General features: G+C 42.4%; 1 protein-coding gene across 1 annotated transcript; it reads right to left on the bottom strand.

The window, feature by feature from the left end:
- Positions 1–19,050: 19,050 nt before the first annotated feature.
- LOC126235956 (uncharacterized) lies at positions 19,051–89,884 on the bottom strand. The gene is made up of 5 exons (XM_049944962.1): positions 89,812–89,884; positions 60,669–60,811; positions 51,064–51,333; positions 33,467–33,986; positions 19,051–19,508 (listed from the first exon to the last, which is right to left on the bottom strand). The coding sequence occupies exons 1-5, from the start codon at positions 89,882–89,884 to the stop codon at positions 19,360–19,362; spliced, it is 1,155 nt and encodes a 384-aa protein (XP_049800919.1). The 3' UTR covers positions 19,051–19,359.
- Between the last annotated feature and the right edge of the window lie 35,455 nt (positions 89,885–125,339).

The raw sequence follows: 125,339 nt of genomic DNA, 5'->3' as shown, positions 1-125,339 counted from the left end.
TCATGCTCCTGACACTAAAAACGATGATCAGGCAAAAATACTGACTGAAAAATATGATGAATTGGCCAGTCGTATTGATGTTATCGAAAGTAATAATGACAACAAATCAGACGATACTGCACCGATTTTATTTAACCAAACACCTGAATTCCAAAATTTACAGCAGACAATCAATGAGATCGATTCGTCTAATAACACATTACGTAGAAAATTGTCAAGTTTACAGCAAGAGGTTACAGAGATAAAAAATATTTCAGTTAATAACACATCACAGCATACGGCGAATTCTGAACATTTCTCACACTCACACAGCCAGTATAATTTAGGTAATCTACAGAGAGTACGTGAATTAGATTCCGAACTGTCACAGTCAAACAGATTCCCATACAATCCTGAACCTGTTCCGTCATACAGAGACGATAATTTTGATTACAAACATTTTCTATCAGTGAGAAAATTTAAAGTATTTAAAAATGACAGAGCACAGGTATACGCTTTGAACTGGATACGACAATTTGCATTTGTATTTTTAACAGCATTGCCTGTAATGCAGAAACTAGAATTAGCAAGGATACAACAATTTGTTTTTTAATTTTCACCGGCATTGCCTGTAACACAAAAGCTAAAATTTATTTGTAGCGCGTAATTGACCTCAGGGGATTCATTGCGCTTTAATGAGTATGTGCCGTAGCGTGCACAGGGCCCCGAGCTGTAGTAGTGCTGTTTCATCTTTAGTTTTCTGCACTGCTGCCTTCTCTTCTACTATCCTTTATATCTATCAAAACAGCTCTTTAACTATTGCTCTATCTAGGATTAAGAAATGAGTAAAGAAAACCTGATACGACAAATTTTACCGAAAGTGACAGTTCTCTTTAGACACTCCCGAAATGACAACTATCGCCGTAACATTAATAACAGATAAAATTATAATCATCAGTATGTACAAATTTTCAGCAACAGGAACCACATTTTTAGTAATAATAGAGGTTTTTCTTCGCAACAGCAACAAAACCAACCGGGTAGCATACCTAACCAACAATTCAGTCTACAAGGTCAACCAAGCTTTTAATGTTTCGCCGCGTGCACGTATAGCATCAGCTCCAACAAATAGTAACGCACAGCAACAAGGAAATAACTAGGTACAGAAAACACACTATTTCAATTCCTATCGCAATGCACCGTATGGAAATGACTATTATGACAGACGTAAAAATAATGAGCACAATTTTCAGCGTACATTTAATAACAGTCGGTCTTACCAACAGCAAAATCATTCGCAAGAACATATTCTCATGAATGAACCAGGTAGTAGATATCATCCAGAACGTAATACGTCAGGAAGAATTAACAGAACAGTACAAATAGTGGAAATGCCACAGCATCCTCCTGAAAATAATAGCACGTCAGATGGAATTTGATTAAATACAGTACAGGTTTTATATTCCAGTAACGCAAGCAATAATTTTGATACGCAGAATCTTGTTCACGAAAACGTTATCTGAAACATGCTTTGTTGAATGCACTACTTTTATCGCACCCAGATCTTACTAGAAATTTTTCCATTGCCACCGACAGTTCTAACACCGCTTTAGGCGTACATATTTTCCAGGAAATTGAAGAAGATGGTTCTACAGTAATTAAAAACATCGCATTTGCAAGTCGCATTCTGTCACCTGCTGAACGAAATTATTCTGTTACAGAACTGGAAACATTATGTGTTGTTTGGGCTTTTATGAGATTTAGGCATTTTCTTTATGGAAGACATACCACCGTTTACACGGACCATAGAGCAATACAATTTTTACTTTCGGCTAAATTTACTCATGATAGATTAAGCAGATGGAAACTTTACTTACAGGAACTTAATTTTACAATTGTTCACATTCCCGGCACACAAAATGTTGTAGCAGACGCACTATCTCGTTCTCTCAGCAACAATCATCAAGACATCGCAACCAACTTCTGCAAAGCAAATTTCAGCGTCATGTACATTCAACAAGTTGCATTTGAAAATTTCATTTCGTCGTCATTACAGGACATAGCACAAGAGCAAAGTAAAGACAACGTGTGGAAAGAGATTAAACACCTCTGGCAAGATAGGAATAATGTTACGATTAGAAACCATTACACTGTACGCAATAGTATTCTGTTTCGCCGCTCTCATCCTAACAGCAACAATTGGTTATTATGCATTCCTGACGACCTTGTTAACAAGTTAATCTGGTATACTCATTTAAGTTACGCACATGACGGAGCTAGAAAATGTTTTCTTATTCTGAGACAGAACTGTTATTTTGCTAACATGGAGAAACGTATACGACGAGTTTTAGAGTCATGTAAAATCTGCCAGAAAGCTAAATCAGATACGTCTTCACATATTCCTCCATTATATCCCATTGTACCTGTTAAATTGAGACATATGGCCGCTGTAGACATTTTTGGTCCGATCCCCAGAACTAATAGAGGTTTTTGCTACATCTTTGTCGCTGTTGAACTCACTTCAAAATTTGTTACCTTCACTCCGTTACGCAAGGCTGCTGCTAAAACTGTTTCGAAGACATTTGAAAACATTTTCTATTTCATGTAGGGCATGTGTTGAAAGTAATTTCCGACAATGGATCACAGTTTCGATCTGCTATATGGACACGTATGTTACGAGCTAGAAACATTTCTCCGATATACACTCCTGGAAATTGAAATAAGAACACCGTGAATTCATTGTCCCAGGAAGGGGAAACTTTATTGACACATTCCTGGGGTCAGATACATCACATGATCACACTGACAGAACCACAGGCACATAGACACAGGCAACAGAGCATGCACAATGTCGGCACTAGTACAGTGTATATCCACCTTTCGTAGCAATGCAGGCTGCTATTCTCCCATGGAGACGATCGTAGAGATGCTGGATGTAGTCCTGTGGAACGGCTTGCCATGCCATTTCCACCTGGCGCCTCAGTTGGACCAGCGTTCGTGCTGGACGTGCAGACCGCGTGAGACGACGCTTCATCCAGTCCCAAACATGCTCAATGGGGGACAGATCCCGAGATCTTGCTGGCCAGGGTAGTTGACTTACACCTTCTAGAGCACGTTGGGTGGCACGGGATACATGCGGACGTGCATTGTCCTGTTGGAACAGTAAGTTCCCTTGCCGGTCTAGGAATGGTAGAACGATGGGTTCGATGACGGTTTGGATGTACCGTGCACTATTCAGTGTCCCCTCGACGATCACCAGTGGTGTACGGCCAGTGTAGGAGATCGCTCCCCACACCATGATGCCGGGTGTTGGCCCTGTGTGCCTCGGTCGTATGCAGTCCTGATTGTGGCGCTCACCTGCACGGCACCAAACACGCATACGACCATCATTGGCACCAAGGCAGAAGCGACTCTCATCGCTGAAGACGACACGTCTCCATTCGTCCCTCCATTCACGCCTGTCGCGACACCACTGGAGGCGGGCTGCACGATGTTGGGGCGTGAGCGGAAGACGGCCTAACGGTGTGCGGGACTGTAGCCCAGCTTCATGGAGACGGTTGCGAATGGTCCTCGCCGATACCCCAGGAGCAACAGTGTCCCTAATTTGCTGGGAAGAGGCGGTGCGGTCCCCTACGGCACTGCGTAGGATCCTACGGTCTTGGCGTGCATCCGTGCGTCGCTGCGGTCCGGTCCCAGGTCGACGGGCACGTGCACCTTCCGCCGACCACTGGCGACAACATCGATGTACTGTGGAGACCTCACGCCCCACGTGTTGAGCAATGTCGCGGCATGCTACCAGTGTTAAAGACTGCGATGGAGCTCCGTATGCCACGGCAAACTGGCTGACACTGACGGCGGCGGTGCACAAATGCTGCGCAGCTAGCGCCATTCGACGGCCAACACCGCGGTTCCTGGTGTGTCCGCTGTGCCGTGCGTGTGATCATTGCTTGTACAGCCCTCTCGCAGTGTCCGGAGCAAGTATGGTGGGTCTGACACACCGGTGTCAATGTGTTCTTTTTTCCATTTCCAGGAGTGTATATATCCAGGTACCATACTTCTTCGAACCCTTGTGAACGAATAATGAAAGAAATTGGTAAACTGTGTAGAATTTACTGCCATAAAAGACATATTGATTGGGACACACACATACTCTCATTCCAAGATGTAATTAATTCCATACCAAATGAATACACTATGCTATCTCCGTCGGTTATACTGAAAAATGTTGAACCACCTAACAAAATTAAAGAATTAGTAACATTTCCTACATCTCGTCGACTACGACACCATGAAATAATTGACATTGCGCTGAACAACATCAAACGTGCCGCTGAGCGCCGGAGAAGACAACAAAAACAGGATTGTATACGCCGTGACTTTCACGTTGGACAGAAGATATTAGTACGTACACACTATTTATCCAACAAAATAAAAGGTAGGTGCAGTAAATTTGAACTTCTATACGCAGGTCCATATCGGATTCGCAGCATTCCTCACCCCAATGTTGTACACGTCGAAACTTTGAGAACCAGAAAATCGAAAGGAAACCACCACATATCCAACATCAGACCAGTTATTGAATGAACATACTTTATGATTTATCGCACTGTAATGCCATTTCCTAATTTTTTTTATGACCACTTACGCAATTATATTCACATGACTACTTACTTATGATTATCGTATTTTTTCTTGGCAAGTGCCCGGCAAGGTAAGGTTAGCAGGTCGCTTTTCTTGTCGTTACACATCAGACCGTGCATATTTTCCAGATGAACTTACACATTTTTATGACCACTTATGTAATTATATTTATGTGACTACTTACTGACCATTGTCGTATTTTTTTTGGCAAGTGTCCGGCAAGGTAAGGTTAGCAGGTCGCTTTTCTTGTCGTTACACCGTGCACATTTTCCATTTTTTATGTATGTATGATTGTTTTCCTGTTTTGTTTGTATGCACTATGAAATATTTACGATATAACAAACACCAGTTGACTTTGACATTTTTGCCTTATGATATCTCAACATCGTGACTATTTTACACTTTTTTTTGTTGCTACATTGTGATACTCTCTGTACATTTTTTGCACCTGCACACTGTCTATGTTTTTGACATATTACGTTTTCTGTCATGCTATGCTGTATGCTTAATTATATCACCATAAACCACTTTTTATCTAATGGGTATATGAATTAAATGCAAGACATTAATCTTTGTTCATCATTTTCAGAAAGAAATAACGTGTAAAGGAAATAAATTAAACAGAAATGGGAATTTCACCTACGGAATAAACGAAAGAAGATGCAAAAACCTTATGAGGAAGAGTAAATGGATCAGAATTAACAAGCATTAACAAGAATATACTATACACATCGTAGAATAGCAGTCTTAACTAATTTTTTTTTTCGGAATACGAAGCGATTGATGCAGGCTGTCAGACAGAACTTCACATCTTAGTTTTAGTGAGGAAATATGCTAGAAATAAGGAATAGTTGTGTAATGAATAATGAAGTGATTTTTTTTTGCAGATGATAATGAATGGTGATGAATAATGATGAAGAATATGCAGCTGTGAATAATGAAGTTTTTCTTTACAGGTGATGATAATAATGGAGTTATGATAATGAAGTGATGGATAATGAAGTTTTTTCTTTACAGATGAGGATGATGTTGAAATTTATGTATTTATGCTATGTAGTTATTTAAGTATTTGTTGCAGTTCGTTTTGACAGTATGTGTTGTATTGCATAGTATGATGACTGAAGGTTTTGGAAAGGACAGCTAGGGAACACACATATTTTTTATACACATTTCACTACCTGTTAATTCGAAGTTCATTACTTTTCAGCATAAAATGCGTTTCTTCTTTCAGTCTAATAATCCATTTTTGTATATTTTTCAGGAGAAATTATTCATGAAATTAATGTACTATAAGCAGTTGTTCATTAAACCCATGTCATTTATGAATGTGATTACATATACTCTACTTGTTTCATAATCTTGATACAGCTGACTCATGACGAATGACGTTACACATCTTCATTTGCAGTAATAACTCAAAAGCAACTATTGTTATTAATTATCGAACCCAACGCAATGCATTGCTAGCACAAAAAAATGCTTCGTAACTGGCAAATGAATGCCACTGATTAATGTAATAAGATGAACTATGAAGACCATGTTTACTATAATTAGATTAATTATGCCATTTATTAACTCATTTTCAATGATGACTTCTGATGGTTTGTAATTAGGCAATGAATGCCAATGTTCTCTGTAAATGATTTCTGATGGTTTGTAATTAGGCAATAAATGCCAATGTTCTCTATAAATGATTTCTGATGGTTTGTAATTAGGCAATGAGTGCCAATGTTCTCTGTAAATGACCTGTGATGGTTTGTAATTAGGCAATGAATGCCAATGTTCTCTATAAATGATTTCTGATGGTTTGTAATTAGGCAATGAGTGCCAATGTTCTCTGTAAATGACTTGTGATGGTTTGTAATTAGTCAATGAGTGCCAATGTTCTCTGTAAATGAGTTCTGATGGTTTGTAATTAGGCAATGAATGCCAATGTTCTCTGTAAATGATTTCTGATGGCTTGTAATTAGGCAATGAATTCCAATGTTCTCTGTAAATGACTTTTGATGATTTATAATTAGTCAATGAGTGACAATGTTCTCTGTAAATGATTTCTGATGGTTTGTAATTAGGCAATGAGTGCCAATGTCCTCTGCAAATGACTTCTGATGGTTTTTAATTAGGCAATGAGTGCCAATGTTCTGTGTAGAGTTACTCATGAACATTATTCTGTAATACTACGTACATGGTACAGAAATGTTCAATGACTGGGCAATGAGTGCCACCAATTACTAGTGTAATTCTCAATGAAGACTAGTATGTGACTTAATGTCCTTCACCTTCTAATCTAATTACCTGGAATTACTGCAATATCCGTTTGTCCTGTATATCCTCATGATCATGGAGCACTATATTTGGTTTGTGCACTAATTCTACGTTGTTGTAACAGACAAGGACGTGGTGTTGACACGACATGCTGTCCACCACCATGAGCGGTGAAGATGTTATTATGGTCCCACTCTTTGGTGTACCTAGTGTACTACCAAAAGGATAACATGGAATATTACTACGGCATTTCAGTGTCTTGGCTACGCTGATTAATACTTCTGGGAAAAGAACTTTAGATTGCCTCACTTGGTGTTGTGCTTCTGTAGAAAGATATGGACTTTCAGTGCAGCTGCGTGCAACCTAAAGTGCTACAACCATGACGCAATCCTTCCCTTTCCTATCCTAATTCTTGTGACATAGTGAAAAAAATCATTTTGTTATCATGATTTGTATTTATGGCCTATACATTTTTGTGATTTTCAAATATGTTCTGAACTACAGTGCATGTGCACTTGCGTCATTTTGTTAACATGATTTCTACTCATTGCATATACATTTTTTGTGATTTGCTGATATGTTTTGTACTCATTGTATATATATTTTGTCATTGTCTGATATGTTCTGTACTCAGTGCATGTGCACTATATTTACTTCATGTTCTACACCTATATATATCTGTATATATTCTGTAATTGTAAAGTTAATTAATTAAGAAAAATTTGTTGCTCATGGCAAGTCCAAATGACTCACCATCGCTGGCGTACGTTTCATATGTATTCATTACCAGCGATGGCGAGGCATGACAGAATCTCTGACCAGAGAGTTATTTATCGTGGCTAGTCTGCGCTTGACCGCGCGAGAGTTTAGTTGCGTGTACCGAGTCGGCAGGAACAGTTGCGAGTTGCACTCTGTCTGCAGTAGAAGTCGGATACAGTTGTGTGTGGCGAGTCGGCATGCGTCCACGGTGTGCTCTGCCCACGAGTCTGGTCAGGAATGTGGTGGACGATATGTATATTATTGTAGAAGGTAATGAAGCAGCATTGCGCTCAGCTAATAACGTATGTTAATTGTAATTAATTTGTTCAAAAAAATGCCCCAATAATAATTTTTTATAAAGTAAATCTTTTAAAGAAAAGTAATTTCAATTTAAAGAATTTTTCCACTCTTTTGAAGAAAAAGCATTCATTTCAATTTAAAGAATATTTCCTATGCATTTCCTCCAAGAATCAAAATTAAATACAGGCCAGCATTGCACGGAGCTGTGCCGAAAAATAAGAGCAGATATAGATGCAGTTTTACTGAGGTAAGAAATTATCAGATTTAATTATTTCACAGGGCCGAAGGTCAGCGCTGCTGCCCTTATAAAATTTATCAGGTTTAATTATTTGTGTTGAGATGTTACATACAGTTCCTGGTTCATTATTTAATTAATATTATTGTGGATTTAATGAGTAATCTTCATTAGTTAATGTTTGTGGGGAGTTTACATATGATCATTATTATTCTTTAATTTTGCAACGAGGTTACGCTTGGCTTCATTTCAATTTAACGATATATGGCTACATTTGCATTTACATTTTTATTGTCATATTCATGCGGGGAGGTTACATCAGAAAGCTACGAGAGCCATTCTGTGAAACGTAGTTTCTACTTCTATGTCAGTCAAAAGAATTTCACAAAGTGGAAAGCAAGTTCAGATAGTGGCTCGTTAATTTTAACCCCAATCCTGTTTCCTTTCAATGACATGAGGTGCAGCCAGAAACGTCTGTGAGCGGTGAAAGCGCGGCTGTGTACCATGTAGAAGCGAAGCGTACTGACTGCAGGTGAACAGAGGCAGCAGTTCATATGAGCTGGTAACGTCAGAGGGCTGCTTGTTTCTGGGAATTCAGACGAATATTACTGCCGGCCATCGTTCCCACATAATTCATAAGAAACCATTAGCTGATGTGCTGCTCCGCTATATCACCAGAAGGGTATTCCCCCGGGTGTTGTTGTTGAAACTAATGGCCCTGATAAACTGAGAACGTCCTCTTTAATTTAATAGCTACGGTACTTAGCTGCTCTGTTAAGCTTTGTTCAGAAATAGCTATATTTCCAGAATAGTAGCTAGAACATTTACTGATAATATGGATCTCAGAATCACTGTAAGTTCCTTTCTCTATTAATATACTCGATACCCTGGACAAACCCTATTCAGAGTTATAATCTCTGTGTTGCATGTGGTATATACTTTGCTCTGGTGTGTAACTGGTGTTTTCGACTGTGTCTTTTATCCTCAGTTCCCAATTCAGGTTCTTTCTTCCTAATGACACACCGTTAAAAAAGGCCGCACAAATCTGTAAATTAAATACCAGGATGAACTCCTTGCGTGGCTAGAACTCCTCGAAGAAAGGCTATTGGGGAGAGATGACTCAAGCGTAGCGTAATGGATTGTTTCCGGATTATTTCCATTTATTCATGAATCCTTTCTTCCAGCAGTACTAGTCCCACAAAGTATGCACCAGAATTTCTGTGAAGTTTGGGAAGTAGGGCTCAGGTACCGGATGATGCAAAGCTGTGCGGAAGGCTCGTGATTCCTACATGAGTAGCTCCTTGGATAAGAGCAGTGCCCGTGTAAGGTAATGTTCCGGGTTCGAATCCAATTCCAATCTTGCACACAGTTCACAGCTGTCAAAAAAAAAAAAAATTACACTGAGCTGAAAGAAATCATGGAATCATCTCTACTTGGTATAGACTCAACAAACCATGGGAATTCCTCTGAAGAAATACTAAGCCATGTTGCCTCTATAGACGTCCATAATTGCGAAAGTGTTGCCGGTTCATGATCTTGCGCATTGATTATGCGCATTGACGTATTAATTATGTGCCATAAATGTTGATGCGAGCCCGCATCTCGTGGTCGTGCGGTAGCGTTCTCGCTTCCCACGCCCGGGTTCCCGGGTTCGATTCCCGGCGGGGTCAGGGATTTTCTCTGCCTCGTGATGGCTGGGTGTTGTGTGCTGTCCTTAGGTTAGTTAGGTTTAAGAAGTTCTAAGTTCTAGGGGACTGATGACCATAGATGTTAAGTCCCATAGTGCTCAGAGCCATTTGAACCATTTTTTTGTTGATGCGATTACGTCGGGCAACATGGGAGGACAAATCGTTCGCTCAAATTATCCAGAATATTGTTATAACCAATCGCGAACTATTGTCATTCATAAAAATTCCGTCATTGTTTGGGAACATTAAGTACATGAATGGCTGCAAATGGTCTCCAAGTAGCCGAACATAAACATTTCCAGTCAATGGTCGGTTCAGTGGGACCAGAGGATCCAGTCAATTGCATGTAAATACAGCCAACAACATTACGTAGCCACCACCAGCTTGCACAGCATCTTGTTGACAACCTGGGTCCATGGCCTCAGTCGAACCCTACGTTCACCTCTTACCGGCTGAAGTCGGGGCTCATCTGATCAGGCCACGGGTCTTCTAGCGTCCGACCGACATGGTCAGGAGTCCAGGAGAGGCCCTACAGCCATTGTCGTGCTGCTAGCAAAGGCACTCGAATTGTTCGCTTGCTGCTTGCTGCCATAGCCCATTAACGGCAAATTCAGCCGCATTTTCCTAACGGATACGTTCGTCGTACGTCTCACATTTATTTCCGTTATTATTTCACGCATTGTTACGTGCCAGTTAGCACTGACAACTCTAGGCAAGGCCGGCCATGGTGGCCGAGCGGTTCTAGGCTCTACAGTCTGGAACCGCGCGACCGCTACGGTCGCAGGTTCGAATCCTGCCTCGGGCATGGATGTGTGTGATGTCCTTATGTTAGTTAGGTTTAAGTGGTTCAAAGTTTAGGGGACTGATGACCTCAGCAGTTAAGTCCCTTAGTGTTCAGAGCCATTTGAACCATTTGAACTCTAGGCAAACGACGCTGCTCTCGGTCATTAAGTGAAGGCCGTCGGCCAGTAGGTTGTCCATGGTAAGAAGTAATGCCTCAGTATTTGGTATTCTCGACACAGTCTCGATGCTGTGCGTTTCGGATATCGAATTGCCTAACGATTTGCCGGCCCGGTGGCCGAGCGGTTCTAGACGCGCTAGTCCGGAAAAGCGCGACTGCTACGGTCGCAGGTTCGAATCTTGCCTCGGGCATGGGCATGCGTTTAAGTAGTTCTAAGTTCTAGGGGACTGATGACCTCAGATGTTAAGTCCCATAGTGCTCAGAGCCATTTTTGAACGATTTCCGAAATGCAATGTCCCATGCCTCTAGCTCCAACTACCATTCCGCAAGTCTGTTAAATCCTGTCGCGCTGCCATAATCACGTCGCAGACCTTTTCATATGAATCACCTTAGTCCGCCAATGCGTTGTCCTTTTATACCTTGTGTACGCGTTACAACCTCCATCTCTATATTTGTACATCGCTATCCCATGACTTTCGTCACCTCTGTATAGTTGGACTAAGGTTAATCATGAGTAACTTAAATACAAATGGAGATATTCGAAACCCGGTGGTTGATAAATGTCTTGTTGGTTTGGAACTTAGGCCCGTATGAAAATATGCCTATTTATTTTTCGGAGGACGAGCTGTTTTGTAAGGTTAATGGCAAGTTGATTCTCAGTCTTCACTTGAGTTATGTATTTCGCAAACAAACTCAATAAAAGGTCGACAACATATATTGCAACATAATCACCCATTAGCTTGATAATAGCACAAAAGATATTATAGGACTGACAGATGAATGTCATAGGCGTCGCCTCCTCATCCACTTTATTCTTCATTCTCTTACCACCCGCCTTTGTCCCACCTTATCACAATAACACAATATGCGACCAGTATGGATACGTAACCACAAAAATGGAATCGGCAAATTCATATTGTGCAAATATTAATTATTTGTATCCTTAAAACATATAACAAATATAATCGCAAGGATGATAACCAAGCAGCTGCCACATTATTGTAAATGTCTTTAGCTTCTTTCATTAGTTCATTACAAACTAGCAACCCACCCTGGTTTCACTGGACGTCTAGTCTGATATAGTGCTAAGTTTGTTTATAGGCAGCTGCGTAGAGATATGATCGTAATTGAGAGCATAGCGTTAGGTAACTGAATATCATCACTTTCATACAACTTAAACAATGTAATCAGCACACTCCACGAAAGTTCTTAGGAGGCACGAATGTTATTCCATATTCAACTAGTGTTTGGAGTGACATCTTTTGGCAATGACGGAAGATGTGAGCCACCCCACTGTCCAGTCTGTCCGACTGCAGTGCCAGTTCGGTACGAACTACAGGCACTTGCTGCCTGACTGCTGTGCCAGTACACTGCAGTACGCCCAACCACAGTACTGTTCAGCTCGAGCTAAGCCCACGTGCCGGCCACCTCGACTCCAGTGCCCCTTTGGCACGAGCTACATTTTATGTATGACCTTTCCCCCCATTTTCCTTCACAGGCGTTCAGTATTAACTCTACAGCATGAGTCACTAACTATTGCCACCTAGAATAACTCCGGGAGTATGATAAGAAACGAAAAGTTTGTGGGACAAATGTTGCATGGAACAAGGGGGTGCCATAATATGACGTTGGTTTTTGTTGCTAAATGGGATCGCGTCAGAGATATGAAGGTCATTTTTTTTAATGGGATGCTATACTTAGGTATTTATTTTCTGGTAGCGGCTATCGAGACGAATCCAATTATGTGTAACAGTGAGGTCTTTGAAGGTCAACGAAGGTCACAAAGGTGGCATGAACGTTCATTTACAGAAGGTATTCGAAGTGATGACATTGGTATCATTGCAGTGCTGCAGTCTTCTTATCATGGATTGAATGGCCGGCTGAAATGGCCGAGCGGTTCTAGGCGTTACAGTCTGGAACCACGCGATCGCTATGGAGGCAGGTTCGAATCCTGCCTCGGGCATGGGTGTGTGTGATGTCCTTAGGTTACTTAGGTTTACGTAGTTCTATGTTCTAGGGGACTGATGACCTCAGAAGTTAAGTCCCATAGTGCTCAGAGCCATTTGAACCATTTGGACTGAATGCTATTCCTTATCACTTCGGCACTTATCGAAGCACATGCCATGACAACTCTCTCTCGTATATCGTGCAAATAGTAAATATTTTCCGAACACGGCGTATCCATCTAACGTGACATTGACATGTAAACACCATTCTACGGTTTCGCAATACAACACTAATAGGAACGGTAAGACTATTAACGTCGAATCAAGCGAATGTGAATGATATATTCCTTCGAAGAACAAGCTACTATGCTTCTCATTTACGCAGAATGCCAACGAAATTCAATGAGCGCTAGAACTTATACGCTGAAAGATATCCTCAACCTACTCATCCTACATGTTGAACATTTAAATATGTGTATGATAAATTGAGAACAACTGGATCGTTAACGCATCGGAAACATATCCGGCAAAGGACAACTACTAACGAGAAACTGAAATTGGTATCTTGCAACTGTGGTTCCAGACCCTTGTGTTAGTTCGCGTCAAATCACAAGGGAATCTGGCATGAGCCAGAGTACTATTGTCCGTGTTATGCATCGCCATAAATATCATCCTTACCATATCAGTCTCCACCAAGAATTAACTGGTATGGATTGTATGTGTCGCATTGAATTCTGCCGATGGGCTTAACTACATATTCAGAGCGATGACACATTTATTAATTTGAATTTATTTACTGACGAGAGTACGAACCATGGAAATGTTAATTTGCATAACATGCATTATTGGGCAACTGAAAATCCATGTTGGCTGCGGCATCTTTCACACCAAAAACCGTGGTCGGTGAATGTATGGTGTGGGATTCTGGAGGACAGAATTATAGGCCCCTATTTCATCGAAGGGAATCTTAATGGTAGGAAGTACACCACATTCCTGCAAGAAACATTAGGTCTGTTATTGGAAGACATACCTTTAGCAACAAGGAACAGAATGTGGTATCAACACGATGGGTGACCGGCACATTTTTCGCTGATGGCTAGAAATGGGTTGCAGGACGATTCCCAAATCGTTGGATTGGACGCGGAGGAGACGTTTCGTGGTCGGCTCGTTCACCAGACTTGAGGCCTCTGGTTTCTTTTCTTGTGGGGGTTCAAAAAAGGCATTGTTTATAAAGATGTTCCAACTACACCTGAAGTTATGCGAGAGAGAATTGTCAGAGCATGTGCTTCGATAAGCGTCAATGTGATAACGAATATCATTCAATCCATGATAAGAAGATTGCAGCACTGCATTGATACCAATGCTCATCACCTCGAACACCTTCTGTAAATGGACGTTCATGCCACCTTTGTGACTTCGTTGACCTTCAAAGACCTCACTGTTGCACATCATTGGATTCATCTCGATAGCCGCTATTAGAGAATAAGCACAATATTTAAAAAAATAAAGTAGACCTTCATGTGTGAAGCGACCCCACCTAGCAAAAAAACCAACGTCGTATTATGGACCCCGTTGTCCCATGCAACTCTTGTCCTACAAACTTTTCAGCTCCTATTATACTTTCTGAGTTATGCTTGGCGGCAATAGTTGCTGACTCACCCTGTATATCTCTTGGCTGCAGTAGCTTGTGCCAGTCAGGCAATGTAATCAAACAGCCATACACCTGAGTGGTTGATTCCAAACAGTTTTCCTCTTAATGGAAAACAACAGCCTTTAGCAACAAATCGTGATTTTATTAAAATACACGATGCACTTCGAGCCCTGGGGGCTCATCTTGAGGTGCTTTGTCAGTCTACATCAACTTTACATTTTGAATAGTTCCAGGCTGCTTCTGCTAGTAGGTGTATAGTTCTGGAGAATGTTTATGTACAGATCATCTGCAGAAGCATTTTGACACAGCACATTTTCGAACACAAGTCCTTTGAGTTGTTTTGAATTGCGTTCGAATATGTGCTAAGTCAAAATGTTTCTGCAGATGTGCTGTTTAATAGAAAGTGAGTATTTGTACATAAATATTCTCCAGAACACTACATCTGCTACTAGAAGCAGCACAGAATTAAACAAAATATAAAGTTGATGTTGACCGTCAAGGCACCTGAAGATAAGCCCCCATAGCTCGATGTGCATCGTGCGTTTTAATAAAATCACGATTTGTTTCTGAAGGCTGTTGTTCTTTATTATTATGAAAGTAATACAGTCGTGGAGGAAACGCTGCAAACATTGGATAAAATTAAGTTTTCCTTTAAAGTGGGAGATGCCAATGGCATTGTTTTCACATGGCAGGGGACTTTAATATATCACCAGTTCACAAGAAATATTTATATATTGTATACACAAACCTTTCTCGTGAATCAGTCTGTTAGCGAAAAGAGCATTAAAATCCCTGAAACGATTGTAAGGCTGCTGTAGGGTAGACTGTGCTGAAAAAGAACTGTTAATAAAAATATTCGTTACGTTTCGCCGTTTCCGAGTTAATTAGCATTGAAGTTAGCCAATCAGGCTACTGGGCGCGCAAATTTAAGGGGACCGCCAGAAACGGTGTCGCATTTGGTTTCCTAAAATCTAACAAAAGAGCGATACAGATATTGGACATGGAGCGGTGGTAAGGATCGATATCAGGCCAAGGACTGAGCAGTCTCGTGCGCTATTATCTACACTGTGAGAACGACAGACACTAATTTTATCTAGCGGGCCGCTTGAATTTGGGCGCCCAAGGGCATTATTGGTAAATTTCAATATTAATCAACTAGGAAACGTCGCAACGTAGCAGATTTTTCTCTTAACAGATATTTCTCAGCACAGCCTACTCTGCATCACCCTACAAGCTTTTCAGACTGTTTCTGACCACAAAAAAAAAAAAAAAAAAAAAATGGTTCAAATGGCTCTGAGCACTATGGGACTTAGCTTCGGAGGTCATCAGTTCCCTAGACCTTAGAACTACTTAAACCTAACTAACCTAAGGACATCACACACATCCATGCCCGAGGCAGGATTCGAACCTGCGACCGTAGCGGTCGCGCGGTTCAGGACTGCAGCGTCTAGAGCCGCACGGCCACTCCGGCTTCTAACCACCCTGTATATACAGGGTGTTACAAAAAGGTACGGCCAAACTTTCAGTGAACATTCCTCACACACAAATAAAGAAAAGATATTATGTGGACATGTGTCCGGAAACGCTTAATTTCCATGTTAGAGCTCATTTTAGTTTCGTCAGTATGTACTGTACTTCCTCGATTCACCGCCAGTTGGCCCAATTGAAGGAAGGTAATGTTGACTTCGGTGCTTGTGTTGACATGCGACTCATTGCTCTACAGTACTGGCATCAAGCACATCAGTACATAACATCAACAGGTTAGCTTTCATCACGAACGTGATTTTGCAGTCAGTGCAATGTTTACAATTGTATCGAGGCAGATTTCCAGAACGAAGGTGTCCCCACAGGAAGACGTTCGAAGCAATTGATCGGCGTCTTAGGGAGCACGGAACATTCCAGCCTATGACTCGCGACTGGGGAAGACCTAGAACGACGAGGACACCTGCAATGGACGAGGCAATTCTTCGTGCAGTTGACGATAACCCTGTCAGCGTCAGAGAAGTTGCTGCTGTACAAGGTAACGTTGACCACGTCACTGTATGGAGAGTGCTACGGGAGAACCAGTTGTTTCCGTACCATGTACAGCGTGTGCAGGCACTATAAGCAGCTGATTGGCCTCCACGGGTACACTTCTGCGAATGGTTCATCCAACAATGTGTCAATCCCCATTTCAGTGCAAATGTTCTCTTTACGGATGAAGCTTCATTCCAACGTGATCGAATTGGAAATTTTCACAATCAACATGTGTGGGCTGACGAGAATCCGCACGCAATTGTGCAATCACGTCATCAACACAGATTTTCTGTGAACGTTTGGGCAGGCATTGTTGGTGATGTCTTGATTGGGCCCCATGTTCTTCCACCTACGCTCAATGGAGCACGTTATCATGATTTCATACGGGATACTCTACCTGTGCTGCTAGAACATGTGCCTTTACAAGTACGACACAACATGTGGTTCGTGCACGATGGAGGTCCTGCACATTTCAGTCGAAGTGTTCGTACTCTTCTCAACAACAGATTCGGTGACCGATGGATTGGTAGAGGCGGACCAATTCCATGGCCTCCTGACCTCGACCCTCTTGACTTTCATTTATGGGGGCATTTGAAAGTTCTTGTCTACGCAACCCCGGTACCAAATGTAGAGACTCTTCGTGCTCGTATTGTGGGCGGCTGTGATACAATACGCCATTCTCCAGGGCTGCATCAGCGCATCAGGGATTCCATGCGACGGAGGGTGGATGCATGTATCCTCGCTAACGGAGGACATTTTGAACATTTCCTGTAACAAAGTGTTTGAAGTCACGGTGGTACGTTCTGTTGCTGTGTGTTTCCATTCCATGATTGATGTGATTTGAACAGAAGTAATAAAATGAGCTCTAACATGGAAAGTAAGCGTTTCCGGATACGTTTCCACATAATATATTTTCTTTCTTTGTGTGTGAGGAATGTTTCCTGAAAGTTTGGCCGTACCTTTTTGTAACACCCTGTATAAGAGATGTATTAGTCCACCTGAATTGATCGCTCTGTAGCTTCAATAATGCAGTCTCTTTGTTGTTTCTTGTTGGATATATACACAAACGTTTATGAATATTCTAACACGCAGAATAAACTTGGACAATGCGTAGAACAATTTGCCACCAACAAGCGTTTGAAGCTGCAGAAATGGTACCATGTCAGCTGGTGAAGTGAAAGCACTGGACTTGCGTGCTGGAAGAGCGCTCAGGTCCCTCCCTTATATGGCTTCCCTAAAAGCAAATACTGGCATAGTTTCTTAGGACAGGACAAGTTGATTTCCTTGCCCGCCGTTTTCCAATCCGAACTTGTACTGTGGCAATAGATCTTGTCGTTGAGAGGTTGTTATAGCCAAATCCTCTTACATTCTCTTTTGCAGAGATAGCTTACACTTAGGACTTGCAAGTCATGTAGTTAAAGACACAAGAGGTCATTGTTGTAACAAACTTAGCCAGTGACGAGCTCTAAGTCGTAGTGAAACATCAATGGAAAGTGACTAAATTATTCATGGATGTACGCCCCGATCTCTGGCAAAATAACTCGTTGCCATCGTCAAGCACACTGGTAAACGGACCCTCTGGAACGCGCACGCCGTTTTAATCCTCCTCCCAGTAACATGAAAACATAAATGCGATTGTGTCTGAAAATGACAATTATTTTAGCAAATATAGTAGTCACGATTGTCGCCACACAATCAAAATATAATTCTTCACAAAAAGCTCATTTCAGTTTCACGTAGCCCGCATCTCGTGGTCGTGCGGTAGCGTTCTCGCTTCCCACGCCCGGGTTCCCGGGTTCGATTCCCGGCGGGGTCAGGGATTTTCTCTGCCTCGTGATGGCTGGGTGTTGTGTGCTGTCCTTAGGTTAGTTGGGTTTAAGTAGTTCTAAGTTCTATGGGACTGATGACCATAGATGTTAAGTCCCATAGTGCTCAGAACCATTTGAACCATCAGTTTCACGTAATGTTTTGGTGTTGCGTGCTACACAAATCTTGTTCTATTCAGTAGTTTTAGCCTTGATGGCTTACTGACGAAAGTCTGGTGAATACAGATGAATGGTGCGGGCATTTTCAGTGAAAAAGATTCCGAAGTACTAAACTACACGCACCATCAATGAGACACGAAATTTTATAAAGTTTGCGTATGAGGCGTCATTACTGGCGTTTTGTATAGTAAATAACATTTCAGTGCAAATACAGAGTTTATTACCATTTTGCTACATTGTTTGATTGAGTGGTACTCACCGTCACATTTGAAATATTACACTAGGAATGTGTGTAGGCCGGCCGAAGTGGCCGTGCGGTTAAAGGCGCTGCAGTCTGGAACCGCAAGACCGCTACGGTCGCAGGTTCGAATCCTGCCTCGGGCATGGATGTTTGTGATGTCCTTAGGTTAGTTAGGTTTAACTAGTTCTAAGTTCTAGGGGACTAATAACCTCAGCAGTTGAGTCCCATAGTGCTCAGAGCCATTTGAATGTGTGTAAATAGGGCAAATTAATAACGAAATGTTGAAAAATACACTGCGCATTTGGTACGTCATACATAATGCACGTCTTTGACTTAACTACAAATTATGTCAAAAGCTTTTTATTGGGAAACAAGGAAGTAGTAATAACATAGTAATTTGGTACAGTATTATGTATTTTCATACCTCTCATCCTAACATAGTGACCACCGTTATTAGAGCGTTATGGTTCAGGCATAGTATATACCGCATTACGTAGCAAACATAAATTTACTTCTGGATAGTGTACTCTGAAGAAGTCCTATTCCTTCTCCACTGTTCAGCACCAAGTAGCCACATACCGTGCCCCTACATGACCCTCATAGCGCTGTCAACAGATAATGAGATTGTATATGGGACGACATCCCCTGTTGATATTTACAATATACGACACGAACCACGCTGGGCAGTGGTTTCACTGTTTGGTCTCCTTCTTCTTGTCGCTGCCGCTGGTGGTCACGACCAGATGACCAGCGCTGTCTCCGGTCGCCGTCACTGACGAGAAGGTTGGCTTCCCACTCGCGTCTACGCCGGTCTGCTCCGACGTGGACGTGAAGATGGTACCTGTCACAAGCACAAACAGCTGGCTCTGCAAGCATTCTACATAAACAAGAAAAAATATTCTGGTTTAACTCTTAGCTGTGCAATCCACCCACATTTAGCATTAGAATGCCAACGTCTACAAATTATTGCCGAAATCTGTCATCCGAAGAACAATGGTGTCAGAAAAGCAACGTCCTATACTGATAATGTTTCCACATTTAAACAAATTATATGGAAACAGAGAAAGTTCAACAGAGAAATACACGTCGCATTTATAGACTTAGTGAGTGCCTTCGACCATTTCGATGGCGAAATCTTATGCGAACATATTACATAAGAATAGATATCATCCGCAAATAATAAAGGTGATAGAAAGTCTATACAGAACTACAAAAATAAGAATATCAGAAGACAAAGCGATAAACCAAGGGTGCATCTGATCACACACACTTTTTTAATATAAACGTTGAAAATGTGATCGAAGAATGCAAATAGCACATTGATCCGTGCTTGAAATTATCACATGACATATTTTTAATACGATCCTTTTTGCACACGATCTTGTAAACCTACAGGATAGCGAAACTTCGCTTCAAAGTTCCGTCTATAGACTGATCCAAATTGCTAAGGAATATAATGCGAAAATATCTATTCCAAAGACAGAAATGATGGTTTTCAGAGGGACAAAACCGCTGAGGCTACGATCATAATAGGAACCAAAACCGTTGAACACGTTAGTCACTTCAGTTACCTGGGAAATATTTTAGGAAACCGGAATCAACTCTAAGTCGACAACAAACTACAGAAATATCAAAGGTGTACATGGTGGCAGCCAGTCAAGGAATATTTTAGGGAATTGGTTTAAAAATTTTATTTCAAAGGCCAAGTCAAATCTTTACAGGTTTACTCCTAAAGCAACTTACGCTGTGCCTAAGTGACGCAAGTTACCTGTCTTTCAAAACCGAGGCAGTTCTGTCCAGTTAAAGCTGCTGACAAGAAACGCCCTAAGACCTCTGCTGAAACTGCTAGCGGATTCACGCCATTGGTTGTAGCCAATAGCGTGAGTGGGATACAGGTCACGTGTTTGGGCGCTGGAGTTTTCTGCGGTGCAAAACACAGTTGCCTCTCTCCTTGTAATCCAGACCTCGAGCAGAACAGACGTCTTTTCGGAAGGCAGAGCCTGTGGCTCTGCTTTTCACCACCGGACACCAACGTAAGTTAACATGAACCGCTTCGCCTTCCGTTGCCCATTTCAATTAAGTGTTCGACCTCCTAGACTGGCCTAAACCTGGTAACTTCCGACCCTAGGCGTGCCCCTTGTATGCCATACACTGAAATATATTCTCTTTATTGTACCTAATTTCCTGTTCTGTCATTTAACGGCAACCCTCGATCCACACTCTCAAGTCCTGACCGCTCGACCTACTGCACACTGCCGCCACGAGGCATATGCAACAACGTTCTCCCCCCTTCCCTGACCATATACAGTACAAAGGATACGCGGAACAACCAACAGAGCATTGAGAAATAAAGTGATAAAAGACACAAACATCAAGTTTTATAAGATAATGGCCATCCCCACTTCGCTATTTGGAAGTGAATCTTGGACAATAACTAAAAAACAAGAAAGTAGAATGGAAGTGACAGAAATGAAATTTCTAACAGAAGTTACGGGACGTACAAGATTAGATTGACTAAAAAACAAAGACAAAACAGCAGAGCTTGAGGTATATCGGATAAATGAGACGTCAAGTCTAATCGACAAAGTTGGCCAGGACATCTACAAAGATTGCCATATTCAAGAGTAACGAAACAAGCCTTAAATTTCAAAGCGTTAGGTAGATGTGATCTGGGGGTAGCGTCTTTGATTTGCAATCAAAATGTCCTCGGTCCCGGATTCGAAGCCCACCATCGGTTACATTTTGAATAAAAACCATCAGCAATGGCGGCCGGACACTTCCGGCATAAGAAGGCACTCCTCGTTCAGCCAGCGGCCTTGTCAAAGATGGCGGAGGAACGGACAGAGGCTCAGGGCACTTTCTTGCCCTAGGGGTGGGAAGCTGCGCCGAAAGGCTGAAGAATCAGCAAAGGGCATAAGGATGCAGAAGTCAATGGCAACCACTGCATTAAAGACACAATGTGTAACGAAAGCAAATGTGGCCTGTAACTGAAGAAAAATATCTTGATCATCTCTCGACTGGCAACAGATTCTGGAAGTCACCCATTTGGATCTCGGGAGGGGACTGCCAGGGGCCCTATTCTGTATCGTTCATACCGATCGGTATAGTAGGTTAGTCTCGGTAGTGACGTCATTTTCGATTCTATATCGAAATATCCTATTCAGTAAGCTTCTGAGACTTGTTACCGAACGGTCCTCCCACCGACGACAATTGTACCGAGAGGTTTTGGATTTCGGTCTGGCCCTGTTTATCGGTGAGCTGTGGTTTATATACACCTATAATTTGTTATTTTAAACATATTTAGCGGTTTTAGCTTTGGACTTATGATTGTGTTACTAAAGAATCACCAGAGGACGCATCCAGTTGGAAAGTGAGTTCATAATAGACTATTTTCCGTTGTTAGAAATATGGTTGGGTTAGGTTGTTACTGTGAATGATAATATCCAAAAAAAAATTTCGGTGAATATTCTCTCAAAATATTTGTTATTTTTATGCAAATAAGAGTTTAAAGATCATTAAATAGCAAGACATCGTCTCTGCTTACATATATTACATGAGTGTGAACTGACATTACTAGTGCCTTTGTGCACTTGTTCCCTCAAATGGTTTAGTTAGTAATTATCGAAACGTGTTTACAACTTTCAAGTAACAATGGAAAGCAATTACGTGAAGCCTGATATTGGAAACCTTCCAAACTATCATGCATTTATGACTTACGCAGCACCGTTTGGCAACGAAGTCAGCCTACGTTCCTCTACACAATACTACAAGAATTGAGCAGTGTGGGTCTGCTGTTTGGCGTGGCCAAGTGGTTAGCGCGCGGGAATGCGGTTCGCGCATGGATGGATGCAATTTTTTTTTCCTCTTCTTATATGCAACACGTTCTGAGACACTGTTATTCGTGTAAATTAAGATTTTTCTGCAATATTCGTTATTGCTTACATGTAAGAACACACTTCCTCAGTAATGAGTTCGTGATTTCTGTGTGTTTAAAACCCGAAATATGAAATTGTTGGAGATGAAATTGCTGTGAGTGAAACAACCGAAAGAGACCTTTATATTTTTTCTTGTCATAAATAATTCACCATTTTTTCCGAATATCTAGCGATTTCCGAGTATGCGGTTAGACAGGAATCTAAGAGCACAACTTATAAATTACTGGGAATGTAGCTAGCAGCAGTCATCTTCATAATCTTGCTTGTCACGAGTATTTATCTGCAATCGAATCCTCAACCACAGTAGACAGAGATGAAAGATCTCTGCCGTAATATTTTTAGACTGTAGCACTATATACGAAACATTTTCATTCATGAGATGCATGTTATAAACTTCGACGAACTGCAGGAGCTCTCGAAAATGCGTTTTTTTTTCAGTTTTGTTTTTAAGATCCAAATCGTTGACGTATCATATAGAGAAGTGGGCTACTTAATCATTTGCATCTCTAGGAGCGAGCTATAACCACATTCTGTTTATCTTCTTATTATTTGAAACTCTCAGAATCAATTTTTCGGGTGTTTTTAGAGACGTATTAGTACAATGTGGTACTACACACTATTCCTAATTCATTTTGCGAAACGTAAAATCCAAAACACGATGTCAGTGTGAATGAGAATAATATGACATAATGCGGCATTTCAACAATCTGCAGAATACAGTCAAATACGCTATCGTTTCTATGCATGCATGGAAACATGCAGTCAGAGAAACTGTAAAAATTTTTATGCATTTCACCTGAGAATCTTGGAAATGGATATACTGCGCCTGATACTGTTAAGGAGGTGGCAAGGGCGATGATGGCGGGCACGTCAGCTCGTTGGAATGCGGCGTCATGCGTTATGGCAACGTAAACGCAATTTTCTGTACTTGGAAGAATAGCGCGTCTGTGTCGTCTGCTAGTCGCTTTGTGTTCGTGGCGCTGTGCGCTCTGCAGTGCGCATGCGCGGAACTGCGGCCACTTACTTTTGATTGGCTTGCGCGACACGAACCGACAACAGCGCTTCGGTTCTCTAGACCCGAAAGGTATCGCTACCGAAGTGGATACTGAATAATGCACGGACTCTAATCCGAGTACTAGACCGTTCGGTGCACTTGAGTACCGAAACGATCGGCACAATGGCGGAAAGATACAGAATAGGCACCCAGAGGGGAGGTGACCATGAGAAAAATATTGCATAACCAACAAAAGGACAACGTTCTACTTTGAACGTGGTAGGGAAGCTAGAAAATCTGTAAAGGGAAATGCTGTGACTCAATCTATTTTATAGTGGGGGTCAGTGAAGTGAAATGGAAAGAAGTCAAGGATTTCTGATCAGACGATTAGAGAATAATATCAACTGCTGCAGAAAATAGTATAACGGGAGTAGGATTCGTTATGTATAGGAAGGTAGAGCAGAGACTGAGGTACTGTGAACAGTTCAATGAAAGGGTTGTTCTCATCAGAATCAGCACCAAACCAACACCGACAACGATAGTTCGTATTTATGTGGCGAGGTCGCAAGCTGAAGATGAAGAGACAGAGAGGATATATGATGATATATAACTGGTAATACAGTATGTAAAGGGAGATGAAAATCTAATAGTCATGAGGGAATGCAGTTGCAGGGGAACAAGTAGAAGAAAGGGTTATGGAAGAATATCGGCTTGGTAGCAGAAATGGGAGAGGAGAAAGACTAACTGAGTTCAGCAATAAATATGAGTTAGTAACTGCGAATGCTATGTTCAAGAATCGCAATAGGACGAGGCACACCTGGAAACGGTCAGGAGATACGGAAGATTTCAATTAGATTACATCATCGTCAGGCAGAGAGTCCGAAATCCGATATTGGATTGTAAAACGTACACAGGAGCAGTTACAAATTCCGATCACAATTTAGTTATGATGAAGAGAAAGCTGAAGATTAAGAGACTTGTCACGAACAATCAGTGCGAAAAGGAGTGGGATACGGAGATAGTAAGAAATGAAGAGATACGTTTTAAGTTCTCTGAGGCTGTAGACACTGCGATAATGAATAGCTCAGTAGGCAGTACAGCTGAAGAGGAATAGACATCTCTAAGGGGCATAATCACGGAATCTGGAAGGGTACAAGGAAGACAACTGCGAAGAAACCATGGTTAACAGATTAAATACTACAGCTCATCGATGAAAGAAGGAAGTACAAAAATGTTCAGTGGAATTCAGGAATACAGAAATACAAGTCACTTAGGAACGAAACAAATAAGAAGTGCAGGGAAGCTAAGACGAAATGGCAGTATGAAAAATGTGAACAAATCGAAAAAGAAAGCATAATCGGAAGGACGGATTCAGAATATGCGAGGTCAAAACAGCTATCGGTGAAAGTAAAAGCAAGGGCGATAACATTAAGAGTTCAATGAGAATTCCACTACTAAATGCAGAGGAGAGAGCATATAGGTGGAAAGAGTACTTGAGGCCTCTAGAAGATGGTAGATTTGTCTAATGACGTGACAGAAAATTAAACAGGAGTCGATAGGGAAGAGTTTGGGGATCCAATGCTAGAATCAGAATTTAAAAGACCTTCAGAGGATTTAAGTTCAAACAAGGCAGAAAGGAATGATACTATCCCATCGGAATTTTTAAAATCATTGGGGGAAGCGGCAACGAAACGACTATTCACTTGGGGCGTGTAGAATGTATGAGACTGGCGATATACCATCAATTCCGAAGGTAGCAAGAGCCGACGACTGCGAGAATTATCACACAGCTTAACAGCTCATGAATCCAAGTTTCTGACAAGAATAATATACAGAATAATGGAAAAGAAAATTGAGGATCTGTTAGATGACCACTTTATCTCTAGGAAAGGTAAAGGCGCCAAAGAGGTAGTTATGACGTTGTGGTTGATAATGAAAGCAAGACTGAAGAAAACTCAAGACACGTTCATAGGATTTGTCTACATCGAAATAGCGTTCGATATGCAAAATGGTGCTAGATGTTCGAAATTCTGGAAAAAATAGGGGTAAGCTATGGGGAAAGGCGGGTAATATACACTATGTACAAAAACAAGAGAGAAAAATAAGATTGGAAGACCAAGAACGGAGTTCTCGGAATAAAAAGGTTTTAAGACAGCCATGTTGTCTTTTGCCCATACTGTTCAATCCATATATCGAAGAAACACTGTGGGAAATAAATGAAAGCTTCAAGCGTGGGATTAAAATTCAGGGTGAAAGGGTATCAATGATAAGATTTGCTGATGACACTGCTGTTCTCAGTAAAAGTGAAGAAGGACTGTAGGACTTGTTGAACGGAATGAATACTCTAATGAGTACAGAGTATGGGTTGAGGATAAATGGAAGCAAGACGAAAGTAACGAGACGTAGCAGATATGAGAACAACAAGAAATTTAACATTACAATTTTGGATCACGAAGTAGACGAAGTTAAGGAATTCTGCTACCTAGGCAGCATAATAACCTATGACGGTCGGAGGCAAGGAGGATCCCCGGTCTGGACCCAACTGAACTATTTTCAGATGAGCAAAGATAAGTTAACTCCGTCCGAACAGGCCTCGAAAGGCCACCCGATACCGACGGACTGCCGTGTCATCCTCAGCCGATAGGTGTCACTGGACTCGGATATGGAAGAGCATGTGGTCAGCACACCGTTCTCCTGGCCTTGTCAGTTTTCGTGATCGGAGTCGCTACTTCTAAGTAGATCCTCAATTGGACTCGCAAGGGCTGAGTGCACCCCAATTGCCAACAGAGCTCGGTGGATCCGTATGGTACCCACCCAAGTGCTAGACAAGCCCGTCAGCGCTTAACATCGGTGATCTGACGGGAACCCGTGTTAACACTGCGGCAAGGCCGATGGCAAAGGTTAGTTACGTTCCACATTAATTTTCTCACTAATCCAGCACCAGCTGCTTATCATGCTTCAAAAAGCCTTAAAAAATCCACTTTCAGGATTTCACAACCTCACATACAGCCTTATCCAAAGATTAAATACTGGAATACGCATAGTAGGTAACCGGCGCTTTTAGATACAAGGCTGATGGCGAACAGTGGCTGTCCATAGAAGTTTGGTCACAGGTATTACAGGCTGGTTCAAATGGCTCTGAGCCCTATGGGATTTAACATCTGAGGTCATCAGTCCCCTAGAACTTAGAACTACATAAACCTAACCAACCTAAGGACACCACACACATCCATGCCCGAGGCAGAATTCGAACCTGAGACCGTAGCAGTCCTGCGGTATTACAGGCTGATGTGGCTTGTAGACCCACAGATTCGCTTTAGAACACAGTAAGAGCCACTGCAATTTATTTGTGCTAGGATTTAAGTCATGACATTACTAAACCGCCATCCATCTCCTCCCTAGCTGAATGGTCACTGAGTGGAAGACCTGGATTCAATTCTCGGTATTGCCTGGGATCTTTTTTTTTTTTTTTTCGTGGTACGACTGGAACAGGGTACGACTGGAAAAGGGTGTACACAACCTCGTGAGGCCAATTGAGGAGCTACTTGAATGAAAGGTATCAGCTCCCTGGTCTGGAAAGCTAACGACGAATGGGAAAGCGGTTTCCTGACCCCATGTCGCACTGTACGGCATCCAAGCAACACCATTTGGCAGAGAATGACATAGCTACCGGTCCATATCGCATCTCCCAATAGGCGCAATCGTGTAGCTTAAATAGACAGCTCTGCAGCAGTCTGTAGACAGGTAGACTAAAATAGTGGTGCGTGAGTTTATTTACATGAAAGCATGAACAAAATAAACCAAAACCTACATCATTATCTTTAATGTCTGATCATCAGCGCTTACTAAGTTAGGCTAAAAGGCATCTTAATTTATTAGTTATCTGCAGCGAGAAATTTAATTTTTTTTTAATAATGGGAAATAGATATTCCTAAACACCAGAGGACTTCCATTTGTATTGGAATACATATCCAAACGTATACACGCCTTTGAAATAAGTGAGGAATCAAATGAGCGCTAGCAGACAGTCTGATTGCGTTTAAAGTGAAGTTAGGACAAACAAACCTCCAGCACGATTTTGAACGTGGCCATGGTCCACTAGTGACAGAGATCAATGTATAATCGACTGTGAACAATTTGGGTGTCGGACATACACGTCTACTAGTTCTTTGCGAGTTCATGTCTGTGTCATGATCCGTCAGACATTGCGTTTGGCGTAAATGAATAAGCAGTGCAGCGAAAATTCAAAAGCCTGTGATGTCACTATTCGAGAAAAAAATCTCGAAACGTCTGTTAGTCGGGGAGGACACACAGGATGTTCGAAAATTCCGCTTACAAACTTCTAGGACTTGCAGAGGGGAGTGGGTACATAATATTTTCAATAGGAACCAATGTCCGGAAAAGTACCGTTTCTGTCCAACAGCAGCTTGAAAATATGTTTGCTGGGTAGGTATGCAACAGAGTAGTCTTGGTGGGGGGGGGGGGGGGGGGTGACGTAGGATCGGCTGATGTCACTTGACGTCTGTCCTACCTCTCTTATTGGTTCGAGCCTCATTCACGTGTCTCTGAGTGTTGGACCAACGTGGCTGAGAATACGTTTGCAGTATACACCGACGTGATACTTCTGAGTGGCGAAGCTCACAGTAATGCAAGAGCTGCTCGTCGCCATTATCAGTCTCGTCCTCCACAACGTCCGACTCCATCGTATACCCTTTTCGCCACAATTACGCAACTGCTTCGAGAAAGGGTACCTTCCTTGTCAGTAGGTGTGACTGTGGTGTTCCAAGGAGAAGCCGCACTCTTGAACTGGAAGAGCTGTACTGTACCACGTTGAAGAGAATCCGTCAACGACTACACGATCAATTATTTTGGCTATTAATGAGTGAACCTGTAAAACAAGTGATATACTGGGTCGCGTTACCAACATGTTTTGAAACGGTTGTAGCACGGAAACGGTGCATTTCTAGGCATGGGGTTCAATTCAAAATATCACCTACTCGCTCCCCTCCACAGTTCCTAGAATTTTGTAAGGAGAATTTCAGAACACCCTGTATAAAAATCACCTTGACCTCACGTAACACATCGTTCGGCATTGTGGCTTTCTGTGTCTCCTAAGATCCGAAGTGTTTCTTTCTTTTTTTTAGCTAGATAGTGAAAAAGATGTAAACTCTACGGTATTTGCAGCCACGCTACATAATTGCCTTGTACAGAGTTCAATTCTCCTTTTTCTTGGAACGAATTATATGCTGTTTCAGGAGCAATGGTAAAACAGTAGTTCACAAAGCATACTGTATACAGGATTTATGACGATTTTTGGAGTGGTTTGTAATGGCAAGTTTCCAGCTGCTGCGTTGACGATTCCATTTGTGCTTCAGCGAAGCACAATCAATTTTCTCCGATGATCATCGAAACAGACGAAATTAATTAAAATTTGTGCTGCTGTCGGGTCTCGAGCCCGGGCCTTCTTGCTTGCTAGCCAAAAATGCTAACCATTACACCACCGCAGTAATACAGTCAGCCTTCCTGCACGAACTAGTTAAGCTGAGTGCCATCCCCAACACGAACTTCAATTCATTTTCCCTTACATATTGTCACTATTGCCAGGGCTCTCCGATATTGGCAAGCACCCTAGCATTGGACGTAATGGGACATGCTTGCACTATTGGTGATCTTAGACTTAAATGTCTCAGGGAAACATTTAATTATAAGATCTGTAAACCACCAATGGTACAAGGACGTCCCATTACGTCCAATGTTGGGGTGGTTGCCAATATCGGAGAGCCCTGGCAATAGTGACAATATGTGAGGGAAAATGAATTGAAGTTTGTGTTGGGGAGGGCACTTAGCTTAGGTAATTCGTTCAACGATATGAACCATCGTTATTCGGTGGTGTAATGGTTAGCATCTCTGCCTGTAAAACAACGAGACCCGGATTCGAGTCCCGACTGCAGCATGAATTTTGATTGATTTCGTCTGTTTCGATCATTATCGTAGATAATAAAAAGAGGCTTAAATGTCGCACGGAAACATTTAATTCTAAGATCTATACAATCAATTTTGCTTGAAAAATGAAAACATACCAGCACCCTACATAATTATGGGATGTATTGAATGTACTACATGCAACAAATAAAAGTTGTTAACAGCGACACGTGGAATGTCTACATTCAGTAATACATTAAAACTATGGACCCAGTTCTTATCAAAATCCCATATAATGTTGAAATATTAAATCTGGTGTTTGAATGTCTAACCCATAAATGTACAATGAGTTGACAAAAGTCATGGGGCAGAGATTTGCACCTACACAGATGGCGGTAATATCGCGAAAACGAGGTATAAAAGGGCAGTGCATTGACGGAGCTGTTTTCTCCCCCTTTATTAGTCCTCTCCCTCCATGGTCCCCCCCCCTGTTTTCGTTTTTTTCCTTCCTCCCTCCTTGTTCTTCCCCCTCCTCCAGGTCCCCCCCCCCCCCCATCTGCCTTTGGCTCGGGAGTGTCATCTTTGTGCCACCACTTTCGTGCAGTGTTCTACAGTGAGTGTTCTACAGTGCGTGTTTTACAGTGAGTGTTCCGTGGTGTGTTTTTTGGGAAGTGTTGCGAACGGCCATCATACTGTCGCTGGGTGTGCCTTTTATCTCTTGCGAATGGAAACCAGACTGTCGCCGTGTTTTTTTAATTGTGTGTGTACTATGTTACTTGTCTGATTCCTGTGTCTTTTATTAACGTTGCCACCCCCTTTTGCTTTCTATTTTGACTTTCCGCATTTTTCCGCCATTTTTCACTTGACGTCACCGTTTTATCGCCTGTTTTTCTTGTTTCTTTTCTTCTTCCGTTCTTTAAAATAAAAGTCTGTAGGCTGTAGAGCAGCGTACTAAGCTGCTGCCAGCCCGCCCCCTTCGGGGGGAATTGAAAATCAATAAAGGAAAAAAAAACGGAGCTGTCATTTATACTCAGGTGCTTTATATGGAAAGGTTTCCGACGTGATTATACCGTACGACGGAAATTAACAATTTAGAACGCGGAACAATAATTGGGGCTGAAAGCATGGGGCATTCAATTTCGTAAATCGTTAGGGAATTAAACATTCCGAGATGTACAGCCTCAAGAGTGTGCCGACAGTACCACATTTCATGCAATACCTCTCTTCGCGAAGAAAACAGTGGCCGACGGCCTTCACTTAACGATCGAGACCCGCGGCGCTTTCGTAGAGTTGTCAGTGCTTACAGACAAGCAACCGCAGAAATCAATGTGGAAAATACGCCGAACGTATCCGTTAGGACAGTGCGGAGAAATTTGGCGTTCATGGTCTATGACAGCAGACGACCGACTCGATTGCCTTTGCTAACAGCACGATATTGCCTGCAGCGCCTCTCCTGTGCTCGTGACTATATCGATTGGACCATAGACGTCTTAAAATAGTTGCTTGATCAGAAGAGTACAGATTTCAGCCGTTAAGAACTGATGGTAGGGTTCGAGTGTGGCGCAGAGCCCACACCCGAAGCCTTGGACCCAAGTCGTCAACACGGCACTGTGCAGGCTGGTGGTGGGTTCATAATGGTGTGGACTGTGTTTACATGGAATGGACTTGGTCCTCTGGTCAAACTGAACCGATCATTGACTGGAAACGGTTATGTCCGTATACTGGGAGACCATTTGCAGCCAAACGATGGAATTTTTGTGGATGACAATGCGCCATGTCACCGGCTCATAATTGTTCGCTGTTGGTTTGAAGAACATTCTGGACAGTTAGAGAGCATGATTTGGCCACACAGATGGCCCAACATGAATCTCATCGAACATTTGTGGACTTAATCGAGAGGACACATCGTGCACAAAATCCTTCACATTCACAATTATGGACGGCTATAGAGGCAGGATGGCCCAACGTTTCCGCAGGAGTCTTCCAACGACTTGCTGTGCCCATGCCGCGTTAGCGCTGCAATACGCGAGACAAAACTAGGTCCGACATGGTATTAGGATGTACCCCTTGACTTTTGTCACGCCCGTGTATCCATCCTGTACACAGTTCATTTTTTCTGTCTCGGAACGAATTATATGCTATTTCTAGAGTAGTGGTAAAATATTTAGTAGCTCATGGAGCATCCTATATAAAGGGTTTTTTGAAGGTTTTTAGTGTGGTTTATCACGGCAAGTTTCCAACTGAGTTGACGATTCCATTTGTGCCTGAGGATAGGATCGTTAGATAAGTTTTAAACATGAAAACATACGAGTGCCCTATATAATTATTGACTATACTGCAATCGCGTGAATAAAAATTGTTAACAGCGACATATGGAATGTTTACACTCAATAATTATGCTAAGGCTTTGGATGTAGTGCTGAACAAAATCCCATACAATGCTGAAATGTTAAATCTGCTGTCTGTATGTCAGGCTCATAAATACACTACTGGCCATTAAAATAGCTACACCAAGAAGAAATGCAGATTATAAACGGGTATTCGTTGGACAGATATATTATACTAGAACTGACATGTGATTACATTTTCACGCAATTTGGGTGCATAGATTCTGAGAAATCAGTACCCAGAACAACCACCTCTGGCGGTAATAACGACCTTGATCCGCCTGAGTATTGAGTCAAACAGAGCTTGGATAGCGTGTACAGGTTCAGCTGCCCATGCAGCTTCAACACGATACCACAGTTCATCAAGAGTAGTAACTGGCGTATTGTGACGACCAGTTGCTCGGCCAACATTGACCAGCAGTTTCAGTTGATGAGAGCTCTGGTGAATGTGCTGGCCAGGGCAGCAGTCGAACATTTTCTGTATGCAGAAAGGCCCGTACAGGACCTGCAACTTGCGATCGTGCATTATCCTGCTTAAATGTAGGGTTTCGTAGGGATATAATGAAGGCTAGAGCTACGGGTCGTAACACATCTGAAATGTAACGTCAGCTGTTCAAAGTGCCGTCAATGCGAACAAGACGTGACCGAGACGTGTAACCAATGGCACCCCATATCATCACGCCAGGTGATACGCCAGTATGGCGATGACGAATACACGCTTCCAATGTGCGTTCACCGCGATGTCGCCAAACACGGATGCGACCATCATGATGCTGTAAACAGCGCCTGGATTCATCCGAAACAATGACGTTTTGCCATTCGTGCACCCAGGTTCGTCGTTGAGTACACCATCGCAGGCGCTCCTGTCTGTGATGCAGCGTCAAGGATAACCGCAGCCATGGTCTCCGAGTTGATAGTCCATGCTGCTGCGAACGTCGTCGAACTGTTCGTGCAGATGGTAGTTGTCTTGCAAACGTCCCCATCTGTTGGCTCAGGGATCGAGACGTGGCTGCACGATCCGTTTCAGCCATGCGGATAAGATGCCTGTCATCTCGACTGCTACTGATACGAGGCCGTTGGGATCCGGCGTTCCTTATTACCCTGCTGAACCAACCGCTTTCATATTCTGCTAACAGTCATTGGATCTCGACCAACGCGAGCAGCAATGTCGCGATACGATAAACCGCAATCGCGATAGGCTACAATCCGACCTTTATCAAAGTCGGAAACGTGACGGTACGCATTTCTCCTCCTTACACGAGGCATCACAACAACGTTTCACCAGGCAACGCCAGTTAACTTCTGTTTGTGTATGAGAAATCGGTTGGAACGTGTCAGCACGTTGTAGGTGTCGCCACCGGCGCCAACCTTGTGTGAATGCTCTGAAAATCTAATCATTTACATATCACCGCATTTTCTCCCGGTCCGTTAAATTTCGCGTTTGTAGCATGTCATCTTCGTCGTGAAGCAATTTTAATGGCCAGTAGTGTACATTAAAACACACACAATAATTTCTCCAGATTTATTCTCTTACGGACTGCACTGCGAGTCGCTGTCTTACCTCCTGGTCCTGAGGAGGATGAAGATGATGTGGAAGTGCCTTGGAAGAGAGGCGCGCCGCCGGCAGGTCGAAACAGTCCAATTCCTGCGAGGTTTCCTAAGCCGCTTGGGATAACATTAGCCGCCACCGAGGGCAGGACACCGCTGGCCGCGTTCGGCACTACGTTGGGTATCGGCTGGGTGACGACTGTGTTTGTCCCCTGGTTAGCTGCGCCCGACCTATTTGGAAGCAAGTCAGGTTGGTACGCATACGGATTTGTCTGTGGAATGCCGAAACCTTGGCCATAGCCGTAGCCTTGGCCGACGTTGAAACCCTGCCCTGTGCCGAAGGCCGGCCCTGTTCCGTATCCTTGCCCTGGAACAAGGCCGTACCCCGGCCCGTAGTTCGGTCCCTGACCATAGCCGTACGACGGCGGCTGCGTTACAGGCAGAGGTACTGACGCCGGCGGGGAGGAAACGGGCAGCCCCGCGAGCAGCCATTCGAAATCATCGGCATCCGACGGCGTCACAAGACCCTGCGCCTGAAACACAAAACGATAACGGCACATCAAAAGAAAATATTGTAATGTGTCTATGACTAGAGGGCCAGGGGTGGAAACGATGACGCTGTATCGCATTCATTGGTTCAAATGGTTCAAATGGCTCTGAGCACTATGAGACTTAACTTCTAAGGTCATCAGTCCCCTAGAACTTAGAACTACTTAAACCTAACCAACCTAAGGACATCACACACATCCATGCCCGAGGCAGGATTCGAACCTGCGACCGTAGCGGTCGCGCGGTTCCAGACTGTAGCGCCTTTAACCGCTTGGCCACCACGGCCGGCTCGCATTCATTCATCTACATCTACATCTACACTTATACTCCGCAAGCCACCCAACGGTGTGTGGCGGAGGGCACTTTACGTGCCACTGTCATTACCTCCCTTTTCTGTTCCAGTCGCGTACGGTTCGCGGGAAGAACGACTGTCTCAAAGCCTCCGTGCGCGCTCGAATCTCTCTAATTTTACATTCGTGATCTCCTCGAGAGGTATAAGTAGGGGGAAGCAATATATTCGATACCTCATCCAGAAATTCACCCCTTGAAACCTGGCGAGCAAGCTACACCGCGATGCAAAGCGCCTCTCTTGCAGAGTCTGCCACTTGAGTTTATTAAACATCTCCGTAGCGCTATCACGGTTACCAAATAACCCTGTGACGAAACGCGCCGCTCTTCTTTGGATCTTCTCTACCTCCTCTGTCAACCCGATCTGGTACGGATCCCACACTGATGAGCAATACTCAAGTATAGGTCGAACGAGTGTTTTGTAGGCCACCTCCTTTGTTGATGGACTACATTTTCTAAGGACTCTCCCAATGAATCTCAACCTGGTACCCGCCTTACCAACAATTAATTTTATATGATCATTCCACTTCAAATCGTTCCGCACGCATACTCTCAGATATTTTACGGAAGTAACTGCTACCAGTGTTTGTTCCGCTACCATATAATCATACAATAAAGGATCCTTCTTTCTATGTGTTCGCAATACATTACATTTGTCTATGTTAAGGGTCAGTTGCCACTCCCTGCACCAAGTGCCTATCCGCTGCAGATCTTCCTGCATTTCCCTGCAATTTTCTAATGCTCCAACTTCTCTGTATACTACAGCATCATCCGCGAAAAGCCGCATGGAACTTCCGACACGATCTACTAGGTCATTTATATATATTGTGAAAAGCAATGGTCCCATAACACTCCCCTGTGGCACGCCAGAGGTTACTTTAACGTCTGTAGACGTCTCTCCATTGATAACAACATGCTGTGTTCTGTTTGCTAAAAACTCTTCAATCCAGCCACACAGCTGCTCTGATATTCCGAAGGCTCTTACTTTATCAGGCGACAGTGCGGAACTGTATCGAACGCCTTCCGGAAGTCAAGGAAAATAGCATCTACCTGGGAGCCTGTATCCAATATTTTCTGGGTCTCATGAACAAATAAAGCGAGTTGGGTTTCACACGATCGCTGTTTCCGGAATCCATGTTGATTCCTACAGAGTAGATTCTGGGTTTCCGAAAAACGACATGATACTCGAGCAAAAAACATGTTCTAAAATTCTACGTCAGAGATATAGGTCTATAGTTTTGCGCATCTGCTCGACGACCCTCCTTGAAGACTGGGATTACCTGTGCTCTTTTCCAATCATTTGGAACCTTCCATTCCTCTAGAGACTTGCGGTACACGGCTGTTAGAAGGGGGGGCGCAGGTGAAAAATAAAATCACGACACCAAAGAGGAGTTGCGCGGAACAATCCAAAGTCGGTGATCTCTATTCAGTTTTCGCACCAATTGCGAAAGAGTGGCGCCAGCACCGTCGCTATGAGGATGCAAATCATGTTTGCTTTAAATACACGCTGTAACGGTCGTGAGCTCTGCTTACCCTTGAGATTGGACGTGGTGAGTTGATGTTAGGCGACCAAGACGCCATTATCAACACCTCACTGAGTTTCGACGAGGTCGTGTAACAGGGCTACAAGGAGTTTGATGTTCCCTTCGCGATACTGCTAAAAGCCTTGGCAGGAACGTAGCCACTGTACGTGACTGGCAGCGGTGATCATGAGAATGTACAGACGCAAGGAGACCGGGGTCCGAACGGCCACGTGGTACTGCCCAGAGGAAAGACCATCGTGATTGGAGTGCGGCTCTGGCGCATCGCACTGCATCTAGAGCAGGAATCTGAGCAGCAGTTGACACCTCAGCGATACAACGAACTGTTACAATTTGGTTACTTCAAGGACAACTGGGAGCCAGACGGTCTGTAGGGTGCATTCCACCGACCCCAAACTACCGACATTGGCCATTTCAGTAGTGTCTAACGAGAGCTCACTGGAGGGCAGCGTGGAGGTCTTTCGTGTTTTGCGATGAAATCTGGTTCTGCCTCGGTGCCAGTGATGGTCTTGTGTTGGTTAGAAGGTCATGTGAGCGCCTGAAAACAACCTGTCCGCGTGCTAGACACACTGGACCTACACTTGGAGCTACAGTCTTTGGTGGCATTTGTATGACAGCAAGAGCACTCTCCTAGGTATCCCACACACAATGGCTGCAAATTTGTGCGTCAGCTTGGTGATACGACCTGTTGTGGTGCCATTTACGAGGTGCGACAATAAAGTAATGAGACTGATTTTCTTTGCGAGATGTGGCAACCCTACAGGCTTGCGTAGGCACAATATCTTTGACCTTGGTCTATAAGCTGCTTCTAGTCCGAGCGGCACATCGATGCAACTGCTCAGTCGTGAGTTGTGTTGCAGTAAGTTAACACGTGTTTGTGTCTCTCGTCACGGAAATGGAAACGCATAATATTACGCTCCGGTATGCCATCTCTTTTTGCGTTAAATTGGGTAAAAACGGGACGACAACTTACGGTAAGCTTCAGAAGGCTTTTGGAGAGGGGGGTATGTCAAGAGCTAAGTTTTTCGTTGGCATAAAATGTTTAGCGAAGTCAGAACGAATGTTGAAGATGAAGACCGCAGTGGACGACCATAAACCTCATCGATGGATCTCAACTTGGCCAGGGTGCGTGAACGCGTACGATTTGATCGAAGATTATCCGTGAAAATGGTTGCAGAAGAAATGAACATCAATCGAGAAACGGTCTGTCTAATAATAACTGAAGATCTTGGTATGAGAAAGAGTTGTGCAAAAATGGTCCCCAAAAATCTCACACGACAACAGCGAGAAACACGGAGAAATGGCAGCTGATCTGTTAGAGCAAACGGAAATTGTTGAGCCGTATTATCACTAGTGATGAAAGTTGGTTTTTTCAGTACGATCCAGAGACGTGTGTTCAAAGGGATCACCCAGGCCAAAAAAAGCTCCCATGTCAAAGTCAAAAGTGAAATGCATGCTTGTGTGCGTCTTTGATTCCAAGGGAATTGTTCATAAAAAGTGGGTACCTGCTGGACAAACAGTTAACCAGTATTACTACAAAGAAATTTTAGAAAGACTTCGTAAAAGAATTCTTCGTGTCCGTGCCAACATTGCTGATAACTGGATTCTGCATCAGGATAGTGCGCCATCCCGTACTGCTCTGTCAGTACAGCAATTTTTAACCTCAAAACAAATTTCAGTACTACCACAACCACCTCATTGACCAGATATCGCTCCATGCAACTTTTTTCTATTTCCAAGAGTCAAAACTGAGGTCAAGTGACACTATTTTCAAACAACACAAGATGTCCAAAAAGCTGTGACGAGGGTCTTGGAGGGTATTACAGAAGATGAGTTCCAGAAATGTTACTATCAATGGCAGAAGCGCTGGAAAAAGTGTGTGCAATCAGATGGAAACTACTTTGAAGGAGACAACACTAAACTTGGCTAAACTTTTTTTTTCACATCAGTCTCATTACTTTATTATCGCACCTCGTATAAACAGCATTGCAGGGGGTGTTTTCCAGCAGGATAACGCTCTCCGACCTAAGTCTGTTGTAGTCAGATATGCTCTACAGACTGTCGACATTTAGCCTCGGCATGCTCGATCACCAGCTCTGTCTCCAATCGAGCACATATGGGACACCATCGCACGACAACTCCAGCGTATTCCACAAACAGCATTACCCGTCCCTGTATCTTACCCATCAATTGCAACAGGCATGGAATCCCAGTCCGCAAACTGACTTCCGGCACCTGTACAACATAATGCATGCACGTTTTCATGCTTGCATTCAATATCTGTCGGTTATACCGGTTATTAATGTAGCAGCTTTCGAACTTCAATGGCTTATCTTGCGCTAACACTAACCTGTGATCTTGCAATGTTAACCACTTCAATGTGTTACGTACACCAATGTATTCCCAGAATTTCATTACTCTGTATTAATTATTTTTTGGTGTGCGATTCTTTTCCTCAGTGTATTATTTCTCAAGTCATCATCTCTTTTTCTCAACACCTACTAATCGTTCGGGGATGAATGACGTATCGTTAGAAATGTTTTTTAACTGGCTTCTGACACTGAACACCGATTTTGCAACAAAACGTACGACCTGCAGAAATATTTTAACATAAAAGAGACTTTTAACTACCACAGGCAAAATGACATCATGAATGCCCAGCTTCATACCTTTATCGAACGCATGTAAGTTATTAATCACGAATAAGAGACTCCCTTTTCATATTATCTTACTACAAACAACAATTTCTTCATTTTATGTACTTATTAACTGGATAATTAGCATGTAGCATTGTCATACATAATAACCGTGACCACTGTTGTAGTCAATTATCTCTGCTCTTCGTGGAAGCTGACATTTTTAAGCGAATATACTTTCCGAAACGACTGTGATTTAATAATTGCTACTACATCCTAACCTGCTTAATGTAATTGAAAATGTTTGCCTGGTTAAAGTTATAGATTATGTGGTCCTACTGACAGTCCCTGATCTCTGCCCTTCGTGCAAGCCAGGACCAACATTCCGAATGCAAATCTGGGTTTTAGACACATGGAAATGTATACAAGGATGCATCATAAATTCATGATTATTCGCTTCATTTTTTAGACGTTTTCTCTTCATTCCCACAACTACGCTTGCCCCAACGGCTACTCTTATTCCAAATACTTAAAACTATAAAAATGCGAAACTTTCGCACGGGTCCCGTGATGGAGCAATAATGTGACACCAGAAGCATGTCTCTATCTGCTCCTGTAGATACTAGTTGCAGATTAACAGACGTGGACGTATCTGATTCAATGAGGCTGAGGCGATTCACGAAAATCACGAAAAATCTAAATGAGGATGGTTTGAGAATAAATTCAGTCATCAGTTGCAACTGCATTTTTATTTCACTTTACCGGTTTCAACTAATTAATTTGTCATCTTCAGAAGCTAAGTACTGGTTTAGAAGCATTCGTCCAAAATTTTTCGAAACCGGAAAGGCGAAATAAATATTTGCAGCTTACGATGGAATATTATTCTGAAATATATACTACAGTTGCTCAAAATTACAGCTACGCGTAAAGTAGGATGGCCAATGAACCCCTGCCCAACTTCCAACCCAATCCACTCGAATGCAGCGCCTTAGTATCTTCAGTTATGGCAACGTCCTAGCCTCACTTGTCCTTTGCCCTTACACCCTTGGCGTTTTCTCTCTCTCTTACCGAACGCTGTAAAAGGAGTTGATGAAAAGGTCAAAAACTAGTATACAAACATTCTTGATGATATTGTGCAAAGTGTGAGCTCCGTTAGTATAAGATGTAGCACAAGCATACACTGATCAACAGTACCCGCCGTACACCCCAAGGAAATGCGGAACTGACCCCCCCCCCCTCCCTCCAGTATAAAAGGAAATGGGGAGGACTGCGTTTACAGTACACAAGCAGTGCCAGCCGAACTGGGTCGATCAGGATGGCTCTGCGACTTCGAATGTGGCCTAGTCATTGGATGTCACCTGTGTAACAAATCCATCAAGGACATTGCAACCATTTTAAATTTGCCGATGTCGACTGCTGGTGACGTCACTGTGAAGTCGAAACGCGAAGGGACAACCGCGAGTCCTGGCACAGCTCATGTAATGACGGACAGGGAGCGTCGAGCATGAAATCAGCCGAAGGAATCACCCGTGAGTTTCAAAGTGCTACAAGCAGTCCAGCTAGTATTGCGACTGTGCGTAGGGAGATAAAAAGAATGGGCGCAATGATCGAGCAGCTCCTTGTAAGCCACACATTTCTGTACTTAGTGATTTGCGATGCCTAAGGTGGTACAAAGAGTGACGCCAATGGACAGTGGACGGCTTGAAACGAGTGATTTGGAGTGATGAATTACGCTGTACCCTATGGCAATCCGATGGAAGGGTCGGGGTTTTTTGAATGCCTGGATAACGTTATCTGCCATCATGTTTAATGCCAACAATGAAGAAGGGAGGAGATGATGTTCCTGCACGGAAGTGTTTGTCGTGTTCGGAGACAATGACCGTATCAACATGACAACGCATCCTCTCATAAAGCAGCAGCTGTGAGGCAACGGCCAATGAAACACCTTTGGGATGAGTCAGAACGTCGACTTCGCTCTGAACCCCAGCATCCAACATCCCAGCCTACTATGGTTTCGGTTCTCGAAGAAGAATTGACAGCTATTCCTCCAAAAACATTCAGACACCTCTTTAAAAATGTTCTCAGTAGCGTTCAAGCTGCTATAAAGACGAATGTTGGACACACTCCATATTAGTGCCCATATCAGTGTCCACTGTCCGCCCCCGGTCCGGCTGGGTCGGAGAGTTTCTCCGCTCAGGGACTGGGTGTTGTGTTGTCCTAATCATCATCTTTCATCCCCATCGACACGCAAGTCGCCGAAGTGGCGTCAAGTGGTTCGATACAGTTCCCCACAGTCGTTTAATGAACAAAGTAAGAGCATATGGACTATCAGACCAATTGTGTGATTGGATTGAAGAGTTCCTAGATAACAGAACGCAGTACGTCATTCTCAATGGAGAGAAGTCTTCCGAAGTAAGAGTGATTTCAGGTGTGCCGCAGGGTTGTGTCGTAGGACCGTTGCTATTCGCAATATACATAAATGACCTTGTGGATAACATCGGAAGTTCACTGGGGCTTTTGCGGATGATGCTGTGGTATATCGAGAGGTTGTAACAATGGAAAATTGTACTGAAATGCAGGAGGATCTGCAACAAATTGACGCATGGTGCAGGGAATGGTAATTGAATCTCAATGTAGACAAGTGCAATGTGCTGCGAATCCATAGAAAGAAAGATCCTTTATCATTTAGCTACAATACAGCAGGTCAGCAACTGGAAGCAATTAATTCCATAAATTAACTGGGAGTAGGCATTAGGAGTGATTTAAAATGGAATGATCATATAAAGTTGATCTCGGTAAAGCAGATGCCAGACTGAGATTCATTGGAAGAATCCTAAGGAAATGCAATCCGAAAACAAAGGAAGTAGTATACAGTACACTCGTTCGCCCACTGCTTGAATATTGCTCACCAGTGTGGGATCCGTAGCAGATAGGGTTGATAGAAGAGATAGAGAAGATCCAACGGAGAGCAGCGCGCTTCGTTACAGGATCATTTAGTAATCGCGAAAGCGTTACGGAGATGATAGATAAACTCCAGTGGAAGACTTTGCAGGAGAGACGCTCAGTAGCTCGGTACAGGCTTTTGTTGAAGTTTCGAGAACATTCCTTCACTGAAGAGTCAAAATCTGAGAGATTAGAGCCCACACAGAGGCATACCGACAATCTTTCTTTCCACGAACAATACGAGACTGGAATAGAAGGGAGAACCGATAGAGGTACTCAAAGTACCCTCCGCCACACACCGTCAGGTGGCTTGCGGAGTATGGATGTAGATGTAGATGTAGATGTAGATGTATAAATCGAAAGACTTGCACCCGGAGAGCGGTCTACCCAGTGGGGGGGCCCTAGTCACACGACATTTACGTTTACAGTGTCCACTGACAGGTGTCTGGGCATCTTTGATCAGAGAGTGTATAAAGACGTGGCTCTTTTCCTCTTTTCTTCTCCGGCATTACAACCCTTTGTCGGTTTTAGCCTCATCAACAAATTTCCTCCATTCTGCCCTCTCCAGTGCGGTTCTCCACCATCCTCGGACTCTGACAGATTTTATATCTTCTTCCACATCATCAATCCACCGTTTCTGTGGTCTCTATCTTCTTCCGGTTGGCATCCATTCAAAAATCTTTTTAGTTGTTCTTCTAGTATCTATCCTGAGGACAGGCTATTCTTCTAGTTTTTAAAATACTTACGATGTCAGCTCCTTGTATGAGGCGGCCCAGCTCAGTATTAGTCCTAGATCTCCAGAAACCGTTATTATGCTGGACTTCCCCTAAAGATCTTGCGAAGCACTCTACATTCAAATATCCTGAGGTGCTGCTCATCAACACTCGTTAACGTCCATGTTTCACATCCGCAGGTTACAACTGACTTGATCTTGCAGCCTCAGTTGCCTATTTAATAACCCAGAGGCTAACAATTTCTCAAACGTGTGGAAGCATCTATTACCACTTAGGAAGGGCAGTTTTATTTCGGCTGACATGGAATTTGTGCTGTTAATATTAGAGGCCAAATAGTCAAAATTCTGCACATGTTCAAAATTGAAACCGTCTGCCGATAGTCTATTCAAGTTATTATTTTCCTTCCTGGTGAAATTCATGTGCTTAGTCTTCTTTTCATTTATGGAGAGGCCTCTAGGTTCTGTGGCTTCTTTCAGCTCGCATATTGTCCTCTCTAGCGATACCTTCCTTCTACTAATAATTGCTACATCATCAGCATATGCACACATTTGAGTCGAATTGTGCATATGTAGCCAGATGTCTAAAGCCTTCGCATGGTTGCTTCAAGGGTCAGATTGAAAAGCATTGTAGAGAGTGCGTCCTCTTGTCTGATCCTTTACTAATGGTAAACCAATTTCTCAGTTCTCCATCCACTTGCACTGCAGCCTTTGAACCAGCCAGTGTTTCTTTGATAAGTGAGACAAACTTCGATGGTTTACCAAGTAGCAGCAAATCATTTAGCATTTATGCTCTATCGAGACTATCAAAGGCCTGCAAAGGTTATGAAGCTCGAGGTGGACTGAAGAAGGAAAAAGATCTTTTCAAGAGAGTGCTTCAGGTCCATCACTTTTGATTGTCCCAGGACAGTTATAAATCAAGTTATTTCCTTGGGAAATTGTAAAATATGGCTTGATACAAGTTGTACGAGGTCTGACAGGAAATTAACGAGACTGCTCGCGTTGTTAATGAAGCATTTGTATGTGTTGGTATGCTACCCTTTTTCTAGCCCGAAATGTGTGTTTGTTCTTCGATTTAATCTACCAGGTCGCTGGCAGTAGATGAGTCCATCGCAAATGGACAGCGGGCCCCTTTATCAGCGTAGCAATTCCTGCCTCGCAAAAACATTACGAATCTTGAACATTTACCCTACTCCACTGGTTAGGCACCGTTATTTCTGTTTCCGAACATCACACAATAGCAGTTGAGGATATAAAGACATTAACGGCGGACTTACCGTTCAGCCTCACGGAAATTAATAATTAGAAATGGTTTGAGTTGAGTGTACAATCAACGCTTATTTTTTTTTATTGTTTGTTGGTTATTTATATTCCCACGATTGGGGACTAGCTAGCAGAAGCCAAGTTACGGCTCTTCAGGGTTTTAGATTAAAAATAAAAGAAAAACAGGAATACATTTCAAGAGGTTAAGACAGTGATTATGTGTAGAACCACACGATGGCGAAACCCTTTTCCTGTTCAGTGATAATGCTATTGCTAGTGAGCGGTCTAGGTCACTGCATAACTAGGAATTTTGTTGTAGAAAGTACTGCACAGGAAAAGTGGAAGCTGCTAGTTGGTCTGCAGAAATTAAGAGATGGAAGGAAGATAGTTTATTGGAGCCTTCACATGTGATGAGACAGACAGAGCAGGTTGCAGTTGGCAGGAGGTGTAGAACTCAAGGAGAGCATGCGGGTAAAGTTGGCCAAGGAAACAATGTAGATGGTTTAGAGAAGAAAGGAAGGAAAATATTACGAGGTATCTAAATCAAGTTTGCAGGAAACATAGAACAGGAGAAGGTATTCTATGTGTTTGAGTAGTACGGGAATTCCATGAGTTGGTGCGTGTCTCAATTGGTAGAATGTAGTCAGATGAGGCGAAGTGCAAGTCGTTTATGAATCTGAAGGGAGCGGTAAGAACTGAGAAGATTGAATATTGGTGCAAGATTTGCATCGGTGAGAATGGGTCGGGTGAGGGTGTTACGGATGATGGTCATGGGATGCAGAACCCATGTTCTGCCAGTTAGCATTAAGTAATGACTTAAAACCATACTAGTTATCATCAAAACTTGACTTTTATTAAAATTTATAAATAGGTTTTAAAAAAACCGCTACCAGTCTGATTCCTCTTTAACTTTCTTAACTGATTTAATACTGCAGTATTCTTCCAGGTATGACCTCATCACTAGGCAAAACATGGCAATGCAAAAAAATTTACACGAATGTACATAGATTTTAATATACGAGGGTGAGTCAAATGAAAACCTTAAATTTTTCATAACAAATCGAAATTTCGCGCCATTATCCTGTAAGTTGGTAAGCGTGCTACAAACAGCGTGCAGGTGGCAGCATAGTGCAGATGCACACATATCGTCGCAGTATCAGTATAAAGATAGCAGCCCCACTCGCGACTTGCACCAGGGAAGAATAGCGTTCTGTTATTCGGTTTTTGCGTAGTGAAGGTGTGAAACCTATTGAGATTCATCGACAAATGAAGGTTCAGTCCGGTGATGCATGTTTGTCACAGCAGCAAGTCTACGAATGTAGTAGGAAGTTCGCAAAAACATGGTTCAAATGGCTCTGAGCACTATGTAGCTTAACTTCTGGGGTCATCAGTCCCGTAGAACTTAGAACTACTTAAACCTAACTAACCTAAGGACATCACACACATCCATGCCCGAGGCAGGTTTCGAAACTGCGACCTTAGCGGTCGCGCGGAAGTTCGCAAACGGTGTGACTTCAGTGGAAGATGCTCCTCGTCCAGGTCAGGCACAACGAGTTGGATAGACGACAGCGAGCACGGTGTGCCACGTGCCCTTAGCGCTAGGATTTCACCCGGAACAAGTCCCACCCATTCACCCGCCTCCACGCCCATCCATAGTGTAAGGCCCTTCCCTTAACGGCCGCCAGTTCCCAAAACTGGAAACTACAACAAAGTTGTTATCGTCACAGTCCAACACATGTTAGACTGTGATGAAATTCAGTAATGATAAGAATTTTAAGTCTTTCTGGATAGTAATTTAATATGAATCTGCATTGTTAAAGAAATAAAAATATTTATAGAGAACTGAAAGCATCGCCAGCAATAGAAAACAAAAAAATAACGTCATGTTATTTATTTATTTATTTATTTATTTATTGTTCCGTGGGACCACATTTAGGAGAAGTCTCCATGGTCATGGAACGAGTCAATACATGAAATTATAACACGATTGTAGAAACAGATAAAATGAAATATAAGAAACATATTCAGGCGACAAGTCGTTAGTTTAAATAAAGAAAATCAAGAATGTAACACTGGAATTTGCTTAATTTTTTAGCTCTTCCAGGAGCTCCTCGACAGAATAGAAGGAGTGAGCCATGAGGAAACTCTTCAGTTTAGACTTAAAAGTGTTTGGGCTACTGCTAAGATTTTTGAGTTCTTGTGGTAGCTTATTGAAAACGGATGCAGCAGAATACTGCACTCCTTTCTGCACAAGAGTCAATGAAGTGCATTCCACATGCAGATTTGATTTCTGCCTAGTATTAACTGAGTGAAAGCTACTAACTCTTGGGAATAAGCTAATATTGCTAACAACAAACGACATTAAAGAAAATACATACTGTGAGGGCAATGCCAAAATTCCCAGACTATTGAATAGGGGTCGACAAGAGGTTTTCGAACTTACACCATACATAGCTCGAACAGCCCGTTTTTGAGCCAAAAATACCCTTTTTGAATCAGAAGAATTACCCCAAAAAATAATACCATATGACATAAGCGTATGAAAATATGCGAAGTATACTACTTTTCGTGTTGAAATGTCACTTATTTCAGATACTGTTCTAATGGTAAATAAAGCGGCATTTAGTTTCTGAACAAGATCCTGAACATGGGCTTTCCACAACAGCTTACTATCTATCCGTACGCCTAGGAACTTGAACTGTTCCGTCTCGCTTATAACATGCCCATTCTGTCTGATTAAAATGTCAGTTCTTGTTGAATTGTGAGTTAGAAACTGTAAAAACTGAGTCTTACTGTGATTTAGCATCAAATTATTTTCCACAAGCCACGAACTTATATCATGAACTACATTATTTGATAATGTTTCAATATTACACACAAGATCCTTCACTACCAAGGTGGTGTCATCAGCAAACAGAAATATTTTTGAATCACCTGTAATACTAGAAGGCATATCATTTATATAAATAAGAAACAGCAGTGGCCCCAGCACCGACCCTTGGGGAACGCCCCATTTATTTAAGGACAATAAGGACAAATTTTCATTAACTAATTCACTTATTATAATACGTTTGAGGGAAACAGCAGAGCAAACATACAATGCGAAAACAATGGTCTTGAATCTGTCATATCGGTAGTAAAGCCACGGATGCAGTCGAGTAACTCTGTTGTCTAAAATCAACGTTATATAAAAATAAGTGAAGGTTGTTTTGTTTATGTACGCCCTCATAGTAGCTCACGAAAATTAAAGAATATAAGAACGTCATAAAGTAGAAATGCCTAATGAAAGCAATAAGATATTTGCTTGTATGACATATTTCGTTAGTATCTGCATGGGTAACGGGTGAATTTTAACTTGTAATTTCTTCCAATGCAATACCTGCGCATTATAAACGAGGTTACAAAGAATTGTGACTCTTTCTGTGTGATTAGTGACCTATATGCTGTTGCAAACGTCTCAGGAAAATAATGTGTCGTTATTCTTTGTCCTGGTTATTCTTTGTCCTGTCTGTTTTGAACCAAAAGATTTATTAATTTCGTAAATGTCATTCAAACCATTTTAAAAAAATAATAATGTGATGTGTATGTTTGTCACAGAGCAGTTATGTAGGAAATAAATGCTGCGGTGTTTCACGCCTGTAAAACGTCCTTCATGCTGTGCTAGTTCTTCTTTCACTCCAAAAACTTTTCAGCAAAAGTATTCAGTGAATAGCATGCAAAAACAGCTTGGATCAATCTAGCAAGAACAAAGTAATTTTGGTGCCCTCTGGAAGTATAGTGAACATTGGTGCTTGTTTCACATATATTGTCCGAGTTCTAAAACTTAAGTGTTGGTATACTGTGATTCCTCTTTCTCCAACCAAATTATTCTTTGAAGGTAGGTTTATCCTGTTTTAGCTTCGGGTGCTTTTCCTCACATAGAAGTATGTTTCTTCATAGGCTATTCATCTGAATACTGAGTTCTCGTATTTAAAGAATTCAGTGCTAAATTGTTTTCTCTTATGTTTGCTGAGGAAGTACCTGGCACAGTTGAGACGAATTGTGGAGGTTTTTTGTAACGTGACTTTTTAACTACCTGGAAAAATTTAAGACCTAGCAAGGTATTAATTTAACATTCACTCGAAGTCCAGCCGAACGCGGTAAACCACGTGGGTCAACTGAAGCGATGCCCAGGCGCCGAACAAAGACCGGGAAAACCGGGGGTGAGTGGGCGGGACTTGTTCCGGGTGAAATCCTAGCGCTAACGATTCCTCGGTGTGCCTGAGTACGGGCGGCAGTTTGCACTTGGTCGTACTGGAGTCAGTAACAGCGGGCCGGCGCTGTGGCTTCTTGGCAATCTCGTAAAGCTATGAATGTGCTCGCTTCCGTGAAGGAACACGCTGTTACTATCGGGCTAAGAAACGTCTGGTGTCTTCGCCACATCGATCCAGCAGCTGGCATCAAGTTAAGTAATTCAAGTCCTACCAACGATTAGTGAAATATAATGATGATTGCTCTTGAGGCAGGAAAGTGTAGCAAGGACTGTGATGTGATATTTCATGCCTCTTATTAAGTGTGTGCTTCGCTCCTTAATAGTATTGTTCTTACTTCAACTGGCAAGTGTCCAAAAAAATAAAAATTGATACGTGATCTATATTCTGAGTCTAAAGATTGCCGTGTGGTACCTTACAGGCCCACATAAGATGCTCCATGTGATGCTTGGGTTTTAATGAACCAGTTTCGTTTGCATCATTAGTGTACTTGGTTCTGCTTAAAGGAATGAAATTAGTTTTATTATTGTCAATTTTATCGAAGTAGTTTTCTGTATAAGTTTGAGTATTAAGGTGAAGGAAGGTTTGTTTGGTTTCCTGTTGTCACTTCTGATTTATGTTTCAGAGATAGGAAGCAGTGGGCAACCGAAGTGCAGAGCCTCCCCTTTTAAATTACTAGCGGGCGTACGGACAGTGGACCTTGCCTGAGCTCGCGTGTGCTGTTTGGTTCCGATTTCGGCGTTCTGAACGGGGTGGAAGTACAAACGGAGTCCACATCTTAATTCGAAGATACTCAGTCACCTCCACCGTTCGTGGCCAAGCCGTGGCCTCACAATCTCGGGCCTCAGTTATGGTACAAGCTTCAGTTTTTTTAAAGCTTGTTGTGGCTCTGCAAAGTTGCCCGGATTAAATGTTTTAAATATTTGTCTTAAGAATTTTGAGGGATTTGTAGTAGAATGTGTCTTAAATGAAACTGTTTTTTAAAATTGCGGGGCAATTCAGCCTTAGTGGCGTACGTCAATTTTAATGGGGAAATAATTGGGTTATTACTGATCAAACTGTCTATAACCTTGTAAAGTTGTTTGGTAATATCTCGCCCGGGGGGAGGGTACTTTTTAATCTACACTCCTGGAAATGGAAAAAAGAACACATTGACACCGGTGTGTCAGATCCACCATACTTGCTCCGGACACTGCGAGAGGGCTGTACAAGCAATGATCACACGCACGGCACAGCGGACACACCAGGAACCGCGGTGTTGGCCGTCGAATGGCGCTAGCTGCGCAGCATTTGTGCACCGCCGCCGTCAGTGTCAGCCAGTTTGCCGTGGCATACGGAGCTCCATCGCAGTCTTTAACACTGGTAGCATGCCGCGACAGCGTGGACGTGAACCGTATGTGCAGTTGACGGACTTTGAGCGAGGGCGTATAGTGGGCATGCGGGAGGCCGGGTGGACGTACCGCCGAATTGCTCAACACGTGGGGCGTGAGGTCTCCACAGTACATCGATGTTGTCGCCAGTGGTCGGCGGAAGGTGCACGTGCCCGTCGACCTGGGACCGGACCGCAGCGACGCACGGATGCACGCCAAGACCGTAGGATCCTACGCAGTGCCGTAGGGGACCGCACCGCCACTTCCCAGCAAATTAGGGACACTGTTGCTCCTGGGGTATCGGCGAGGACCATTCGCAACCGTCTCCATGAAGCTGGGCTACGGTCCCGCACACCGTTAGGCCGTCTTCCGCTCACGCCCCAACATCGTGCAGCCCGCCTCCAGTGGTGTCGCGACAGGCGTGAATGGAGGGACGAATGGAGACGTGTCGTCTTCAGCGATGAGAGTCGCTTCTGCCTTGGTGCCAATGATGGTCGTATGCGTGTTTGGCGCCGTGCAGGTGAGCGCCACAATCAGGACTGCATACGACCGAGGCACACAGGGCCAACACCCGGCATCATGGTGTGGGGAGCGATCTCCTACACTGGCCGTACACCACTGGTGATCGTCGAGGGGACACTGAATAGTGCACGGTACATCCAAACCGTCATCGAACCCATCGTTCTACCATTCCTAGACCGGCAAGGGAACTTGCTGTTCCAACAGGACAATGCACGTCCGCATGTATCCCGTGCCACCCAACGTGCTCTAGAAGGTGTAAGTCAACTACCCTGGCCAGCAAGATCTCCGGATCTGTCCCCCATTGAGCATGTTTGGGACTGGATGAAGCGTCGTCTCACGCGGTCTGCACGTCCAGCACGAACGCTGGTCCAACTGAGGCGCCAGGTGGAAATCGCATGGCAAGCCGTTCCACAGGACTACATCCAGCATCTCTACGATCGTCTCCATGGGAGAATAGCAGCCTGCATTGCTGCGAAAGGTGGATATACACTGTACTAGTGCCGACATTGTGCATGCTCTGTTGCCTGTGTCTATGTGCCTGTGGTTCTGTCAGTGTGATCATGTGATGTATATGACCCCAGGAATGTGTCAATAAAGTTTCCCCTTCCTGGGACAATGAATTCACGGTGTTCTTATTGCAATTTCCAGGAGTGTATGTGTAAATAATAATTGATTGCCTGGTTATTTGATGTAAAGTTTATTTTAAATGATTTACTCGGCCCGAGTGGCGGTTTTTTTAAATGTCTGCAAAGAGATTAATCCGCTTGTGGTTTCACATAACAAGCAGTTTGTAAAATTTGCCTGAGTGGAGGGTTTTTAAATGTTTTCAAAGAGATTAATTCATTTGTGGTTTTATAACAAGCAGTTTGTAAAGTTTGCCTGTGTGGCGTTTCTTAAAGAAATTATTATCTGATTTATGATTGTAATTCTCTTAATGATGTATCTATGATGCAAATAAATATGTTGAAATGAAATGGTCACTGTATGAGTCAAGTCCTTCCACTCCCTTAATAGTAAAGGTTAAGGAATTTGCAGTTCAAAAAGAAAAAACGTTCCAATGACGTTATCAGCAAATCTTATAACGTATATGAGAGCAGAGGGATATGGGACGTTGACTGCGCGTAGACGACAAGAATGAATGCAATTTGAAGGGTGTAATTGGTTGGAAGCGCATACGAGTGGAGCTGGAATGAGATATGGTCGAACGCTTTTCCAGTGTCGAAGGGTGGAGTAGCGAGGGTCGACGCCTGTTGTGTTGTTGGTATTTGAGGTGGGTTATCGGTAGTAGTTGATCACCCCCTGTGGAAACGTTGAGACGGAAGTCATAGTGGCTGGCGGGATACCAATAAAAAATGAACAGACGTGGTAGGTTCCCGAATTTGCAGCATCGGCTTCGTGTACTTAGGTGTGTGAAGGAGCAGCAGGTACTGCTCATCTGGCTACAGCGAGGTGACGTACCCTCCTGTCGTTCACGTAGTTGCGGCTGCAGGTGGCGGCGTTGGCGCCGGTGCAGCGCAGCACGTGCAGCAGAGCCAGCTGGCGGCGGCGCAGGCGCTCCACGGTGACGCGCAGTTCCAGCACCGCCCGCTCGAGGGCGGCCACGTCGCTGTGCAGCACGGGCTCCCTCAACGGCGCGCGAGCCGGCGCCGGCCTCTCCTCTGGGGCGATGCTGTACCACGGCACGTTGAACCACGGCAGCTTTGCCAGCGACTGGATGAAGTTCGGCAGCTGTCGGCACAGAATCGACGTCCTTTCAGCCGTTAACAGGCTCTAGTTGATATAGCTACTTCTCCAGACTCAAACTTTTGTTTATCTCTCCTCCATTTCACTCCACACCAGTGGTCGCCAAATTACGGCCCGCGAGCCGCATACGCCCCGCGGTTCTCACAAGGGAACCTCCCCATCGCACCCCCCTCTGATTTAGTTATAAGTTGGCACAGTGGCTAGGCCTTGAAAAACTGAACGCAGATCAATCGAGAAAACAGGAAGAAGTCGTGTGGAACTATGAAAAAATAAACAAAATATACAAACTGAGTAGTCCATGTGCAGCGTATGTAACATCAAGGACAACGTGAGCGCAGGATTGCCGTGGTCCCGTGGTTAGCGTGAGCAACTGCGGGACGAGAGGTCCTTGGTTCAAGTCTTCCCTCGAGTGAAAATTTTACATTCTTTATTTTCGCAAAGTTATGATCTGTCCGTTCGTTCATTGACGTCTCTGTTCACTGTAAGAAGTTCAGTGTCTGTGTTCTGCGACCGCGCCGCAAAACCGCGCGATTAGTAGACGAAAGGACGTGCCTCTCAAATGGGAACAGAAAACATTTGATCGCAACGTCATAGGTCAACCGATTCCTCCACAGGAAAACACGTCTGTTATATTCTATACGACACTGGTGACGGCATGTGCGTCACATGACAGGAATATGTTGTCGACCCACCTAACTTGCACTCTTGGCGAATGGGTAAAAAGATTCTTCTACCTTGCCCGATCTAGGTTTTCTTGTGGATGTGATAATCACTCTCAAAAAAGTGATGAAAACGTAAGAGTTTGTCCCATAAACTGCAACAAATGAATGCAACAGTTTCACAGTCGCACAGTTTTCCCTGTGCTGTGTCAAAACATATGTTTTTAACGTTTTCAAATTTTTCCGTGTGTAGACCGTCAAACCCTGCATATGTCCAAGCAAATCTGAACATGTGCTGGAATTTTGGAGAGCGAAGTTGATTATGTGTGAGTGCCTGAACTTTGATAATTGTCTGAATATAAAGAATTAAACTTTCCACGCGAGGGAACATTTGAACCACGGACCTCTCGTTCCGGAGCTGCTCACCCTAACCGCGGAACCACAGCGCTCCTGAGCTCAGAGTCCCCTGTATGTTGCCTATCTTGCGCATGGACTACTCAGTTTGTATATTTTGCTTATTTTTTTCATAGTTCCACACAACTTCTTCCTGTTTTCTCGATTGATCTGTGTTCACGTTTTCAAGGCCTATCCACTGTGCCAACTTATAACTGAATCTGAGGGGGGTGCGATGGGGAGGTTCCCTTGTCAGCCGTATTATACAGGGTGTTTATAAATGAAAATCGGGGTTTTAACGCTTTATAATATTTATTACATTAAACTTACAGTTATAAATGATATGTCAAACGAAAGAACAACTCAAACAGTTTTACCAAGAACCTTATAAATGTTCAATGGGAGCTCCATTTATCACACGGGACACATCAAGTCTATAGCCGAGTTCTTCCCAAACGTTTATAACTGTGTCTTCAGTGAATGTAGCAACAGCTGCTTCAATCCGGTTTCTTAATTCAGGGAGGTCTGCTGGTAGCGGAGGCACATACACACGATCCTTGATGAAGCCCCAAAGAAAAAAACCGCATGGCGTTAGGTCGGGTGAACGTGGAGGCCATGCAATGCAAGCCCTGTCATTAGGCCCCGTGCGGCCTATCCAGCGCTAGGGTACAGTGAAGTTCAACCAATCGCGGATTGCGGCGGAAACATTGCGCGATGCGCATGCACACTGGTGCCAAACACAACTGTTTGAGTTGCTCTTTCATTTGACATATCATTTATAACTGTAAGATTAATGTAATAAATATTACAGAGGGTTAAAACCACGCTATTCATTTATAAACACCCTGTATAGCAATATGAATCTAGCAAATAAAAGCAGAATCGAAAACCGGAAACTAACGTTAAGAGCTTCTTAACCTTTTACTGATCAGTAAAAAACAAAAATATTTACAGGGATGGTAATATTGTTTTCACATTCACTTATGGAGAAGAATTTACAATCTATACATCACCAAAAATCTAGTTGTCGGGACGGCGCGCGTCAACGCTCGACTCCTGTTACTACATTTTTCGAAATCTGATAGTTCCCAAACCGCCACAAGGCAATTTAAAATTCTTATTCCCTATAGTAGAAGCGGACCTCGGGGAAGATCAGTTTGGATTCCGTAGAAATGTTGGAACACGTGAGGCAATACTAACCTTACGACTTATCTTAGAAGAAAGATTAAGAAAAGGCAAACCTACGTTTCTAGCATTTGTAGACTTAGAGAAAGCTTTTGACAATGTTAACTGGAATGCTCTCTTTCAAATTCTGTAGGTGGCAGGGGTAAAAATACAGGGAGCGAAAGGCTATTTACAATTTGTACAGAAACCAGATGGCAGTTGTAAGAGTCGAGGGGCATGAAATGGAAGCAGTGGTTGGGAAAGGAGTGAGACAGGGTTGTAGCCTCTCCCCGATGTTATTCAATCTGTATATTGAGCAAGCAGTAAAGGAAACAAAAGAAAAATTCGGAGTAGGTATTAAAATTCATGGAGAAGAAGTAAAAACTTTGAGGTTCGCCGATGACATTGTAATTCTGTCAGAGACAGCAAAAGACTTGGAAGAGCAGTTGAACGGAATGGACAGTGTCTTGAAAGGCGGATATAAGATGAACATCAACAAAAGCAAAACGAGGATAATGGAATGTAGTCAAATTAAATCGGGTGATGCTGAGGGAATTAGATTAGGAAATGAGACACTTAAAGTAGTAAAGGAGTTTTGCTATTTAGGGAGTAAAATAACTGATGATGGTCGAAGTAGAGAGGATATAAAATGTAGACTGGCAATGGCAAGGAAAGCGTTTCTGAAGAAGAGAAATTTGTTAACATCGAGTATAGATTTAAGTGTCAGGAAGTCGTTTCTGAAAGTATTTGTATGGAGTGTAGCCGTGTATGGAAGTGAAACATGGACGATAACTAGTGTGTTCAAGAAGAGAATAGAAGCTTTCGAAATGTGGTGCTACAGAAGAATGCTGAAGATAAGGTGGGTAGATCACGTAACTAAATGGTTCAAATGGCTCTGAGCACTATGGGACTCAACTGCTGAGGTCATTAGTCCCCTAGAACTTAGAACTAGTTAAACCTAACTAACCTAAGGACATCACAAACATCCATGCCCGAGGCAGGATTCGAACCTGCGACCGTAGCGGTCTTGCGGTTCCAGACTGCAGCGCCTTTAACCGCACGGACACTTCGGCCGGCCGGATCACGTAACTAATGAGGAGGTATTGAATAGGATTGGGGAGAAGAGAAGTTTGTGGCACAACTTGACTAGAAGAAGGGATCGGTTGGTAGGACATGTTTTGAGGCATCAAGGGATCACAAATTTAGCACTGGAGGGCAGCGTGGAGGGTAAAAATCGTAGAGGGAGACCAAGAGATGAATACACTAAGCAGATTCAGAAGGATGTAGGTTGCAGTAGGTACTGGGAGATGAAGAAGCTTGCACAGGATAGAGTAGCATGGAGAGCTGCATCAAACCAGTCTCAGGACTGAAGACCACAACAACAACAACATTCCCTATAGTGGACTATTTCAGTATCATAAATGTGGCTGATCATTGTCAGCAACTGCACAGTAATTTTATTCTACGAAGGAGTCAGGTCCAGACAACAATTACGAATGATAATTATTTATTCTTTACAGATATCGATTATACATTTCCATTTGTAACAGGTGCAAATATTTAATACCTTCTGAAGAAGGATAACTTATAAACCAGTAAAGAATAATATGTACATGTGTGGTGCAGGTGCTGTTGGACATGTCCGAAAGAACAGATACAGTTTTGATCCAGCAGCCACTATGAATCAAGACACAAAGGAAATACAGACATTGGCTGCGAGGTGGCATCAATGGCGAAAGTTGAATATTTGTCCCGGACAGGGATTTAAACGTTGCTTACTAACAAGGGAACCTCCCCATCGCACCCCCCTCAGATTTAGATATAAGTTGGCACACTTGATAGGCCTTGAAAAACTGAACACAGATCAATCGAGAAAACAGGAAGAAGTTGTGTGGAACTATGAAAAAATTAGCAAAATATACAAACTGAGTAGTCCATGGGTAAGATAGGCAACATCAAGGCTACTGCGAGCCCAGGGGTGCCGTGGTCCCGTGGTTAGCGTGAGCAACTGCGAAACGAGAGGTCCTTGGTTCAAGTCTTCCCGTCAGTGAAAAGTTTAATTTCTTTATTTTCGCAAAGTTATGATCTGTCCGTTCGTTCATTGACGTCTCTGTTCTCTGTAATAAGTTTAGTGTGTGTGTTTTGCGACCGCACCGGTAAACCGTGCGATTTGTGGACGAAAGGACGTGCCTCTCCAATGGGAACCGAAAACATTTGATCGCAAGGTCATAGGCCAACCGATTCCTCCACAGTAAAACGCGTCTGATATATTCTATACGTCACTGGTGACGGCATGTGCGTCACATGACAGGAATATGTTGTCGACCCACCTAACTTGTACACTTGGCGAATGGGTAAAAAGATTCTTCTACCTTACCCGATTTCGGTTTTCTTGTGGATGTGATAATCACTCCCAAAAAAGTGATGAAAACATAGGAGTTTGTCACATAAAGTGAAAATAAAAAATTAAACTTTTCACTCGAGGGAAGACTTGAACCAAGGACCTCTCGTTCCACAGCTGCTCACGCTAACAACGGGACCACGGCGCTCCTGAGTTCGCATCAGCCTTGATGTTGCCTATGTTGCGCATGGACTACTCAGTTTGTATATTTTGCTTATTTTTTCGTAGTTCCACACAACTTCTTCCTGTTTTCTCGATTGATCTGTGTTCAGATTTCATGGCCTATCCACTGTGCCAACTTATAACTAAATCTGAGGGGGATGTGATGGGGAGGTTCCCTTGTAAGCAGATGCTCTGACCGCTGAGTCACAGTGGTTATCGCAGTTGCACGGACTACCCAGCACGCCTCCCATCTAGATCCCTCATATATGTGGTGCCTGTTGTTTCAGACACGTCCGAAAGAACAGGCACCACATACATACACGTTGAGTCAGAAGGAAAGGTACAGGCTTTGAGGGGTGATAGTATTATTGATTCTGAACAAAAAACTTCATATGGACGGATGCCCTATTCGGAATGGTTGCCGAGATAGAAGACATTTAATATCACTTTTGTACGTTTTTCTTGAATAACTCGAAAAACGCACCCCCCCCTCCTCCCTCTCCCCAGTGAAAACGTGTCGATGTACAAAATTAAACTATACTAAATTTCCTACAAAAAGGTCCTATTCATTTTTTTCTCCAGAGCGAATGGTTTGTGCGAAGAGAGCGCGAGAATGTTGAAAAACTCTATCGACGCGCATGCGCTGTAGCTTACGTAGTTTTTGTAGGCCAGTCTGAGGCAGTTTCCCGACTTGATAGACCGCAAGTGTCCCGTATCAAAATGTTCGTCTCAACTGGCTACCTCAAATTGGCCTACAAAAGCTACTACTTTAACTTGGCAAGAGTAGGCCCATAAGATCCTCTCTTCACATCTAACTAGACATTCTACATATTTTACATAACATTCATTATGACAAGTTATATCTACAAGGGCTACAACTTTGCTTCCGCCGTTTTTTCTCGAAGTTCGGGGCTTTATTGCGAAAAACTTACAAAAAAATTATGATTCATAGTATTGCCCATCGCTGGCCACTACATTCTCCCATCTTCCGAATAGCATACGAAACCCGTGGCGGAAGAACTGGGCGTCTTTTGTGGGGATTCGTGAATCGATTCAGTTTTGAACTTGTTCATACGATCGGAAGTGCTGGTCAGCCAGAATGTGTGCTACTGATCCAAAAAGGTGGTAGTCACAGAGAGCAACGTATGGAGAATACGGCGGGAGGGATAGGACTTCTCATTTCAACGTTTCGTCCCGCGGGGTAGCTGATTGTGCGATAATGCTAGCACCTGTCAGTTCTTGCAATCTTCGGAATTGTGTGGATTATGTTTCTCCGAAACTCAGATAGTATATCGTCAGACACACACATTCTAGACACCAACGGAAACAGTCGTTTTGTTCATTTTAGAAATTCTGATTGAATGTTATCGATTCTAATACTGGATCCCCTATCTGCTCTCTCCAAGATGAAGAAGTATATGAGGATAATGGATAATTCTGTACGTAAAGGGAGATGAAAATCTAATATTCATGGGGAACTGGAACGAGGTTGTAGGGGAGGGGAATTGCCATTGCGCTTTTAATGTTATCACCCTTGGTTTTAATTTCATTCATGCAGTCATTTATCATTAGCTTCCTTGAACTTTTGACTTATTTCATTGCTAAGTGACTTGTATTCCCGTACTTCTGAATTTCCCTGAACATTTTTGTATTTCCTTCGTTCATCGATCAATTGAAGTATTTCTTATGTTACCCATGGTTTCGCAGCAGTTACCTTCTTTGTATCTATTTTTCCTTCCAACTTCTGTGACCACCGTTTTTAGCGATGTCCATTCCTTTTCATCTGAACTGCCTAGTGAACTACTCGTAATCGCAGTATCTATAGCCTTCCTCGGTAGTTCCGTATCCCAGTTTTTTGCTTATTCATTCTACCTGACTAGTCTCTTAAACTTCAGCCTCCTCTTCATCACTACTGAATTGTAATCTGAGTCTATATCTGCTCCTGGGTACGCCATACAATCTAGTGTCTGATTTCGGAATATTTGCCTGACTATGGTGTAATCTAACCGAAATCTTCCTGTATCTCCGGGTCTTTTCCAAATATGCCTCATCCTCTTGTGAGTCTTGAATAGACAATTCGCTATTGCTAGCTGATATTCATTACAGAGCTCAGTTAATCTTCCTCCTCTCTCATTTGTAGTACCAAGCCCAAATCCTCCAGTAACCCTTTCTTCTACCCCCTCCCCTACAACCTCATTCCAACCCCCCATGAATATTAGATTTTCATCTCCCTTTACATACTGAATTACGCGTTCAGTATCCTTATATACTTCCTCTGTCTCTTCATCTTCAGCCTGAGACGTCAGCATGTATAACTTGACTACCGTTATCGGTGTTCTGATGAGAATAACCTTATCACTGAACTGTTCGCACTAACTCACTGTCTGCCCTACTTTTCTAGTCATAACGAGTCCTACTCCCGTTATACCATTTTCTGCTGCTGTTGATATTACCCTAAATTCATCTGTCAGAAATACTTGTCTTCTTTCCATTTCACTTCACATCATATCTAGACTGACCCTTAGCATTTCCCTTTTCAGATTGTCTACCTTCCCTATCACGATCAAACTTCTGACATTCCACGCCCCGAGTCGTAGAACGTTTTCCTTTCGTTGGTTGTTCAGTCTTTCTCTCATGGTCACCTCCCCCTTGGTATTCCCCTCTCGGAAATCCGAATGGGGGACTAGTCCGCCGGCCGCGGTGGTCTCGCGGTTCTAGGCGCGCAGTCCGGAACCGTGCGTCTGCTACGGTCGCAGGTTCGAATCCTGCCTCGGGCATGGATGTGTGTGATGTCCTTAGGTTAGTTAGGTTTAAGTAGTTCTAAGTTCTAGGGGACTTATGACCACAGCAGTTGAGTCCCATAGTGCTCAGAGCCATTTGAACCATTTGGGGACTAGTCCGGAATGTTTTGCCAATGGAGAGATCATCATGAGACGTTTCCAGTTACAAGCCACATGTCCTGTGGATACACATTATGCGTTTTTAATGCAGTGGTTTCCATTGCCTTCTGCGTCCTCATGCCCTTGGTCATTGCTGATTCTTCCGCATTTACGAGCAGTTTCCCATCCCAAGGACAAGAGAGTGCCCTGAAACTCTGTCCGCTCCTCCACCCTTTTTGACAAAGCCGCCGGCTGAATAAGGATGACTTCTTATGCCGGAAGTCTTAGGCTGCCATGGCTGATGGTTTTTATTCAAAATTTAAGCGGTGGTGCTGTTCGAACCTGGGAGCGAGGATGTTTTGATTACTAATCAAAATGGCTCTGAGCACTATGGGACTTAACATCTAAGGTCATCAGTCCCCTAGAACTTAGAACTACTTAAACCTAACTAACCTAAGGACATCACACACATCCATGCCCGTGGCAGGATTCGAACCTGCGACCGTAGCGGTCGCGCGTTTCCAGACTGAAGCGCCCAGAACCGCTCGGCCACACCATTACTAATCAAAGACGCTATCCCTAGACCACTTTTTTGCCTTTATTCAAGAAAATCGATCTTACTGTTCCTTTTTTGTGAGGGGTCTTTCCCTTTCGGTTCCAGTTAACTCTGCAAAACTTATTTGGTGGTTATACCTGTCGACTGTCAGTTTCGGATTTGTTGTCGACGGCAAGTATAGAGAGCCTTTGCATGGGTTACTGGAATGTCTTCTGCAATGGGTCAGACCAGAAACCCATCTGTCACTGAAAAGTACCCTGTGTTAAACACAGCCTTGAATTTCCATTTTCGAGACTCATAATTTTCAGGCTATTTTACTCTCAGAAAAAATACAAATTCTTTTACTAAAATGGTTTTTGGTCCTAGTCTCCACCCTGTGCCCCTCCCTCACCCCCTCCCCCCCTCTCGCCCTCCCCCTTTTTTTGGATTCGCACCGCTACTACCGACATGTCAGCGATAATACCGCCCTTTACTCGACAAATGTACCAGCACTGCGATATGCGAGTCGAAAGGCAGCAGAATAAGCATACCACAGCATTCGAACGAGATTTAAAACGACTGAGTGTGGCTTACGTTCTGCACGAAGGAGAATTCAAGGACATAGCAACACACGTGGGGGCATTCATAGCGCGTTGTTGACGTTCATGTTTAGTTTACAATGGACAGAGTTACTCAGCCACAGTAGTAATGGACCTGGGAGAGAGGGCGCTTCGGTCGACTTATCGTGAGTTTTTATCGTGATATTTCACCGAGGACACGCTGAACCACTTGATACTATCTGTATGCACAACTGTCTTGAAATCATTCACAATCCGATGCGTTTCCCTTAATTATCACTGTACTTGTTCAGTGTAACGTCACCGCATGTTTCCGATAACGGACACAGGGTGCCACGTGCAGTAATATCGCGGTCGGGTAAGGCAACTATACCTGCACCACAAGGAAGTGCCTCCGCCGCTAGCACCAACTCTGCCAACACGTCGCCTCGAAAACAATGAATTTACATTAGAGGAGACGGTACGATTCCACTTCACATCGACAATGAGGGCACTTCCTTGAGGAATAGGTGTTTACGGCCCGTCGCCCAGGGACTGACCGGCCATTACCTGCTGGTCGAACGGCCACTCGGCTCTCCGTACTACTCGGTCGCGGCGATGGCGCGTTGCCCCAGCGTTGTCGTCAGTCCCCAGCTCCAGGTGTGCAGTTGGATCCAGGGTGTCTATCACGTCGGAAGGTTCATCATCGACAACTGTTGACAGGACACAAAGCATACACTATTTATTCTCGTTAGTGCAGGTGATGATATGCGTGCACCGCAACGGTACACACGATTATGAAATATCGGTTACACAGATACATTCCCTGCCTTATATACCCTCCTGTAGTGTGTACGTGTACGAAATTACATTGACATGCGATCGTGCATTCTGTGTGCATAACTTTTTTTTCGGGCAGTACACACAGAACAGTCTGCAAACTCCCCCCTCTCACACCCCCACTCTTAAGTCGTACACCCACTTACCATCTCTCTCTTACACAGACACACACACAACCTCCCAACCCGCCCCCAACTCCCAGCCACCAGCTCCGTCCCTCCCCAGCTGCCCAAACCATCCACATAACTTTGCATTTCGTTAAGCGAAGCCACAAACATGCTAAGTTCATAGGCAACATATACCTATTACACGTAATTTCAATACCAAAAAGTATTGGAGAAATGACATTTGAACCCCAGCTTCACAGACTTTGAAAACAGCATCTATTATTTTGTAATAATGAATGCGAGTGTTGTCCAAAGAAAATCTTTGCTCCAACGCAAAATACTAGAACATTTTATTTAGTCACATTCTTTGGTTCGGTTGCATTCTCTAAAGCACGCAGGAGCAGTTAGATGTGGCATAGTTCGTGTAATGTTATGTAATTATCCTAACTGGAAACATAAACTACACTGGAGCGCCAAAGAAACTGGTATAAGCATGCGTATTCGAATACAGAGATATGTAAACGGGCAGAATACGGCGCTGCGGTCGGCAACGCCTATATACGAGGCGTATGACAACAAGTGTCTGGCGCAGTTGTTAGATCGGTTTCTGATGCTACAATGGCAGGTTATCAAGATTTAGTGTGCTCGAACATATTGTTACATCGGCGCACGAGCGATGCGACACAGCACCTCCGAGGTAGCGACGAAGTGGGGATTTTCCCGTAAGACCATTTTCCGAGTATACCGTGAATATCAGGAATCCGGTAAAACATCAATTCTCCGACATCGTTTGCTGCAGGAAAAAGATCCTGCAAGAACGGGACCAACGACGACTGAAGAGAATCGTTCAATGTGACAGAAGTGCAACCCTTCAGCAATTTGCAGCAGGTTTCAATGCTGGGTCATCAACAAATGTCAACGTACGAACCATTCAGCGAAACATCACCGATCTGGGCTTTTGGAGCCGAAGGCCCACGCATGTACCCTTGATGACTGCAGGACACAAAACTTTACAACTCACCTGGGCCCGTCAACACCGACATTGGACTGTTGATGACTGGAAACATGTTGCCTGGTCGAACGAGTCTCGTTTCAAATTGTATCGAACGAATGGACGTGTACGGTTATGGAGACAATCTCATGAATCCATAGACCCTGCATCTCGGCAGGGGACTGTTCAAGCTGGTGGAGGCTCTGTAATGGTGTGGGACGTGTGCAATTGGAAGGATATGGAACCCCTGATACGTCTAGACACGACTCTGACTAGTGACACGTACGTAAGCATCCTGTCTGATCACCTGCATCCATTCATGTCCAATATTCATTCCGACGGACTTGGGCAGTTCCGGATGGACAATGCGACGCCTCACACGTCCAGAATAGCTACAGAGTGGCTACAGGAACACTCTTCTGAGTTTAAACAGTTCCGCTGGCCAGAGATTCCCCAAATTATTGAGCATTTCTGGGATGACTTGCAGCGTGCTGTTCAGAAGAGACCTCCACCCCCTACATCTACATCTACATCTACATGGTTATTGTGCTATTCACAAAAAATCTTACGATTTATGGACAGCCTTGCAGGATTTATGGTGTCAGTTTCCTCCAGCACTACTTCAGACATCAGTCGGGCTGCGGGGCACTTCTACGTGCTCGGGAGGGGGGGGGGGGGGGGCGCGGGGGGGGGGGCTACACGATATTCGGTATGTGTACCAGTTTCTTCGGCTCTTCAGTGTACGTTGCTGAAATCTTCTTACGTTATCAGTCGAGTCGTGGTGTCGTTTTTTCGCAACGTTTCGACGAGTTTCCTGCTCGTCACTTTCAGGTGCCTGAGGTTGACGAGAAGACTTCATCAACGAAATTGGTCGAGAACGTTCGCTTTCCCACTTAAATTATGTTTCCCAAAGTGATTTGTGCATGAAGATTAATCCCATGGATGCAAATAACTATAAGTAATGGTGTCCGCAGCTCGTGGTGGTGCGGTAGCGTTCTCGCTTCCCACGCCCGGGTTCCCAGGTTCAATTCCCGGCGGGGTCAGGGATTTTCTCTGCCTCGTGATGACTGGGTGTTGTGTGATGTCCTTAGGTTAGTTAGGTTTAAGTAGTTCTAAGTTCTAGGGGACTGATGACCATAGATGTTAAGTCCCATAGTGCTCAGAGCCATTTGAACCATTTTTTTTTTATTTTTGAACTATAAGTAATAACATGGAGTCGAAATTATAACGTAAATATCTACAGATAGTTCTCTGCGTACAGTGCTTACTTGTTTACATTTTACTTTTGTCTTGCCACAGCCACACAATGACCCCCACGATGATACAAACACAAAGAACTGTATACCACCTGACGTTAAGTCGCTAGACGACTTGCAACTCGTAGTGCTAAACCAAAACTTTCTGCAATCAAAAAAAGGCGACTGCAAAACCTTAAATTATGTAACACTGATTAACGATTACGAATACAACGTAGCGTAAAACAGTAGCCATAAATACAGTTTTGAGCAGATACTCTTTCTTACACTAGTGATTTAAAGACAGAACAGTTTCATATACTACGTCCTACTGTAGAAGGAAGGAAGGAAGATGGGGTTTAACGTCCAGTCAACATCGAGGTCATTAGAGACGGAGCACAAACTCGAATTGTGTCAAGGATGGGGAGGAAATCGGCTGTGCTCTTTCACAGGAACCATCTCAGCATTTGCCTGCAGCGATTTAGGGAAGTCACCGAAGACCTAAATCTGGATGGCCGGACGCTGATTTGAACCATCGTCCACCCGAATGTGAATCCAATGTGTTAGCCACTGCGCCACCACGCGCTGTACCCTGCTGTTTATATGGGATGTAACTAAATTCCCTTTACAGACCCTGAGGGCACGATCCCTACACCAAAACAAGAAAAAAATGTCCAGTAAACGTGGGCTTTAAAATGCATACGTTAAGGTATATAAGCACTTCTTCATCTTCGATACTATGGAACACATTTCTTCTACTGCAAGCGCCACCACGCGCTGTGTCCTGCTGTTTATATAGATGTAACTAAGTTCCCTTTACAGGCTCTGAGGGCAGGATACCTACACCAAAACAAGAAAAAATGACCGGTAAACGTGGGCTTTAAAATGCATACAAAAAAATGGCTCTGAGCACTATGGGACTCAACTGCTGTGGTCATAAGTCCCCTAGAACTTAGAACTACTTAAACCTAACTAACCTAAGCACAGCACACAACACCCAGCCATCACGAGGCAGAGAAAATCCCTGACCCCGCCGGGAATCGAACCCGGGAACCCGGGCGTGGGAAGCGAGAACGCTACCGCACGACCACGAGATGCGGGCTAAAATGCATACGTTAAGATACATAAGCACTTCTTCATCTTCGATACTATGGAACACATTTCTTCTACTGCAAGCTCTTTGCTTTCCATATTTTGGGTGAAGGTGGTATGGGACAAAACAAGGATAAAATGCCCGGTAAACATGGGGTCTAAAATGTATACCTTGAGAGCTATGAACACTTATTCAACAGAATAGATGTGTTTCATCGTGGCGAAGATGAGCAAGAGTTCATAGGTTTGAAGGTATGCTTTTTAGAGCCCATGTTTACTAAACATTTTTTTTTCTTGTTTTGGTCTAAGGAAATTGTCCTCGAAGTCTCTTTACACCCTGTATATCGGGTATAGAAAAATAACTTTTTCAGACGTCGAGGTGTGAAGATGATCATCATTTTTTCCTGTTCTGCCGTGTAATTTCTGCTTTTTATGGTCGGTCGCTTCCTTCTTCGTGTTCTGATTCAAGATGTCTTGCGCAAGACACAAGCGCTGTGGCCGGTGTTGCGGGGAAATACCCGAGAGGCAGGCAGTGATCTGCATACGCGTCCGCCCTTTCGTCGGACTTCACCAGGTAGGGTATTGGTTTTAACCAAACTTGACAAACGGCCTTGGAGACACGTCAGAGAAAATCTTCCTTCTGTTTAGCTCTTAACATACCTGTGTCAAAGCTCTACAAAAAATCGATCTGAAATCTTAAGCAAGGATAGGGCGTAGACTGACCGGTTTAGATGTTGTTGCTCGACGTCAACACTGAAGCTAGCTATTGCATACTGTTAATGATGGAGAGGTTGATGTTGAAAGGATCCTTTTTCTTCTGATGAAGCACAGCTGCATTTTTTGAATGACGTAAACACGCAGGACGACAGAGACCTCCGAAAATCATCGTCAGCTACATCACGAGCGTCTGCATAACTGAAAACAGGAGTGCAGTGTGCAATTAGTGCAACAAGAGTTGCTGGTTCGATATTTTCCCATCAAACGATAATTTCTATTAGGTATGTGAACAATAACACTATGTGACAAAAAGTATCTGGACACCCCTATGTAATGCGAAATTGGCCACTAAATGTCACGGGGTGCGGACCCGCCAATATGGAGTACTGTGTTGTCAGCAGAGAAGCAATAACAGCAGGTCGGTCGTGAGATCTCAGTGACTTCGAAGATGGTCTAGTCAGTGGGTGTCACCTGAGTAACAAGTCCATCAGGGACATTTCAGTCCTTCCAAAGAGGCAAAGGTCGACTGTTGGTGATGTGACTGTGAAGTGGAAATGCAAAGAAACAACCACAGCTAAATCAACAGCAAGCAGATCGCATATACTGACCGAAAGGAACCATCGATCATTGCAGAGGGTGTTTTAAAAAATCGCATGACAGCAGCAGAAGGTGTCACTCGTGGGTTTCAAGGTGTTACCAGCAATCCAATTAGCACAGTCGACGTGCGTGTGGAGGTAATAACAGTGAGGTACAATGATCGAGCAGCTCCTCATAAACCACACATTTCTGTAGTCGATACTAGGGGTCGCTTGAGCTGATGTAAAGAGCGACGCCACTAGACAGTGGATGACTGGAAACGAGTGATTTGGCGTGATGAATCACGCTACATCCTGTGGCAATCCAATGGAAATGTTTGGGTTTGGCTAATGCCTGGACAACGATACCTACCATCGCGTGTAGAGCCAACAGTGAAGTACAGAGGAAGAGGTGTCTCTCGTATGGATCTGTCGTCCCTTATTGCGCTTAAGGAAAGGCTCAGTGCGAAAGGTTATATTTTACAGCACTGTGTAAGTAGAAGAACAGTACCATGACGGTGGTGTTAGGGCACAGGGGTGTTTTTCGTGCATACGGTATGGACCTATGGTCCTCTTATTGCGCTTAAGAAAAGGCTGAATGCGAAAGGATATAACATATTTTTCAATGTTGTGTACAGTAGAAGAACAGTTCGATGAAGATGATTGTTTGTATCGGAATGACAATGCAACCCATCATAAAGAAGAGTCAGTGACGCAATCGTTTGTGGACAAAACGTTCTTAAAATGGACTGGCGTGCCCAGAGGGCCGATCTGAACCCAATGGAATTCGTTTGGGATGAGTTAGAATGTCGATTTCACTCCAGACCTCTGCGTTCAACATCAATAATTCCTCTGGTTTCGGTTCTTGAGGAGAAACGGGCTGTCATTCCTCCAAAACATTGACATCTCGTTGAACGTGTCCCCAGCAGATTTCTAGGACCACCCCCCAGCCCATGTTAAAAGCTAGAGCCCTCCAGAAGAACAGTATAGATCTTACGATAACACTAAAAGGACCACACCACCCGCAAGTTTTAGCGTGAGACTTTTTCGCGTCTCTGTTACGTCAGGACCACCCCCCAGCCCATGTTAAAAGATAGAGCCCTCCAGAAGAACAGTATAGATCTTACGATAACACTAAAAGGACTACACCAGCTGCAAGTTTAGCGTGAGACTTTTTCGCGTCTCTGTTACGTTGCAAACTTTAAAAACATTGCCCCACCACGAAAAGTATAACGTTTCTCATTGGATAGACAGAATTTTTGTAGGCAGAGCTTAAGGTTAACATTGAGACCCTGATTGGTCAGATGAAAACACAGCCAGATAGTTTTTTTAAACCAACTTCGGTAAATTGTAGTAAGGAGAAGTTAGGAGAGAGTTGCCTCTGGTTTCGGTTCTTGAGGAGAAACGGGCTGTCATTCCTCCAAAACATTGACATCTCATTGAACGTGTCCCCAGCAGATTTCAAGACGTTTTATGGTGAAGGATGGATACACTAATATTAATGTCCACTAACAGGTGTCCGGATACTTTTGATAATATAGTGCATACTGCGACCTTTTATCCAGAGAAGTAACAACTAACAAAAAAACCTCTCTTTATATCATGCAGGATACTGTAAGAACACGCCTCCAATGTCTGTATGATAACAATTTTGTACGCAGGGTATCCGCAGATGCTGAAAGTCATAATCAATGAAAATACCGCTGACAGCTGGTAAAACTTGGTTTTAATTGACCGCACTACCGGTTTCACGGCTTACAGCCTCGTCTTTAGGTACAACTAAATATTATTAGATTAGTCTCTCAAGGATGAACCCACTGTTCTTAGTCACGGTTTGGCGCTCATAGAACACTGTCAATATTTAAAAAATATTAGACGAGTTAAGGCTACTTGGGAAGTTAGTCCATGTAATATCCACAACTAATGTTCATCCATGATGTATTAATGTAATAATTTTTAGTTGCTCATGAAGAGGCGGCTGTAAGCCGTGAGATGCTAGTGCGGTCAGTGAAAACCAAGTTTTACCAGCTGTCAACGGCGATTTTCATTCGTCATGTCTCTATGACAGTGTGCGAAGTATTTGTGATGATAGGAATTAGCCTATGTGGATAGAAATGGTGAACGGGTGAAAGTGAGTATTAGTCTGATCAAGTCATGTGTTATATATTCGAAAGCACCGAATGCTGGTAACATGTAATTCCACATCCACCACCAGAAACCGCTGTTTTCTATGTAAGTTACTTTGTCTTATTGTACGCACATTCCTGTCTTTGAATGAAACCAACCATTTAAAATGCAATAACTCAAAATACTCTCTTGTGGATTAGCACTTTCTTTCGCCGACCTGTTCAGCTGGTCATTATAAATGTAATAAATAATTCCCCGAGCAAAATGTACCTGGTAACTAACAGAGACGGTAAATTTTCTTCATTAAAATGAGCACAATCTATATGCGAAGTGTATAAAACCCAAACAGAAATAGTTTCGTTCAACCTCCCAGTTCCTTGCTATTCGCATAGAAGCAGGCTGAACTGCTATACCAAGACCTGCAACAGGAGCATGTGCCGTAGGTATTTTCGGAGGCTCCACTGATGTGAGTCAGTGTCCTTCAGTTATCTTCCGCTATTATGTTTTACGATACATATTACGTGGCAAAATACCAGTTTCGGTGAAAATCTTCATGGTACAGAAGTGAACAGCGCAAAACACTGGTGGATTACTCCCAAGAACATGATGTCATCAGGACCGTTCTAACGTTGATACACGGTCATGGAACACGATCTTACACCAAGTTATTAATAATGAGCTAAACTGAACAATAAATTACGTTGAATAATAATAACAATATAATCAGGAGCTTCAACCCACAACGAAATTAATGATAATGGAAGAAGATTCAGAGCTAAATATGAAACACCTGATCACATCAATACCGGCTCGAAGTCAGTCGCCCAAGAAGATTACAGCAACAACCACAATCAGATAGTCACCATATTACTTCCAGCACATCGCGGAGGCAACAATGCAAGGAAAGACTAGAAACCTGTACAACAAAGATTAAAATACCCTCACCACTAAAAATGAACAATTTCATGTACGCGCTTACGGAACAGTTCCGATCCACGGCCAGTGTAACACAGTAAACAAAACAGCTTTCCTATTTAAAAAATAAAAAGAAGACAAGAAGTACCAACTGCTCCCGCTTAACTGAAGTATCCAAAATACCTTGTTGTTTGTGTGGATAAAAATGTAAACACCATTCCCAGGCCTACTGCGACAGACGGACTGCCGCCTACAAGGAGTGATCTATGATCATGGGACATGTGATCGGCATCTCGCTAATCCCTCCAGCCGTTAATGCTATCAGATGAATCCGGGCTATCCCACTACTTCATTATTCAAACAGTTCCTCATTTGGCCTCGCGATGCTGAGTGGACACCATTCCAAAACTCACTACCTCCGCGGAGTTACTGGAAATCGAACCTGAGTCCTTCCACACAGACGGAGCAGCTATGGAGACGGTCAGATGCAATGCATAATCAATAAATTGCTCAGAAGCGTTTTGCGCCTCCCGCATCTTTACGAAGATGGTTGGTTAGGTTCAAGGGGAAAAAAACGAAATTAAAAAAGAATATTGTACTGTGAAAGAAAGACACATCCAAAATAAAGGCAATGTGTTCAAAAGTGCACGTCTGTGAAATCAAAATATTTTGCTGGGAAATAGTATTGTGTTGCTCCACCCCATGTATTGTAATGTGCTTGGATCGTCTTTGGCGTATTGTAAAGTGACCAGACGTCTCCATTTTGCCAGGATGGTTCCAATTTTTGGAGTACTGCCGGGATGCCTAAATATTCCGGTTTTTAGAAATGAAAAAAAAATTATCGATCATGTGAGGTTTCAACATATAAGAGGTGTGTTCAAACAATTCCGGAACTTTGTCCACAAATTTTTTCTACCCTTACCTATTACTTATTGTGCTTCGTCTCCTTCGAAATACTCTCCTCCACAATTGATACAACTATTCCAACGCTGTTTCCACTTCTGGACGCAGTCTTCGTACGCCTTCTGCTGGATCAAAATGGCTCTGAGCACTACGGGACTTAACTGCTGAGGTCATCAGTCCCCTAGAACTTAGAACTACTTAAACCTAACTAACCTAAGGACAACACACACATCTATGCCCGAGGCAGGATTCGAACCTGCGACCGTAGCGGTCGCGCCGTTCTAGACTGTAGCGCCTAGAACCGCTCGGTTTTGCTGGATTACGCGAAGCGTCGTCTGAAAATTTTCTTTTATCTCGTCTATCGTTGCTAGTCTTCGTCCTTTCATTGGGGTTTTCAGCTTCGGAAATAAATAAAAAAAATTGGCAGGGGCAGGTCTGGAGAGTACGTACAATGAAGCTGCACAGTGATTTCGTTTTATGTGCAATAGTAACTCACCAACAGGGTGCGTTATCGTGAAGCAGGAGCCATGAATTGTCTCGCCACATTTCAGACCCCTCTCATTTTCTCGCAGGCGTCGCAACACGTCCCGATATTACCATCGATTAAGAGTTTCAAATGTGCAAATGTGTGTGAATACCTATGGGGCTAAACCGCTGAAGTCATCGGTTCCTAGACTTACACACTACTTAAACTAAGTTATGCTCAGAACAAAACACACACCCATGCCCGAGGGAGGACTCGAACCTCCGGCGGGAGGGGCCACGCAGTATGTGACATGGCGCCTCAAACCATGCGGCCACTCTGCGAGGCGATTACAAGTTTGTCCCTGCAACGTGAATTCATGACGAACTAATCCTTCAAAGTCAGAGAAAACTATCAGCATGGCTTTGACATTTGACCTAACCTGACGAGCTTTTTTCGGTCTTGGAGAATCTTTCCCGACGCATTGTGAAGATTGAACCTTGGTCTCAACATCATAACCATAGGCTCAAGTCTCATCACCAGTTATCATACGCATACGGAACATCTAGTTCTCGTAAGCGCGATCCAAAAGCTCTTCACAGATTGCGAGGTGTAGGTCTTTCTTGTCTTGACTCATGAGCCGTGGGACAAACTTTGGAGAAATACGATGAATTCCAAAACGCTGTGTGAGGATTTCATGACATGATCCAACTGAAACTGGAATTGCAACCTCTCGAACAATCAGTCCAACTGGCATGCACAGTTTCGTTGGCGTTCCTGACGTGCGCGTCGTCGGTAGACGTCAAAGCGCGTCCAGAACGAGGGTCACCTTTAACATCTGTCCCCCCAGTTTTAAACCGTATCAGTAATTCGTAGCACCGAGTATGGCCTAAGCACACATCACCGTCGGCTTTCTGCATCATTTGGTGTGTCTCTGTAAAGGTTTTATTGAGTTCCACGCAAAATTTAACGCAGACGCGTTGCTCCTCTAACTTTGTCATCTCGAAATTCGTTAACTGTGAATCACAATGTTCTACTCAATACAGCACTGAACAGTAACTAACGTACAACAACGAAAATTCCGGCAATAACATATTAAACAAAGGCGTGTGCAGGGATGCCAACTGCATATCGCTCCAACACACCATGGGCTCGAAATTAAGAACGTTCCGGAATTTTTTGAACAAACCTCGTATTCCTGGCATTACAATAGTATCTATCCTTTATTTCAATATCGTATCGCTAATGTAAAATATCTTATCGCCCCATATTATGAAATGGATTTACATGACCTACTTGATGATGTATTCGAGATCTTCAGTAATACAGGTACATGCGCTGTAACTGGTATTACTGAGCTAGTTAGTTAGTTGGTTGCGTGTTCCATTGATCAATCACACGGTACGGTAGCCGTTACGATGTGGAACGTGTCAAGTGCACAAGAAATGCACATACGAAACTAGATTTTTTAATATATCTATATTACAATACAGAGCTAAAGACTAATATTTCTATTATTTACCCCATGCCCTTAAATGCACGAAATGTATATACTACATTTATAGATTTATTTATTCCTATTCAAGAATTCATCTATGATATAGAAGGAGTTGTCAAATAGATATGATTTCAATTTATTTTTGTAGCTATTACTGCTGTCTGTCAGACATATTATTTCATCTGGTAATTTGTCGAAAATTTTTGTAGCAGCATATTTTACCCTTTTCTGTGCCAAAGATAGGTTGAGAAAAAGATAGTGTAAGTCTTTCTTTTTTTCTGGTATTAGAATGATGAATGTCGCTGTTGTTTTTAAACTGGTCCACGTTGTTGAGAACAAATTTCATTAGTGAGTAAATGTACTGTGAGGCTGTTGTAAGAATTCCCAATCTTTTAAAAAGATGTGCGACTATGAACCCCACACATTATTCTAACCATTTTCTTTTGAGCAGTGAATACTTTTTGTCTAAATCTTGAGTTACACCAAAATATTATTCCGCATGACATCAGAGAGTGACAGTGTGCGAAGTATGTTAGCTTACTCATTTCTATATCCTCAAAATTGGCAATTATTCAGATTGCAAAAGTTTCTGAATCTAGTCGCTTTACAAGATCCAAAATATGAATTTTCCAATTAAGATTCTCATCCATATGTACACCCAAAAACTTAGTATACTCTACCCTGTCTACTGACTTCTGTTGGTGTGTTATATTTATTGAAGGAACTGTACTTTTTTGCACCAGAAAATCGGATGTACTGTGTTTTCTCAAAATTTAGAGCAAGCCCATTTGCAGAAAACCAATTAATGACTTTTCCAAAGACCTTATTTGTATCATTTTCAATTGGTTTTTCTTTTACTGGATTAATAATGATGCTTGTACCATCAGCAAACAGTGTCAGTTCAGCTTCCTGTTTCAGATAGGAAGGGAGGTCATTTCCATATATCAAGAACACAAGGGGACACATGATTGAACCCTGTGGAACATCTAATGTAATTTCACCCCAGTTAGATGAAGTGGCAAACTTATTTAAATCACTTAACCCATATAAAGAAACTTTTTGTTTCCTACTCTGTAGGTATGACTTAAGCCACTGATGTGCTATTCCATTTATACCACAGAAATGAACAGTTACCATTATCATTGCAAAAGTGGAAGCTGTGTCTCAACTGCTCATTAACTGCATGTACCAGTGCCCTGTAATGTGTAAAACTTACCTTGAGAACTGTGACTCAAGAACATCCATTCTAAATGTTCCTTTCCTTCTTTGTAAGACTATATGCTGCTATTGATAACTTACTTATTTTGTAATTTCCGTAAGAGTATTGATCAGGAGTAGCCTGATACTGTGTATTGCATGAACTATAGAGCTTTGACATATAGTTTATCAATGACTTAGCTTCTTATGTGAACCGACCGGAAATTTGATTGGATGTTATCTTTGTTGATCTATTTGCTCATGAATTACTCATTGAAGGTGGACAATTATGATACCATCTTACTTCATCTATTGTGTTTGAATAAATATTAATATTCAGATACCTTCCAACGCATTTACATTATGGATTGGCTATTAGTTAATATCTATTTGAAAATTATATCTTATGTAATCGCATTGTCACAATTGTTACTTTTATTGCGGTTCAGTATACAATAATTGTTCACCTAATGTAGTGACATCTAGCCCTGTCCTGTCAGAATAATGCTGTGCAATAAAAAAACAGTATTACAACTTATAGTTCTTAACACTAAAATGTGAATAAGTGAGAAGATACAATGTAAAATCTGCTTAGAAAGAACAGGATAGCCTGTGTATCTGAGCTACAAATAAATTTCACACAGTAACGTCTTGTACCATTGTCACATCTATCAAAGTTTTGATTATGGTGTTATGTCTGAATATTAGCAACTTCTGAAATTTGTCAACAAAATTGACAGTCAAATAGCACGCTATAAGCCTGTATTAAGTGGTTGAAATATTGTGACGTAAACTGTTCAGTAAAAGTGATGTCCCTCAGCAGCAAAGATGAATAAATGCTCATAGCTCTTACGGTACGCATTCAGAGCCCATGTTTACTGGACTTTTTTTTCTCCTTTTGATTCATACTACCACCTTGAAAATAGAGAAGCAAAGAACTTCACTAGAAGACATTTGTCGTACAGTAGCGAAGATGAACAAGTTTTCATTCCTCGCAAGGTATGCATTTTATATTTACTAGATATGTTTTTCTAGTTATTAGTCCATATTACCATCTATGAAAGTTTGTCGATGGAGTTCTGCTTCACCCTTGTATATGATTGTTTTTAAAGCACTATTACCCTCCATTCGGACGGAGAGCCACTGTGTCGGCTAGAATGGAAATGGTCCTCCAGAGGATATGTGAGTTGTCGATACCTGCAAGAGCTGAAGATGACGACATGCTCTTTCCTACTTTTACACACAATTACAGGTACATCCTGTTTCCATCGTACCAGCGCTGCGTTTTGCCTGAGTCACGCCTGTTACGTCTACTCTGCCTTAACAGCTGTCACTTAAATTCAGATGTCTAAAGCCAAATAAAGCGACTTGAAGGCTATTCTAGGAACACTCCACTGTTTGGATCTTTCGCTCTTTGTCTTTCACATACGACTTAAGTAATTAACGGTATAAAATTAGCGAATCTGTAAACATTTCTCTTAAATACACTGAAGAGCCAAAGAAACTGGTATATCTGCCTAATATCGTGTAGGGCCTACACGAGCACGCAGAAGTGTAGCAACACAATGTGGCATGGACTCGACTAATGTCTGAAGTAGTGCTGGAGGGAACTGACACAATGAATCCAGCAGGGCTGCCCACAAATCCGTAAGAGAACGAGGGGGCATAGTGCTTAGAGCCATTTGAACCATTTTGTTTCTCATAAACATTTTTTTCTTTTTGTAAGTCATGGAATCTCGTACGTCTAATGTTGTAGGTGTACGGGCTACTAAATTAATATTGTAACCACAATAGCAGAGCGAAAATGCACTGTAGAACCACAGCTATAACAATACTTTAATATCAAATAAATATATGCATTGCCTGATGCCTGATCATTGAATATGAAGCAAATTACGTGTTCCTTGACGATAAAGGGGAAATTATTTCCGCCGTGAGTTACACCTGCTGTAGCTAGAGTTGTCAGTTCAGCTAAAATACTTGCAAGAGAATCAAGAGTTACTTGAATCTAACCAAAAATTTATGAACTCGACACACTTTGACGTACTATTGTAATCTAATGGCAGTTACTGCGCGGAGTGACCCTTTCGCGAAACAAATATATTCATTTGTACATCACACACTGAAGAAAGCTTTTTTGTTTAGTTAATGAAGTCATCGTACGCACTCTCATACCGTCCAAAACTTCCTGTATTATATTACTTTTATTATATTTCACACTGTATTTATTACTTATATTGAATTTAAATACTTATTTTTATCCATTTCGAATCCAAGCAGCACAATTACAGTTGCAAAAATGCGGAATATTTATCCCGATAAAAAAATGAAAGTGAGATCTTTGCCTAGCAACAACAAACACACAGAATCGCTTCATTATAATTTGATAAGTTCGGACTGATTTTCTAATGGTGTAGTGATGATTTTTCGCCTATTCACTTCTTACGTAACTTATGCGGAAAGTCAGCACTTTTGCGTCCGTTTCGCTTTGAGCGGCCCGACTTGAAGCGTAGTTGCAGAGGATGTGGCTTCGCTTTTGTTGAAGAAAACTGTAAGTAATCGTATCTGCGTTTATACCACGCAATGTATTTTCGACCTTAGTGCCACCGAACCGTCTTTTTAATCTTTAATTAATTAAAAGCGGCTAATAAACTTACGAAAACGTATAAACTATCTCCGATTTGTTTGGATATTATTTCGTAAAGAAATGTAATATCTTTGATTTGCAATGAGACGTTTTTAAGTGACGTATGACATAAGTTTTTTAGAAATTCGTAGCGATTTCCGAGGTGGTCGGTAGACTGAGCAGATGGCCGTGCGGTTAAAGGCGCTGCAGCCTGGAACCGCGAGACCGCTACGGTCGCAGGTTCGAATCCTGCCTCGGGCATGGATGTTTCTGATGTCCTTAGGTTAGTTAGGTTTAACTAGTTCTAAGTTCTAGGGGACTAATGACCACAGCAGTTGAGTCCCATAGTGCTCAGAGCCATTTGAACCAACCTAACAGCAGAGCTTTTACAATCATTATTGTCATACTTTTTGCGCTTCTCCGGACAATGTCGCGACTTCCAAGTTGGTCTTCAGGTTGGGACCTCAAGAACACTGCTTTCTTAAACTACTACGAGTGAAGCGAGCAGCATTGACTTGGTTTTCACACACTTTTGCTGCTTCTGTTGTTGTCGATATTTCCGATATGGTGGTTAAGTTGTGAACTAAGCTCTTAGCTTAAACTTATTTTAAAATATCGTTTTATACTATGGCGCAAATGTTTATATTTCACTCAGCCAATCTGTCATTGGCTCCGAAATGTTATGTCATCGTTTAATATCACACGTTGCTAACTTCCATCCTGCATTTCGCAATTCTGTCTTAGAAAATAATTTTTAGAAAAGTTTTATGGTTTTTACTAGTAGATGCACTATTAGTCTACTTTTCATTTTTGTATCTGTGTACATAAGAGATGAGCAGATCTTGCAATCTGCTTCGGACTCTCCTAACGTTTTACCAAAAGTCGGGTAATTTGTTTTAATAGGATTTTATTCAGAATTTCTACATTTTTAAAATGAAGAATTCCGTTAACGGTAAGCAACTCTCTTATAAACTGGGAGTGTAAGTAAATATTTTGTCATTTGAAAAGTAACACTCATACATTTCCATCTACATCTACATGGATACTCTGCAAATCAAATTTAAGTGCCTGGCAGAGGGTTCCTCGAACCACCTCCACAATTCTCTATTATTCCAATCTCGTAGAGCGCGCGAGGAGAATTAACACCTATATCTTTCCGTACGACCTCTGATTTCCCTTACTTTATCTTGGTGAGCGTTCCTCCGTATGTAAGTCGGTGTCAACAAAATATTTTTGCATTCGGAGGAGAAAGTTGGTGATTGGAATTTCGTGAGAAGATTCCGTCGCAACGAAAAACGCCTTTCTTTTAATGATGTCCATCCCAAATCCTGTATCATTTCTGTGACACACTCTCTCATATTTCGCGATAATACAAAACGTGGTGCCTTTCTTTGAACTTTTTCGATGTACTCAGTCAGTCCTATGTGGTAAGGATCCCACTCCGCGCTACAGTATTCTAGACGTGGACGGACAAGCGTAGTGTAGGCAGTCTCCTTAGTAGGTCTGTTACATTTTCTAAGTGTCCTGCCAATAAAACTAAGTCTTTGGTTAGCCTTCCCCACAACACTTTCTGTGTGTTCCTTACAATTTAAATTGTTCGTAATTGTAATACCTAGGTACTTAGTTGAATTTAGGGCTTTTAGATTAGACTGATTTATCGTGTATCCGAAGTTAAACGCGTTCATTTTAGCACTCATGTGGATGATCTCACACTTTTCGTTATTTAAGGTCAACTGCCACTTTTCGCACCGTTCCGGTATTTCTTCTAAATCGTTTTGCTATTTGTTTTGATCTTCTGATGATTTTATTAGTCGATAAACGACAGCATCATCTGCAAACAACCGAAGACGGGTGCTTGGATTGTCTCCCAAATCGTTTATACAGACAAGGAACAGCAAAGGGCCTATAACACTACCTTGGGGAACGCAAGAAATCACTTCTGTTTTACTCCATGACTTTCCGTCAATTCCTACGAACTGTGTGACCTCTCTAACAGGAAATCACACATCCAGCCACATAACTGAGACGACATTCCATAAGCACGCAATTTCACCAAGAGCCTCTTGTGTGGTACAGTATCAAAAGCCTTCTGGAAATCCAGAAATACGGAATCGATCTGAGATCCATTGTCAATAGTACTCAGCGCTCTATGTGAATAAAGAGCTAGTTGTGTTTCACAGGAACGATGTATTCTAAACCCATGTTGACTGTGAGTCAATAGACCGTTTTCTTCGAGGTAATTCATTGTGTTCGAACACAATATATGTTCTAAAATCCTGTTGCATATCGACGTTAACGATATGGGCGTGTAATTTAGTGGATTACTCCTTATTTCCTTTAATTTAGCAATGAGGCAGGGAAAGAAAACATCACCAATTTAGCACGATACTTAGAACTAACAATGACAAATGACTATCCATTATAACAGTGACAACGATGTCAGGGAAGTCCAAACAGAATTGAAATGATACATTTTCAGTGTTCGTTTTATTTTTCAGTAGATCACATTCGAGTGAATTGCCATAAATAAAAACTACTGAAGCTTCATGAGTTAGAAATTATAACTGAAGAGAAATTGCCAGACAGTCAACCAATGGCGCGCAAATCAACACAGACTATATTCAGCCTGTATTTGAGAATGAGAGCACTTAGCGACTTACAACCATCTTTACGAATAATCTCAAACCTTTTCGAAACTTTATCTCGCTGACATAATCCCCCCACACACACACACACACACACGCAAACTCACACACACGCACACACAAAATAACGGAATAGGAAAAGTTTACCGCATACTATATTTACTCTCTACATTCAGTAAAACTTTATCATCAGAAACAAAGTTTTAATTTCTTACTTCTTTACCAGATGGCAGTTACAAGAGTCGAGGGAGATGAAAGGGAAGCAGTGGTTGGGAAGGCAGTGAGACAGGGTTGTAGCCTCTCCCCGATGTTATTCAATCTGTATATTGAGCAAGCAGTAAAGGAAACAAAAGAAAAAAAAAGAAAGAAAAAAATTCGGAGTAGGTATTGTAAGGTGTCAGGCAAATCCAACACCTTCCATGAAAACCCTGACATGATAAGCAAATCCGGTAGTATGTCACATAGCTCCGAATAAATCGTGACATTAAATTAACCAAAGTAATACGAGTAACGAGTGAGCAAATGGAATACCACAGACTAACACAAGAATGCCTAAATGCATGTCATACCTTCCCACCGTGAGACAGACGCAGTTCCGAGGGGAGAAACGAGAACAGAAGCCGAGAGCAGAACCGTGTTAAGCTGGAAGGCCCTACGATAAGGTATGGACACCCACGTCGCCAGCTAACCGCTAGGACCACTCCCCAGCCCATGTTAAAAGCTAGAGCCCTCCAGAAGAACAGTATAGATCTTACGATAACACTAAAAATACCACACCAGCTGCAAGTTTTAGCGTGAGACTTTTTCGCGTCTCTGTTACGTTGCAAACTTTAAAAATATTGCCCCACCACGAAAAGTATAACGTTTCTCATTGGATTGACAGAATTTTTGTAGGCAGAGCTTAAGGTTAACATTGAGACCCTGATTGGTCAGATGAAAACACAGCCAGATAGTTTTTTTAAACCAACTTCGGTAAATTGTAGTAAGGAGAAGTTAGGAGATAGTTGCTTCCAAGACGGCGAGGTGAGCGGAGCTGTGCTGTCCGCCGCCCCCTGACGAACACCGACAAGGTAATGAACGCACGCGATGCTGCATAGCAGCGCATAAAGCTTCACTCAGAACTGCAGAAGTCTCATCTGTTACACCCCCTTTTTGCGTAATACTAGTGTCGATCGTCAATTAAAGCTCATGGTGTTCACATTTGCCACTTGAAGTAAAAATCTGAAACGCGATGATTTTTCTGGTATATAGTTATTGAGAAGCCACATCAGCCACTGTAATTTACGACAAGTTAGATAAGTAATTAAAGATAATTGAGGGTCTCTGTAGACTGTTTTGATAGTTTTCTCTTTTGTGAAAATTTAAACGTAGATTATAGATGTGATATGGCATAGGTCATCCTTCGATCCATTGTAGAACTTGGAAAGCCATTCAGGGAATATTCGTTCACATTTTTGTTGAACGCACTTGGTTTTTACCATCCTGTATTAAAACATTTCCTTTTATCAATAGTGCAATTTATAAACAATGTTTTGTGAGTAGAATAAAATTTCCAGTGGTAAACTTAACTGCTTTTTTGACGTTATTTTACCAGCTAACTAAAAATAGGAAAGCCTTGAACCCCTTCCACTAAATTTAGTTAGTATTACGATTCTTTCACAGGGAGTGCAGTGGAGCTGACGCTGAAATCATTAAGTATTTGGTTATATCATCGCTAGTCTCACTGAACTCTTCTGAACTCTACATGTCATGTGTGGTCTGACGTCTCCTTACCAGCAACAGGTCCCAGGTTCAAACTAGTTAATTCCCTAAAAAACACGATCAGAGCGTCGTTGCGCGAAAGTGGTAGGGAGACACGATATAGAACAGCAGAAACCACGCAGAATGTTAGAGTATTCAAGTCCATGGACAAGAAAGAAAAACTTTGAGGTTCGCCGATGACATTGTAATTCTGTCAGAGACAGCAAAGGACGTCGAAGAGCAGCTGAACGTAATGGATAGTGTCTTGAAAGGAAGATATAAGACGAACATCAACAAAGGCAAAACCAGGATAATGGAATGTAGTCGAATTAAGTCGGGTGATGCTGAGGGAATTAGATTAGGAAATGAGACACTTGAAGTAGTAAAGGAGTTTTGCTATTTGGAGAGCAAAATAACTCATGATGGTTGAGGTAGAGAGGATATAAAATGTAGATTGGCAATGGCAAGGAAAGCTTTTCTGAAAGTATAGATTTAAGTGTCAGTAAGTCGTTTCTGAAAGTATTTGTATGGAGTGTAGCCATGTACAGAAGTGAAACATGTACGATAAATAGTTTAGATAAGAAGAGAATAGAAGCTTCGAAACGTGGTGCTACAGAAGAATGCTGAAGATTAGATGGGTAGATCACATAACTAATGAGGAGGTATTGAACAGAATTGAGGAGGAGTTTGTGGCACAACTTGACAAGAAGAAGGGATCGGTTGGTAGGACATGTTCTGAGGCATCAAGGGATCACTAATTTAGTATTGGAGGGCAGCGTGGAGGGTAAAAAGCCAGGAGGGAGACCAAGCGATGAATACACTAAGCAGATTCAGAAGGATGTAGGTTGCACACGATAGAGTAGCATGGAGAGCTGCATCAGACCAGTCTCAGGACTGAAGACAACAACATCAACGTCTTTACTACTAACTTTATTCACAACACATTTTCAGACAGTATCCACATGTGCCACTGTACGTGCTTGAAAAATTAGATCATTGTATGACACATAGTTCAAGAGATATGCTGTCATAAGCTCTGAGATATGTGAAAAACCAATTTTTTTAAAGTGGAGCGCAAATTATTCAGAACATAATTAGGGCCTTGCGTTTTCAACCACAAATGTTTTACATACTTAACGTCAAATATTTAACACAATAACACATTTGTAAAGTAATCAGAATCTGAAATATTTTTATACAGAAAGGTATATTATCGACATAGAAAGGCCATCCACGCATTAACGGAGCTCTGGGTGGCAGCAACCAGCAATTCCGGCCGCCATATTTTGTAATGTCAACACACGGAATTATATTAATGAGGTGGATGCAACAAAAGGTTTGTTTTGTGATCGAAATCTAACGTAAGACTACTTTTCTGAATCATAAATCATGGCCATATATGTTCAAAGTGGTAAAATGTGTATTAAGGAATTGTCAAATATCAATAGATATTAATCATTTTCTCTTAAGTTTACATCTTCATGTATTCAGTATGTTGAGACACAGACCGAATTTATTTACTGGATGTTGTCGCTAAATGGTTTCCCCTGACTATGGCGAGGAATGTCACTATTGCATTCTGATAAATATGTTGTTAAAACATTACTTCATTTGCTGATTTGTGCAAAACTAAACAAACAGAAGACAGAGAGCAAAACAGATAAGACGAATTTGATATTGTTTAAAGGTCATTGATTGGCCTTTCTTGTAAACTGTTATACTTAATAAGAAACACAACATCAGTTACATTTTAATGTCAAATAACTGTACGCCTAGAAAACTCTATATCATAAACGTGTTTCGTTTCATTTCTCTTTGTGAGATTTGTTTTGCAGCTCATCGGAAGCCTGAGACTAGAAACAATGGTTTTGCTTGTTAAAGAGTAATAATTGTTTTTATACCATGCCAGCACAGCAACCGTTTAACAGCACAATTGTGACGTCATGTAGCATGGTGAATCATGTAACAGGTTACACAAATGTAAGGATGTTCAACTTAAATGAAGTGATCTTGAGGCATCTGGTAATAGCTCTTTTCCGAGAAAGAAATATCCGAACGCTGTATGGTATAAAACATGACAGTCTTGGCTTCTATTAGCCACAAAAAACGTCATAATGGAAAACAACAATGACCTTGCCCACACACTTTTTTTACTGGACTATCGCTTGCTTTCATTAGAAAAACCAACGATCTGTCCAGTGTACCTCTGATAAATATGCTATTAAGAGTGAAACGTCATTCGTCTCAGAAGTAGAATAACCGAATTTAATAGTTATAAATGAATTCGCCTGTATCTGGGAAAGACACATTGGCGATCACAAAAATCCGCATATTTACACTATCGTAAAGTCACCAAAACAATGCACCAGCTCGCATTTCGCAAATATCACTTTTAAGATGCCGTACTACACGACAAAAGCATTTCACAATGGGAATTAATTCCCGAAACGCGTCGTTTCTGTGACCAGCAGCAACAATTGCTACTGTATTACAAAAACAAACATAAGATTCCGTCCTAGCAGACGTCTAACATCGCCCAACCAGACATTGCAAAGCGATGCAGTTATCTATAATGAAGTACTATCTGAAAGAAACAACATAAATATACAGTCAGAGCGTGATGAGATTTCATAGTGGTGCAGAGATTGTCAACTTGCCTTACATGTTCATAAATGTAAAATGTTGTAATTCATAAAATGAAAAAAACTTAGTATCCCATGACTTTAACGTCAGTGAATCACTGCTGGAATCGGTCAACTCATACAAATACCTGGGTGTAACTTTTTGTAGGGATATGTGGAATGATCAAATTGGTTCATTCATGAGTAAAACAGGATCTCGGTTTATTGGTAGAACACTGAGGAAGTGTAATTTATCTACAAAGGAAATCGCTTACAAATAACTCGTGCAACCGGTCCTAGAATATTGCTGAAGTGTGTGGGACCCGAATCCGATACGATTGACTGGGAATACTGAACGTATACAGAGAAGGGCAGCACGAATGGTCACAGGTTTCTTTATCCGTGGGAGAGTGTCACAGAGATTCTGAAGGAACTGGGCTGGAAGACTCCTGAAGATAGACGTAAACTACCCCGAGAAAGTCTATTAACAAAATTTTCAAGAACCGGCTTTAAATAATTGCTCTAGGAAAATACTACAACCGCTTTTGTGTCGCCGGCATAGGGATCTTGATGATAAGATTAGAACAATTACTGGACGCACAGGGGCATTCAAACAACCATTCTTCCCGCGATCCATACGTTTATGGAACAGGAAAAAACAATAATAACTTGTTCAGTGACACGTACCCTCTACCATGCTCCTCACGGTGGTTTGCAGTGTATGGATGTAAATGTAGATATAGACACCGCGGCTAAGTTTCCAGCGTTGTTTATATGGGCCGTTGGTTTTATACAAGGAATTCGATTCCTTTAAGAATGTGGTTGACGAGGGGTGGAGGGCGAGTTACTAGCAATTTGCTAAGCTGAAACAACGAACATGGAGCATTTTTACCATCGTCTACAATGTCCAAAAATGATATGTCTTGTAGAGGCCACGCGTTGCAAAGCACTCATTACCTTTAATAAGTAAATGTTCACCTGGTGAGCTGTCTTTCATTACAGTGATATCATTAACACTGCAGATAGAACTCAGCAGCGACACAGTGTCAGTAACGTCTGCGCTTTAATACAGAGCAAGAGAATGCCACTCAGACTGCTTACGCATAACTGAAGACTAGAAATAGAAAAGGGTCTTCAGTGCGAATATCATGAATTTGAGGAAAATAGGTTTAAGATACTAGGTAATTAATGGTCATAACGGGAGTATTAAATGTTTTATTGGAAAGTTAAGCCTAGTCTGGATCTAGTTTCCAGCGGAAATTACAGACATTTTATTGTAATAGCTTGCCTAGTATGGATCTAATTTCGAAAGGAAATTACAAACATTGTATTGTAATAGTATGAAAAACTTACTGAAAGTAGAAATGCAATGAAAAGCTCTAAATGTCACAGTTCAGTACTCAACAGAAAGATGGCAAAAGTTCATTCCGTTTTTGTAAAACTGTATGTGGTCATTGTATGTTAGGTACTGCATCATTTCAAACAAATCCTTCTTCTTTTCTTCACAGTTCTAAATTGTAACAGCCAGGTTAAACAGTTGTATTTTCTTGATGTCCTGTACTTGTACACATTTTCTCAAAATTTGGGTACCTTCATAGACCTCAATTTCACTTAAGATTCTCCTGGTCTTAACTAGATAAGGTTTATGTTTGCCGAAACATAGCCACTGCACTATGTATATGTTCCGATTTGCTGTGTTTATATTCTCATATGCTGCAGACTTGAAATCTAAGAAGTAAAACAGCTTTATTTGTCTTGATTACCATATCATGTCCTTTACATCTTCTGGAACAATACATTTGGAAACTCACGAACAAATATTCTGTCCAGTTATGGTGTAGGTAAGCCATCAGTAATAAGACTTCCTTCCTGTAAAACTTCCTGGCAGATTAAAACTGTGTACCCGACCGAGACTCGACCTCGGGACCTTTGCCTTTCGCGGGCAAGTGCTCTACCAACTGAGCTACCGAAGCACGACTCACGCCCGGTACTCACAGCTTCTAAAGGCAAAGGTCCCGAGTTCGAGTCTCGGTCGGGTACACAGTTTTAATCTGCCAGGAAGTTTCATATCAGCGCACACTCCGCTGCAGAGTGAAAATCTCATTCAAGACTTCCTTCCTGTGCTGGACAAGCTTTCGCTGGAATACATTTATTTCTTAAACTTATGCATTCATTCCCTCCATTTTTCAGCATTTCCCTATTGTTGCCACTGTGCCGTCTCCTTTGATTCGCCGTTTCTATCATCTCAAACTGTTCAAACATCTGCTAGCTCCGTTATTTTATTTAACGCTATAATTTTTTTTTTTTCATATTTCAAGAGCGTATCCCGTAGCTGAGCTTAATGGTGAGTCGGGGACGGGGCGTGGGATGTGAAGTCGTGAGGGACCTATGTTAGTTACGCAGTAAATAACGAAATAGTTTTGAGTTTTCACGGCAAATGGCTCAAGGTACACTAGCTACTAGTCAGTATCAATTTCATATACTAGCTTATTTCAAACTAGTACTGAATTAACCCTACGACGCCTAACGGGGTGTGGGGGGGGGGTAACCCCCCCCCTCCCCTTAGGCTTCCATGCTATAGAAAATTTCCCTTAGTAGGATTTCGTGTTTCTCATCTCTACAACAATGCAAGTTAGTTTCTTGTTGGTTGGTATTCTTGATATTCACAACAATCGGTTTACTTTCAGAGGAAGTGATTGTTGATGCCAGTCAGCTGTTATTTATCTTGTAAACTTGCAGTGAGTTAGTGCAGCTCTCTACTGTTCACACCCAGACTTAGAAATGACTAAAAGAATACGTGACTCGTCTTTAGAAAGAGTTCTGAAAGAAATTTTAGATGAAAATTCTCAGAGAAAATGAAGATAGCGCAGCTTCAGGCAGTGACCAACCAGGATGTTATTGTGGCCAAGTCTGGAAGAAGGTACGTAACCACACAGCCTAGAATTCCTCGGAGGTCTGTTGCTAATATAGTAAGAGAGCAGGCAGGAGTAACTCCAGCTGGTGTTTGCCATTCACCTGGAGAAGCCTTGAAGTTGCTTCTTACGCCTGACATCATGGATGTTATAGTAAAACATTCAAATGAAGAGGCAGTTACGCGAAATGTTACTTTGACTAATGAGAAAGAATTGTATGCCTTTATAGGAATCCTGATACTCACGGGGGCAAATAAGGACAATTCTGTCAGTGTACACGATCTTTGGTCAGACCTAATGCGTCGGCCAGTTTACAAGGGTATTACGGCAAGAGAACGTTTCAAGGACCTTATTGCAATCATAAGGTTTGAAGACAAAAGTACCCGCCAGCTAAGAAGGGAAGCAGACAAGTTCTCAGCAATCCGTGATGTTTTCAACAAAGTGAATGATAGGTTTCCACTACTGTATAAACCAGGGGTCCACCTCACCATTGATGAGATAATCAGCTTGTTTAGAGGGCGCTGCCCCTTCAAAGTACACTCCTGAAAATTGAAATAAGAACACCGTGAATTCATTGTCCCAGGAAGGGGAAACTTTATTGACACATTCCTGGGGTCAGATACATCACATGATCACACTGACAGAACCACAGGCACATAGACACAGGCAACAGAGCATGCACAATGTCGGCACTAGTACAGTGTATATCCACCTTTCGCAGCAATGCAGGCTGCTATTCTCCCATGGAGACGATCGTAGAGATGCTGCATGTAGTCCTGTGGAACGGCTTGCCATGCCATTTCCACCTGGCGCCTCAGTTGGACCAGCGTTCGTGCTGGACGTGCAGACCGCGTGAGACGACGCTTCATCCAGTCCCAAACATGCTCAATGGGGGACAGATCCGGAGATCTTGCTGGCCAGGGTAGTTGACTTACACCTTCTAGAGCACGTTGGGTGGCACGGGATACATGCGGACGTGCATTGTCCTGTTGGAACAGCAAGTTCCCTTGCCGGTCTAGGAATGGTAGAACGATGGGTTCGATGACGGTTTGGATGTACCGTGCACTATTCAGTGTCCCCTCGACGATCACCAGTGGTGTACGGCCAGTGTAGGAGATCGCTCCCCACACCATGATGCCGGGTGTTGGCCCTGTGTGCCTCGGTCGTATGCAGTCCTGATTGTGGCGCTCACCTGCACGGCGCCAAACACGCATACGACCATCATTGGCACCAAGGCAGAAGCGACTCTCATCGCTGAAGACGACACGTCTCCATTCGTCCCTCCATTCACGCCTGTTGCGACACCACTGGAGGCGGGCTGCACGATGTTGGGGCGTGAGCGGAAGACGGCCTAACGGTGTGCGGGACCGTAGCCCAGCTTCATGGAGACGGTTGCGAATGGTCCTCGCCGATACCCCAGGAGCAACAGTGTCCCTAATTTGCTGGGAAGTGGCGGTGCGGTCCCCTACGGCACTGCGTAGGATCCTACGGTCTTGGCGTGCATCCGTGCGTCGCTGCGGTCCGGTCCCAGGTCGACGGGCACGTGCACCTTCCGCCGACCACTGGCGACAACATCGATGTACTGTGGAGACCTCACGCCCCACGTGTTGAGCAATTCTGCGGTACGTCCACCCGGCCTCCCGCATGCCCACTATACGCCCTCGCTCAAAGTCCGTCAACTGCACATACGGTTCACGTTCACGCTGTCGCGGCATGCTACCAGTGTTAAAGACTGCGATGGAGCTCCGTATGCCACGGCAAACTGGCTGACACTGACGGCGGCGGTGCACAAAAGCTGCGCAGCTAGCGCCATTCGACGGCCAACACCGCGGTTCCTGGTGTGTCCGCTGTGCCGTGCGTGTGATCATTGCTTGTACAGCCCTCTCGCAGTGTCCGGAGCAGGTATGGTGGGTCTGACACACCGGTGTCAATGTGTTCTTTTTTCCATTTCCAGGAGTGTATATTCATATATACGATGTAAAACGTATCACATGATACCTAATTGTGTTTGTAGATCACGGCAAAGTATGTGGATGAGTTCTTGTAAGGTGCGAAATTATAGCCACCTTACACCCTGTCCGTCGTGAGAGGCAATGCCCGAAATGTGGTATTCCTGACGTACTCTTGACACTGTGGATCACAAAATATTGAATTCCCCAACGATTTCCGAAATGGAATGTACCACGCGTTTAGTTCCAATTATCATTCCGTGTTCAACGTCTATTAATCCCCGTCTACGGCTATAATCACTTTGGATAGCTTTCCACGTGAATCACCTGAGTACAAATACAGCTCCGCTAATGCAGTAGCCTTTTACACCTTGCGTACGCGATACTACTGCCATCTGTATACGTGCATTTCGTTATCCCATGACTTTTCTCACGTTAGTGTTGTTGGATCAACGCGCTGAACGGTGTGCTCCGAAACACTGGTGCCTGCACCAGCATTATACTCTGTCGTCAGACCTGCCACGGATCGCCGGGTATCCCACTTTACAGAGCAGGAAATCCTCCAACCACAGCGTTTTGTGATGACGCATGGACGTGAAACACCTTGTCACCTACTCATGGTTTTGTCACCCCTCAACCGCTTTCGATAAGATGGTTCACGATAGTAGCACGATAACAGCTCACCAGTTCCGACGCTTCCGAGATGCTCATTCCCAGGTACTGGGCCAAAAGTCTGGTTCGAAATTTTGAACGATCAAGGTATTGTTGCTATTTAAACTGCTCTATGTCCTTTCAAGCAGAAGGGGAAAAAAAGATGGAAAATTGGGGAGCGTCAAAAATTCCCTCACTAAAAGTCTTCAGAAAACTGAGGCTGAACTACAAATGATTGCCCTATGTTTGGCAACTAAAAAAACAAGACGACCACACTCGCAGCTGTGCAGGTACTCTCTCTTCATGTGTCTCAACATTATATAATGTCACCAGTCATTTGTACAATGAGATGCACATTAACGTGTATAATCTTTCTTCTCAATTTGAACTCCTTTTAGTTGATAAATGGAACACTGAACCAAAAAAGACGAGAGACTGTACTTCAACGAAAAATGTGACTGACTGGCAAGATTATTGTCAAAATGCACAATATTTATCAGTTAGTGCACTGTATTCAGAAGTGTTTGATTTGTTCGGTATTACTCCGCAATCTCTCAATCTAACCCGGTACAACATTATTATACAACTGGAAGTACTGAGCAATTACATTGACCTTCTATGGGCCACTTACTGTAGCGTTTGGTTCATAATTGGTAATGTTGCTAGTCGGAACTGCTGTATAGTTATCTTTTGCATCGAATCGTATACAAACTGACATTGCTTTGGTTCTCAGCTGCCGTCTTCAGGAATGTTCACTATTAGCCTTGTTTAAGAAGTATCCAGTACTATGAGCGGCACGAACAAACTAAATGGTACACAAAATAGGAAACGAACAATTGAACGAAAAAGAAAGATATTGTTCAGGCTAAAAGCTTCATTACACATGTTTTTTCTAAGCACGAAAATGGAAATTTGAACTGCCAGGTATGTAATATTAACATTAACAGGTGAAATTTTGATACCATTTAATGAAAACGAACGAGTGATAGTGCTCGGGGGAAGGGACAGAAGGGGTTGAACGCCGAATGCACTTGGGCGCAACCTCTTGTAAATCCGGCCCTACTTCTGCAAAGGAGATCTTCTTCCACCTAAACCTCCTACACATAATACCATCCCATGGGATATACATCACGCCAGAACTAAAACTTCTTCAGCACGTAACTGTCTACAAAATGTTTACGAGTAAGAGGTGATGGGAGATGTAGTATTAAAGTGCTCGTAAGCTCATACGCAGTGCGTTCTGTCTAGCCAATTCTGAAAGGCACAGGTTACTTTCAGAAGTATTTGACACTGCACCTTATTTGTGTTTTCACCACCATGAAATCTGCCTTGAGCTCTCTTTTTCTAGAAACACAAGTAGCACGGTGTTACATGAATACTGTGCTAGTTTTAACTTTTTACAGGTTTTGCGTATCACTGCATGGTCCGCTTCTTGGTCTCTATAATGCCATTAGAAAGCATGTTTCACGTCTACCGATAATCATGGCGTGTCCTAACCTACACATCACCGGATTGCGAGCACCGCCTTGGCGTCTCCAGTTTATGTCGATGTTAGTGTGACTAGCTTATCCGGGCACCAGTATTATAACTATCCGTGAACATACACAAACCAAGCGCCAACTTAAACTCAGGCGGATGGGTACACGACAAGATGAGTGGAACACAACTGATAACGGTCGTAGAGTATATGACTTCCTCCGCAACCTAAGGATATACAATAAAATGAATACATCAGTTTACGAGACTGCTGCGCCTGAGACCGCAAAACTGTTCTCCGCTACAAAACGAGAAGGGTAAAGTGTCGTAAATAATTTGTGAGCGACGAGAGTCAGCACATAGCACCGGCTGATTCCTGCCTCCCTTGAGCGTATGTAGGCAATTTTTCACACAAATACGACCGCTGACTCACCTGCGGAGTCGATATCAGCGGTCACGGAGACCAGCCCCCAGCCGAGCACGAAGAAGAGCAGTGGGCGCCCCATCGCGTAATACTCGCGAGGTGCCCGGCCGCGCTGTCTTAAGCACTGCGCGCGGCGACCATTACCCTAATGGCAGATTGATTGCCTGCCGATAAGCGGGGGAAGTCAAGACGTCAGTACTCTCCACTCTCCCAGACTCCCGATGGAGCTTCAATGGAGACGAAAACTGGCTTCTGTGAGAGCAGCAGAAATAACTGTTGCAAAATGGAACAAAAGCATCATGTTTGTAAAGAGAGCAAGAATGTATAAACGACAGTCGTATCGCATTTGCATTGTGTTGGGCTCAGTTACGTTCGGAAGGTCAGAAATAAAAACAGAGTATGTACAAGAATATTCTGAGTTTCGCTTCGTGATGATTATTATACCAACTGGAACGTGTTGATGTCATAGGTAAATCATTCTACAGCTACAAATATTTAGGGTTATTCATCTACAGGGTGTCTAAGAAGTGCCTGTACACCTCTTGAGTGCAAATTCAAGAGATGTACAGGCACTTCTTAGACACTGGGAAATAAATAGTTATTTTACTGGTATGTCTGCTCTGAAGCTGAAAAAAAAAAAACATTCTACCAGTGTTACATGGTTTGGTTCCGGTATTGCATTCTTTCATTTCTCAAGCTACAGCTGATGTGAGCTTTTACAGTTACGTTTTTGAAGAATAAGTAATGACGTGTATCTGGATGGACGAACTCCAAAAGATAGGACAAAAAATGACAGCGATAATTATTTTGTTTAGAGATCCCCTTGACAAAGCCACACCGCAACTGCTTGCTTGGAAGAAAAGTACTTTTGCTTTAGGCAGTGTCAAAAATTGGGCGCATGGTGTACGTAACAGACATGAGAGGAAATGAGTGCCGCCATTGCTCAGTCAACTGACGTGTTGTACTACACTACTGCAGAGAAAGAAGATGAGTATTCGGCAATTACACTATTAGCCATTAAAATTGCTCCACCACGAAGACGACGTGCTGTAGATGCGAAATTTAACCGACAGGAAGAAGATGCTGTGATATGCAAATGATTAGCTTTTCAGACCATTCACACAAGGTTGGCGCCGGTGGCGACACCTACAACGTGCTGACATGAGGAAAGTTTCCAACCGATTTCTCATACACAAACAGCAGTTGACGGCGTTGCCTGGTGAAACGTTGTTTTGATGCCTCGTGTAAGGAGGAGAAACGCGTACCATCGCGTTTCCGACTTTGATAAAGGTCGGATTGTAGCTTATCCCGATTGCGGTTTATCGTATCGCGACACTGCTGCTCACGTTGGTCGAGATCCAATGACTGTTAGCAGAATATGGAATCTGTGGGTTCAGGAGGGTAATACGGAACGCCGTGCTGGATCCCAACGGCCTCGTATCACTAGCAGTCGAGATGACAGGCATCTTATCCACATGACTGTAACGGATCGTGCTGCCACGTCTCGATCGCTGAGTCAACAGATGGGGACGTTTGCAAGACAACAACCATCTGCACGAACAGTTTGACGACGTTTGCAGCAGCAGGTTGGACTATCAGCTCGGAGACCATGGCTGCGGCTCAATGACGAACTTGGGTGCACGAATGGCAAAACGTCATCTTTTCGGATGAATCCAGGTTCTGTTTACAGCATCATGATGGTCGCATCCGTGTTTGGCGACATCGCGGTGAACGCACATTGGAAGCGTGTATTCGTCATCGCCATACTGGCGTATCACCCGGTGTGATGGTATGGGGTGCCATTGGTTACACGTCTCGGTCACCTCTTGTTCGCATTGACGGCACTGTGAACAGTGGACGCTACCTTTCAGATGTGTTACGACCCGTGGCTCTACCCTTCATTCGATCCCTGCGAAACCCTACATTTCAGCAGGATACTGCACGACCGCATGTTGCAGGTCCTGTACGGGCCTTTCTGGATACAGAAAATGTTCGACTGCTGCCCTGTCCAGCACATTCTCCAGATGTCTCACCAACTGAAAACGTCTGGTCATTGGTGGCCGAGCAACTCGCTCGTCACAATACGCCAGTCACAACTCTTGATGAACTGCGGTATCGTGTTGAAGCTGCATTGGCAGCTGTACCTGTACACGCCACCCAAGCTCTGTTTGACTCAATGCCCAGGCGTATCAAGGCCGTTATTACGGCCAGAGGTGGTTGTTCTGGGTACTGATTTCTCAGGATCTATGCACCCAAATTGCGTGAAGATGTGATCACATGTCAGTTCTAGTATAATATATTTGTCCAATGAATACCCGTTTATCATCTGCATTTCTTCTTGGTGTAGCAATTTTAATGGCCAGTAGTGTATTACGCTACAAGACGTCAACCATCACAACAGTTCTATTCACGTCATTCAGCTGCAGATGATTATAATCGACCTGTAGAACGAATCCATCACTGTAACCTGGAGGAGGTTTCTCCCCAAAGCACAGAAATCGTTTCCCGTCACTGTACAGTGGTACCAGCCTCGTGCCTAGTTGCTGAATTCAGGAAAACTAAGGGAAGCGACCCTATATGGAGGTGAAGCTGACACAAATGAAACTTCTCCATGGACGGCAGTTACCAGTGTAACGACCCAGCCTACTACAGGCTGCTACGCAGCAGGATGGGTCAGGAAGAGGGCAGATTTACACACGGGTGTGTAGTTAAACAGTGGTAGTATTGACATGCGTTTATACTAGCAGCCTTATACAGCACTCCGACTGTCCTCATAGCCACACTGGGTGTGCTTGCAAAGACAGCCGATCTCAGAATGAGCTGACGCCCCGATCCACTGGAGATATCCATTATCGTGGGTTGTGTGGTGTCATCGCCAGACACCACACTTGCTAGGTGGTAGCCTTTAAATCGGCCGCGGTCCGTTAGTATACGTCGGACCCGCGTGTCGCCACTATCAGTGATTGCAGACCGAGCGCCGCCACACGGCAGGTCTAGAGAGATTTCCTAGCACTCGCCCCAGCTGTACAGCCGACTTTGCTAGCGATGGTTCACTGACAAATTACGCTCTCATTTGCCGAGACGATAGTTAGCATAGCCTTCAGCTACGTCATTTGCTACAACCTAGCAAGGCGCCATTACCAGTTACTATTGATGCTGTAAAACATGTACCGTCAAGAGCGATGTTCACCAATTATGGATTAAAGTTAAGTATTCCAGCAGCTACGTACTTTTTTTGCTAGTCTCATTTCCTTGACCTGTTCCAGACCTCACGCCAGCCTGCGTGAGCTGAAACGCGTGCCTTTCGGCTTCCTCTCATAGTGGGTTGGCTCTCTTGCCATTCCACAACAGGTTGCAACGCCTAGCAGCCCACCAGCAGACGCTGCCATGCGAGCCACCACCGGTGCAGAACGAGCGGGGGCCGCCCAGGTCCTCTAGAGTCTTGCCAGCTACACACCCCGATGCTTACTCGTGGTCCTCATGTCGTGTGCTTGGGTGCAGTAGCCGACACCAGATGTCCATTGCCTAGCAGCAATGCCACTCCCCCCAGGGCTCCACTAAGACGCGATGGCCGATGACGTCTAGATGACTAGGAGGCAATGAGGGCGCACCTCTGCTAGAGGGATCCCGGATCGTAGACAATTTACTGACCGTTGGCCGAAGTGCCTCAGAGGGCTGATGCTGGCCGCGCGTCAGCTCCCCGCATCGATATTGTTTTCCAAGTGTCGCGACCGCTACGCCCCAGGTAGGCACACCTCGCCACTGTTCGAAGAGACAAACAGCGTGTAGGTTGTCAGCCGGTCTAATTCACCAAATGTGGGTCGTGATTTCTCTGACAGTCAAAAGCCCGTCATTCTCTCTGGTCAAAATGCAGACAGAATGGTGGCACAACTGAATGCTCTGAGCCCCTAAACTCGATTATTTACACCCTTATAGCTATTCTTCTGATATAGTCCTACTGGAGGGGGGTGAGTAAGTTTGCTTCCTATTACTTGTCCATGAGTAAGTTTGCTTCCTATTACTTGTCCTGAAAGCTTTTCCTAGCTCGCCCTGCCCCGAGCACAGGTTGCTAGGTCCAGTTAAATTTGCAACGTGTGAGTTTCTCGGTAGAACGCAAGGAACGAAGTTACAAAATATTACTTCAATCTTGATCACACTGCGTCAGCGGTCTCACGCACTCGACTGTTGACTGGTGTCACAAACCCCGTCAGGCCGGAGGGTTTTGGCCGCCCGCGGTAGCCGAGCGGTTCTAGGCGCTATAGTCTGGACCCGCGCGACCGTTACAGTCGCAGGTTCGAATCCTGCTTCGGGCATGGATGTGTGTGATGTCCTTAGGTTAGTTAGGTTTAAGTAGTTCTAAGGTCTAGGGGACTGATGACCACAGCAGTTAAGTCCCATAGTGTTCATAGCCATTTGAACCGGAGCGTTTTGTCATCGTAATATTAACAAAACCGTCCAGCAGCCTACTTGACTAGAACATCGGTTGGGTTGGCCTCTACTGCCTAGCTGCAGTTTGAATAAAACTTCAAAAATTGACAATTCGTGCGCCGAACTTTTCCGGACAGGCCAATATATGCGATATCAGATCGACATCATTATCAACGGCCAGCCTGTCCAGGCTGTAGTCGACTCAGGGGCTTCCTTTTCAGTTATGTCGAATGCTTATCGTCAGCAGCTAAAGATGACTATGTTCTGCAAAGCAAAAGCGATTGCGCTGAAGGACACAAATGGGAAATATTTCCAGCCGACAGAAACATTTGTTGCAAGAATAACTGTAATGACACAACAAAGCACTTCGAATTTGTCGTTTTAACAGATGATAATCATAATGTAAAAATGTAAATGTCATATGGCCTTGTTGGCTGGGATATCCCACGGGGTGGATTCACCCACCTGCCGGAAAGGTATACTTCTTCCACGCACATTGGCCCATTTCCTCGTGGATATGTGAGAGTTGTGTCATGGTTCAAATGGCTCTGAGCCCTATGGGACTTAACTGCTGAGGTCATCAGTCCCCTAGAACTTAGAACTACTTAAACCTAACTAACCTAAGGACATCACACACACCCATGCCCGAGGCAGGATTCGAACCTGCGACCGTAGCGGTCGCGCGGTTCCAGACTGAAGCGCCTAGAACCGCTCGGCCACACCGGCCGGCTGCTGCAGGGAGGTTTACTATTTAATCTAGGGTATTGGCGCAAAGATTGGTGATCAGCAACATTACGCCGCCATCTCTCCTCCCCTTGCCAGACAAACACTGTCAGTGTAAATTTCATTCGTCACCAGGATTTGAATCGGATTACTTCTGAGTTGAGCGTCACCGCACAGACGTGCGTTAATGACCACGGCTACAGAAGCGGGTGTTAAAATATTATTCTCAGATGGGACTTCTTGTACTCACCGTAAGCAATCATAGACTGAGGAAGATAAGAGCTTCATACTGACGAAGCTATTCCAACAAGCACTAATGACAATGATGGTCCTGGCATCTGTCTGCAATTAAAGATATTGTTATTGTGCCATCAACAGTGAGATGAGTTCCATTCGCCGATCTAGAAGCTCAGTTAAATTGTGAAGCTGTTGTTATTGCAATAACTACTCGGGCTCAAAAGAGAAGTCTACCTATCAGCTACGATCGTAAGCATTGGAGGTGGTCAAGGAGAACTTTGAATCACTGTCATGAGCAGCCACAAGTCATCTCTAAAAGTATGCACGTGGGAACAGCTGAACCAGTGCAGGATAGGTACCTCAGTGATATCAATGAATATTTGTGCTCCATGCAGTGGAGGAAGCTACTGCCGAACTGCCAGCAGGATCTCTCCCGACCAAGGAACAACGTCAGCGACTGTTAGTCATTCTGCGGCAATTTCCAGGTGCTTTCAGTGCTGAAGAGGAGAAAAGACAGACCAGACGGCCTACGGTAAAACACTGTATCAACACTGGGGATCCTCCACCAAATAGCTAGCGCTTGTATAGCGTTTTTCCGACTGAACGAGACAAAACGCCGGGAGGAAATGGAGTAGATGCTGCAAGATGACATCATTGAACCTTCAGACAGTCGTTTGGTTCTCTCCTGTGGTCCTTCTCAACAAGGACGACACAGGGAGATTCTGCGTCGACTATCGATGTTTGAACAAAACCACAAAAGAGATGTCTACGCATTGCCGTGTAGCAAAGTACGTATTTCTCAGCTGTAGACATGCAAATAGGCTACTGGCAAATCGAGGTTGGCAAAGCTGACCGAGAAAAGACTGCCTACATAACATCTTGCCACCTCTGTGATTTCAAAGATATGCCGATTGGGTTATGTAATGCTTCAGCCACCTTTGAACGTATTATGGACAACCTGCTGCGACTCCTTAAATCGATGACATGTCTCTCATTATATGCATGGCATTATCATTTTTTCGAAGACATTTGAAGAATATGTAAGCCACCTAATAACTGTTTTGAGTTGGAGTAAGACCACAGGCATCCACCCGAATACAAAAAAGTCTCTCTTCATCGTCCAAGAATTAAAAATATTGGAGCACCTAGTGACTGGCGATGGAGTTCGTCCCCATACAGAGAAAAATAGCTGTCATAGATTCTCTCTAGTATTTCACATTGAATAACTCGACTGTACGGTTCAATTGTGTTTATTGGACCTTTTGCTATATCCCACTCAGAAGAATTATGTTTGTGAGATCTTGAAGAAAGTCAATAAATCTCATTTTAAGTTTATAAATTGTGTCATATATACCAACTCAGCTGGTTGTATTTAATGAGTTTAGCATTATCTTGGAAATATCTACTGAACAAACTATCACCATAGCAAGCTGTGGCCAAAAAAATTTAAAAAAAAAAGATATTCTCAACTTCCGAAACACAGGACTGTTTCTTGATTGGCCACTAGATCACAACTGTTTGAATATGATTTGGCCATCATACTTCCAGCAATGCTGTAGGAAAATTGCTGGAAGTGGTGCATTCAAGCATGACGATACTAGCTTGAAGGTGACAGTGAAATTAGGATGTAAGGTAAGTTTTCTGATTTTTGTGGGGATGTTCTCAGAAATTTTGGGTAAGACATCATAAGCCTACTGTATTTTCATGTTCAATCACTGACTATCTGTTTTGAAAACAGGTCATCTGGTCAAGGAACTGGATAAGTATACAAAGTAACATGAAAACGGAAAGCCTTAAAATCTTCCAAATAATACGACTGCCTTTCTTGATTATCACCACTGGTGATGCCTCATTACTGGCACAGACTGTTTTAGAAATAAAAGTAGAAATATTTAACTTAATTTTTAAATGATTCTGTACAAGAACCAGGAATATCACCCCACTTTGATTCTTCCAGCACAGTGATTATGAGAAACTGCTGAAATTGAACAAGACTCCAGGGTCCAACGGAATCCCTATAAGTTTCTATACAGAAATTGCAGCTGAGTTAGCCTCTCATTTAACTGTAATGTACAATAGATTCTCAACCAAAAAAGTAGGGTTGGTGGTTCAAAGAACGCACTACAGCACTACAAGAAGGGCGGCACATGTGAACCAAAAACTACTGTCCAGTATCACTATCATCCACCTGTCGTAGAAACTTATTTTGTTCTCCAAAAAAACCAAGATAGCTAGAGACAGAATGGCCTCCTCAAAACCAACCAACACGAATTTAAAAAACACTGGACTTGTATATCCAACTCTTGCTTTTCTCATATGACACCCTGAAAGCTGTGAATCAACATAATCTGGCAAATGCAAAAGTCCTTAACTTCCGCAAAGTATTTCACTCACTACCACGCTGATGCTTGGTAATGAGAGTACATCCGTCGGAAGCATCTAGTACTCTTTTTCTGGGGTAACGGTTGGGAACATATACTTTTCTGTCCGCAAAGAAACTTCTTTAGGATTTTGGAGAACTTAACCCTCACCCGGTACCGTGCGGGTCAAATCCGAACCAACGGATCAGTTTCGCTCTACTCTACTCTACTCTACTCTACCCTATCAGTGCAGAAGTCGAGCCAGCCACGAACCCTACTAGCCAGTCGTGCGATGGCTGTTGGAGTGATTTTAGTTATCGTGTAAGTGGCCTTGGCTTGCTACGTGTTATCCGGGTTGTATCCGACACGACTGTAGCAGTAATGTTACGAACTTTGCTATGAATCTTTTTCACAGTTTTGATACGAAAATGGCTTGGATACAACAGTTACATACAACTGAGGCAGTTCTAGCTGAGTTACATCGCCGGGAGGATCCTTCAGACGCAAGAGGACAGTGACCCTGACCTAGAAGGGTCTGTCTCAGAATCTGACGATGGAAGTCTTATGAACAGTGGTATGGAAGAAGAAGATATACAAGAAAATATTTTCGACTCTGATGAAGTGGGTGAAAGATGTAGGAGTAAAGAAGAAGGAACAGAAAATAAAAGTTAGGTATGGACGAGCAAACAATCTCAACCGACGAACCTTTACGTTCAAAATATTCACGAATCCTTCTTCAAATGTGATTACTCACCTGCCTGGACCTAAAGGGAAGGCACGAGGTATTACAGACGACAAAACATTATTATTACTTTTTAAGAGAGTTGAAATTATAGAAAACGTCGTTCGCCATACTAATAACGAAATAGGACACTCATACAGTGACCCCAGCATACATCCGACAGACATAACTGAGATAAAAGCTTTCTTTAGTTTCCAGTTCATGACCAGTGTCTTGAAAGATTCTGGCTTATGCCAAGATATGTTTTCCGAGATGTACGGACCACCGATCTTTAGTTGTGCTTTGTCGCAGACAAGAGTTACATTCCTTCTACAGAATTTGAAATTCGATGATAAAAGTAATGGGGATTTGAGGAAGGCTACAGATAAATTTGCTGCTTTTTGGAAAATATAAGATACTCTTGTAAGTCATTGTTTGCAGTATTATAGCCCCTCAGAGTATTTGAAGTGGATAGAACATTACTGTTTCCATGGTCAGTGTACCTTCAGAATGTTTATACCATCAAAACCTGTTAAGTACAGTCCAAAAATAGTTTCATCGTCCGACACCAGAGCGTCCTATTTCATTTCAGGCGTCCCATACATTGGAAAATAGCGAACGAACAGAAAGGATGATTTATCCATACCGACTCAGTATATTCTTAGACTTACTGACTCAGAGACAGGGAGCAATCGAAATGTGACAGTTGATAAATGGTTCATTTCACATGAGTTGGCAGAGAAACTGTCTTGAGAGAAAACTTACGTTAGTTGGTACACTACGTAAAAATAAGCGTGAAATACCACTATCCATGTTGTCAACGGTCGCGGATGGAACTGAACAGTCCGTCTATCATGACAACAAAATGGTTCAAATGGCTCTGAGCACTATGGGACTTAACATCTGTGGTCATCAGTCCCCTAGAACTTAGAACTACTTGAACCTAAGTAACCTAAGGACATCACACACAGCCATGCCCGAGGCAGGATTCGAACCTGCGACCGTAGCGGTCACGCGATTCCAGACTGAAGCGCCTAAACCGCACGGCCACCCCGGCCGGCTATCATGACAACAAAATTTTGGTTTCTTTCACCCCGAAAGAGAAAAAAATGTTACCCTAATGTTAACAATACACCACAATGGAACAATAAGCGATAAGTCAAGCATCCCAGAGATTGTTGAATTCTAAAACCTAACAAAATGTGGGGTGGACGTGCTGGACAAACTCTGCAAAGACAAGACTACCAATCCCGAAGGTGGCCATTGAGATACTTCTTCGGAATGTTCACATTGCAGCTGTGAACAGTTTTATTCAAAAGTAATACGAACCAAGATTCATTCCCAGTACGTGCAAGAGCAACGTCCCTAGGAAATCTCGCGTTGGGTTAGGCCAGAGGTAGAGGTTCCCAAACTTTTTTCCTCGTAGACCACTTTCAAAGTTTTACTTTTTTCAGTAGACCCCCTGCTGCTACATTTCCACCTACTATATTCCCAAAACTCCTAAAAATGTCACAGTCGAGTCCCAACACTAAATTCGGAGTGGTAAAAATAAAAAGAAAAATAGCACATTTTCTTGTGTCCTATTTAATAAAATAATACTTATGATTATATACTTAATATCATAAAAAATAAACGTTGATAACGTACTAAACAACAATAGACAAAACATCAACAAACAATTTAAAAATAGTCATAATTTTAATGAGACGAATCTACTTGAATTGACAGCAAATTATCAATATTTGGCTTCAGTTTTGTAAGGAATAACCTCAAATCTCCCCGTTCTGTGATGTTCAGTCTGCTCCTTTTTTTGTTAATAGGTTGGTAACTAAAACTTTTTTCGATAAGATATGACGAGAGGAACGCTACCAAAAATTTTCTCGCTGTTTCCCACAGCCCAGGATATTTTTCGGGTATTTCTGCCTGCAGCCAAAATGTTTGATAGCCGTTCTTAAATTTCACCTTCAGCTCCTCATTGGTGTTAAGCTCAAGTAATACCACATTCGCCACTTCCGTTTCATCAAACGGATTTATGAGCCATGGTGGTATTTCCATTGTCAGAATATTTTCAAATATATTTTTGAAGTCATCATGCAGAGTAATTTGTTGAGCATATGTCTGAATACCCTCATCAAGACATTCTGCATGTGATAAGTTTGGAACCTGGGAGAATTCGTGCCGACTAATATTTTGCTTGATAAATTTCAATTTACCAAGAAAAGCCGAAATTACACCCTTCATTTTTATTAAATTTAGGCTGTCCCCTTGTAACTGCAAGTTAACTTCATTAAATTTGTTGAACAAATCTGTCAAACACGCAATGTCTGCTTTAAATTTGATCAGATTTTCTTTTAAATTTGGATCTTTAGTTTCCAGAAATTCAATAATTGATTCAAAAAGTGAGTAAAATCTAGATAAACATGCACCTTTCGACAACCAGCGTACTTCAGTATGTAAGAGCAATCGTTGGAAATCTTCATCATTTTCATCACACAATAGTGCAAATAAACGAGTATTCGACGCATTGCTTCTTATTTTGTTAACTGCGTTAATCACAAATTGAAGCGATTGGTGCAATTTATGATACAAATTTTTCGCTACAAGGTAGTGTCGGTGGTTCAAATGGTTCAAATGGCTCTGAGCACTATGGGACTCAACTGCTGTGGTCATAAGTCTCCTAGAACTTAGAACTACTTAAACCTAACTAACCTAAGGACAGCACACAACACCCAGCCATCACGAGGCAGAGAAAATCCCTGACCCCGCCGGGAATCGAACCCGGGAACCCGGGCGTGGGAAGCAAGAACGCTACCGCACGACCACGAGATGCGGGCTATTGTCGGTGGGTGACACAGTCTAGTTAGTCCTGGTTATTATTCTTTTAAGATGGCGCATTAACCCACGAAGTCGCTCGAACGTGGCAGGAGCTCCATCTGCTACCACCGAATTAATGTATGTAAATGGAATCGATTTTTCCTTAAAAAATCACTCAGGACATTAAATATTGATTCGCCTTTAGTGTCCGTTTTCAAAGTTTTTGCGAAAAGCAGCTCTTCATGGATTTCTTCGTCCATAACAAATCCAAAACATGCCACTAATAATGCTTCTTTATCAGGTAAACCCCACCCCCCCCCCCCCCGCCCCCAAAACATGAACCATAGACCTAGATAGACCTAGCCGTTGGTGGGGAGGCTTGCTTGCCTTAACGATACAGGTAGCCATACCGTAGGTGCAACCAAAACGGAGGGCTATCTGTTGAGAGGCCAGACAAACGTGTGATTCCTGAAGAGGGACAGCAGCCTCTTCAGTAGTTGCAGGGGCAACAGTCTGGATGATTGACTGATCTGGCCTTTAACACCAACCAGAATGGCCTTGCTGTGCTGGTACTGCGAACGGCTGAAAGCGAGGGGAAACTACGGCCGTAATTTTTCCCGAGGGCATGCAGCTTTACTGTATGATTAAATGATGATGGTGTCCTCTTGGGTAAAATATTCCGGAGGTAAAATAGTTCCCCATTCGGATCTCCGGGCGGGACTACTCAGGAGGACATTGTCATCAGGAGAAAGAAAACTGGCGTTCTACGGATAGGAGCGTGAAATGTCAGATCCTTTAATCTGGCAGGTATGTTAGAAAATTTAAAAAGGGAAATGGATAGGTTAAAGTTAGATATAGTGGGAATTAGTGAAGTTCGGTGGCAGGAGGAACAAGGCTTCTGCTTAGGTGAATACAGGGTTATAAATACAAAATCAAATAGGGGTAATGCAGAAGTAGGTTTAATAATGAATAAAAAAAATAGGAGTGCGGGTAAGCTACTACAAACAGCATAGTGAACGCATTATTGTGGCCAAGATAGATACAAAGCCCACGCCTACCACAGTAGTACAAGTTTATATGCCAACTAGCTCTGCAGATGACGAAGAGATTGATGAAATGTATGATGAGATAAAATAAATTATTCAGATAGTGAAGGGAGACGAAAATTTAATAGTCATGGGTGACTGGAATTCGTCAGTAGGAAAAGGAAGAGAAGGAAACGTAGTGGTGAATATGGAATGGCGGTAAGGAATGAAAGAGGAAACCGCCTGGTAGAATTTTGCACAGAGCTTAACCTGATCATAGCTAGCACTTGGTTCAAGAATCATGAAAGAAGGTTGTATACATGGAAGAACCCTGGAGATACTGGAAGGTTTCAGATAGATTATATAATGGTAAGACAGAAATTTAGGAACCAGGTTTTAAATTGTAAAACATTTCCAGAGGCAGATGTGGACTCTGGCCATAATCTATTGGTTATGAACTGTAGATTAAAACTGAAGAAACTGCAAAAAGGTGGGAATTTAAGGAGATGGGACCTGGATAAACTGACTAAACCAGAGGTTGTACAGAGTTTCAGGGAGAGCATAAGGGAACAAGTGACAGGAATGGGGGAAAGAAATACAGTAGAAGAAGAATGGGTAGCTTTGAGGGATGAAATAGTGAAGGCAGCAGAGGATCAAATAGGTAAAAAGACGAGGGCTAGTAGAAACCCTTGGGTGACAGAAGAAATATCGAATTTAATTGATGAAAGGAGAAAATATAAAAATGCAGTAAATGAAGCAGGCAAAAAGGAATACAAACGTCTCAAAAATGTTATCAAAAGGAAGTGCAAAACGGCTAAGCAGGGATGGCTAGAGGACAAATGTAAGGATGTAGAGGCTTATCTCACTAGGGGTAAGATAGATACTGCCTGCAGGAAAATTAAAGAGACCTTTGGAGAAAGGAGAACCACTTGCATCAATATCAAGAGCTTTGATGGCAACACAGTTCTAAGCAAAGAAGGGAAAGCAGAAAGGTGGAATGAGTTATGGAGGGTCTATACAAGGGCGACGTACTTGAGGACAATATTGTGGAAATGGAAGAGGATGTAGATGAAGATGAAATGGGAGATATGATGCTGCGTGAAGTGTTTGACAGAGCACTGAAAGACCTAAGTCGAAACAAGGCCCCCGGAGTAGACAACATTCCATTGGAACTACTGACGGCCTTGGGAGAGCAGTCCTGACAAAACTCTGCCATGTGGTGAGCAAGATGTATGAGACAGGCGAAATACCCTCAGACTTCAAGAAGAATGTAATAATTCCAATCCCAAAGAAAGCAGGTGTTGACAGATGTGAAAATTACCGAACTATCAGTTTAATAAGCCACAGCTGCAAAATACTAACGCGAATTCTTCACAGACGAATGGAAAAACTGATAGAAGCCGACCTCAGGGAAGATCAGTTTGGATTCCATAGAAATGTTGCAACACGTGAGGCAATACTGACTCTACGACGTATCTTAGAAAATAGATTAAGGAAGGGCAAACCTACGTTTCTAGCATTTGTAGACTTAGAGAAAGCTTTTGACAATGTTTACTGGAATACTCTCTTTCAAATTCTGAAGGTGGCAGGGGTAAAATACAGGGAACTAAAGGCTATTTACAATGGCAAGGAAAGCGTTTCTGAAGAAGAGAAATTTGTTAACATCGAGTATAGATTTAAGTGTCAGGAAGTCGTTTGTTAATGTATTTGTATGGAGTGTAGACATGTATGGAAGCGAAACGTGGACGATAAATAGTTTAGACAAGAAGAGAATAGAAGCTTTCAAAATGTGGTGCTACACAAGAATGTTGTTGTTGTGGTCTTCAGTCCTGAGACTGGTTTGATGCAGCTCTCCATGCTACTCCATCCTGTGCAAGCTTCTTCATCTCCCAGTACCTACTGCAGCCTACATCCTCTGAATCTGCTTAGTGTATTCATCTCTTGGTCTCCCTCTACAATTTTTACCCTCCACGCTGCCCTCCAGTACTAAATTGGTGATCCCTTGATGCCTTAGAACATGTCCTACCAACCGATCCCTTCTTCTAGTCAAGTTGTGCTACAAACTAGTCTTCTCCCCAATTCTATTATCTTCGTTTTGCTTTTTTTTATGTTCATCTTATACCCTCCTTTCAAGACACTGTCCATTCCGTTCAACTGCTCTTCCAAGTCCTTTGCTGTCTCTGACAGAATTACAATGTCACTGGCGAACTTCAAAATTTTTATTTCTTCTCCATGGATTTTAATTCCTACTCCGAATTTTTCTTTTGTTTCCTTTACTGCTTGCTCAATATACAGATTGAATAGCAACCGGGATAGTCTACAATCCTGTCTCACTCCCTTCCAAACCACTGCTTCCCTTTCATGTCCCTCGACTCTTATAACTGCCATCTGCTTTCTGTACAAAGAATGCTGAAAATTAAATGGATAGACCACATAACTAATGAGGTGGTATTAAACAGAATTGGGGAGAAGAGAAATTTGTGGCCCAACTTGACCAGAAGAAGGGATCAGTTCGTCGTACATATTCTGAGGCATCAAGGATCACCAATTTAGTATTGGAGGGCAGTGTGGAGGGTAAAAATCCTAGAGGGAGACCAAGAGATGAATACAACAAACAGATTCATAAGGATGTAGGTTTCGGTAGGTATTGAGAGATGAAGAAGCTTGCACAGGACAAAGTAGCATGGAGAGCTGCATCAAACCAGTCTCTGGTCTGAAGACCACAACAACAACAATGATAGTGTGTGGCTTTCTGAGATGTTGTAAGATACCTGCATGCCATCATTGTTACTCTGAGATGTCGAAGCGAACATACTGTCCACGGTGGGTCTCTTTTAATATTTTTCCTTCAGTGTTTGAAAGTATTTCAAATCTTTACCCACATCATCAGGGTGACACCTTCTTAGATGATCTTCGAGCTTCGATGGTTTCAGAGTCATTCTTCCAAACATTGTTGCCTAAAACACATATGGGCAATCGTTTGTGTGCTTTTGATGGAAGAAAACCAAATTTCAAATAATCAACCTGTATTGTCGACATTTCTTCTTACATTCGGCCATTTTTCGTATCAGTTGTGACCTGTAAAGAAAAAAATGTTTTTGTGATCATGAGGCGATTTTAAAAGGATATGGCTATTTTAACAGAATAAAATAGCATTAATTATTGCAAGGAAACCAAAAGGCCAGCGGAAAAACTGTTTTTAATTATTGAAAGCAATAAACTGTTAAGACCCATTGTTTAATTGTCGACACTTTAGCAGCCACGAGATTAAATAGTTGGTTTTTAATTAATGATTAAAGAAAATATATACCTAATTCACGAGACCAGTGTCTCTTTTCATAAGCATAGATTCGCTTTATTAGTGGACTGTATTATTATTTAGTTGTACTGCACTCAATAAGGGCAATGCCTTATTGATTAGTACTGATTCTTATTATTAATACAAACAATAAGACTAAGAAGCTTGAAAAGCTATTTATTATAAATTTAGTATGTCGCTAAGTTTATGAACAACCCAGTATACAATAAACTGGTATTGTGCAAGGCATGTGTAAACTGATATGATCGTCAAAAATGTCGATCATTACATGGCGTGATCGACTACGGTTCGTCAACCTGGCGGGGCATTCGTTAACAATAGTTCAATTCTTTTATCTTGGCGGTTCGCGCATGCCCGCCCAGACACGGGAGATTGCTGCGTTGCCAGTTGTACGCGCCAAGAGAAGCAGCGCCATAAGTATATAGTTCGCAAACTTACGTGAAGGGGGAGCGCGCAGTTTATGAAATAAAGCCACCACGGCCGCATTAACCCTTTCGCTGCTACAGAGACGTGCTCCCCGCATTCCGCGATGTGCGCGATTTTGTCATCATTGCACTGCTCTCCTGTGCAGACACATGGTGTTTCGACTGCTTTGACACACTTTATCATTCGATTTCACAAAAACTATTTGGCCCAAAAATTTTATTTTTTCACATCTTCTTGACTGATACCTCCCCCCCATAAATGACTTAATTTTGTTTCTAAGTTCAACGCAGTTATTGTGCAGCATTAGATGTAGTAAACCATTGCACGAAATTATGAAGAGTTTGCAGAGGTAAAAGTCCATAGTGTATACTTTCCATATGGTCGATTTTAGTTGCCACTAGAAATTTCAAAAAATTACATTCGAACGAATAAAATTCATGAAGTAATAAACTTTGATATTGTTTTCAATTAAAGAAAATATTAAGCACCGAACAAGGTTTGAACTCAGAACCTTCCGCTTAGCAGTCATACACTTTTTTAAAATTTTATCAGAGTTTTTTTTCTTTTAATTTCATTTTGTTCTGTATTGTTAGTTGAATTTGTTCAGGGCAGACGTCGGATGACACAGTTTTAGTTTGTTCGTTGATCCATTCGCTCAGGTTTTTTTTTTTTTTTTTTTTTTTTTTTTTTTTTTTTTTTTTTTTTTTTATCACATCACAGAGAGTAGCTAACTCTCTGACCGAACACGCTGAGCTACCGTGCCGGCGACACTTTAACCATTACGCTATCGCAGCTCGTCGATCAATACATTTCCCAGAGGACTTTAAAATATCATGCAAAATACCGACAAACACTTTTGGTATGACTATGAATTACTCACGTTTCGTCGAAGTACAATAGGAAATAAACAATTACCGCTGTTCTTTATTGCGAAAAATTGGTTAGTGAGAATGATACAAATACCTTTCCTTGCTATCGCCTGAATTAGGAGGCTTATTGCTTGTTTGGTTTAATTAATTAATAGAATATTAAGCAATTGGTATAAAGAATGCTTTTCCCAAACTTCCTATAAAAGCAAGTCTGCTATCAAGACACTGCTTTCGTTCAATTACTTTATTTATGACTGAAAGTTTCTAAAACTGATGACACTCGTCCGTGCTCTGCATTGCAGTCGAGCTCTGACAACGTTGTTCTCTGTTCATTGGCTGACTGTGTTTTGTGACGTCAGATGCGCAGAACGAACCTAAACTCGGCCGCCGTCATAAATGACGCGCACTTTAGTTTAGTCTTTGTGTTTGCTAATAGCGGGAACATGCGTTACGTTGCACGTGTGCTTTAGCACCCATATAGAGGTTTTCACAAAAAGGCTGAACCTATTTTATTGTAATATAAAATATTTTCTGATTAATTACGTTTTAATACATTTCCAAATATTTTTTGTCGTTTAGCATTAGCAACTACGAGGACACTGACATATGTACAAACATGCAGATCAATCATACATCTCTCTTTTAATGAATCGCCACTGTCGCGTAAATAAACATTTTTGTAACAAAAAGAACTAAAAGTTCAATCTTTCTTGGCTTTTTGTTCTTTTATAGGAGTATCGAATAATACTCCTCTCAATATTTACTTTTTGTTACGTAACTACTACACGCAAATGTAACAAATATAAAATGATAACAATATAAAATAAAAATATGAATAACAAATGGGCAGGTACTTCCTTTTCTCGGCACTGGCAAGCACTGACATCGATTCACTCACATTTTTATTCTCAAAATTTCGGAAACAAATGAGTAACGTTTTGTCCTTGGCATTCGTGTTTATATTAGTGAAGCTTGCAATTACAGCGCAAATCGTATTTCGTCCCTTTGGACGTCTAAGCAAGCATTCCGGGCGCGCGGGCGGCACTTTGCAAGTCTCTACATGCGTTGTACTGAATATAATTTGCCAGCAAACATATAAAATTTATTTACAAATAAAGATCAGTTTAAAAGGAGCCTGAAAGACTTACTAGTGGCCAACTCCTACTCCATTGACGAATTTTTTAATAGAAACAAATACACTAGGCACTCAAAAAAATTAAGATGGTTAAAATTTTTCGTAGGCCCCCCACTTACAACTTATGAAACCCTTCTTTTTTTTTTTTTTTTTTTTTTTTTTTTTTTTTTTTTCCACGCCAACGTGGACCCTCGTCTGATGTGCCGTGGACCCCTGGGGGTCTACCTGGACCACTTTGGGAACCACGGGGTTAGACGAAATCCATAGTGGCCAAGCCACATATTTCGGGAGCACTTCATTTGACATTTGCCTAGCTTTTAGGAAACAGTGAGGAACAGTCCACCGTCACACATAATGAGAATTTTCAGACACAAGGAAGAAGACGTAACTTGCATGCCATTCACGCGTGCGCGTTGAGCATAAAACAATGTTGTGCACTAGATGTGTGACTCACGATTCTATTGAAAAAACAGATAGGCCTTTATGCTACGGTATTCCTTTCTATTTCTGGAAACATTTCATTTTTTATTTTATTTTGTGTTTTGTCAAAAAAGACATGAATTGTGTTTCATTTTGCGTAGGTGTGTTGATTTGGATTTGATGACCACTAAAGGCTAATCGTTTATAACAAAAGATTTTTGTCATGTAACGTTCTTTCAATAAACTTTTATTATTAAATAATGATACTTACTGTGTACATATATCCATACAAACCTCATCGAAGACATGTCGGATCTGACCCGAGTGTACCATCTATTTCGTCTCCAGTAATCATACTGTTTGAAAGTTTTCACGGACGTAAATCGAATTTATTTCATTTTTTCATGTACGGTATTTGCGATATTGTCGCAGAAGCTGACTAGCGCCGTGGTGTAGTGGTTATGACTCTAAAGTGCTGCATAGAGGGTCGTGAGTGCAAAACTCATCTCGACTGTACAATTTTGATTTCTGTATTCGGTTTGAGTACATTCTAGAAGTATTCACAGATGTCAACAATCATTGTACTGGAATATTCTGTAGCTGTATATATAAGTGTTCCGGCCGGAGGCAGTTCGCTCCGCGCTCTTGTATGTACAAGTGCTGAAGTTAAGTGAAGTTAGCGTTCGTCATTCATCTAATTACACCTTCTTCTACGTGAAATTAGTCTGGTGGAGGCACCGGGTATTGGAACTTGTGATAGCGCACATTATCGACGACACAGTGGCTCCCATCAGGCCACGGCAGAGCCGCCGTTTACGTGGCGAGAAACCCGAGTTCGAGCCATATTCAACAGATCGCAGTCTACCGGATACAAGAAGAAGAGGACTGTGTGCCACTAGCAACTGTGTGCCACCACATGAGGCATCCTTCCGGGTTCTCTGGTGACGATGGCCAATATCCAGACAAGTGGCTGAAGGTATATGAGCGTACAACAAAATTTAACAAATGGGATGGCACCGTGTGTTTGGCTAACGTATTTTTCTACTTGGAGGGCACTGCCAAGCAATGGTATGAGAACAACGAGGAGAAGTTCATAAGCTGGGAAGTATTCTAGTGGAACTGCGCAAGTATTTCGGTGACACACAACGACAGAAGTGCAAGGCTGAAGATAAATTAAAGTGTACGGCACAGCGTCCAGGAGAAACTACAGCCTCCTACATTTAACACGTCTTGGAGCTGTGTAAAATAGTGGATCCTGGAATGAAGGAGGAAGATAGGGTTGCATATCTCATGAAGGGTATTGCTGAGGACATGTATCAAGCCCTACTCCTGAAGGAGGTTTCGACAGCAGAAGACTTCATAAAATGGTGCCAGTATATCGAGACAATGCATCAAAAAATAATTACACGAAAGAAGTTTGAACGGCTTCCGAACGTCGTATCGATGTCTGTTGATGGAGGAAGCAACTGATTTCACAAGTGTTCTTCGTCAGATAGTGAGAGAGGCAATTCAGAAGGCACTTGGATTGCACGGCGAGCAAAAGACCGAGACGCTTCAAGAGGTCATAAGGGCGGAAGTGGAACAGGCATTGAACCCAATCTCTCGTCCTTCATTTCTCTTTAAAACGGTGAAAAAGTCGAGACCCCGGCGCAGTTACGTTCCTACAATGCCGCATGAGGAACCTGTTTGAGCACCAAAGAAGACTGACGTCTGGAGGACCCAGGATAACCAACCAATATGTTTCCATTGCAGACGACCGGGACATGTAGTGCGCCATTGTCGAGAAAGGCGGCGGATATTTGATGGTGTCCGCGCCAGAAGACAGTAGACCGATCTTAGCCGACGCCAACTCCGGGACGACGAAGATGAACAAGAAGATATGGGTGCTGGACGACGTAGGTCACCATCGCCGCAAGCTAGCCGCTGGAGAGGACGCTCCCCAACACGCCGATCAAGGTTTCCATCGCCGTTTAGAAGCTCCAGCCCATCACCTAGCCGCTGCAACCTGGAAATCTAAAGTGTGCGACCTTCCTTGGAGTTGAGGCCGCCGAAGAGAAAAATCCTCCGCCGTCGATCACTACAAAAATGATAGGAAACTACGTCGATATCCTCATGGATGGCCGACCAGCCCAAGCTCTTGTGGACTTTGGAGCATCATTTCGGAGAAGTACCGTCGCCAGTTGCAGAAGACCGTATTCGTCGACAAAAAAACATTTCTGCTGAAGGTGGCTAATGGGACATATGTAAAACCTACAGGAAGATGTACCGTTCGTGTGGGTATAAGTGGCTATACACAGCCCTTGGAATTCATCGTCTTAGAAGAGTGTAGTCATGACGCCATTCTCGGATGGGACTTATTGAAAGCTTCTCAGGCAATTATAGATTGTGGTCGCTCGAAGATTATGCTAGACGAGATGAGATACTGTGGACAGGAAGATGCGCATCCGAGTGTGTGGAGACTATGTGTGCTGGATGATGTGATCATTCATACAGTCAGCGCTAGAAAGGTAACTGTCATGTGTCATGCCATGCATCAACCCATGGATCTTGTAGTGGAATGTAATAGAAGCATACCACTGAAGAATAACTGGGTCATCCCAGCCTCTGTCGTCTCGTTTAAGAACGGATTCGGTGAATTGTGGATAGTTAACTGTCGCCGAGAACCGCAGATCCTTCCAAGACGTATGTGCGTAGCAAACGCTGAGCCGTTAATTGAAGAACAGCTGAGCGTCATAGCAACCTCCCATGCCGAGTCTGTTGGTAAAATTAGCGCTATCGCTACAAGATCTTCTAGCTCGACTATCACCAGACCTCACTAAGGAACAACAGACAAAGCTACTTGCCATTCTTCAAGAGTTCTCTGAATGCTTCAATCCACAGGCGATGAGAAAATGAGACAAATCGACGGTGAAGCACCGGATTAGCACTGGAAACCATCAACCAATAAGCCAGAGAGCATACCGAAACGTCGAATAATTCACGACGAGGTAGAGAAAATGATGAAGAATGACATCATTCAGCCTTCACAGAGACCATGGTCGTCACCAGTGGTCCTCATCAGGAAGAAGGATGGCAATTGGCGCTTTTGTGTTGATTACAGGAAGCTTAATAAGATAACTAAAAAGGGCATTTAACCTCTTCCACGAATTGACGATACACCAGATTGTTTGAAGGGGGCTAAGTTTTTCTCAACCATCGACATGTATCCAGAATGAGATTTTCACTCTGCAGCGGAGTGTGCGCTGATATGAAACTTCCTGCCAGATGAAAACTGTGTGCCCGACCGAGCCTCGAACTCGGGACCTTTGCCTTTCGCGAGCAAGTGCTCTACCATCTGAGCTACCGAAGCACGACTCACGCCCGGTACTCACAGCTTTACTTCAGCCAGTATCTCGTCTCCTACCTTCCAAACTTTACAGAAGCTCTTCTGCGAACCTTGCAGAACTAGCACCCCTGGAAGAAAGGATACTGCGGAGACATGGCTTAGCCACAGCCTGGGGGACGTTTCCAGAATGAGATTTTCACTTTGCAGCGGAGCAGAAGAGCTTCTGTAAAGTTTGGAAGGTAGGAGACGAGATACTGGCAGAAGTAAAGCTGTGAGCACCGGGCGTGAGTCGTGCTTCGGTAGCTCAGATGGTAGAGCACTTGCCCGCGAAAGGCAAAGGTCCCGAGTTCGAGTCTTGGTCGGGCACACAGTTTTAATCTGCCAGGAAGTTTCATATCAGCGCACACTCCGCTGCAGAGTGAAAATCTCATTCTGGAAACATCCCCCAGCCTGTGGCTAAGCCATGTCTCCGCAGTATCCTTTCTTTCAGGAGTGCTAGTTCTGCAAGGTTCACAGAAGAGCTTCTGTAAAGTTTGGAAGGTAGGAGACGAGATACTGGCAGAAGTAAAGCTATGAGTACCGGGCGTGAGTCGTGCTTCGGTAGCTCAGATGGTAGAGCACTTGCCCGCGAAAGGCAAAGGTCCCGAGTTCGAGTCTCGGTCGGGCACACAGTTTTAATCTGCCAGGAAGTTTCATGGACATGTACTCGGGATACTGGCAAATCGAAGTAGATGAGGCTGATCGTGAGAAAACTGCATTCATCACCCGTTTGGGCCTGTATGAGTTTAAGGTAATGCCGTTTGGTTTATGTAATGCACCAGCAACTTTTGAACGGATGATGGATAATCTTCTACGTCACCTGAAGTGGACGATAGATTGACAAAAAGTCATGTGACATTATAGTGTTCTCAGAGACACTTGATGAACATATAAAAAGACTGAAGGCCGTTCTTTAGTGTCTCCAACAAGGCGGACTGAAACTTAATCCAAGAAAGTGTCTCTTTCGAGCAGAAGACATCAAAATACTTGAACACCTTGTGTCAAACGAAGGTGTGCCGCCAGACCCAGAAAAGGTGAGATCTACCTGTATAACGGAATTTCCTATTGCTAAAAGTATTAGAGATGTGAGAAGCTTCCTCGGATTATGTTCTTATTACCATCGTTTTATCAAAGACTTTTGCATCAAAACCAGGCCACTCCAAGAGTTGTTAAAAGCTGATACTAAATTTATCTGAGGTGGTGCTCAACAAGATTCTTTCGATGTGCTGCGAGTAGCTCTGACGACTGACCCTGTATTTGGTCTGTATGACGAGAGAGCGCCTATAGAAATACACACAGATACCAGTGTTATGGGATCGGTGCTGTTCTGGTGCAAATTTTGGATGGACAAGAGAAGGTTATAGCATATGCTTCTAGAACACTTACAAAAGCCGAAAGAAACTACTCAACTACAGAAAGAGAATGTCTTGCTGTCATCTGGGTCATATGCAGATTTCGACAGTATCTCTATGGAAGGCCATTCACAGTTGTTACAGACCATTATTCACTTTGTTGGCTGACAGGTCTTAAGGATCCCACAGGACCACTCGCCAGCTGGGCAATACGTCTTCAAGAGTATGACATTACCATAGTGTACAAATGTGGAAGAAAACACCAAGATGGGACTATCTGTCAAGAAACCCTGTGGAAGACTATCAAGACTTTGATGAAGATATCTCAAATTATGCTTGCCTTAAATCGGTCAGAGGATGTGAAAGGGCAATTCAAGGTAGTTAATGGATTACTTTGCAAGAAAAACTTTGATCCATTTGGAAAGAGGTGGCTACCAGTGATTCCAAAACACATGCGATTACCTGTAGATGTTCTACAGAAATTCCATGACACACCTGATACCGGACATTTAGGATTTATTAAGACATACAATAGAATCCACAAGAGATTTTTCTGAGCAGGTTTATTTAGGAGTGTCCGTCACTATGTGTCGCACTGTCGAGAGTGCCAGGGGAGAAAGGCAGTTCCTCAGAAACTACCTGGCCGACTTATAAGAATTCCACCTGCTGAAACGCCTTTCCAGCGTGTTGGGATTGACCTCCTAGGACGATTCCCAACGTCTGTTAGTGGCAATAGATGGATTATTGTTTGCACTGATTATCTGACACGCTATGCCATTACAAAAGCCGTGAAAACAGCCGAATTATCCGAGGTAGTCAAATTCATCGTGGAAGACAGTGTATTAAAACGCGGTGTCCCAGGGTCGTTAATTACGGATCGAGAGAAGGTTTTTCAATCGAATCTTGTGACAGAGATAAACCGTCGGTGCAACATTACTCATCGCACGACGACTGCCTACCATTCGCAAACTAACGGGCTTACTGAACGCCTTAAAAAGACCTTGCCGACATGCTATCAATGTTCGTCAATGTTGAGCAGAGAAACTGGGATGAAGTGCTACCTTTCGTGACGTTTGCCTACAACACCGCCAACGGAAGACACCACAGTATTTACGCCATTTTTCCTGGTGCATGGGCGTGAGGCGATTACGACGATGGACACTGTGTTTCCGTTACATCCTTATGATGTGGACGTTGACTACATCGGCCAGGAGTTAACCAGAGCTGAGGAAGTTCGGAAATTAGCTCGACTCCACACGCTGCAGGCTCAAGAAAACGATCGCTGAAGGTATGACATGAGCTGCTGTCTACCAGCCTGGTGACCTTGTCTGGATCTTCACTCCTGTTCGGAAGTTTGGTCTCTCTGAGAAGCTCCTCAGGCTCTACTTTGGACCTTATAAGGTTGTAAGACAGTTGTCTGATGTTACTTATGAAGTTGAAGATTTCGACCCCGACACAAGACGACGAAAGGTCAGAGATATGGCCCATGTCCTTCGAATGAAGCCCTACTGGGATCCTGCAACCTAGGGTAAATTCGAAGCGCCAGCAACAGGCAACAAGCGGAAAGGTGACGAAGAGCGTAACGGTAAAAGAACTTCTAAGAAGATCACCACCAGGGCAAACATCAGTCATCGTGAGTCGGAGTATGCAGGACCGATGAGTCGTTCCCGGACTAGGACGACATAACACCGAGATGCTGTTCTCTCAAGGATGGAGCAATGTTGCAGAAGAAGCTGAGCAGCACCATGGTGTAGTGGTTATGATACTAAACTGTTGCATGGAGGGTCGTGAGTTCGAAGCTGACCTGGACTGTACAATTTTAACTTCTCTAGTCAGTTTGAGTACATTCTAGAAGCATCCACAGATGTCAAGAATCATTGTACTGGAATGTTCTGTAGCTGTATATATACTGTACGTGTTCTGACCAGAGGCAGTTCGCTCTGCACTCCTGTATGTGCAAGTGCTGAATAAACCTTCATTAATTGAAGTTATAGTTCGTCATTCACCTTCTTCTATGTGACAATATGAATGATGCCAGTGTAGTCAGTGAGTTATATATGCTCTTGGTTTAAGAAAGGCAAGTGATGCCATGAGTGAATAGTGAAGTAAAACCTCAGTAATTGTCGCTGCATTATGTCTGAATGCCAGAGAAATGAGGACAGCAGGGTTTGCTGGAGATTAGCGGACTCCTCCTTTAAGGTGTTCAGCAATGGAGCACAATTTAAAATCATTGTTTCTGCCGTATGCTGTATAAACAAATTGGGGTAAAACTCTTAATTATATACAGATTTAGAGTTTCGCCAGCAGGTAACTAAGTATCTTACAGCTGGATGTCCAGATTCCTTAATTATTTCCAATAATTGTGTGAGACTGGTGTGCATTTTACATAGTACCAGTTATTATATAAATACGATGTACTGTAAAAAGTGGAAGCGGGAGATTCCATGGTGACTCATGTTATATTTTGAAATCAGTGGTTAATTATGTTGACTTTTTGTCAATCTATAAACGTATATTTTCTTTTGCAAATCATCATCATATATTGTAATATTCAGGCAAAGTCTTGAATTAATGTTTAAGCAGTGAAGAGCATTAAAATTAAAGAACAAAAAAGTAATTAATTTATATTGTGACTCATGTTACAAATGCAGTGGTGTGGGTCTTCCGCATTGTCCCCTACGCTCCTCCGAGTATAGGACCTCACCACCATGTTACAAATTTTGGACATCCTATTGCTAATGTAGAATTTAGGTCAAATATATCCCCAAACTGTTGGGAGTATGGATCTGATTTTTATCAAAGAAAATGTAAATTATGTTGGCATTCAAATGACACAGTTACAGATTTCTAAAAATATTTATACCATGACTCAATGTTACGTGACTCATGTTACTTGCAATTTATATTCGGAAAAAGTTTTTCCTGTGAGCAGAGAAATAAAAATGACATTACTTACCAAATAAGATAAAATTAACATTAACATTTCATTTTTTAAACACTATTAAAAATTATAAGAGCATGACATCAAGGAAAATAAACTGTAAATTCAATTAAAATTCAGAGAATTGAAAATATCCTCTTGCATTGACAACATCAGGTGGATTAATTTTCTTTATAATTTTGTCCTGTGTGTACAGTATTTCATCACATTTTTCAGGCCACTTCCAGCAGTGACCAGCACTCTCCATTGCATTGATTAGATAAGAGTTTCCAAAAATTGCATGTACCTCTCCAGCATAGAATTTACCATCATATTATACTTTGTATCAGTCTAAATTTTAGCACTTTCTATAGTCTCTTCAGTATGATCTGCAGCAGGAATATTCTTTGGAGATAACAGATATGTTTGTAGTACTCCTTCCTTGTGGTGAAAGCAATGAATACTTTTTATGTTTGGTATTGATGGTGCTAAAGAAAATATTTGAGCCAGATTAAGTTTTACATTGATTCCTTCAGTTTCATCAGTAGACATATGAAAAACCTGCATAGTTGTGGTTCTTGCAGCTGCCTGAGCAAACGTTGACACATCATCTACTATAAATTTTCGCCTTTTTACTGCTTTCCAAACTTATCATTTCACAACTACATCAATTCCAGCTACAGCTCCTTTACCGAGGGCTGTAGCAAAAAAGTTCCAATACATTTCCACATTGTGGAATGATTGTTGAAGTACTGTAGCAGTAATGTATTTGTTTTTAAACTATGAAGCAGGCCCATCTGACCAGACTGAAACTACCTTCACATTTTCGGATATAGTTGACAGTACCTTGCTAAGGTCCACCCCAATAGCAGAGTGGTCAGCGTGGCAGTCTGTCATGCCAAGGGGCCCAGGTTTGATTCCTGGCTAGGTTGGAGATTTTCTCCACTCAGGGACTGGCTGTTGTGTTGTCCTCATTATCATTTCATCATTATGAGTGGAAGGCAATGGGAAACCACCACTGGAATCACTTCCCTAGATGCTCATGCGGTGGACCTCTCTGCCGAGGTTTCCCTCATGACAAGACCTGCCTTAAGTCAGAACACAAAGTTAAGTTGCCTTGCTAATGTATACAATCACAGTATCGTTGCAATGGGTTAAGTTCTCTGAAACAACAACAATTGGGTGATGAGAACATGAATTCCACAGTGACACAGTGAAAATACTAACTTGTGCTTGTGCCCAATGTGCACTATGCACCTCATCTTGATAAACACAAGTATAATTTTCAGCAAAATCAATATGCAGCAGTGCAAATTCTTCGAATCTTGGCTTGGAACCATTTCCTTTTGCCGATCATAAGACGCAGACTGAGCTCTTTTTGTATAACAATGAAGAAGAAACTAAGGAATTATGGAAATTGTGTATTTTACCCTGTCAGCTGTAGGGCCTTCTTCTGTGACTTTAATAATTTTAGAGCCATATTCTTCCATCTTCCAAACATACCATGACAAATTCACAATTTCCAGCTCGTCAGTTTTATAGGCTTTGTTGAAACCTCTATCTTTCTGACTTGTGTTACATTAATTCTGCCAACAAAACTCACTGGGGGCTGGCATATGATATTTGATACAAATGTGATGCTGTAAGCTGGAATATTATCATGTTTCTTGTGAAGACTACTGATAGGATTTATGAAATTTTCATGATATTTACTCAAATGTATGTTATGAGGTAGTTTCCTCCTTAACTGAACAAGTGGTGGGTGTATTTCTGCTAACTTAGATTACCCAATTAGAATTTCAGCGTGTTCCTGTTTGAATGCCTCTCATGTTTCCATGATGGACATGACTAAGTGACGAATATGAACTGTTGTCTTCTCATTATTTTCTCTAATCACTATTGTGTCCTTGCCACCTGGTGACTGGCGACTAATGAGGCCACAACAGTAGATTCCAGTTAGCACGTGCCTAGGAAAAACTTAAGTACATGAAAGTGCCTCATGTTACATAAAAGTTCTAGCTGTTGTATTATATTATTTATCCTAATCTATAATCTACATACTTCAGTTTTATACTGTTTATGCAATAAATTAGGGTATGTAACTGTAATATAAATAATGATATACTAATTATACCTGCCAATATTGTGAAATGAAGATCCAAAATTCACACTCTTATCACATGAAAAACATGTGGTCTTATAAAAATGCCTACAAATTATGGAAGGAAAGCAACAATGAGCAACAAATCATTTTTGCCATACAATAAAAGTCCAGCCCTTTTAAACAATATATTAAATTTACCAAATTTTAAGTTTTTAAAAATCGTAAGTGTGTCCTACTTTACATGGAATATCCCAAGCAATTTTTGGCAGATGGAATGTGGAATATTGTTGTGATTTAATTTGACAAGCTGAAATGGTGTTGATACTGAAAACAAAAGCAATGTCCCATAGAATTATTTATTAACCAAATTCCGAAACATAAAATGTAATTATTGTTGTGTAGACTTAAGCTACCATACCTATGAATTTTGTATTAAGATACTATTAAAACAAAGCAAAAACCTGTGTCCTCAGTTTGATTTTTTTTTTGAAGTGTTGTACCTAGACAAGCATGGATGCATATACTGCTATTTCAAGCATATTATGAGGCTAAACATCGCTTCCAGCTTGTTTATAAACTAGAAAAAAACAGACTGCTATTTGAACAATTTGCCTTTTTCATGATGCACTGTTAAGTATTCGTATTAATCATGTGTGAGTGAGCTTGGAAGTCACAGCTGAACAGGACTGCCAGGTTAAATTATAAAATTACCGAACATTGCCTGATGAAAGGATCTGTTTGTCTAAGGGTGAATTCAATAAAACAGTAAACACCAAAAATTATATATGCTATTTGCAGCTTTCAACATATTTTTGTTGCCCTTACTGCCTTATAAGTCACAAATTTCAAATTGCAATGAATATATAATTTTGCTTTTACCATTTCAACACTCAGTTAGTTTCTAGTGTCAGGCCATAAATAATACATGTGACTCTTTCCACACAGGCATTATTGCATGGAGTCACCATTATCGTTTTCATAATTTTGAAAATCACTAAATAAATTGGTAATATGAATGGAATTGTAAAAATATAGGACCACTCATACCTCAGTACTGAACACAGGGCTGAAATACCGAACAGTTCAGAAAAAGCAAAAACCTGGCAACCCAGCTGCTGTATGTAGCTAGCTTAAACAGTAGTCCTACTGCTTGTAACTGCTACCTCGCTGCATATTTTTACGTAACTTTATGTGACCGCAGATCTCCGATATCCGCACGTCTGTGTGTCAGCAAATCTCCGGACACCATTTTATCTACGGTGAGAATACCCCCACTCTTATTTTTAGAAAAAGAGTAGTGTAATTGAAATTTATGACTTGATTGGATATTTCTTTGTAGGGAAGATGTAGGATCTTATTTTGAATATGGGCTTGAAGGAAGTCTATATGATTATTCGCAGTTGAAAAGAAAACGTCCTTCAACTGCTAAAGACGATGGCAGAAAATGTAATTTTATCTACTCCAAAATTTTACATAACACAGAATATATCATCATAGTGACAGAATATTTAAGTATCAAGAGCGAGGGAGAGAGGATGAAATGATTTGCTTTCTAATATCTAACTTCCCACCAGAATGCAAATGCATTTTAATGATACAACACAAATGTGTTTCACATGTCAGCCATGTTACACCCTTTAATGACCACAAACTTCATTCTTGACTTTGAAATGTTTTCTGTTATAAAGCCCAGATTCATGTACATACTTTGCTCTTGGTTGATAGCAGTCTGTAGATGCCAGCTTCACTACATCTTGCTTATCATAATGTATGACTAGTGCATCATTCCCATATTGTCAAAGTTCGTTTTGCAGCTGTTGAAGCCACAGAGCTTCCTGTACTGCTAATGTCATTGCCTGTATTCTGCTTCTGCCATAGAAAGTGCTACAGCTCACCCTTTGCAAAAACTCCATGCAATACTAGCCATCCGGAACAGAAAAATGTAGCCAGTACAGGTCCTGTTATCTGCTTGATCACGGGCGAGTCTGCATCACAATAAACAGTTATTTTTGTGGAGTCTTCTTCAGTAGAACACAGTTTTATAACTTCGGTTCACTTAAAATGCTTTAAAACTCATTCCACAACAAGCTGTGTTGATTTTGTAGGTCACTGCAATGTTGATTTGTTATCATCATATGAAATATCTGGTCTTTCCACTTGTGAAAGGTTGTTCAATATAAAATGAAAATTAAAACACCTGCAGTCATCTGCACCTGTGCCCCTTATATCAATTTAGTGTTTTCCTTGAATAGAAGTTCTTCCTGTGCAGAATGCTATTCTATGGGTCTTGTAAAAGCTTTGTTTTTATATCTGAATGATTCTTGCTTTCAATTACTAATTTCATCAATTTGTACATTTCAGGCAAACCGGTGAACACAGTGTACCAAGCTACTCTTCACTGACTTCACATTTTATTTTATTTTTTTAAAATTGAGAGCAGCTGAAATGATTTTGTTCAAATAGTCAACAACACTATTAGACAATTCTGAATAAGTGGCAATAAGACCATTGAATAATCCCATGTGTGTTTATAAACCACTGCTTTGAAAGCTTGCTCTAATTTCTCCAAGATAATCTTGGTTTGAGGGTGTAACTTCTACATACACCTAAATGACTGGACATGGTAGGAAAATCAGCTTTGATCTAGCCTAGGTTTCTATCTTTCGAATAGTGTTTCTACTCACCCAGTCCCAGAATTCTTGTTCTAAACACAATTGTACTGAGAACTTACAACTCATTTAATTTAAACCTTTGGTAAGCTTCTCAATATGGAATTGATTTTGCTTTAAACTTAACATCTTTCTGTGTTAAATACAGGAAAAGAAAAAGCATAAAGCTTCATGCAGCTGAAATTATGTTGTCATTGCCAACTCGAAAGGCATCACATCTGATGCTTTTCACTAATCATCAGTAACCACCAACCACAATTTGCTACCATAAAGGCAATTGTACGCACGGTCATTTCCAACTGCAAATAATTATTTTTTTTTTAAGGTTAAAGGGGACAGAAAATTTAACTTTATTTATTCCCAAGATGAAACATAATAAAGATCCTAATGTCACAGGCAATGAATATTTATGTATACTCTGTAATTTCATGGTTGGTTAGTTGGTTGATATGGGGCAGATGACCAAACAGCGAGGACCTCAGTCGCATATAATTTCATGAGCAACTGCAATAGCATATATTGATGTGCATTTCATTATCTAATAAGAACCAATTGCAGATGCAAAATTAACTTCAGGCGTTACCAAGAAGAATGTGTTGGAGTCTTTGCTCTTCATGTTGTATAATAATGATCTGGCAAACAGTAGTAATAGCAGTCTCAAACTCTTACCAATATTAAGTACAATCTGAAAAAACTGCTCAAATTTTGTCAGGTCTTGCTAAGACTTCAAAGTGGTGCGAAGATTGACAACTCATTTTAAATATGTAGCAATGTAAAACTGTACAGTTCTCAAAACACAAAAACGTATCCAAGAATACACCAAGTCGTAATTAGAATCAGCCAACTAATACAAATACAAGGGGTACCCAAAAAAACTGAATTTTTTAAAGCTATATATTTTCAAATTGTTTACAAAACAATCTTATCACCTTCAAAATACTTTCCATTACAACTAATACATTTGACCCACCGGTGCTTCTACTGTTTGAAACATTTTTTGTAGTCATCTTTAGAAATGGCTGACAGCTCCGCCCTCTTTTTTTCTCGACTTCTTCAATGTTGTCAAGTAGGTGTCCTTTCATTCCCCATTTCATGCATGGAAATAAGATAAATTCACACGGAGCCAGGTAAGGTGTGTGGGAGTAGACTCCTGCTGCCACAAATTGGGTCTCTTTTGACAAACACCACTGCGAAATCTTCTTAAAACTTCCAAATCAAAGGTCAGATTGACGGTCTGACTGGGGAACAACTCTGAATGAACTACACCTTTGGCATCAAAAAAGCAAATAAGCATTCCTTTGGTGTTCGATTTGACTTGACGACATTTTTCTGGATGGCGTGATGATAACATCTTCCACTGGCTTGTCTGTTGCTTTGCTTGTGGGTCGTATCATAACATTAAAACATTTCAGCAGCATTTTTACCGAGTAGAAAACAAAATGCCACAGCAGCCTGTCGTTCACTTACACATGCCATCATAAAAAGCGAAACAAGTGAAAACAATCACTGCAGATGAACAGAACAAGCCAGGTCAACACAGGTGGCACCGAACTGACAATGGGTTGCGCTATATATGCCTAGTGGCAGAAATGTGTACTACACAAGCTCCGCCCACGGGAATGTTATTCCGTGTTTTTTTTGTTCCCCTTTTACCTGGATGTAACAGTTTGTGGGGATATTATCTGGAATGATCCAACAGACTCAAAGCAGGTAGTAACGTTGAGTTCACTAGTAGGATACTAGGGAAATGCAATCAACCTACAAAAAATGTTGTTTACGAAAAATTTGTGTGACCTGTCCTAGAATATTGCTCAAGCATGTGGGACTCGTACCAAATAGCGTTAACTGAATGTACACCAGGATGGCAGTGTGAATGATCACTAGTTTCTTTAACCCATGAGAGAGAATCACAGGTGCCAATTATCCTAGGAAAGCCTAGTCACATAGTTTCAATAACCAGTATTAAGTAAGGAATCCAGGAACATACAACAACCTCCTGCATATATATTTGCAGGAATCTTGAAGACAAAATTAATATAATTATTGTATGCATGAAGGCAAAATCATTCTTCCCACTTTCCATACACATGGGGAATGGGGAGAAACCCTAATGAATGATATAATGGGAAGTACACACTGTTATGCTCGTCACAGTGATTGACAGAGTATGGACGTAGATGAAGACCTTGCATAGTACTGATTTCTATAAAGAAACAGTGACTGGAACACAATAAATGTAAAACAAAGCTTATATTTACAAGTATAAAGTGGTAAATGAAGTTTCTGAATTTTTGTCTTTTGAAAGGGCAATGGGTGAAGTATTCAATGACTAGTGTAATACACTGAAGAGCCAAAATACTGGTACGCCTTCCTAATATTGTGTAGAGCTCCCGCAAGGATGGAAAAGTATCTCAACACTACATGACATGGACTGAACTAATGTATGTAGTATTACTGGAGGGAACTGACACCATGAGTGCTGCAGGGCTGTCCATAAATTCATAAGAGTATGAGTGGCTGAAAATCCCTCCTGAACAGCATGTTGCAAGGCATCCCAAATATGTTTAATAAAGTTCATGTCCGGGAAGTTTGGTGGTCAGCCAAAGTGTTTAAACTCAGAAGAGTGTTCCTGAAGCCACTCTGTAACAATTCTGGACATGTGGGGTGTTGCATTGTCCTGATGGAATTACCCAAGTCTATCGGAATGCACAATGGACATGAATGGACGCAGGTGATCTGACATCATGCTTAAGCACATGTCACCTGTCAGAGTCGTATCTGGACTATGAGGGGTAACATATCACTCCAGCTGCACATGCCCCACACCATTACAGAGCCTCCACCAGACTCAACAGTCCCCTGCTGACATCCGTATGCCCAATACAATTTGAAATGAGACTTGTCCAACCAGGCAACATGTTCCCAGTCATCAACAGTCCATTGCCAGTGTTGACAGGCCCAGGCAAGGCGTAAGCTTTGTGTTATGCAGTCATCAAGGGTACACGAGTGGGTCTTCGGCTTCGGAAACGCATATTGATGGTGTTTCGTTGAATGATTCACACTCTGACACTTCTTGATGGCTCTACACTGAAATCTGCAGCAATTTGCAGAAGGGATGCACTTCTGTCATGTTAAACGACTCTTCAGTCATCGTGGGTCTCGTTCTTGCACGATCTTTTCCGCCTGCATCAATGTCAGAGATTTGATGTTTTACTGGATTCATGATACAATGGTGAAATGGTTGTGCGGGAAAATCCCCACTTCATCGCTACCTCAGAGATGTCCCATCACTTGTGCACCGATTATAACACCATGTTCAAACTCACTTAAATCTTGATAACCTGCCATTGTAACAGCAGTAACCGATCTATCAACTGCGCCAGACACTTGTTTTCTTACATAGGCATTGCCAATCAGAGCACTGTATTCTGCCTGTTTACATATCTCTGTATTTGAATACGTGTGGCTGTACCAGTTTCTTTGGCACTTCCATGTATAATACTACATAAAGACAAACACACCAAACCCAGAAACTGATAATATGTTACAAATGTTAACAACATGAAAAACACTCATTGGTGCTACTGGAATCAAAGCAAAAGCAGAAATATTTTATTTCATACGTTCCTTGACAAAGGAAGAGTCAGGAGTACTGCACCAGTTAAATTCATGCACCACTGCTAGAAACCCTAAGTTGTGATATAATAGGAAGCACACTTATCCAGGCATTTAAAGTGATTTACAAAGATGGCTGCAGATACACATCAATTTTAGTTGCTTCTTGAAATAGTTAGTGCATTGAGTGGTAATTGCTTCTTCCATAAAAATTTTGATTTGCGGCAAAAAAAAAAAAAAAAAAAAAAAAATATATATAGTTTGGCGGGTGTTGGTTACTACACAAGGTGTTTCCGACACACTGCACAACCTACACTGCAATGGCCGGGTTGAATGTGCAAGATGAGCTGGCAGATGTTAAGTATTGTTGAGGATGTGGTGAGTATGACCAAAACAGTGAGTTGTCTTCCAGTGTGTGACAGTATCATTTTGTCACTTGGACAATTTTCAAAACCATGAGAAATTCCAGAACTGTGTTACGAGTGCAATTCTCTGTTTGAACAAAGCAAATACGAACATCTGCATTGGTCTGATTGCAATTGTAGTTTTACAAAGCTTAAATTACACTTTCTATTTAATCTGCCTAAATCTGTTGTTCATTCATGACAGACTTCAGCAGTTAATTTCTTACAATGATTATATTATAGGTAACTGGATACAATCTGACGTTTCTGCTCATAATGCAAAAATGGAAGCACGCAAATACCTTGGACATATTATACACTGAAATCCCAAAGAGGAATAAGTTTTTATGCAGATCTATAATATCTAGTGAAAACCAAGGTATCTTTTCCAGCAAGCAGAGAGATGGTGCTGCAGATGACAGGTAATATCATTCTTCTGTTGCCTCTCAAAGAAGTGGGAATGAGATTTAAAACTGGAGATACCTGTAGTTGTCTTTCATTGTCATGAACTTGGTGAGACTTCACAGTTCACTTATATCTGTAAATTCTCTCATCACCACTGTCTTGTACATATGACAATACCATTTGTTGGGACACAGCTCACAAATTAACTAAAAAATATGTACAATAAA

The sequence above is a fragment of the Schistocerca nitens genome, chromosome 1, assembly GCF_023898315.1.
Source record: "Schistocerca nitens isolate TAMUIC-IGC-003100 chromosome 1, iqSchNite1.1, whole genome shotgun sequence".
In the NCBI taxonomy this organism is placed as follows: domain Eukaryota; kingdom Metazoa; phylum Arthropoda; class Insecta; order Orthoptera; family Acrididae; genus Schistocerca; species Schistocerca nitens.
This window is presented reverse-complemented; position numbering and strand designations above follow the sequence as displayed.

Coding starts and splice junctions, on each gene's coding strand:
- LOC126235956 (XM_049944962.1), bottom strand. CDS start 89,884: ATGGGGCGCCCACTGCTCTTCTTCGTGCTCGGCTGGGGGCTGGTCTCC. Junction 60,812..89,811: donor CGCTGATATCGACTCCGCAG/GTGAGTCAGCGG, acceptor TCCTGTCAACAG/TTGTCGATGATGAACCTTCC. Junction 51,334..60,668: donor AGTGGCCGTTCGACCAGCAG/GTAATGGCCGGT, acceptor CTGTGCCGACAG/CTGCCGAACTTCATCCAGTC.